Source organism: Balearica regulorum, chromosome 4 (assembly GCF_011004875.1).
Source record: "Balearica regulorum gibbericeps isolate bBalReg1 chromosome 4, bBalReg1.pri, whole genome shotgun sequence".
Taxonomy (NCBI): Eukaryota; Metazoa; Chordata; class Aves; order Gruiformes; family Gruidae; genus Balearica; species Balearica regulorum.
The window spans coordinates 16,910,928-17,055,106 of record NC_046187.1 but is presented as its reverse complement, the minus strand read 5'-3'; the positions used below and the strand labels follow the sequence as shown (position 1 = coordinate 17,055,106).

The 144,179-nt window shown below is 37.3% G+C and overlaps 2 protein-coding genes across 10 annotated transcripts in view; one reads left to right on the top strand and one right to left on the bottom strand.

Annotated features, from left to right (window-relative positions):
- Positions 1 to 34,975, top strand: part of LRBA (LPS responsive beige-like anchor protein) — a 419,285-nt gene extending 384,310 nt beyond the window's left edge. For 2 of the 3 annotated variants that reach the window (XM_075751281.1, XM_075751280.1), the window contains exons 52-57: positions 538 to 693; positions 5,206 to 5,373; positions 22,128 to 22,229; positions 23,482 to 23,696; positions 30,984 to 31,135; positions 33,454 to 34,975. In XM_075751281.1, the coding sequence (XP_075607396.1) occupies positions 538 to 693; positions 5,206 to 5,373; positions 22,128 to 22,229; positions 23,482 to 23,696; positions 30,984 to 31,135; positions 33,454 to 33,544 (884 nt within the window). In that variant the 3' untranslated portion in view covers positions 33,545 to 34,975. The remainder of the gene's footprint in view (positions 1 to 537; positions 694 to 5,205; positions 5,374 to 22,127; positions 22,230 to 23,481; positions 23,697 to 30,983; positions 31,136 to 33,453) is intronic. The other variant, XM_075751282.1, reaches the window with a different exon arrangement.
- Positions 34,976 to 42,844: 7,869 nt separating this feature from the next.
- Positions 42,845 to 130,372, bottom strand: DCLK2 (doublecortin like kinase 2). Of its 7 annotated transcripts, none has more exons than XR_012835244.1 (18): positions 129,312 to 130,367; positions 116,835 to 117,169; positions 81,799 to 81,901; positions 79,233 to 79,334; positions 77,853 to 77,903; positions 76,355 to 76,449; positions 68,939 to 69,011; positions 67,896 to 68,004; positions 63,415 to 63,472; positions 59,610 to 59,729; positions 57,718 to 57,864; positions 55,318 to 55,451; positions 53,944 to 54,021; positions 52,283 to 52,379; positions 50,290 to 50,370; positions 49,114 to 49,230; positions 47,954 to 48,036; positions 42,845 to 44,287 (listed from the first exon to the last, which is right to left on the bottom strand). XR_012835244.1 is itself a non-coding variant. In XM_075751273.1 (18 exons), the coding sequence occupies exons 1-18, from the start codon at positions 129,727 to 129,729 to the stop codon at positions 44,066 to 44,068; spliced, it is 2,397 nt and encodes a 798-aa protein (XP_075607388.1). In that variant the 5' UTR covers positions 129,730 to 130,372; the 3' UTR covers positions 42,845 to 44,065. The 7 variants fall into 7 exon arrangements, 5 of the variants coding, with proteins under 5 accessions (XP_075607388.1, XP_075607390.1, XP_075607391.1 ...); XM_075751273.1 differs by lacking the exon at positions 47,954 to 48,036 and adding an exon at positions 45,300 to 45,356 and having other exon boundaries at positions 129,312 to 130,372; XR_012835245.1 differs by lacking the exon at positions 77,853 to 77,903 and having other exon boundaries at positions 129,312 to 129,972.
- Positions 130,373 to 144,179: the final 13,807 nt, after the last annotated feature.

The window sequence follows — 144,179 nt, the reverse complement described above, 5'->3', positions numbered from 1 at the left end:
AATTTTTGTGCAATGCTCAAAAAAGTGTGAAATGGTAGTCATGTTTACTGCAGTTGTTCTTTTTTTTAAATTACAATGCTTGCAATGAAATACAACTTGTGTACAGTTTTTAAATCATAATTCCATTGTCTGCTGCATTTGAGCCACTGTATAGTATGTATGTACTGTCTTATAATTACATTCCCTTCATTTGTTCTTAATTTTTAATTTCCTATAGTAGAAGAAGGCTGGAAGGAAGCTTATTACATTTTTATGTATCATTCCTTTTTGCAATCTTTCATTTATATTTGTCAGCTGCATTTGACTTAAAGAAGGGATTTCTTCTATTTCACAATATATACTACAAGGAATTAGCATTGTTCCCAGAAGTGTAATGAGTATTTTATAGTAAAAGTAGAAAGAAAATGTTCCTGCCACAAAAAACCTAAGTAACAGCAGTGAGGAATAGCTTTGGTGTGAACGTAAGTTTCTAAAATGTGCTTTTCTTCTCTGAATGTGGATGCTAAAATTTCTTGATTTGTGTGTCTTTCTGTTCAGCCAGCAATACAGGTATGCACAGAAGGCAAATCACTGACCTTTTAGACCAAAGCATTCAGGTACATTCCCAGTGTTTTGTCATCACCTCTGATAATCGTTACATCTTGGTCTGTGGCTTCTGGGACAAGAGTTTCCGAGTTTACTCTACTGACTCAGGTAATGGGAATATCCTAAAAGATTTTTCTGTTCATTGTCAACCTACTGTTTCAAATAAAGAGAGAATGAGGCATGGGGGGAGAAAGTGGAATATGTATTTATTCCCCCATTAATAATATTTGTCAAATCTTTTCTTCCCTACTGCTACTGTGTATTGTCTGCCATCGTTTTTGTGGAATGATGGCAAATGTAAGACAAGGAGCTCTTGCTTAGCCATAGCATCCACGCTTCAAATCTATATGACAGGCATGCCTGTTCTCACACTGTAGTTTCCACAAGTAAATGAGTTTTTGTGAAGCTTTGCATACCAGGAGAATTAATTGTTCTTAGGGTGCTTACTTGAATTTAACTCTGGTTGGTTTTTACCACCAGAGAATTTTTTTAGAGGGAATAGAGGCAAGCACCACAGAGTAAGAACAGAAGTCCTGAAATCTGGTGAAAGAATACTTATTAAAGCCTTTGAAAGCTATGCTGTAATAGAAAAATTGATTTGGAGCTACTGAATTCTTTCATATAACATAAACTGATCGATATATAATGGGCAGCAGTTAAATTAGTCTGTCAGCTGGCGTGTATCCAAAGCATTGAAGTCATGCATGTGTCATGCTAAATAGAAAAGAATCTTTCAGTGTAAGAGCTACAGGAATTTAAAAGCCATGGAGCCCCAGAAAAAAATAGGTATGATTTTTTTCCCTTTCATTATCTTATAATGGGAATAGCGACCTCACTGCAAGGTACTTCTTTGGGATTAATGACCCAGTGTGCTTAATGTGTGTGTGCCATCAAGCTTTCCAGTAGGTTATTAATGCCTAGGGAATATGCTACATGTTTGTCATCAGTTCTTAAATATATTAGTTAACAGTGTTTTTCACACTTGGCAAACCAAAATATTTAACAAAACAGGATGGTCTTTAATGAAATTCTGTTAAGACTAGATCTCATGGCATATTTTTGCATATCTGTCATTTTTGCAATTTTAAAGAAGTTCCATTTACTTCATATTGACTGCCTACAATTCATTATACAGACATCTTGTTAGACCCTTCTTAGTTAAATTTTCTCACTGATGAAAATAAATTTACATAAAACTGTGAATTTAAAGGAGATATTCAGAAAAGATAGCTGGCAGTAATAAATATTCAGTGTATATTCTTGATTTATATGAATAGAGAACTAATTCTTTTATGTCAAAGGATGTATTTTACTTTAAAGCTGTGGAAGAAACTTGTATGATTTTGGTAGCTTTGTCCTGTATCAATCTGAGCTACAAATACCTCATTATGTCCTCTATGTGTAAGTCAGATACACCAGGCATCTCTTTACTACCGTAGCTAATTATGGTATAAACCAAAATACTGTTGTCAAAAAGTTGCAGAAGATTTGTGTCTTTTGTGTGTCTCCTGTTTGTCAGTGTAGCAACTCTAGCTCTAGTTTAAATCAAGCGAATTCAGATGTAGTTTATTTTGCTTCAAATTAAAATAAGAATATAGCAGTGAAATACTTACTCTGAAATAGGTGGAACAGCAAGGGAAAAAGGTGATGTGATCAGTAATGCATAATGGCAAGTGATCACGAGTGTTGAATTCAATTCTATTTTAGCACTTAAACAAAAAGGGAAGCTTTTTCCTATTAGATTTTGGGTTTGTTTGGGGTTTTTTAACAGGAAATACTTTTAACATAAATCATGGGTTCTCAGCACAGCTAGTATAGCAGACACACAATAAAACCTTCCTCCAGCAGTGGGAATGATTTCTAGACAGCATTTTAGATTCAGTAGTGCAGAGACTTGAGTCTTTTCTTTTAATTATTCGTAGCACAGCTGTAAGATAAAACATTAACTAGAAAATTTGTTCTGTCAAAAAGGGATAACTGAGTGCATATGCTAAAGTTTGATATTACTGTATAGAGAGGACAACTCAGAGGAAACAAACAAAAAAATTGAGGAACTCCGATGAGATTAATGATTTTATGGTTTTTTTTACTAATATGAAAGAGCAAAAGCTTATTTCTTGTTTTGATGGAATTGATTGAACCTTAGCTGCACAGTAACAAAGTAAAACTAACAAGGCTTTGCATCTGCATGAACAACTGTCAAACAAATAGCCTTGAAAAATGTTTGTTTTCTAGAACAGAACCTATAAACACAGAATATAATTGAAAGAGAGATCACTATAACTCAGCGATGTTTATAGCATAAGCATGTGTTCTAAAACTATAAATCACCTCAGGTAGTTGAATACCTATGGCTATACAACTGAAAAATATATCCCATAATTAAATTATTCTGAAATCTAAACTATGTAATTGACAGCTTGCATTTTCAGGGAGAAACACACGCTTGGTAAGATGCTTTTGTATATTGCCAAAATGAGGTTACGCCAGCTGTGAGTGTTTCACTGCTCCTAGCTGTGAAGTTCAGTAATTTTTTCTGACTAAATCCATTGACCGGTCAGCATTGAGACGGGTAGGTGACCCTGCGGCACAAATTAAAGCCCTGGCGTGCAGAGGTGACCGCTATAGAACACTATTACAGACTCAGAGAGATGAGCGAATGACTTGATCCCCGAGTTACTCTCCTTTACAATACAAGGTAGATCTACACTGTAAGTGTACCCTGTAGGGTTTTGCCCCTTCCAGTTGGAAAAGGCTCGTGTGATAGTACTTCATCTCACAATTTCTCTTGGAGGTTTATACTTGCCTAATAAGTTTTGTCAGTGTTTTATTTTAAATACGAAGTACAGGTTTCTTTTAAATTGCATCATGTTACTCTATTTTTTCTTCATGCACTAAAGTAAGTAATTCCCCCTTCTTTTTTTTTGTAGATATTCATACCTCTCTCTTGGTGTTTTTTGGGGGTTTTCTTTCTTTGATTTTCTCCACTTTAATACAATTACATTCTTGATCTTCTGTTATAAATCAGGCTGTTAACGTTATTTTTGTTCTTTCCTCAGAAGCACTCCCTTAAGTCTTTTGTTACCATTAGTGTTATTTAATGGCTGGATAGGAATACAATGCTTTTGTAGTGCGTAGAACGAGGGCTATGAAATGTGTCATACTAGCTGTATCATATGATTGACTGATTGTTTTTAATTCATGCACCAAAATATTTTATTAAGATGTGGTTAATTTGAGTTCCAACACTGATTTGTGTTACTACTTGTCATGTTACTAGTTATTATTTTTAAACACTTTTTAGAACATTTTATTTCCAGTACAGTAGTTTGCATTTCCTTTTTCTTTATAGGCCTGTGCTGTCAACCCTCCATCACTCTTTTCCCCTTCTGTTCTTCCTTATTCTTAAGTCAGCCCAAAGTGCGTATGGATGCATGGTCATTTGGGCTGCGGATTCTGAGGTCACACATTAACGGCATCACACATCACACTTCCTTGCTTCATTGGATGCGGAATTTGGCCCAGCCCATCTTACCTGAATGGGCTGAGTAGGCACATAAGAAATGTGTGTGTGTGTGTCTTGTCTTGTCTCTACCAGATCTGCAGTTGCTAGGCTTCAGCAAACTCCAACGAGGTGGATATTTAGTGCCTTACATTCTCATTTCGTAGGACCACGTACGCTGCTGGCAGGTCCAGAAACCAGCAGGAGACACGATGTGTTCGCTGTGTAGGAGCCAGCCTCTGGCAGCGTGGTCTGGCAGAGATCTGCTGTGGGTGACCTTATGTGTGTTTGCTCTCCCACATGCAAATCCACTATGCACACACTCCCAAATTTACATATTTCTGAAAATATTGTCCTGCTAGTTAAGGTTAAAGGTAATAGTCATATTCATATTTATACAGACTCTTGAATGGCACATTTTTAACTACCTAGGCTTTCCTTTATCAGTGGTACAAGTGTTTGTCCTACATGCAATAGGTAAGAGAGTTTTTTCCAGGTCTGTCTTCGAGGTTTTTTGAACATTACAGAAATTCTTAAAAGGGAAGGATGCTGGTTGAAATAATGGGCAAATGTTTAAATGGTGATGGAAAGACTTACATACAAGAGTCATTGTTCAATTAAATCTCCTTTTCTCTGTTAAAGGAGATGCTCAAAAGCTGCATATGCTATACGCACATATATGCTCTCACATTACCAATTTCTTCTGGGTCCTAAATGTTCTGTAGCTTCTTCTGATTCTGTTTGCCACATCATCATCAGATTTGCATTTTTACTGTTACTTTCACCAATAAAGGTACCTTAAACTTGCTTTAGAAAGAGAATCCCCTCATGTTTCCTGTCTGTAAAGTGAATGTAAACATATAGAATTAAAAAAAAACTTTCTGGCATGACTGGCCTTTGAATAAAGTCTAATATTTATAGACTGTAAATATTTTTTGTATGGACTACTGCACTTTTAAGTAAGTTTCCACCAAATCAAGGGAAAAAAATAGTACTCTCCACTGTAGTTCTTTTGGGGACCTTTTTTTCATAAAATATTTCTAAAATACTTTACAATGTATTTAATTTGCCTTAGAATAAAAGCATAGTTTTAAAGCATGAAATTTTATGTGTTTCAGGTAAACTGATGCAAGTAATATTCGGACACTGGGATGTTGTAACCTGTCTTGCTCGTTCTGAGTCCTATATTGGAGGAAATTGTTACATTCTCTCAGGATCGCGTGATGCAACATTGCTGCTCTGGTACTGGAATGGCAAAACCAATATCATTGGTGATAACCCAAGAGGTAAGCAAAACCAGGAAAACCTGTTTTATAAGGATGTGGTCTAAAAATGTTTTGAGTGAATACTTTGCATGACAAAATTTTATGTAACATTAACGGCAAAGTACGGTGTTTCTTTTTTTGTAGTTGTGATCAGTTCTAGTTTAAAGAATTGAGAAAAAATAGTGCTTGCTTTGCAGCAAGCAAAGGGAATTTGGTTTTTATATTTTCTGTTCAGTCTGAGTAAATCTTTTTCTGTCACCATGACAATTTCACTATACCTGCATTTGAGTTGTTTAAAACAAAAAAGACTGGACGTTGCTCCGGTGCAGACTGTATTCTATGCAACTCTAATCTTATGCATATAGATTGTCACAGCGGTACCTTAGCTATCAATAGTGTTATGCAGACAGTGAATTTTAACTTAGACTAACGTCATTATAATGAGATGTGTAATGGCCTGAGCAGGATGCTTAGGTGAAAGAAGGACAGACACGTGGAATGGATTAAAGAAGCAAACTTAAAAGTTTTTTTCGTTTAACACTTTGGTAGGGTGCTACGTGCCTAATCCTTGCTCTCACGTACTAGGCATTTTAATTGGTTCCAGTGCAAGCAACAGGGCTCATACCTTATAACCAACCTAATAAGTCAGAGTAGCCCTGCTTCAGCCTAGTTAAGTTTTAACCCCTCCCCACCCAAATTCACCTTCACTTCCCAAAGAATTTAATCTCTTCCATCTTGCACTTTTTCCCTGGAAATCCCAGATCTTTTTACTCATGAAGATTCTCTCTTTTAACTCATGATTGTCTGTGGAAAACAATGAAATGCTATGACTGTTCAATCCTGCTGTGCCTGTATTATAGAACAGGAAAGGTAGAAAGTGATCTTGTTGTTATGCCAGTTTTGTTCCGCACACAAAATTAATTCCTAGTGCCCAAAGCAAAGAACGCAGCGGACATGCAGCTTGACAAAAAGCCCGAGTGAGCCAATGCACAGGAATAAGAGCCTTTTGAGACAGCTGGTGAGAGCTTACATACCTGAATAGAGGGGCGCATCATAGCCAAACAGTGGTCCTGTTGTCCCTGTTCAGCCGAAAAGAAAATGTCCTGACGAGAAGGAGTGAGAAGCAGTATATTCTGTCTGTCTTCAGAAGTGTGTTTGTTTGGTTTTCTGCCATATACTTAAGGTCGTCTCTGATCCTGTTTCTGTATTAGTAAAAACATACCTGCAGAGGACAAAATGGGCATCTGGAAAACAAGAAGTGTTGTTACATCTGTCATATTGCAATTATAACTGGAATACAATTTCACATAATGTAAACAATATCTAACATCTTCCAAGTGAATCAATTTGGTAAAGTTGTGTGTTCCATACTCAATCTGTTACTCAACTGGAATTACTTGAATTTGAAAAAAAAGAGGTGGTTTGACAGTTTGCATCCCGTGAACTACTTTGAAGAAGCACAATTAATAAATATCAGAATGAATATCTGAATTTAACTTGCAATTTATTTGATGTTGACTGCGAAAACTATTCAAAAATTGCACAAGATACAGAAATTCAGTTCACACAGTTACAGAATCTTCAGGCAGAGGATGAGAGCAAACTACACCCATTATCCTTCCAACAGTCTGATTGAAGAGGTGGGAGTTTTTCTGGGATGTGGCTAGCAGAATTTTATGAGCATCTTTAAATGAATATGGCTTCTATCGAGGGACAAAATCTCTGTTGAATACTTTATATGTATTTTGCAACCTGTTGGTTTAAAGAAAATGCAAAGTCTGCGCTATTTTTGCAGAGCTTGGAAACTCCAAAAAGTCTGCGAAAGGAACTTAAGAGCTTGACAGTCAAGTGAGCTTGTAACTCCTAAAGAGCAAAACTGCACTTTTGAGGAGAAAACCCTAAATATTTTACTGGTGTGAAGCAATGAATGTAGGTGTCTCCTTATAGAGCTTTCAAGGCCTGGAAGTGCAGCCCATCTTTGCAGATTCCTAGGCCTGTCCTGAGAAGTTCTTGTTGAGTATTTGCCAGGCTTGCCAGCTTTGTGAACAAGACCTTGAGGCTATAGGCTCCTTTATGATCTTAACAGATCACGTGCTGAGATTTTGTACCTAGTATCTTAGAATAGGTAGATTTTGTTATGATCTGTTGACTGCTCTAACGCAAATTTCTAATGTATTAAAATTTTGCAGTTTTCAAAGTTAATGCTGCGCTGTTTTAACTACTGTTTAAAATCAAACAATAGCTACCTGGTAAGTCTCTTTGCAGTCCTATTAAACTTGTACTTTTAGGGACATGCAATGGCTCCTATGTTTACTAGTTGCCATTATGTAGCCTTTTTTGCGATATAGCATGCCTGGAAGTCTTTGGTAGGAATTGGAATCTCATGGCACTATACATTGGCTTAGACATGTATATAGTAAAAGACAGCTTCTGCTTCAAAGAGATGGTAATCTGGGGGGTTTAATTTTTCCCAGAAATAGCTTTCTATAGGCATCTCTTTTCAGTCAAATTTTTTTTGAAAAGGCAAATGAAAGAGCTGTTTCTGCTTAGTTCTGATTTTGTCAGAAATGGAAAGCACCAGCAGACTTCTTGGGTTTGAGCCCTGTTACTGCATCTGTAACTTCCATCCATTTGTGGGATGCTAGATATTTAACTTGTCAGATGCCTTTTTGTATGTGAAGCTTATGATTTTTTTTTACTTCAAAATATAGTTTATTCATGGTTTCCATGAGCACTATTCATTGGAATTTTAGATACTCTCAAAGTTGATACTTCTTTCCTATTTTTTTTCTCTATTTAATTATCTCTAATTTCTGTCTTAAAATGGATTCACATCAACATGCATCCAATGGCACTGTACCAAATCATAATGCCAGAGTAGTTTCAACAAAAATAATCTAAACCAGGAGCATTTATTTCCTCCTTTCATAGTACCTGTTGCCTCTGATATACATCAGTCAGCAGACTAGTATGATCAAGCTACCCTAAATGCTATCCCATTGGGCACCCATTACTCCACCAGTTACATTTTATTTAGGTTCCTTTATCTGGTTTTGTTACTTTAGGAAGCACTGAGCTCTTGGTCTCCGGCTGCGTATATTCATGTTTTAGAGTGGTACTTAACTCAAGCTGACAAGCCAGGTGGGCTATGGCATACGTGATAAATAAGTGTTTTGTTTGATATTCTTTATCAAGGACCAACTGTAGTTCTGGCCAACTGGACTGTATGGAAAAATTCTTTACGCTTTTGGTTTAACAGAAGAAATATGTTACTGAAATATTCATTATTTACATTCTTTAATTTTTAACTTTTAAGCTGACTTCTTAAAGAAATTATACCTATGCAGTCTCGCTGTCTGTTTAGTTTCTCCCTAATAACTCTCAAATGCGTAGATCAATGTAAACCAAATTTGATGAATTTAAATCTCAAAGATATGAACTTCCTACGTGGGACACATCTGCTGGAAAATAGTTTTATTCTTCACAAACAGCTTGATTACATTTAGGTTAAGTCCTTTTTTCCTTCTCAAAGTAAATCCTGAAATTCAAAAATATTTCACCATGCTCTTTGATCAAATGTAGGGGTTTTCTTTCTAAATTAATTGTTTTTGAAATGTAGAAGCATGGCAGTACTCACTTTGGTGCACAGGCCTTTCTGATGCAGAGGCGTTTCGCGGACAATTTCTGACCAAACCTAGGAATAATTCAGAACAGAGCAGGGGATCTGAAATAGTACTATCCTTTAGAATAGCTCTGAGCCATTTTGAGTTCACATTAATTAACATAATTTACTGTGGAGATGTAAAGTCATTTTGGATAGCGTAAGGGGCTTTTACTTTTCTCTCTTTGGCATGCGGCTTGCTTGGGGGAGGTAGGAGGGAGAGGGTGTAACCCTCCCTCTGGTACCTCTTGAAGCCCATGTGTGATCTGTATCACGAGGTTGGCTTTTGCATATTTAGAGGCTCCGATCTAATAGCAAGGTACCACTTGGGGACGTGACATATGCTTCAGGACTGTGTTCCTGAACAGGGTGGTGGAATGTGTAGAGGTTACTGGGAGAGGGCGGTGCACTAGCAGAAAGATGCCATGTTTTGCACTTGCCCAGCCTCACGTGATGGAGGTGGAGGGGAGGCGAGAAGTGAGGGGTGAGGGGAGGAACTATGTGTGACGGCTGACAAAAGAGATGAGAGAATTCATTTGCATACAAATGGTGTGCATCACTTTCAGATCCCGCTCTCGCTTTGAAGCTCCAGTGGCAACTGTTAGTGTTTGGACATTTCCTAGGTTGAGGGATTGCATTTACTTTGTAATCACAGAACCATAGGAAACAGGGCGGGCAGGAGCTTTGGTCACCCTGATCTATCCTCTTATCCCAAGAAGGCTTAACTACACCAAAAGCATTCTTGACTGATGTTTGTCCAACCTTCTGTTAAAAACTTTGGCAAATATATTTTTGGGCCCTTAGAAGCCCTTGTCATTAGCAGTCTTCTCCCAGTGTTCAGCCTAGTACTCAGTTCTTTTTTGCAGCAGTTGCATTCTGTCATTTCTTATATATTTATTCTTTGTGTAAAGAACAGATTATTTATTTCCTCCTTGCAACAGCTTCCAGTTATTTGGATTACCGTGACGTGCAGTTCTTTGCTTCCAGCTTTAATAACCCAATTCTTTCTGTCTTTTGCCATGTTTTTCTAGACCTCTGATTTTTTGTGTTCCTCTCTCCTCTTCAGTTGGCAGTCTTCCTCAAAGTAGAACCAGCAATGCAGCTGAAGCCTTTCCAGTAATAAGTAGAAAACAACCTGTTTCACCGACCAGTACTTTTCACATCCCCATGGGATATCTGTTTGTTTCAAACCAGCATGACAGTGTTAATTCTTTAAGTGTATGAGCTAATATAAATTCTATTCTTTCTGAAGAACCACCGTTCTACTCAGTTCATTCTTCTCTCTGTGTAGTTTGACTGTGGAACCTTGTTTTTAAACTTTCTGAATTGTATTCTTTTTAGACTGTTTCTCCAATTTGTCAAACTCATTTTGAATTCTCATCTTGTCCTCCAGCAGACTTGCAGCAACTCATGTCTGCAAATGTAATTTGCAGTCTTATCCTATCAAATTGGTCATTAAAGAAAATATTCGATAGTACACAGTTCAGGAACACCCATCAATACATTTACCATTTTGACAATGAATAGCTTTCTGACTACAGCTTTACAACTGGCTTTTCATCTGATGTATAATAGCATCTTCTAAACATGTGCTTCCCTGTTTTCCTTAAGAACAGTGTCCTGACTAAAGTAAAAATACATGATGTCTTCCTGAACACAAGTCCTGTTACTCTGCCATTGCAAGAAAAAAATTGCTTTGACATGATTTGTTCATAACAAATCCAGATCAGCTGTTACTCATCTCCTTGTTTTCTTCTAGGAAATTGTGTGTGTGTGTGTGTGTGTATAAATATAAATGTTCTGCCAGTATTTTTTCTGTTTGTTGGGATTAAGCAGACTAATTTCTCAGTTTTCTTTTTCCTACTTCTTAAACAACACAAGACTTCTTTTTTAGTCTTGCAGAACCTCACCCAATGTCCATAAAACAACAGTTACAGCTCTGGGATTATATATTTTCCTTTTCACAGTAGCCTCAAATCAGTATTATCAAGCCAATTGAGTTCCAAGCATTTACCTTGTTTAGGTATTCTCTAATTGAGACAACAGTTCTCGTTGCTGCTTTTACTTATGTTTGCTGCCTGACTGCAGTTGGCCTTTTTATTGAAGACTTTTACTGATATACTTCTAACCGCATGGCATCATCTATTGGTATTGCTTGCTCTTAATAACAGACCAACTGCTCATGAAAACTTCACATATTTTTGTGTTTATGGAATGACTGTTATTCCTCATGTCATTGTTAGTTGCATCATGTCTATGCTTGGGTATCCTGGTTTTGTCCCTGCTTGTTCATACCTTGTCTCTTACACTGGTTCAGAAAAATCTCACTTATTTTGATCTTTCTGCCTGACTTTCCTGTGTTTACAGTCACTGGTGAACTTTCAGTTGTGCCAGCTGGTATCTTCTTGTCTGTCGTCTTCTGCTGCACTGGAGCAGGAACTTCCGTTCCTTATTACCTTTTCCTTTGTTTTTCTGTAGACTTAACTTCCCATGAGATGTTACAGAACAATGTTTTGTATCTACTGAAACCTGTCTTCCCAAAATACTTCAAAAAATTATCTTCTTGTCCTTGTTCTTTCCCTTATAAAGCATACTGAACACTCTCATATCTTCACCACTTCCATGTAAGTTCCTTTCACTACCATGTTTTTGATCTGTTTTGCTATATTGGTTGTAAACATACCTAGAAGGTCATCTCTATCTGTTGCTTATATATTAAAAATTGTCACCAATTAGCTTGCTACACACATATTTGTTGTATTCCTTTACCAACAAACACCTTTGTAATTGGAATATCCCATTTTCTGCAATCCTCCTTCTTAACGATCCCTCACCTATACTAACCAGTAGAGGTCAATCACATTGGTGAATGTCAATTTGTGTCTTCAAAGTTTTTGGTTTTTCACTGTAATTATTTTGTTTGGATGTACTTTCTTGGAAGGAAGGTTTAAAGTGGTAAATTTAATTGTCTTAATACTGTTTATGCTTATAAAATGGTTTGTGATAATAAAATGGTAGGCATTTCCATACTGTAGGTGAAGATGAAGCACTTTGCTGCTGTTCTTGCACTATATTCATAAATGTGATGAGAATGTTCTATATGAATGGAACATAATAGATGTTCTATTGCTTTCAAAATATCTACAGATTTGTTAAAAATTATTTTTTAGTTTTCATATTTTGAAAAACAAAAATACCTTATTTAGAAATTTGGTTTGCTTAATGAAATTAAGACTTAACCGATAAAAGTATTCAGTACTAATGAAATGTAGAGTCTGTGTATAGCTGTATTACTACTACTAATACTAATGTGATCTCTTCTGAGTTATTGCATTGATCTTCCACACATATGTGAATAAAACAAATTATATTACCTCTTTTATGTTAGCCCATAAAATTAGAAAATGTTACTTTCTGTATCTCATTTGCATCATGAGGATTATGGGGGTGCTTTCATTGCATAGTTTTATATGTTTCAGAGAGTATTGTATTCAGGTTTTTGGAAGTGTGTTAGAGAAATGAAATGCTTTTAGTAGTGTAGCTGTGTAGCAGGGCACATGTGAATGTAAGCACTTACGTTAAAAAAACAATTACTGGACTTAAATGAGATTTAATTGAGAGGATTCATTGAACAGTTTTACTATTGCTAACATGTAGAATACCTTCCTCAAATACAAATGTTTAAAATACATAATCTTTTCAATTTATAAAATATGAAATCTCCCAAAGGATTCAAAATTTAATCACCAGTTTCCTGTCTTGCCGAAGAACAGTCTAGCTACTATCCAAGCTACTTTTAAAAGAACTGTATATTGTTTGGGTTTTTGTAGCTTAAATTTCAAAATCAGTATTTGAATACCTGAAAGACTTTTTATCAATTAATATTATCATCAAATTAAAGCCATGGTATTGAGACTAGAGAAATCATTAGTTTTAATTCTGTTAGTGATAATAGCAAAAGATGAACCACCTGTATTACAACAACATCTACATACATTTTTTAGTTTGAAAATTTAAATTTTTTATAACTGAGTGCTTGATAATTGGTTATCTAAGTGGATAATGCAGGTGATTTAAATTTTGAAAGTATGACCTGATGAGCATCTTTGCGTTGGTTGATTAAAGAGTAATGTCATAAGTAATAATTTCTTTGCACTCAGACACACTAATCCTGTAAATGTGAATTCTGTGAAGATTTGCATGTGTGCTTGCCCCTGTACACAGTGAGTAGTCACGCTGATTTCAAGCAGGTCCTACGTCTGCTGTTGACTTAGTAGCAAAAAACCCCCTTTGCCTTCTTCCCCCTTCTTCCCCCTTGAATTAACGTACATCTTGGTTCCCAAGTTTCTACATGATCTGGACTTTTCAGTTTCAAAACCAATGATAATAGAGAAGATAACGTTCCACATTTCTGAAGAATGTTTATAGCATAAATATTTATTTAGAATTTTAATTATTATTACTTAAAAAAATAGGAAGTTGTTTGCATAACACCTTCTTTTCTTAAAAAAAGTAATCTGGAAGTAGTTGTAAAAACCTTATCTGTCAATTTTCCTTTTTGCATTTATCATGCTAAGTAATAGGGGTATCAAAATGTCCATAAATCAGTAATCATGTTAGTAATGGAAATTCTGCTATTATTGTTAATTTCTCCCAAATGGTGGTCTACCATAATAGCTAAAAATTTGCAGAGCCTCCAAATACTAAAATAAGTTTGGAATTGCTGCAGCTATTAAGGCTATAGATGCCGTTCACTGTAGTCCATCTAAGAAAGAGCGTTGGTCTGTGAGAGTTTAAAATCAGTCTGCATGTGCTCCTTCTGGTGTTCGATAGCACATTTATTTTTTTACCCCTACACACATTATATTATTGTGAGAGTCCTTCTTCAAAAAAGGCCAGTAAATAATTCAGTATTATTTTAATACTGCCTAACTACAGACATAACACATATTCTTTGTTTGTCAAAAATGGCTGGACAGAGTAGCACAGTATTGTATATAAAGCAAGAATCCTTTAGCACCATCTGCTGGCATTGAGTTGAAAGCTGATCTTGGGACTGACTCTCCGAAGCACTGCCTAGTAAAATATTTAAAATATATATGTTCACATATTTGGTGGAAAAAAAAAAAAAAAAAAAAAAAGTAGTATAATTTTTATCCTTTTTATTAAAATTATAATGAGAAAGCACAATATGAATTCAAGGTTGATGTATGAACTGAAATAGAAATAGTTCAGGAGTGTTTTGTTAAGTGCGACTGTAAAAAGCAATGGAATACTTTTTTCTTTTTTGCTAGAGTTTTATCAAGTGCAATATTAAATTTTTCCATTCCTGTTTTAAGTCAAATGCAATAAATTTTTTTCATAAAGAAGACCCACAAGGCTTAGAAAAGTATCCATAACATGTTTTGAAAAAGGTAGCAACCACTAAATAATCTTCTACGTAACATTTATAGCATTATTTGATGTTAGTCTTGAAAGCCTCATGAAAGCTTAGTGGACAGAGGCCCTGATGCTGTAATTGCTCTTACAATTCCCTGTATCTTCACAGGGCACCGTTGTAGCCAGTGCAGCAAGTACTGGGACTATCTGCATGAATCTAGAACTGAGCTTTAAATTACACAGCTACAAAAGGTCACTGTCATTTCATTTTTAAACTGTAACACATTGATACCTCAAAGAGATCGAGGCCTCATTCCTCCAGGTACTCTATAAATTACATATAAATGATGGTTCTAGCCTCCAAATATTTAAACAGAAAAAAGATGAGGTATAACAGGTGGATGAATTCTGGTATATCTGGAAATCTGCAATCATGCTGCATAAGCAATATAATTTTGTATTTATATAATGCCAAGAAAGTCATGTCGTAGATATGAGGACAAGGTCTTCATTGAAAGAAGCTTGCAGTTGCACCCACTGATGGTTTGGAAAGTGCTTAAATAGTCCTAGTGATTTGGTACTGATGAGCATGTAAGTTTGTGCACTATAAATAGTTGTTTTGGCTAAAAGTATGTCCTACAGTGTTAAGCTCAGCATCTGTATCATCCCTGTTTTCACCTGGCTGAGAGAGATTGTGTTTCAGGATTTGTCAGTCAGAGTAAGTAATTGCAAGTAACACCGTAGAGTGAGTTTTGAGGCACAATCCAGACACAAGCGAAGGCAGGATGTATTTTGAGGCTGGAAACACAGAAAGAGTTTTGATGCTGCTTTTTTGGCAGTATCCAGCTTCAGGTGTCACTAAAACTATATACATGAAATTCTCCAGAAGGATAAGGATATTTAGTGCTTCATGATATAATGCAGACCTTTGAGTTCCAGGAAAAACAATGCTATATTTACAACTTGTAACTAATAGTTGATGTGGTAAAAGGAATTATATTCATATGGTAAATGAATACAACCTTAATGTGCACCATATGCATAGTGGTGGGATGATGTACTAATATATCACATTTATTTACCTTGTTTGGTTGCTGGGAAAAATAACCGTTCAGTTCAAAGTCTATACCGTGTACGACAGAACAGAGTAATGCAGAAGATATAATAATTTATAGTCTAGAATAAAGTTACCTACTTAAATGTTGTAAAAATTATTTAGTCAATACAATAATCCCGCCTCGGATTGGAAATTATTTTCTAAGTGTTTTCTGGATCTAAATTCTATTAACGCTAGCATCACAGAGATAAGCATTACTCTGCTAAGTGCAAGAATACTATATGTAACGAGAATTATGGCCTGCTTAATTGAAAAAAGTATCTGTTGTTTTAAAACAGTTACTTTTGAAAAGACAGCTAATTTAGGTATGCTCTGAACTTGGGGCATGCCATCGGTTTTCCCAGTCACATCGACATGTAAAGGCGGTAAGCGTGTATCTAGCGCAATACACCACTGGGCATTGGTTGGAAATTAACTTTTCAAAAGCAATAAAATCGCTAAAGCACAGACTTTTATACGTGCTGTTATGGAACAATATTATTTTTCAGTGATACATTTTTCTTATTTTAAACAAAATTAGATTATTTTAATACGGTATTTTAATAGAAAAAATATAATTTAAAAAATACTTAATTGAGCTGAATTCTCATCTGAAACCTCTCATCTCAGATTATTTTCTGCCCAAGGTATTAAATACTGTATAAGTTTCAATCAGTGGTCAGTTTCAGCAGGTTGTAAAATATTTTTTATCTTTCAACAATTCTGCAGTAGGTGCTATTTCTGACTGAAATAATTACTTGATGGGTTTTTTCCTTTTCTGTTGAGGTTTGTTGTTGGTTTTTTTTTTCTTGGACTCCCTACATAATGGAATAGTTAGAACTATAAACCGTAAGAGAGAAATATGAAGGAAATAATAGATTTTTTTTTTTTTAGCATAAAGTCCCTTCATAAAGCTGTTTTAGAACCTTCTCAAACAAAAATGATAGTGTTTTGAAACTTCAAAGCTGATATTTAAGTAGCAGTTTATGAAGTTGGGATGGTGCAAATATGAAAATATTAGTGAACACTGACCCTGAATATTCACCTGCAGATACTTTCCAGGTGCTTCAGAAAGTTCTGTAGTCAGTGGGAGGAGTCCTGCAGAACGACTGCCAGGACTTCCAGCAGATGAATCCCCAGTAAGGGCGAACTCATTCCAGAAAGCCTCGCCTTGTACGTAGTGTAGGAATTAAGAGGCTGGGGTTTATTGACTTTTGAAATCTGATTTGTAGTATTCAATTCACAAAGACCTGTTACATCTTTTTCTTTACTGTGTTTTTTCTGGAAACACAGTGAACCTGTTCTCTTGACATGATGTGTATGAAAAAATCTCATATTAGTACTGCATAAATTTTAGTCACTTGTTGCACAGTGTGACTGTGGGAAGGAGTACAGTAAGCCTTCCCTGTGTTATATTTGCTGAAATGAATTCTATGAAATGAATTTGCTGAAATGAAGATAAATCTAATATTTCTTTACTGAACAAACGTAATAGCACTATAGCATCATCTCTGTGTTAAGTTTTTAGATTTTACTTCAGGATAGAATGATATGTTGATCAAAGATATTGATCCTTTTTCAGAAGATGGTACAGTCGATGTGTCTTTTGCAAAAACAAAACTTGCATCGAGGCATAAGGTTGTACTTTTTGTTGTTTAAAAAAAAAAAAAAAGCCTGACCAGATGTGAAGTAGTTTGAAGGAATTAGAGGAAATGCTGATGGAGCGTCATGCGAAGAACCGGACAACAGTGAAGTTCCTATATAATATGAAAAGATTACATTGTTACATGAAAACGCATATTTACAAAGGAAAGATTATTCAAGCTGAAGGTTTAGGAATACTTTGGTAACATCGTACGGTGTCGCTTTAATAAGATCTCACATCCTTTCTGCACCAGTGAAATGAGTTTTTAACCATTTTAACTGTTACTTAAATGTTCACTGTATGTGATCTATAAATAATGTTAATATACAGAGTTTATATAATATTTGACAATTGTCACTTTGATGTAATTAAACTCTGAAACTTGCTATATAATCCACATAGAAACCTAGCAGTGAGTTTCTTGATTTACTTCCATTTTGCTGAAAGCATTTTTGTCCAAATGTCTTATGTTTTGTATGTACATTTGTACTTCTCAAATTGATTTCAAACATTTTATTGTTTTCCTCAATTTTTATCATACGAAACAACTTCAAAATTGTGAAATTTGTAAATTTATTTTAGAAGACTTTTCTTGCATATATAACTTATTTTGGTTGATGTATCCTTCTGAGAAAGTACTCAATCACTTATTTTTGCAAGAAGTAGGTAAAAAGATAGATTAACTGATGCTTCATTTAATTCAGATTTTATATTGACATAAAATCACATAATTAATTTGCCATTTAAAAGTGCCCTACAACCTCTGCAATCATAGAACAATAATTTAGAAATGGCTGTTTGGCTGTCTGTGACTTATCATATTTAACTGTCTTCTCAGCATAAAACATAAAAAGGACCATACTCAAATATTTTAAATTTTAATGTGTTGCATAATATTATCTCAGAAATAATAGGAAGAGTATCTCGTATTTTATTGTGAGATAAGTTTTCCAGTCAATCTCTAGTTTGATTTCTTTTTAGGGAGATATTTTTCTTTAAATTAATTCCTGTGTTTGGCTCAGCTCTTACAGTTTAGTGCTGAAAATGTAGAAGGCAGTCATTTTAGGAATTTACTGATGGATTTAAAATGTCATGATCCTGTTTTGGTTTGTAACATCACCGAAGCTGAAAAAACAGCAGAGAAAGACACAGCAACACAAACCGATTTCTTGTTATCCAGCAAGGCGTATCTTCTTCTGGATGTCATTAAGCTAGAAGAAAGTTTTGACTTTGCTATAATCCTGCTGTTCCTTTTTAAACGCAGTTTCCAAACGCCTTACATTTTTTCACTGAAGTATCGCCATAAGCTGACATGATATCATGTGCTCTTCTTTTATCTTCTGAAGCTTGAATTTTATGATTTAAAATGTACTTTAGTCACTTAAGGAAGAGTGATATTTTATGCTGTTTTCTATGGGAAAACAGCTTTGCAGAAAATATTTATTGGAATGTAGGAGATTTCTTTTGAAATAATTTGAATGGTTACTGTAAAGGTAAAGTATTCTGCCCATTACCGGAAAATAACTTTACGTATACCTCCTGTGACTTAAATCATTGATGACATTTGTTGCAATGTGAACGTAGCGTTAAGATTCTTACAGCGTTCAACTTCAAGTAGCAGTCCAGCAATGGTATGGACTAAGGATATTATTATATCCTATGCTATGCTGAGAAAAGCACATCTGTAAAACTGTTGTGTCTTGGTTATTAGTGGCAGGATTTGAACTATCTTTAATCTCATTTGACTTGTTCATCTTCCTTAAGGATCTCCATAAAGATGCACTGAGTATTCTTTTCAGTCCTTAGTTAGGGTTTGCATCAGTGGTCGTAAACCTGCTTAGCGGACAAAGACTCTTTTCCCTTTGAAGTCACTTCCCCAGCTTTTCAAAAGGTCTGCAAGCTGGTTCCCCTAAAACAATTTAGAAAAGTTTGAAGTGGTGCCCCTTAAACCAGCAACAAAATAAAATTTTCTCTTTGCATTATTGAAAACCATGACAATCTTCTGAAGCAATAACAGTCTAAAAGCTTTTAAAGAAATCTGTTCTGCTCTACGACCAGCTTTTAAGTGACCCCATTATTGGAAAATCAGAGGCTTGGAAACCCCTAAATACTTGACATTCTTATAAAAGGAGTCAGCCTGACTTTTCACAGGCCTCCTCTTTTACAGTATTTATTCAAGTCCCAATTTCTTTACAGATACTATTCAGATTTCTTCTATTTCTTTTTTGCATTAAAGTGTTTCTTTAGAACAAATGTAATTTAGTAAACAGTCAATGCAATTTATGAAACACCGATCCTGCCACTTGTAGATTTATACTCTGTTTGAAGTCAAGTCCAAATTCTAAAAAGGCTGTGAACATTACTTATGTAATTTTACTTTTCTATGGACTGTGATAAATACATATGCCCAGTTTCTACTTCTTGTTTTAAGAATCTTATCTCCTACATTTTATGTATATAGTTACTGACAGCCTAATGTAGATAAAGCCTACAATAATGTAGTTGCTGTAAGCAGTAAGTTTACTATGAGGATTTTATTTATCTGCACCTCCTAATCATTCGTTCAGACCTTGCTTCTTGTAAGTCCTTCTAACTCCAACATCTTATATTGATTACTGCACAACACTGTACATTTAAAACTTCTCTGATTTCAAAAGTTACATTGACATGTGTTGTATATAATTAGATTTCTTCCTTGCTGATCTATGCAAGTATGTGTTAAATGCAATTTCTGAAAGCAAAAGAAAGCAATAAAACCGGAATTCTAGAATTTTGGTAATGTAGGCAGCTCATTTAAAATAAAACGAACTAACAAAAGCTTTAAACGCACAAAGCTGTCTCCTCTTTTATAGCTTGGGGACAACAGGGAGAAAGAATTGGGTAAACAAAATTAAATTGCTACTGGATAATAAGACTGTTATGGTTGCTGTTACATTTTCCCCTAAAACTGCAAATCTGTGGCTTGTCTACACAATGTTCATTTATGAATCTTCTAAGGTGCCTGCCCCATGTGTAAGTGAGGAAAGTTCAATAGTGCAAATTTTCTCCAAAAGGGTCGTCAGCATTCGTAGGATCAGCCACCTGAGAAGTACCTAGAGGTCATTAAGTCTACCCTTATGCTTCTAATTTGTTGGGAGTTTCTCCTTTGCTTCTGAACTGTCTGCCATACTTCCTGGGCTTGAGAGTGTTTTGCCAAACATTATACAAAACCAAAGCAATAGCTTTTAATGATTATTTATTAAGAGATTAGGGACAATTCAGCAAGTTGCTCCAAAGCATTTTCAGATTTAAAATGCTGATAACATATATGCATATATGTGTGCGTGTATGTGCACACATATATATACAAATATGCTAAATATATATCTAAGAAGAAACAGATTTATTTACTTTTCAAGATTTTGTATTGTGGATATAAATTGTAGATTATAACAGTAACTGAAGAATAAATCCAATTTTGAAAGGTCAAAATCCTTGATTTGATACTTTTTGTCATAGATTATGACCTTTTTAGAAAAGCCATTTGAATGTGGCAGCTACACGGACACTCTGGGAGGTGTTGCAAAGGGCCTGAGCAAAAACGTAATATATGGAGAGTAAGCCAAGTTTTTATTTATGCAAGCCCAGATCTACACTTCTTTTCCACAGAAGTCTCTCACTGTGCACGTGCAGCGTGTGGGTAGCTACCTGTTTTAATATATTTCCATAATTTCTAGTAAGACCCAGTACCAGTAGTGCTAGTACTTTTAAGACTACAGGGACAAACTAATGACATTATGCTGGTTTTATCTTTTGAAAAGTTAGAACCCCAAGTGTGATTTGAATGATGCTACCTTAGTAACCAGTGGAGTCAGTTGGCCCTATTATTGCTCTGTCTCTTTGCAAAACCATCTCCTGCTTTTGAAGCAAAAAAGTTGGATTTTACCACTGCTTTACTGCCTTGTTGGTATCTCATATATCATCATTTATTGTGAAGTAAAATTATTCCCTGCCACGTAAAAACTTGGTTGTGAAACTGCATGATAACATTGCCCGAGATACATTCTTTACAGTTTAATAGCTTCGTAAAATGCTATGAATGAACTGATTACATAGTAATACAGAAATAACACTGAGATTTCCATGAAATGCTAGCCCTCTTGAAGAGGGTGATCAAGGGAATGACCTGTGAGTGAAGTTATAAAATTATTTAAAGAGCTTTACAACATTTGCTTACCCTTTCTGTGTCTTGACCTGGAGAATAATTTTTTTTTTCCTTTAAATGTCCCAGTTGTACAATTTCTTCTGCTTTATGGTATTCGTATATGTTTGATTACAAAGAGGATCTCAGAAAAATGCCATTTTATTTGTTCTTGTTGCAGGGAAATGTCTAATAGGAGCAGTGGTAATTAATGTTGGGTTTGGGTGTTTTGATTTTGCAAACTCTTCTGAAATTCACACTAATTATGGTCCAAGCTCCACATCTTACAAGGAACTAGAGATCAGGCTGAGGTCTCAACACTGTTACTAGGTTAAAATAAAATCAGTCAATGGATGTTTTACTTCATCTTTGGATACTGTAGGGGTCTCTTCTCAGTACCTGTCATAGTGACACTGGCATTTACTTATTACTCTTATAGGAAAAAGTAGTAATTGACTTAGATCTCTTCTTACACACACACCCCCCCACACCAAAAAAAAAAAAAATAGAGGAGGGATGCAGGGAGGGGGAAACGCAAATCTGTGTGCTCCAACTTCTGTTTGGTTTTAGCACACACATGACTTTTATGTTAATGTGCGTTAGTAAATACATAGGCTGAATTTCTATAATATACTGCTGCTGTACTATATAGATAGGAGTAGAGAACTACCATATGCAAACGGTAGCACAGAAGTGATTTGTAAGGAATGTGCACTCAAAGAGCAAGGAAACTAAAGACGCTTCAGTGATTGAAAGCAGTGATTTTAGAAACAGATTGTAACCAAGGTTTGCTTTTATTGTTTTTTCATTGAAGGTGATTTTGCAACTCCTCGAGCTATTTTGACAGGACATGACTATGAGATCACCTGTGCTACCATTTGTGCTGAACTTGGCCTGGTAATAAGTGGTTCAAAAGGTAAGGTAGCTGTTGTCATTTCTTTCCATTCATGAAGCTGTAATCTTAATGCAAAAAGAAATATAGTCTCATGTGACAGAATTTATTAACTTTATGGTGGTTTTATTTCTAACCCTTTTTTAGTTGCTATGGAATTTGAAACCTTTTTTTAAACATGTTAAAACTGAGGATTATTCAAACATTTACAGGAACAGACAACCACATCAGTTTCCCTATTATAACCCACTGATTACTTTTCTTTTTGTTTGTTTATCCAGTGTATAATTGCATATAGCATACAGTTGGATACAGCTCTTGCCTGCCAGGATGGTAAAGAATGTTTGTTATGGATAACTTCTCAGAAAGGGAAGCAAAAATTAGTTTCAGGAGAAAGAGAATGTGCTGTCTTGTTTGTTTGATGAAGGGTATATTTAAACTCCCAACTAAAATTTATAGTAATTCTGTTCAGGCTCTTTGAGCTTAGCTACAAAGCCTGTAATATGCCCCATTTGTGTTCTCAAAGACCTGCTTTTGGCAGGCAAATTGTAAAGGATGGTGTTGGTTCCGTGGATATTGTTTATCATTTTCCTATTTGCTGGTCCACAATTATTTTTAATCTGGAAATTTCTTAGAACTAGGATCTTTCTGCTTTACTGTTTCCAAAGTACCTACTTTGAGACACTTTTTCAAAGTTGGGTATACTCACCATGTGCACCTGTGTGTGTTTCTGTTTTATACATGTGAACACTTGTGGCTTACATGCAAATCAGGTATTTGTTCAAATATATTAAAAAGCAAATATTTAGTGGATCATGGATGGGTTAAAATCTTAATATGAGAATATAGACTTTTAGAGTACCTACCTGTGTAGACTTTTAGAGTACCTACCTATGTAAATTCATTACACTTAGGTCTGTGTGTTTTTGTATTTTGAAAATTTCATTTTAGGATTCAGTACATTTATTTTTGTGCTCTCAAAATGAACTACTACCAGTTTCAAAAGAAAATCCACAAAAGAAAACCCGTTAGGTCTCTAACTAGTTTTGGTAGGTGCTCTAAAATACCTTAATACAAAGATTTTAAAGGATAAACTGTTCATTTTACTCTCTGGCACCCTTAAAGTCATAGGCTATCCACTGAAACATGGTAAAAATCATTATATTGTATTATAATACTGATTACCTAAGTAGAAGTCATTACTTATTATTTGATATATGATGTCTTTAAATAAGCATGTAAATCAGTAACTGGAAATTTTGTTCTGTCTCATTAGAAGGACCATGTCTCATACATTCTATGAATGGAGATCTGCTGAGGACATTAGAAGGTCCTGAAACACTAGAAGGTCCCGAAAACTGTCTGAGACCAAAACTTATTCAGGCTTCAAGAGAAGGCCACTGTGTCATATATTATGAAAACGGCCTCTTCTGTGTGTTCAGTGTGAATGGGAGACTTCAAGCCACCATGGAAACAGATGACAAGATAAAGGTGAGTGTACTCAAACCTGTGCAAAGGAGCGTCAGTTCCAGTATCAGGAAAAGCCACCAATGTTGGAGTTGTGTGGAGACTCTTTCTATAGCCAAAACACATGATACTAGACTATAATAGCAGCATTCTGAAAAAAAAATGTTTTAAGGGGACCATGTACTCCTAATAGTACTGGTTTTAATTTTAAAATAACTGCTCGTTTAGTAAGGAATACCCTGTAGGCATTTCCTTGAATTGAAAAGTACAAATGTTACTAATTGCTGACCAGATGAAGCCGGGCTACTTCTTTACTTTTGAGTCTGAAGGTAGGAGGTCGTTGGACATGCTGTTTTGGATGTTGGCTTTCCCTTTTTTTGGCACCTCTGTCTACATTCCTTCATCTTAGCTTGAGAGAGCATGTGTTGTACTGAGCTTCAGGAAAGTTGTAGGCATATGTCTATATTTCAACTCTTTAGCCCTTTGGCATTTGCTGAGCAGGCAGCTATGTTCACATCTTTAGCTGCAAGAGACATGGAGCAAGTCCAAAACTATGCAGGAGGCATTTTAAGCTTAGGGGTTTATGGAAATTATTTTATAATACAAAATGCAGGTCTTTTGACAGTTCCTATGAAATAGTACCTATGAAGCAGAGCAGAACCTGCCAACTATATTGCAATGAAGCAGAAATGTCAAAAGAATACTTTCCTTGAATTAAAAATATTCCCACTTTTTCCTTGAAAGAGAAAGAAAGGAAAGGGAAGGGAAAAGAAAAATGAACAAGCATTACCAAATCTGCTAGAAAGTTACAGAATGCAGCAGAGACATGAAGCAAGCTCACAGTGCTCGGTCAGCATTCAGGCTACCTGAATTATCTGAAGTTATGGTCTCTGTGCCAGTAGTCATGGTCTGGGAGGCACAGAATCACAGAATGGTTGAGGTTGGATGGGACCTCTGAAGATCATCTGGTCCAGCCCCCCTGCTCAAGTGGGGCCATCTAGAGCCGGTTGCTCAGGACAACGTCCAGATGACTTTTGAATATCTCCAAGGATGGAGGTTCTACAGCCTCTCTGGACAACCTTTGCCAGTGCTCAGTCATCCTCACAGTAAAGAAGTGTTTCCTATGTAAAAACTATTTAACTATTTAACATCAGCAAGAGGAGACTTTTGTTGTTGTAAGCATATAGCAGTATTACACTTACAAGCTGACTTCCATAATCTGATGGAAGAGCCGAGCAACTCAGCTGCTGGGATTTCCAATCTACTCTTGAGTTGAAAACTCAGTTTTTCCTTTATTTGAATTAGGAAGGAAATGCCTCTTTGCCCTCATGGTTGTTTTACAGAATTATTGAAATTCTTTCAGATGTTTTGCAAAATTGTGAGTGTTTTTATATTTGCACCTGTTCTTCTCTTAACTCTATTCATATTAATTCTTAACATGGAAGAATGTGTCAATATATTTGAAAGAATTTTGATCTTACAGTTATAGAATTATAGAATCATTTTAGTTGGAAAAGACCCTTCAGATCATCAAGTCCAACTGTTAACCTAGCACTGCCATCTCCACCACTAAACCATTTTTAATTATTTTCATTATTTCCATTTTATAATTTACATGGAACAGTGAATGTTCCATTAGCACTGAAGTGTCCAGTGTAGTTCAGTGTATTCCACTTAAAACCTTCTAAAATCTGTGGTGTACTATACTCTGTTAATCCAGCATCCCTGTTTTCAAAATGTCAGATACGGTGGTGGTGAAATACGCAGAAATAACTCTGTGTAGGTCTCTCTACCATAGTGAGAGTGCTGTCTGCAGGACCGAGAGGGCATTCGAACTTTGGATGCTGTGGCAGCCACAAGTGCAGATTTGAGGCTGGGGAAACAATGTAGGAATGTGTATATTTCTGTCCCAAGCCATTTTTCCAAATTAATGTAGATTCTTTCTTCAATTTGAATCTTTCTTCAGTTCTCTGAAATTGCACCTTTGGCTGTCCTTGTACAAATGCTTTTGAGATTTTCAGCCTACCCTTCATCCCAGTTCTTTCCATAAAGCAAGTACATATCACAGTGTTTTCTCTTTTTACAATAATAATGTTGATAATCTGTCACTTTCAGTTGTGATTATGTTGTCAGCTAGGCCAGCAAATCTGTAAAATATCTAGAAATCCCTTGCCGGCTAAAACAATTTCTGTAGTGTTTCAGTCAGTACCCACAGCTTTAGGAATGTTGCTAGAGGCAATGGTAGTTCTGCTCTCTGTGGGCCAGAATTACATATGTACAGAGGTTTGGGTTTTATTTTGTTTTGTTTTGTTTTCTTTCTCTCCCAGTGGGCCCAGTTGGGCTTTACGCTTAAACAACCTACAGCGTCTTTCCCAGTGCTTCTGCACTATATCATGTTAGAAGGCAAGTGGCAACTGCATGATTAAAGTAGGGGCATTTAAAATGAATAGTACCTACCCATGGGCTGTGCTGACAAACACTTTTCGTTGGCTTTTGCTCGAGGAGGATAGAAAAGGGAAGGAAAGGGTCGTGTTGAATCTGTAATGAAACATTCTAGTTTCTATTTTTGTATGTCATTATGGACTAGTATTTCAGAATGTTATTGACAAAACTAGCGGTTTTCAACAGTGATGTTTGGAACAACATTTGGATTTTCTTCCCTGTATTCTTGCGCTAGAAAACTGCTAGAAGAATTTCAGATGCTCTGGGGAAATTCAAAGTCTAATCAATGCCTTCCACCTGTTTTTGTTTTAAATACTGTATTGCTCAGTGGAGCTTAGGCGTATCGCAGTACATCTACTCAGTAATGTTTAGATATCTTAATGAATAACTTAACTCTAAATAGTCTGCTTGTTCTGAGAAGTAAAGTTATTTTACCCTAAACAAAGACTGTACGCTGTTTCACCCAGAGGAACCAATTTATTTTTCTTTCCTGAGTCTGTTTTGAAATGTGGAAGTGCCCACAAGACTCCTGCTGCTGTAAGCCAGGGCTGTCACAGTGTCAGCTCTGCCTTTTTACAAAGCACTGCCTTTCAAAAATCTGAGATGTTAAAAGGGATTTGTGCAAAGTTTTGAGACTTTCCAAGAAAATACAAGTCAGAAATGCAGCTTTTAGAACATTGCTGAAATTGTGCGCTTTGGGGATTATTTGAGAGTCTGAAGCTCATGTAGTGAGAAAGATTAGTTGCAGAGTTGTTTCAGTTTCATACCTAGCAGAATTGTAGATAAACTACGCTGGGGAAAAGCAGAACAGTAAAATTGATTCATGTTGTCTTCCATACCAGTTGGAGTACTTGGGAGTAAAAGCATCCTTTCGTTTGTTAAATCTTGAAGGGCCTGTCATGAAACTGAAATGTTGACAGGGTGACCTTTTTCTTCCATTCATTCATTCCTTCATATATATATATATATATTCAAATGGCTGAAAAATTTATTAATAAACTATAAAAATAAATAAATCAACATCTTCATGACAAGCCAATGACTTAGTAAAATTGCGTAGGTATTAGTAAGGGTTCAAAGCCTATACTTTATTTAATCAAAAGATTACAAAACCCACTGCATTTTGCAGGTAGTGGAAGAGTTAAAGATTAATGGCTTTAATTTGCCTTTTAATATAGCATTTCTTCAGTAAAAGCCTCAAGTATAAAATTCAAGTGAACCATGACCATAAGGTTAATGGATTTTCATCAGCTGAATTTTATAAGTGTAGCAAATAATTATTTGTCACGGTCTTCATTGCAATTTGAAAATACCCTTAGGAGACTGCCATTGCTATAGAGAAGAAAACCACCCCATATTGATTTTTGCTCCTAATGAATAATCTTTTTAAATAATTGTGTGTGATGTGTTAGATCACATGATCATCTACTCGGTTCGTGCAAGTTCTAGATCATTTTCACAGTCTTATCTCAGTTTGTTTTCTACCCCTTTCTTACTGAGTTACTATACTCTTCTAAGAAGGTCTCTAAATGAGTTTTCAGGCTCCTTGGGGCTGTGCTTTGGCAGGTGCTTAGCATATTTTTGTGGGCTTATATTTCAATTACCTTAATTTTAAAGTTTATGTGCGAAATAAAATTTTAGCAATGATGTGATTCATTCCGATCAGTTGGGAGTTGTTGCCGTAAACACTCAAAATTTGTGATACAATATGGAAACTCTATCTTAATGTAAGTGTTGCACATCATATAATTCTTAAAGGATATATTTGGCATCATAGTATAGAATACAGCAATATAGAAAATACAGATGTGCAATATGTCTGACTTCAATTATTGGTGTTCATGAAGCAGTATCTTACGTACACTGTATATTTTGGTTTCTAGGCTTTTCAGCAGTCTGTATAAACACTGAAATGTTGCATGAATGTAACATTTTTGTGGTTTAGTTTCTCTCATTTTTGTGGTGCATGTGCCATAGATTCTGCATATTAAAAAACCAACTTCCTTTTCCTGAGGAATTTAAAATCACAGTATGTTACAAGTTTTGCATATTGAAAAAATGTAGAAGCAGAGATTGCAAGTGCCAAAAGACTTGCAGACTTCAGCAGAGAGAGATATGTTGGTAAGATCCTATCTTCAGTTTTTTCTGCTGTTTCCTAAATTTAAACCTTTGAGCTGGAATTTTGCTTGCAGACTATCATCTTGAGGCAATTTCCTTGCCTTCCAGTGACACTTAGTTAAAGGGGATCAATCTATTTGTAGAACGCCTGTGTTTGGAATTGAAAAGCTATTGCTTTGAATATCCTCCATTCTTTCATTGTTCTATTAAAAAGTTTTGTGGCTCCCTGCCTTGGGTCAGGGAGCTGAAATTAATCACTGATTAGTCCTAGTGTGAAGGATGTGTATTTTGTTGAAAAGCTGCCCAAATTTAGCTGATTCACAAATCTCAGTTTAAATGCATTCAGTAGCATCTACGTTCTGTACTGAGCCTCTGTAGCCCAGGGATGCAGAGTTTTCCCCTGCAATCAATCATCCCCTACAGTGAGGTGCACAAAAATGCCATGGCAAGAAATGCGATGAGGTGGTTCTGGGTGAGGAAGGGGAAGGACTGATGGGGAAGCAGAGGAGAAAGGAGAGCAGAATCGAGGACAGAACCAAGGGGAGAATGAAAGATATGTTTGCAAGACCGACACGAGCAGAGAAGCAGAGATGGGAGTGTAGAAACTGGGAGAAGACAAGAGGAGGCAGAAAGGAGTGAAGGAAAAATAAGAATTGAAAGTAGGAGCAATGGAGTGAGGGAGTAGGTAGGATCAGGAGTTTAATACTAGCTAATAGTGCTTCATATTAGCAAAATTCCTTATTTTCCTTTTGATAACAGCAAATCATCCAGCAAACAACTAGCAAAGTTGTTTCTCACCCTTCCGTGTGCTTAAATGAAGAGCATGATAGGCCGCTGCTGTGCTGAGTATTGCGTACAAAAATAAAAGTAGAGAGCAGAGAAGGGCAAAAACAGGAGTCAAGCTGGGGAGAAAACATCAGCAGAGAACTGAGATGAAGCATCTGGAAATGAAAGGAGAGCATAGGAAAAGGTTTGGGCTTACAGGAGTTACTAATAATGGTCCAAACTGTAGTTTTAAGGATCTTGATCTTGCTGGTAGCTCATGCTGATGTCGTTCTACATGACCGAATTCATTCAACTTTTGGGGTTTTGGGGGGATTTGGTGGGTTTGGTTGGTTTTTTTTTTTAAACCCTACAAACCCTTCAATTTTCCCAGATAGTTGGAGGATGAAGCTATAAAATCAGGGCCTGGTATCCTTTACTGCCTTAGTTTCTTTTCTGCACGGTAGCAGGACAGAGTCTTCCTTTCAGAAGAAGTTTTGTATTCTTCAGGGATACTGTAGTAGTAGTTGCTAAGACCCATATTGAAAGGAAGGGTAAGATCTTACTATTGCTGTGAGAAAAGTCAGTCTTCCATGGGTTGGTGCTGGGAACTAGTTTTATTCAATGTTTTTCTGAGGTGGAGAATGCTGAAGGTCTACAAGAGTAATGAAGACAATGGAAGAGATGACTGCAGAACTGTTATTCAGGAAACCCCACGATATGAAACTGAAACTGGGAGGATCACTTAAAAGAGATAAAACTATTTTGCTGTGTAATGAACAAAACAGATTAGGAATATTCAGGGGCAGCATGTCCATAAATAGATAGTAAAGGGAACAGACAGAGATAACACTTTCTGATATTCCTGATCCAGTGATTGTAGCTGCTGGGGAACACAAGGGGAGGGACTGTAGAGTGGCCCAGCATCTCCTGCTGCCACTGTTGGTGACACAGCACTGGGCTAGTGGATCGTGGTCTGTCTGACACCAAAGGGTATCACTTATTTTAATAAAATTTCAAGTTCAGTTCTCTTAAAGCACATTTTGGCTAATTTAAACTGGAAAAATCCCTCTTTAAGAAATATTTCTCATGCTTTCAGTCATCTTAATATCTGATAGTATCATCTGGTATAGTCATCAGGTAACTGAGGAAAGTTGCTGTTCTTCCAGGCACTCAGTACGTATCATGATTTTTCCAACAGCACACAAGAAATATAAAAATAGATTGAAGATTCTTGTTTCAAGAAGTTTTCACTGTGAAAACCAGTGATATCCCATCTTTCTCCACAATCTGGATCCCAAATATAGGTTTGAAATGTAGATTTGCCATCAGTCCCCATAATGGATGCAAAATCAAACTTATAAGCCATTGAATTTGTCACAAGCGGTTTCAGGATAGATAATGAAAGGAATCATAGAATTGTTTTGGTTGGAAAAGACCTTTTAAGATCATCATGTCCTAGTAAGAGGGATGGGTCATTATCTTATTAATCCAGAGCAAGAATCTAAAAATGCTGATCTAAATTAATTCCATTAATTTGTATAACACTTCAGGTCCCTCCATCATTCAGCCTTTTGCCAGAGAGAAAAGGAAGATAGCTTCTGCTAGGCTGGTTTTAAAGACTCTTGGGGGAATGTCAGGTACTATATTTTAATGGCAGTACTGCTGGATCTTGTAAAGGTAGCTAATTAGAAGAGTAAATTTCTTCAGCTGACCTCGTATTAGATCTTTGGAATATGGAATAAATCACAGGTGAGGTAAAACTTTACTAGTGACATCTAATGTTTTAAAGAGATTTGTGCGTAATAACATCAATTCCATTGCTGGGTAAAATAACATAACAATAATGTTGCTTCCCAAAAGCTTGTATCAATATCAAGTCTTCCTAGACATTCAGCTGCCGATATGAAACTTTTTTATGAAAGTAAAAGAGGGGGAGTAAGAGCAACACATATTTATCTGACGAATACCCCTGTGATTTTCCCTTAGGCAATTCAACTGAGTCGAGATGGACAGTATCTGCTTACAGGTGGAGACAATGGAGTTGTCATGGTGTGGCAGTTGTGGGACCTCAAGCAGCTTTTTGCTTACCCAGGGTGTGATGCTGGAATCCGATCCATGGCCCTGTCGTATGACCAAAGGTTAGAACAAAGTCTGGTCTAGAGACTGGAATTTCAGAGAATATATACTTGCAATGAAGTTGCATTTTTGTTTTTCTTCTCATTTTGATTTTCTGTGGATCACAGATCCTGGTGATTATATTGAGAAGTCTGTGCTTGCCTAAGTTTCTTTCTAACATGTCATATTTAGGGTAGATAATCTTTTTCAGGATTTCAGCTGTTGGGGGAATGAAGAGAAAGTCAAGAAATCTTACTTTGGCTTGCTTTCAAGATAGGTTGAGTTATTGGCCTGTGTCAATGTACAGTGTGGGTCACATGGCTGTGGAAGGTTACATATGTGCTTTTCATGTTTCTTCTTTCACTTGTGATACAAATCACATTCCTAATTCCAGACCTCTATGTTAAAAATAGACCAGTTAGAACAGTTGCACAATAAGATCCCCCCCCCCCCACATCCATATTTTGCTAAAGCAAATACTAATTTTCACTTCTGTAAAAGTTATTTTATCCACACAAAGCATGACCCTGCTTGAGGATTCCTTCTACTGAAGGCAGTGAGTTAATATTTTTGCTGCATTTTTACATTATATTTTCCAATGCAGCTGTACTTGAAAGTCCTTTTGTGTTCTTATCGCAAAAGTATTGTTTGTTTATAAGGCAGGTGTTTACAATTTCATTTGTACACTTTTAGCTTGTGGGCTAGAATTTTGTTTGCTTTGGTGTATTTGCTTAGTGGAGTTCTGTGTACTTTTCAAGCCGATTTGGCTCCTAAATCCCCTAGGAATGACTGCATTGTGCAGTAAAGCACATTGCTGAGACACAACCTTCCACTTACTGAAGTCCATACTGACTGTTTTAACATTTTTACCGGGACTACATTTCTAAAACTTACATAAAATGAACTGAAAAAAATCCAAACCAGCAGTATCTGTGGACTTCAATCAAGCATTCAACAACTTCTTGTTAAGTATAAGTAGATATTATAGGCATTTTGGAAGAAATAGTTTTCCATTAAAAAGCCCCCATCGTTAAAAATGTTTCAAAAGCTGGAGTTACAGCTGTTGAATTTTAGACCTCTGAAATGTATAAAATTTTGCATTTAGAGAATCTTTAAACTGTAATAATTGACATGTCAACATAATCCTTGCATGTCAATAAATTGAAATTTAATATGGACATCTATAAATTTATCCATGTGTTCAAGTTAGGAACCTACTCACTTTGAGTTTGAAGACACAGAAACTCAGAAGAGATTTACTCAGAATATTTTAATTACTGAGTAATTACAGGTAATTATTCAGAGTAATTTATTTAGTATGCATGAATGTATATGTTTGAGTGACAATGTGCAAAAAGACTTTTTAACCTAATGGAAAAACAATCAAAATGGTGCTCTTGAAATGAAATAGTGTGATACTATCAAAATGCAATGTTTTGATGATCTTATATTTAGTCTTTTTTTTTAAGGGAAAATTGCAACTTTTTACTCTGATTTTTTTTTCTGATTCTTAGGGTTTTTTCCTAAATGCTGGAATTTTAAGTGTCCTCATACTTTCGATTTTCATAAAACTTTAGTATGAGACAATAGAAAAGGCGATACAGAAACTCTTGTAATTGTGTGCTTTGTGAAGGTCATGCCTTTTCAGGCAGATCTAAATGATCTCTAGTAGTAGGCCAATGGTATGGCATCTAGACAGAAAGAGTGCCTCTGTGGGAAGGCACAGTGATTGCTTTCAGACACTTCCAAAACAATCAAAGCCTTCAGATTGCTTTCAAACGCAAACACTAACGTTTCCAACTGAATTCCAGTTCCTTCGTGTAGATCATGTGCTTAAAAAGGGGAGGCAAAACTGAAATGAACACTTCTCCTAGCCTTCCTTCACTTGGCTGATTCACCAGGGCTCATCCCACTCCAGTATCCCCCAAAAACCAACCAAGCAAGCCAAGAAATAATCCCAGGAAATCTGAAGTGGCCTTGCCAGACAGTGATGCTGGTAAACAATTCTGTTGTCTAACTCTCGATTGTAGCTTCAGGCCGACCATACAAACGTGTTGCATGGTGTTTTGTATGTTTTGCGATTCATAAATCTGTCAGAGGTGGTGCAGATGGCAGTTTTATTCAAATCCAGCTTGCTGGAGTCCTTGGAAGCCCAAGATGGAAGCCCCCAAAGCTTGACTTTTCTGGTATGTGGAGCACTTCCAGCTCCAGCTGTTTTCGGCGGAAGTTGGTCGTTGCCTCGGGTTCTCATGCCTATATTGATGTAACCCATCGGTGCGTTGACTTGGATACCTGAACATGAGGTAGTTCACTAACGAATGTGGTCTTGTGCTTTCCTTAGGTGTATAATGACTGGCATGGCGTCTGGGAGCATAGTGGTTTTCTACAATGATTTCAATCGTTGGCACCACGAGTATCAAACCAGATACTGATCTTCACAGAGACCGAGATTAGCACTGACGTAGGCAGCTGTTGGCAGAAGTAAACTGAACGCAGCCAGTGGTGACTTGCCACAACGTTGTCCTTATAAATAGCTATATTACATCTGAATGTAACTTAAATTTGCTGGAAGAAGCAACCTATTTTTTAAAGTTAATTGCTATTTTTGTAGACCTTGCTTGACTTTTTTTGGGGAAGGGCAAAGAAGCAGAAAAATGGCTGCTGGGTTCTGTAGTTAAAAAATCTATATTTTTAGTCATAATGAGAAGTCTATTTTGATCCCTATATGTAAAAGAAGCCTAAAGTAAAGATGGTTAAAACTCACATTCTAGCTATATTATGAAGAAACGGATTTTCCATCTGAAGCTTTATCTATAACCTTGAGGAATATATGATTTTAACATAATGGAAATTAATTACGATGTTTGGGGAATTTTAATCTGTGCTATCTGTACCACACTTTGTCTTGTACTTTTCCAAATGATTGTACTACATCAGCACTGAAGTTTCTGGGAATCAATGGTAATATTTAAATTATGGTTAATGTAATTTTAAACTTTGCAAATTGTTTCCATCAATGTTACTATTCAAGCATGTTTCTAGGCCTAGACAATTAGTTCTTTTTTAGTTGTATGTTTTGTGCAGTTAAGAGCGAGAAATTGGGAATGGGAGTTTCTGTTACATCGAGTGTGAACTCTTCCAGTTTCTACCTGGCATCTCCTTCAAAGCACACCAAAATGTGGATTGTTCCTCAAAATCAGAAAGGCTATTCTGAAGACTTTAAACTCAAATTAGAAACCCACAGAGGCAGGTATTTTTTAACAGGTGCAAGTACCAAAGCACACTTCTGCTGGTTGACTGTGAAAGCACTAAAAAGGCAGGTGTTTGCTGGTGCACTGCCCCTGTACAGCAGCAGAAGCACTAGACTTGCAGGCGACTTTCTTCCCTGAACTAGCCCCTGCAATACTGTGGCACATGCCATATTCCTTTTCTGTGTAACGCAACAATATCTTTTATATTTTGCTATCACCAAATCCAGTCAGATCCTGCCCAATCATTTAAAATTACCTCTTTCTTTTAGGAAATGAAAAATAATTTATACTAAGGAACAGTAAGTTATTTTGGTGTTGCACAAATCTACTTTTCTACAAGATTGCTGTGCAGAACTCTGTGAAAATATTTGTGAAAAGAACTGTTACTGTTTTGTAAGTCTGTATTGCATAAAAATCTTCTTTGTATGTTGTGATCTATATGAGTTGAAATTTGCATTCCATATCTGTATTGATACATACATTTCTCTAGCTGCCTACTAGAGCAGTTCCTGGTTTTTCTAAGCATTTAGCTACTCTTTCTTTCAGTAAAGATTTGGAATGAGAAAATTCAGTTTGAGTGAAGAAATTAAATAAAATTACATTTGTAATTGAGAGCTTCAGTGGAGTACTGGATTCTTGTGATTCAGTGTATATTCACAATAGAGGAAATAGGTGCTATGACTAATGCAGTTAAAGTACTCTCAGTGTTTATGCAATGGTGACTAAGTTTTCTGTGTTTTCTACATTTTTATACTGATGTGGTTATGGTGGTATCAGTAGAATTACATTTTTATGTGTTGTGTAGCAGAAGGATGATCTGATTACACGAAGACTATAGTTGTTGCTTCTGTGGTAAGTGGCCAGTGTATTGAGCAGCAACATTTGTTAGGCAAAACTTGTACTTCACGCTTCCTTAAGTTCAACAACATTCATAGCCTTATAGCAGAAGATTTTTGAGAGGAAATGGGTATGCTTTTGAAGTGCAATTTGCTTTTGTCTCAAGCCAGGGGTGGGTTTCCTAGGCTAGGTGGGGGGAAAAAAACCCCAAACAAACAAAGGTGTATTTTGCCAAATGGAAATCCTGAAAGTCTTCTCTGACTCTCTGAGTCTTCTCCTGCTGACTTAGGAAACACTTTATTATTGGTAGAAGCAATAGTATCTGATCTTAGAGCCAAAATATTTCATGGGGAGTTGATTTGGTAGATTGCTTGTTTTAGAAAGGGCCCTATTGATCATGAGATGCTTTCCCAAACTGAAAGCACGACTGTATCTGTGTGCGTGCCATGCGGAGTTGCATCCAGCCAGTGCATGCTGATGGACAGCGGTGCGATGGTATCAAGTGCTCCTCGGGGAAGCAGTAGCGCAGTGCGGCGCTTTGCACATCACGAGTGCTGCAGCCCTTCTGTGGAAAAGAACATCTTCACCTTCTGCTCCGTGAGCAAGCCTGTGAAGACACCCCCGTTCTGGACTGCTTTGGTGAGTAGGACGTACCCCTCTGTCTGCAGGTAAATAACTGTACCTCGGGCACTGCCATGGGAGGCCAGGCTTGCACTTGGGATCTCAGCTTTGGGTGAACTAGTCCACATCATGCTGTTTGTGATGAGGTGGCAAAAAAGGGTTAAATTTCCAACTATGCAGGTATTTGTTAGTCTATTCAGGGCAGCACCTGCGTCAAATGGATTGTCTGAAACCTGTTTAATCAACAGGTGCCAGGCATTAACATGCAGCTGGGCCTCAGCTACCTGTCATTTGTAGAATATTCCTGAAAAGAGAGAGCTGAGTTCTCTGTTGCCTCAAAATTCAGAGGGAGCATTTATGAACAGCAGGGTTTTTTTTTACTCGACAGTCCAGGCTTCTGTTCTGGTAAGTTCAAATGGACATGATGTTAGCTGTAGTTTATGGCAGGTGCTCTGGAAAGCAGTGTTTTCTGCTGCTGAGGGCAAGGCTGGTCAGCAGCAGTGCTGCAAGTTTGGTTTGTGGGGAAATAGCGTAAGTAGCTTGAAATCCCTTCTGTTTTGTGAAGATTGCTGATGTAAACCTTGTAGGATCTGGCAAGAGATGATGGTGTGATCAGAGTTGTGGTTTCTCTGAAGGAAGTTCATGTTGTGGTGTTACTGCAAGCAAAGGTAAATGAAGTGATGACTCAACCACTTCCCTGGGCAGCCCGTTCCAATGATTGATAACCCTTTCTGTGAAGAAATTTTTTCCAATCTAAACCTTCTGTGGTGTAACTTGAGGCCATTTCTTCTGTTGCTTGTTATTGGGGAGAAGAGACTGACACCCACCTTGTTACAACCTCCTTTCAGGTGGTTGTAGGGAGTGAGAAGGTCTGCCCTCGGCCTCCTTTTCTCCAGACTAAACAACCCCAGTTCCCTCAGCTGCTCCTCGTAAGACTTGTGCTGTAGACCCTTCACCGGCTTCGTTGCCCTTCTCTGGACACACTCCAGCACCTCAATGTCTGTCTTGTAGTAAGGCCCCCAAAACTGAACACAGTACTCGAGGGGCGGCCTCACCAGTGCCAAGTACAGGGGGACAATCACTTCCCTAGTCCTGCTGGCCACACTGTTTCTGATATAAGCCAGGATACTGGTGGCCTTCTGGGCCACCTGGGCACACTGCTGGCTCATGTTCAGCCAGCTATCGACCAACACCCCCAGGTCCTTTTCCGCTGAGCAGCTTTCCATCCACATGGTTTACACTACCGTGGTACAGTGGTAGCTGCCAACTACTGTCAGAAGTTGGCATAATTTTGGGGTTCTTACTGTAATTTTAAAATACGCAAATTGAATTTCTGTTTAGAAACATTATGGAGAACCTTTTTTGCTTTGGTGCTTTTAATGTGTGGGATCGGCTGGGGATTTTTAAGGAGCAGTGGAGTTTCTTCAGTTATTTCACCAACCTGAACAGCAGCAACAAAAACCTGACACGTTTTTCATACAGAGCTGGTGTCCTGGAACAAAAAATTGTTTTAATTTCTTTTGGTAGCAAAAAGAAATTTAAAACTGAGACTTCTGTGGGAAATTAATTTTATTGCGACTTTAGTCAGGGCATAATTGCTGGTAGAAACATTGAATAAGAATGGCCTAGATATGGTGACTATCTAGACTGTAACTTTTCCATTTTATGTACTAAGTTTCATATTCACGGAGGTTTAAGTGTGCTTGTGTTACGGCATCTCTGTTTTGCTTTCTCTTTCTTTTAGAAGTAATTCAAAGGGAATAAAAAGACTATATTATTCTTGAGAAACTGGCTGCATCCTACTTAAATAAAACCAGAGATGGGCCATTATGTGGGTGTTGCTCTAAACCAGCGAGACCTTTCCCATATAGGGTTAGGATATTTGTGTAACACTTGAGATGAGTCACTCACTTGGATTTCCCACGTGATACAACATTACATGAAATCCAAAATAGTTTACTTTTATGCAGAACCAACCTAGGATCTTCAGTAAACTAATACAGTTAATGATGCATGTCCATGCTTATACATCATAATTTAAAGCTGCTTTTTAAAAGCTCTGGATCAAAAACTGTAGGAAATGGTTTCTGATTTTGTTTAGATTTAATGAAATTCAACTACATTTAACCTAAAGCCCTGCAATTTAAATACAGTCAGTCTCATGAGGAAAAAATGGATTAAAACATACAAAACAAAGATTGAAAGAATAAATTCTAACTTGTATGTCTGAATATTTTTAGTTGAGACTTCTTATAAAGAAGCATATTATTATAAAGATTCTAAGATTGCTCTCACATTTTGCTTTTTGTCTTATCTTGTGTGCTAAGGATCCTTTTTCAAGCAAGCCCCCATAGATGCAAAACCAAAATCTGACCATTCTAAACAATAGAGCTAGTGTCTTTTCCAGCAAAGTGGTTTAAACGTTAAGCATTTAAACATTCTAAACTTCAGTATTTCATATTAATTGGCAAATATTTTGGAGAGAAGGGAATAGTTGCTGGTACTTCTTGGTGAAGCTGTGCTTCTCTGAAACCTGCAGCTTGCAAGATTCTCACTCTGGGCTTTTTGTTTCCAAAAATGATGAAGGCACTTAAAATTCAAATGCTATTTGAAACAAAATTAAGAACTGAAGCAACAGCTGAGGAAAAACTTCTTAATGGATGGTTGCATGGAAACTTGCTTCTTCAGTCCTTGCCCTCGTATTTGTTATACAATGCTAATTTAGTTTAAAAACAAAAAAAAATCCCCATAGAAAGGATTCCCCTGACAGAAAAACTCAGCTAGATACCTATTTGTATGCATTAGACATTGAAACTGATTGCAGTAGGAGCATTTGATTTCCTTGCTGTTTTAAAATCTTTTTACTTAACCAGTATTTTGGATAGCTTACTCGTTTTGTGCGTTTCTGTTGCTTTCCAATTGCTGTTTGAATGTAGCTTGAAAGAAATAATGAGTAAATGTGAAATATCATTTCCCATTTTAAAACTGTTAAAACAAAGATAATTGATAAATATGTACATTTATATAAAAGTTAATAAACACTTCGGTAAATTTACCTATCAATCTGTAATAATTAGACCAGTGACTACTGGGGGGAAAGACAGACATGAAAACCAGGCTTAAATGAGACTTCTAAAATAAAAATTTCCTGCTTGCTGCATAAATATATTGGTTTAGCTTGAGATGATGGATCAAAATAATTTCTGTGAATTGGAATATGAACCCCTTTTTGGTGAGCGTACAGGCAGTGGTATAACAAGTTACTGCTTCTTACCTAACGTTTTTTTATTTCAAGTAGATTAGGAAAATAAGTCTTCTCATAAAGGCCAAAGTTGTGTTCCGTGTTGGGAATCATATACAGGATCTTGCTTCTGATCTCCTCGGTGTACGCCAGGGTGCTGGAGTGTCTCCTGTATCACCAGGGCCTTCCAAGAGGTAATGCGCAGTGTCTGGCACTTGCTGAAGGATGCTTGATCAGTTCTACTGTGTATTTTGACAACCTCTTTCATACACACTCTGTGTGATGTCTAAGCATAGAGCAAGAAAAACGTCATTGCATGTTCCTTGCAGAACTTAGTGTTGTTGCCGTAGTCTTCTCACCGCATACCTAAATTGTAGAACCTCTATTTTTGAGAGAGGTTAATGAGGTCTTAGAAGACCTGCTTCCTTGAATTAAAAGACTAAACTTCCACAGCTCAAACAAAAAGCTTCATGCTTTCTATTCCTAAGTCCAGTGCACTGGGTATACTCTACTGCAGTAAAAGAGCCTGTGCTTTGGTTTATTAAAACAAAAAAACAAAACCAAAACCACAAACCAAAAAACGAATGCAGGAAGAAGGGGAAAATTCAGAGAGAGACGTAGGTTAAAAATACTTTCTGGTATCTTTTATATATATATTTTAAAAATAAAATATAATTATTTAATTTAGGAAAAATTACCCTGCAATCTTTTAGTTTTAGTCTTAGTTATTACTTCCTCCTAGCTTATCTTCCTCAAGTATTCAGTTTAGATGGGAGGGGAACTATTTCTGCACCTAAACCCAAGAGTTTAGTAATCTTGGATTACTAAAGTGGTCCGAAGTAAGATTTGCTGACCTACGTCAATATTGTCAATGACCAGCTGTAAGCGTGAGCCAGTACTTGAAAGTGACGTCATCATGAAACACCATCTACCTTAATGTATTCTGACAATTATTGTAATTAATTTTGTGAGTTCAAGAATGGGGGTAATTGTCTGTAAGGGTAAATTTTGATGGGAATCTCAGTGAACTTAGTGTTGTGCTGATTTACAGCAGGGGAGGACTCAGTTCTGGGATTTCAAATCTAGAACTGCAGGAATAGGCCCCATTTGGATATGTGAACAACTACTCATGTTCAAAAGAGCTAAAAAGAGTGGGAATTTTTAAAAAGACTTTTTAAAATAATAATTTAAATGTAGGCATGATAGCAGTTGTGCTGTCACTGGTGAGTGTTTTCAAAAAAATGGCATTTAATCAATATTTATCAAAATGGTACATAAGAAGGACATGGACCTGTTGGAGTAAGTTCAGAGGAGGGCTGTAAAGATGACCAGAGGGCTGGTGCACCTCTCCTATGAGGACAGGCTGAGAGAGTTGGGCTTGTTCAGCCTGGAGAAGAGAAGGCTCTGGGGAGACCTAGCAGCCTTCCAGTACCTGAAGGGGCCTACGGGAAAGCTGGAGGGGGACTGTTTACAAGGGCATGGAGTGACAGGACAAGAGGTAACGGCCTTAAACTGAAAGAGGGTAGATTTAGACTAGATATTAGGAAGCAATTGTTTACTGTGGAGGGTGGTGAGGCACTGGAACAGGTTGCCCAGCGAAGCTGTGGATGCCCCCTCCCTGGAAGTGTTCAAGGCCAGGTTGGATGGGGCTTTGGGCAACCTGGTCTAGTGGATGGTGTCCCTGCCCATGGCAGTGGAGTTGGAACTAGATGATCTTTGAGGTCCCTTCCAACCCAAACCATTCTATGATTCTATGAATGTCAGCTACTTAACAAAAAAGGTGTCAATCCTCTTTTGTCAAAAGTGTAACTTTGAGTTTACAGTTTCTATAGTCATTTCTTCCCCTTTATAGTAGATAGCATAGTTCTGTTTTACAATTTTTCTATTTTTGCCTTCCTCCAGCAACTGATGGTTCTACAAATGGAGAAGGATTAAATTTAAAGTGCAGTAGATAACAATCTATATAATAAGTAGATAACAATCTAATAATACTTACGAGTCTTCATTAAGTGTTTGTGTTAACCAACATGTCTTCATTTTTATGTTAAACTGTGATCCTTGAGCATCACAAACATACCACCTATGCAACCAGAGATTTAACATCTGTGGAACTAAATTAAGGCATGGAGTAGTGATACAACTTTCCTAAGGTCATACAGGGAGTTAAGAACTTGCCAAGCTGTCCCATGTTTTTATCTGATTATGTTGGCCATGATCATCTTTTCCAGCTGTCATCACTATTTTAAAATAGGTGTTTTGGCACAGTCTATCAACTGCTCGGTGAATCAAAATACTTACCATAGGGTAGTCTGACCCTGGAGAAAGGTGTGGATGTTCATCAGTCATGAAGTTAGGGACATAATTTCAGGGTATGTATGTCTTTACTCTCTTCTTCTATGAGGCAAAGCAACAGTTTAGAACTGGGAGCTGATGACCAGGCACAGCATCATCCTTTCTTTTATATATGCATGACGTTTTGTGGAGCACAACTTGTTAGATATGGCTGCTAATCCATGACAGGTTTTTTTCTTCGTAAAACAAATACCTAGGCCTTGCACAGCTGAATATCCTACCTCTTAAAAAAAAAAAAAAACAACAACAAACCAAAAACCAACCAGAAAACACAGTGTTCATCACTTTGCTGCTGCTCCCTCTTATCTCCCAATTCAGTAGTCTGTCGTGGTCTTACTGTCAGGGGCTCCCTTTCCTTGCTGTAGGTGGCTGGTTAGCCTGCTCTGTCTGAAATTATGCATCCTTTCTTTAGCTTAGTCTAAGACTTATTACAGAATTTACCAACTGCACACGTCTAGCTTATGGGCTCTCGCTTGTTTCTGTTCCAAGTAAAGTTAGAGTGTTATCTTCGTATTTTTGCACTGTACCAAAATATAAATGGACAGAATTTTGTACAAAGGCCATTCTCATAGTCTCCAAATATCTTGAATTTACTCCAGTGAACCCATAACAAAGTTAATTCACAATGACTGGTTGTAGCCCAACCTTTTTATCACACTTTAAGACATGTACTATGTTTTCATACTTTTACTACCTTTTTTTTTGGCCAAGATGCCGTACATCTTTCAGCTATACCATGGCCTTAAGTTATCAGTTGGCACTTTCTGATCTTTAATTGCCTCTTCAAAAGGTAAAACACCTATGTTCAGTCATGTATTATCTATGTCTTCCATAGGAGTCAATGAACTGCAAAAGGTTATGGGAATCACAGAATGGCAGGGGTTGGAAGGGACCTCTGGAGATCATCTAGTCCAACCCCACTGCTAAAGCAGGATCACCTAGAGCAGGTTGCACAGGATTGTGTCCAGGTGGGTTTTGAATATCTCCAGAGAAGGAGACTCCACAACCTCTCTGGGCAGCCTGTCCCAGTGCTTGGTCACCCTCACAGTAAAGTTTTTCCTCATGTTCAAATGGAACTTCCTGTGCTCCAGTTTGTGCCTGTTATCCTTTGTCTTATTGCTGAGCACCACTGAGAAGAGTCTGGCCCCATCGTCTTGACACCCACCCTTTAGATACTTATAAGCATTGATGAGATCCCCTCTCAGTCTTCTCTTCTCCAGGCTAAACAGATCCAGCACGCTCAGCCTTTCCTTATAAGGGAGATGTTCCAGTAGTTCCTTGTCTGTCTTGAACGGGGGAGCTCAGAACTGGACACTACTCCACAGAATCCCTCAGATAATTTTTATGAAATCTTTTTTGGTAGGTACCTAACTGTTCAGTCTCTCCAGAGAGAATAAGATGACAAAAAAAAAAAAAAATGAGTTCTCAAAGAAATGAGTGACTTTTCTTTTAATGAAGAAAGTTTATTGCAGGTTTTTCTTTTACAATTCTAGTAGAAAGTATAGCTAAGAAAGAAAATGACCTATGACCAATTCGTAAGAACGAGCAAAGGAAAAGAATAAGCTGAATACATACTATTGAACTAAGCATTATGGTAAAGATAAAACCTCATCTATCTTGTGACTGCAGATTAAGGATAGCTGCTCCTCAATCCTTGTTTCCAGTGCCTGCACCAGGTGAATAGGGGGATAGCACTGACAAACCTCTGATAGCTATTGATGGCAGCTATTTGTAGTAGCTTCTCTACCAGCTCACCCTAGAACTAGGAGCTGCTCCATTCATCCTAGCTCAGATAACATGCAGCAGGCTTTCCGTTCACAGGTCCAAAGTCATTTTATTTTATCTAATAGGTAGTCTGATCCTGGAGAAAGGCATGAATGGGACACTTGTGGTTAGGATAGAAAATGGCTAAAACAAAAAGGCTTCCTTGACTCCAGTCTTCATTACAAATAAATGTCCAGTGCTCATGTTTACATCCCAAGTCACTTTATTTAAATTCATATTATCTAAACACTACCCTGCAGCCTGCAAGTCATGTAACAAACTTGATGCAAAAACAACCATTCTTCCCTCTATCTCCAATGTTTGTCTCATGATATTTTACAGTTAGTCCACTAAAAAATTCTTTTTGTGAAAATTTGCCTCTTCAAGTTTAGTAGAAACTTGGCTAAAAATAGAGGCATCAGAATAGAAGGTGAATATAAGTTGGTTTTTTTTTTCCCTTGTCTTCCTTTCCCACTTTTCTGAGAATCCTCATCAGAACAGAACAGGGCCTGCTTATAGAGGTGAGGCCAGGTAACTGTTCATTGTCTCACTGCTCATATAAAAATATGGTTAGCTACACCAGAGTTAGTCTATTTAGAGCCCAAGGCTGTGTGAAATGCAGTTAATTAAACTAACACAGATAACTTAAAAATCATCTAACATATTGCCAGAATCTTTCCCCTACTGCTGTTCTCAAGACAAGGGCCAAGAGCACTCAAAGCGCACGTTCGCTCGCCCACTATTAGAAGATCAGTCTCCCGTGACAGAGCCTGCCTTGGGCTCGTCACGAGAGGGTGCACGCAAACTGCAAACAAACTGGTGTGTGAAATGAAGACAAATTGTGGCAAGAGTGCAGGGAGCTTCAGTTGGATTTGGTTTCATCAGTCCTATGCACCAGGCTGATCCCCAGCAAACTCAGGAGATACTGAGGCAGGGACCGTGGGGGATCTGAGTGGCTCAGAAGCAGCAGGGAAGAGGGTCTTGGACCCAGCCACACGAGGATCATCAGCTGCAGCAACAATTGCAGAAATTTTCTCCATTCCAGCTCTACCAGAGTCCTGACAGCGCTTGCTGCAGAAAATCTGACTCTCTTTATCTAGAGCTGTGTTCTAAAAACAAACAAAAAAACCCCAAGGCAAAATATGAAAAGAACAGTTAAGGGTTAAAACAATCTACAAGACATTAAGTGCATGCATTGAGCCAGGAAAAAAGGAGAAATAACATGAGAAATCTTATATATAATTGTAGTGTTTAGTGGTGCTGACTTTAGAAAACTTATCTTCCAGACCTATGTTTGCAATGATGGTGCAAGTTTAAAATCTTGTCTTGCAAGTCTGATGTGGGAAAAAAAAAAATTTTAAAAATAAATTACATGAGTGGTTATGCTATAGCAGGATCTCTTCATACTAGCTATTAGCAAAATTTATGTACCTGTGTTTTTGCAGACATAAGGAATCACATGATGCTTAGTGAAAAGTTAGTAATACATTTTTTTGTAACAAACCACATGGTACAGAAGTGTATTTGTGAAAATGTCAGATGAAAAAAAACCTAACGATTTTTTTTTTTTTCTATCTTAAAGGGTCTATTTTTCTGCTTATTGTTGAGAATAGGCAAACGACGTCTCATGAAGCTGACGCAGTAGCAAAAAATGCATCATTTCTGAATACTATACTTAAAAATAAGTTTACTGGAGAAGAGTGTAGCAGGTTAGAATGAGAACTGAGAACTCTATAGTGCAGTGAGTGGATTATCTGGAGTATGTGGTGTGTCTCCTGAAGCCAACAACTTTGATTTTTTTGATACTGTTATATTAAACTGTAATGTTTAATTGCTAGTGGAATGTCTGAAGTGACGTAGAGGCAAATCTAGTAGTTCCTGTGTCAAAAATATATATCAAAATTGCTTTATAAGACTTGGAGGGAAAGTGTCATTGGTTTTGTTTCACAGTTTGAAGGCTGATGCTGATCATCATAAATCCGTATACTACTTGGCTTGCTTAACTATTTACTTTGGGGAAGAGCTTCAAGTACCAGTGGTAATACAGATTTAAGTTAATACAGATTAATTAAGTTCTTTGTAGTTTATTCAGTTATGTAGAATAGTGCAAGATACACTTACTCTGGCCATGTACAGCTTGGGCTTTCTACAGTAATCCACAAATGTATGATACTTGAACTGAGGAACAGAATAAAAAAAAAATACGTTTCACCTTTGTGACACTCCCTGCATATGTATGTGTAAGCATTATGCTTACTTACATTATACTTATTCCACTATTATGTGGAATTTCATGTTTTGAGCTGGGATGTGTTAATTGTAAAGTAAGGTCAGGTGCTCTGCCTTTTATTTAGCAATTTCTTTTTTTGATTGATTGTTCAGGAGGACTTGCTTTACTAATGTGAAAATTTCTATGTATTCTTAATGGAGTTTGTCTAATACACTATCCACCAAAATATGTAGTTTTAGATACCGAAATATTTTTTTAATACAAGTTAAATTTAGCACGTTGGGTTTTTTTTTTTTTTGGTTTCCTCAGATGTGGTTTATTGCATCAAAGTCACTGAGGACAGCAGAAATAAGGTACTTATCCTTCTTATAGCTTGGTAGTGAAAACTAACTTCATTATGGGGTACCTGAATTCAAATTTCTCTTCTACCTGACTTGGCAAAGAGAGCTGGACTAGTATCTCCAATTTCTCAAACAGAGGACTTCTGGAATTTGCAGGTATGCAAATGGTGGGTTATTCTTGAATCAGTTATTCTTGAATCAGCCTCAGTCAGACTCTCCTTGCTGAAACTATTCTATTTTGTACAATGATGTGACTGTGTGGTGGGGCAGGGAAGGTAGCAAGCAGCCTCATGATTCCCCTCGTCCCTACCAGGCCTTCCTGCCAGGCTTTTTCAGACCAAAGTACTGAGTATAAAAGTTCCCACAAGAAAAGGTTAAGTATTTTGAATTTAGGGTGGGGTTTGGTTGGTTGAGTATTTTTAATCATGTTACAACATTAGTCTGCATATATACAGGTAACAAGGAGAAAATTCAATAGGACACAATTGAATTCTGTGCTACTAACAATTGACTTTGCAAATGGAGCATGCAAGGAAATGACCAGCTGAACTGTATCTAGGCTTTTGACATTAGCTATGATGTGCAGTAGTTTTATCATTATTGAAGTAGCTGCTATGCTGGCAGGATTGCATTTCCTCTTTTGCTTCCTGGAAAAAGAGTTGTAAATAAACAGGTTGCTACTATTTCAGTGGCAGGATAAGTTATTTAAAAGGAAAGGGAAATGCTTTCAGTTCATGCTGACGGTGATTTTCTCTGGTGCTGTCCTTACAGTAGCCTCTGATAGTTGTCACACCTTGCACATAGCAATACATACCTATGTAATGCAATTTAGGATTTTTTTTTTTTTTAAAGATTGAAGAGGAGGGATAACTTTACTGTTGCTAAGAATGTTTTTTTATTAATTTAGGACTGATTACCTTCTGACTAGTTCTGTGATGCCATAAAGGCTGAAGTGACAACTAAAATTTTTATTTTAAATGGAAACAATGCTTATTTCGCTGGTTTTAGGTTTTTTGGTTCTATCTTTGTAGGATTACCATCTTTTTCTAATTGCTTTTGGATATTGTAAGGTACACCCATGCACAAAATTACTCCCAGGGGAATAGACCAAGATATGTCTGAGGGAGTGAAAAATAGCTAGTTATATCAGTGTTTGCTTAGAGTATTTCAAATATGCATCACTTAGCACAGAAAACATTTTGTGTTTAAAAGATTTTCCTATTTTCCTTTACTGTTTTTGTGTGGTTGTAAAGCTCTTTCCACTTCAGACTGGCTGTGTTATTTCTCCTTTCTTATTGTTAAAAATGAAGAACATGTATTTTTTTGTGCAGCAGAACAAAGCATCACAGTTAGTACGTACCATTGCCTTGGACCTACTCAGAGGAAAGCAATGCAGGCATTGGGAAAGGAGGAAAAAGGAAGGAAGCAAGGGACAGAAACTAGACTTACTTTAAGCAGAACTAACACAATTGCAACAAAGTTAGATTTACAGAACATTTTGAAATTAACAAAAAAAAAATCAGTAATGAATTAACAGCAACATGCTTTTAGGGGCAGAGTCTCCTGTGCAAGAACACTGAAGTAGGTATGTGCAGTTTTACTTATCTGCCACATGATGGTATTATCTGCATTGGCCAGATGACAATATTTGAATGAAGTGATGCTAAAAGGGATTCCATTAAATATGCAGGTGTACTGATATAGCAATGCACTGCAATACATGAGAATTACAATACTGTGCTTGTCTGAATCTGAATGGTTTTAAGCAATGAGTGCTAGTACAAGTGAAGAACTTAACATGAAGATAACTAAATTTCAATGCTCTAGATAAACCAGGGTAAGAATAACAAATTGGGGGCTTAACCTTCATTAGATTACAGGGTTTTGAACAAGAAGTTACTTTTCCCTTCAGCAATAACTGGAAGCTGCATTCAGAAATAAATAATTATGCATTTACATCCTTCCATACCTGTTAGAAGGAAATAAGGCAGGAAAAGGGAAAATGAAAAATTTTAACGAGGTGTACTTTCCTGGCTGAAGGAATGTCAGTAGCTAACAGAATCAGAAAAAAACCCACACCAATAAAAGCAGCCAGAAGCTATGCTGTGTCAAAGATCTGAGACAGGCTTAAGTGCCATGCAAGTTGGAGAGGGGCTGAGAGTTAGAATTAAAATTGCTCTTATTACATATAGTGCATTTTATACCAGTTTTCAGCTTCAGGCTTATCCATAGTCTCAACAGTATAAAGAATGAAGCTCTGAAGTCCCTCTCAAACTGTCAAGTCAAGCTGTCAAATGAAATGTAGACAACAGCATGAACCTGAAATCCATTTTCTGACTTCTCTCATTTTTAATTTTATGTTACCACTTTTCCTATATTTAAATCTTTAGCCTATTTAATTCACATAAATGTGTTTGGAAAAGCATATATGTATGCAGAAACAATATTTACATTTACCTCCTTTCGGATGATTAAAACAATTCTTTGTTAACATAAGTGGGCTGGACTTTGAGAGTAAGTAATACTAACTGGGAGAGGTGTGGGGGGGGTAGAAATCACTGTTATGTTACTACCATAAATGGCTTGCTTTTTCTTTTAGTAACTGAAGATACTCTTTGTGAGCAGCATCCATCCTTGCATTAGACAAGAATGGACCACAGTAAGAACAGAAAGGCAGTTCAGTCTCTATAGCAGTTGTATATTCTCTGCAAAAGTGACTGGTCAATTACAAGTGCAGTTCTGAGTACTGATAACAGTAAACTCCATTTCTTCTACCACGATTCACACATCTGCCTTCTGGAATTACTGTTTATGTAAGTTCAGCTATAGACCATCAGGGTTCCTTTGTATGCTGTGAAGAAAGTTCCCTATTAGGGAACAGAAAAAACATAGCAGGTGTTAGACAAAATTAATGTGATAAACATTCAAGATGACAAAGAAAATGTCTGAAATGGAGTCTGGTTTCCCAGCAAGTGTAGTGTTGAACAACAGTATGCTCAATACTTGGTCGGGCAGGGGGGGAAGAGCCTACTTAACTAACTAGATGGTCAGTATGATAAAAAAATTACAGTTTTTATAATGAAAGATTTCAAACCGTTAATAAGCTTCTTTCAACATACAACTACTTAGTGTTTACATGTTTCTGTTTGAAAGCTTGTTTTTATAGCTTAGCTAGCACACTGTGATAGACTCAGTTGCTCTCAAGCGATGATGAGACAATCCACACTATACATAAATAAAGACTAGAATTAGAGACTATTCTAGCTTTGCTTTTGCTATTCTTGCACCATGCATGCTCATAGAGCACTGTTAAGAAAAATAGCAAAGTATAGTATCGATGTATAAAAATGTTCATTTCTCTTACCATGATGACAGAAACCCCAGCAGATGTGTTATTTTGCTTGGGTAGGGTGTTATTAAAGTGCTGCTTCAGTTTACCTGTTACTTCAGCTTGCATATTATTCTCCTGGGAAGCATCATCCTGTATAAGAATAAACACAGTATTCAAGTTAGGAAAAAAAACCAAAAGTATGTTTGAATGTAACTGAGTAAAAGAGAAATTTTCTACTATCCTTCGGTATTTCCTGCTTTTTAATGTGAAGTAAATGTTCAGACAGGCACCCCAAAAGTGAATGCACTCTGACATATAGTTCAAATGGGTTAAGACAAATTACAAAGGAAAATAATGTTTTATGTATGAACTTCTATTTCTTAAAATGCCATGTGACACTGCATACTTTCAATCCATTGATTTGTCCCACAATTATAAGCTGTATTAAATGGTCCATCATGTCCTAAGTGTGGAAACATTTTACAGTAACATAAATACATTTGAGAAGAGCTGTTATGCATAGATGCACTCATTATAGTTGTCTTCTCTTGTTTGAGGGAACTCCATAGATCATAGTCCCTCTTTTAAAATGTGTGTGGAAATAAACATTGACTATGTGCATATAAACCTAGTATTTATTAATAATGAACTGATTTTAAATCAATAAACAGGGCACTCTGGTGCTCTCCGTTGCCATCAGCTTAGTGCCTATGTTAAATCAGGTATTTTATTTGCTAATTTTATTTCTCCTATGAAGCTTGAAGTGCTTCAAGAAGCAGGAGATTGTACTTTAAGTAGCATTGCAGCAAGTAAGATGCCAACATGCAAAACAGTGCTTCCACGTACACATTCTTGAGATGACTGTTCTCTAGGTTGAATGTGAAATAGCAAAAAAGATGCCCAAGTCACACATCTGTCTGTTGTGTTATGTTTAAGCAGGGTTATAGCAATCCCCAGCACCTTCTAATCACAGTCAGCAAGCGACACCCTCACTCTATTCTTTCAGAGCACAGAAGCTAACAGTGCTGTCAGAGCTGAAGCTAACTTCAGACTCTTGCTGTTCTCTTTTATGTGGAAATGGGACTAGTGGTTCAATAAACAGAAATGCGTGTGGAAGAAGTGTAATGCTGCTTCTGAAAACTACACTTTAATGGTTAGATTTACAGATCTAATATCTAATTAGAGAAAAGTAAAATGTAATTTACTCACTGACACCCAGGGATGGCTTAAGATCTGTGTTGCTGTATATCGGGCTTCAGCATTCACATGTAACATCAGGCTAATTAGCTCCTTTATTAAAAAGAAAAAAGAAAAAAAAAGAAAAAAAAGAGTTTGAAGAGAGTTGGGAAGGATATTACATTGGAAAATATTATTGCACCAAGTTATTTTCAGTGAAATTTTCTTGCTACCTGGGTGAAAAAAAAATCAGCTTATACTGGTACCAGAACCAGTGATACCAGTGTGACTTTAGTGGAACAAAAAATTTGCCCTTTAGTTTTAAAAATATTTAAGACAGAATATTTCACATCAGCTTCCTTATTGTATTCATGTTTCACCAAGTCTTTTGAAACGAGATGAAAAGAAAATGTTTAAAAAAAAAAAAAATCAGCTGTAATGTGCCAATTTGTTATCTGTATATTCATACAGGAGACCAGAATGAAAACAAACCTGGGACAGATGAGATCCTCTACGGGCAGTGTACGTGCACATAGTAACAGTCCATAAAGAGCACAAATCAGAGGCAAGAAATTGCATCTGAAATTCAAGAAACTGCTGAAATTATTTGAAAACTATGTTCTCTTCTGTGTTGCTCCAGACTGTTAACATTTAAAAAGACATTTAACTCATTTCATCAGCTAAGGATCAGCTGGTATACGAAAAAGCAGATAGACAGAGAAAAAGGCTTAATTCTACTAATTATATGGTTAATCCCAAAATATTTGGTATTGTGGCTTTCATCATATTTTAGATGCACTAGAGCAGATGTCTTTAGCTTTATCAAATGCTTCCATGAGCCTTCTGTTAATGGTGCAGAGAGATACAATAAACCTTAAGAGGTCATTGATACAAAGCAATCAGTAAAATAAAATTTAAAAAAAAAAAAAACAAAACCCAAACCAACTTTCTTCAGTTCTTTATTTCTTCAAGTTTTTTCTTATGCAACTAACAACTAGTTTACTCGTGTAAGTCCTGGGTCTATGGGCCTATTAAGACAAATATGTCCCCCTCCCAAATTAACAAATTCATGTACTTGGAGCCAAATTCCCCCTCGAAAAACCTTTTATAGCCTCCAAATTGTCAGTCTTCATATTCTTATCAGGAGTATTTCAAAGAGATTGGTCACCACTTCAGTTTTGGGAAATGGCTTCTTCAAGCAGGTAACAACATACCTAACTGAGAGGTTTCCCAACCAGCGAAGTTATTTAGGCTGTGTAAGTCTGAAGTGAAAGGTCACCTTTAGTACCAAGATTGAGGACATTGGTTGTTCAGAATGCCTGTCTGGAAGAGTGTGAGATGACTGGAGCTTGGGAAACATTGGCAAATGGATAAACAGCCATTGGGAAATGCAGAAAAAAATGGAACTTCTCATTGACTGGATAACAAATAATGTCCACTTGGTAATCAGAGTCCTCAGATATCATACAGAGCATGTTACTGAATTAGCTTGCGAAGTGGGGCTAAAAAATTGGAACCTTTACTCTACAGACACAATCATTTTAAGCACAAATGGTAATGATAACACAAGAACTATAAGCAATGGCAAATCAACCTGGCTGAACCTCTTGAAAAGTTCTAATAACTGGCTCAAGTAAAATAGGAACAAATTATGTCAATTGCATTCAGTCCACATAGCAATAATTTTTCTTTTTAAAAAGAGGAAAAAAATTAGAGAGAGACACTTATTTTACAGCTGAAGCACTGAACCTGCTATAATAGTCCATCATTAAGTAAACTGAATAGCCTGTGATGTTCACTGAATGCAACTGGCATTCTGCTACACTTACTCAGACAATAACATGATGGCTTGCAAAAGCTGAGCTTTCATCAAGCATTGCTAAGCTAACTAACTAAAAAGGCACAGCAACTGGAAGAGGGGGAAGAATCTGTTCTGAATCTTCTATTCTGCCTTTCCAGGAGAGCAGAGTCTTTTTTTCAGTGGCTTGTCAGAAACAGTGTTTCAGGTTGGAAAACATATCAGTACCTTTGCTGAATCAGTGATGTTATCCCAGTAGGGAGAGGGAAATTCCAGCTTCCCAACAAGTATCTGATCAAAGAGGTCTTCCTGGAGGTTGTTTTCACTGTAGAACAGCAGTAATGAAAAAGATCATGAGAAAGAAGTCATTTGTCATGTGCATTTATAACTTGATTTGGGGATGGAACAGATATGATGTTATATTAACTGCTATAAATGCATAATTTGCAAGTTTATATAGCGGCAGCACTTCTGAGGTGTTTGCCACATTAACGCTGTCATGAGTGATCAGAACAGAAAAAACTTATATATTGAGGTGAAATGACTTCCACTGGAATAGAGACTGCATAGCTAACATACAGGAAGGGGAAAGGTGATTAAAAAGTAAGTCACTTGCCAGCCTAGTTCTAAAGGACCTGCTACAGAAAGCATGTGATAGGGGCATGAACTGTAGTGAAATGAGCCTCTTCTGGTAAACTATCACAACAGGAGAATTTTCAAAATCCGAACATGAGATAAAGAAAATGCATGATACATTCAGTTACTGAGTATTGGCAGGCTGCTGCTATTGAAAGGATAAGTACTTTCATATCAAAAACATGGTAACATGAATATTCAGTGATCAATGGCAGCAGGGGTTTTTTTGTTTGTTTGGTTTTTTAACCTCTGTTTGTTGGCCCTAGCCACTGTGAACATCCACCCAACCTATTTCTGTAATTTACCTCTTGGGTTGGTTTTGCATAAATATTTGTTAACCTTGGCTAAGACCTGATTCTAATAGCATGGATATGGACACTCTCCATGCCCACCCCTCCCCAAACTCTATTCAAAGCAATTGCCATTTGTTCGTATAACATATCTTTCAAAACATGTTTTCAGTTTAAACATGAACATGCCAAAAACAAGTACCTAAACTAAATTATAGTTTTTCCATTGACAATTGTTTATGTTGTGTTCTATGCAAAATATTCAGTCTGGTAATTTTTAGTTAAAAACTAAGTATTTTGCTGTAAAAATGGACAAACAGACTGCACAAACAACTTATAAGTTAAGAGGAGAATTCCTTATTAAAATGTGTCAATTGCTTCTCATTCCCTGGCAAAAAAATTGCTGAAGCACAAAGCACATCCATTTGCTTTTTTAGTAGACCTCATACATATTGTGACAGTGAGTAGCAAGACCCATGTTTGCAAACGCCATTGCTCATATGACACTAATCTAAAAGATTAACAAGGTTAAAAATGCAACATAAGCAAATTCTTCCCCTCACCTCAGTTTATCATTAAGCTTCACCCTCCACACTACAAACCAGTAAGTAAGCTGCTGTGTCCAAACAGAAACACTAGAGGGCAAAGTATACACGTTCATTGAACTGGGATATACACGGCAGACAAAAGGAAAATAAAAACTGCCCTCACACCACCATATCCCTGCACACAGAACTAAATCGGTTGCTCCCTTAGCAAATAAGAAAATAAAATTGATCCCAAAACCTGACAAGAGGAACAAGTGAAAACAAGTTTAAAGAAGAGCAAAATGGTAAAGAAAATGTGTGACTCTAATCCATTTTTTTTTTCCTCAAGATGCCTTCTTCAGGGAGGTAAGTAGGACTTGCTCAGAAAGAACTTTCTTCTTTACTGTTTTTCCCTTTGACATACAAGGACACTCACCTGCGAAAAGGTGGAAATCCACATAACAATATGTATGTGATCACACCTGCAGCCCAAATATCCACTTTTAAGCCATATCTGAGAAAACAAGACTGTGTTACTTGTGCTGGATTAAAAAAAAAAGTCATTCCAATCAAACAATTGATTACATTAACATGAATGCATACTGAGAATCTGTTCTACGTTACTTGCTGATGATGTGGAAATGTACTTTGTACCTAAGCATCATTTTGCTTAGTATTCTTCACAGTCTTTAGGAAACAGTGATGACACAATTTTTAATTGATGAGCCTCAAGGCTCTCCAGGGTCTTCCGAATATACTCAAATTCAATTCAGCATCAAGGTTTCCCAATCCAGAATCATTAATGATAAAAGACAAGGATGTGCTTTCTCAGTCCCCACATTGGAGTTACTATCTCTAAGGTTATCATGTGTTGCTAAGCAACAAGAAAGATACCAATTCTCCAGTCTCTTGAGTAACACAGGGAAAAAAGAACTGCACCTTTCTTTTAAAGCACAGAATTAAAACACTGAAAGTCAAAAAGAGGTCTTTTTTCCTATTCTTTTCTATCCAGTAGGCTCAGTTTGTCAAAATTTAAAATGTGCAGATGAAGTGCCCTTTGACGTTCGAGCTCACTGCAGCGGTGAAGTCTTTCTCAATATGACAAATGCACTGAACAATGCTTAAAAAACAATACAACAAACCTCCTTCCATTAGGAAGACCAAATTCAGAATGGTCACAGCTATGGCAAGAGTCAGCTAGGATGGAATGGAGGTCTAATAAGTCTAAAAGGAAAGACGACTTGTGAAATTCTGCCATTTAAAAAATTTTTTTTGTATTTATGCAACCACCAGTTAAATACAGAAAAATGGTATTGTTTAATTAAACCAATAGTTATCAAATAGCGTGCATCACCCAAACAAGGTCATTTGAATCAATATGATCTAATTAGACCTCCTCTAAGAACAGGTTTAGACTAGGTGACCTCTAGAGTCTCTTCCAATATAAATTATTCAGTTTCAAACATGAACCCTGGGTTTTGCTTGTCCATTTATCCCCAGGCAGCTGCCACAGCTGGTACAATGGGCTCTGAATGGTGAGGTGAAGCATGGAAAACAAACCAATAAACTCCACTGCACCAGCGCTGGTCCTAGGGAGATGGTAGGGAGACAAAGGTGAATTCTGGGAGCAGGGTGAGCGAGGAAACTGGCCTCTTTGAGGAAGTGAATGATGCCTGTTTTCTCATAGGTGGTTTGGTTACAAAAAGATGGAGGCCCATTCTATTAGAGAATTCTAGTTCTTACAAGAGTTAAGTGCTACCTGCCAAAAATAACTGCTTACAAGACCTATGTCTTAGTCAGTCATCCTCACCCTGTCTCTGCAATGATTTCTGGAGCCACATATGTGGGTGTACCACAGACGGTATATAAAGGTCCTTCAACCACAGTTGCCAGTCCAAAGTCTCCTAGCTTCAAAGACTTGGTTCCATCTGGATATTCACATACCTAGGATCAGCAAAATAAAAACAGAATGAGGAAGAAAACATCTGCATTTTTTTAAATCCTTTAATTTGTTTGGAAAATATAATCATCACATTGAGAAGGTAGGAAAAAAAGGTAACTTCCACGGCCCTGTAGGGAAAGAAGAGAAAAATGGTATCACTGTTGATTGCCACAGTACAGCTGGAGCTAGTGTTCAATGGAGTTGTCTGCCAGCTATGTAGGTCAGACCATGATAGAGCCTGAAGCAACTAGAGGTGGGAAAAGAAAACCCAATCCTAGAATGCTGAGAAGTTTTATGTATATTAAGAAAAATATAATACTATACTTCCCTCTGATTGGGACCTAGAGTTTAAATAGGATTGACAGCTACAATCAGATTTGTTTAATATCTCTCACTAACTTAACTTAGCGTAAATCTAGTCAGCATAGTGGATATTTCATAGGTCTTCCCTAAGCTTAGTCTAGGCAAGTTCAGCACAGGAGTGAGAAAGCTCACTGAGAAGTGGTCAGGTTTCTGTGCAGACCCACATGCATCTTACCAAAAGCCCCATAAAGAATCTAGCACATCTTGTTCTGAGTCATTTTGTCAATGAAAGATGCTCAATTTTAATAGAAAAGTGTTATACAACAGTGATAGCAAGAGCAATCAAACCAGACCAACAGCAAAGGAAACATCCCTAATAAATAAATCCCAGTTTTGTTCTTAAAGTGAAATGATTATGTTAACATGATTTCAATAGCATCTAGTTTCTAGAATGTAGGACTCCAGAATGGGTGAATTTATTTGGTTTCCTCAAACAACTGAATACTGCTAAAGAAGCAACATCTTCTTTCATTTCCCTGTGTAATTCATATCATTAATGGAAACACACAAGTGTTTCCTCCTTGATACAACATCTGCTATTAGAGTTTGTATTTTTAAATGCATGACTAGTAAAGAGAATGTAATTCAGACAGCTGGATGACCCTGTGCAAAAGAACTACTTGCAATTACAGGTAGCAATTGATGGGAATTACTTGCATTTACATTCAATACCAGTATGTTATCTTAACATTCTGCCACTGTCAATCACAGTGAATAAGATTTCCATCTGTTGACTAATCTCTTTAGGCTTTCTAGGCAGAAAGGACATTTGTGCCTATTTATAACTGATGCAATCACTAATAAGAGCTTAAAGTTTCTTTGGACTGGCTATGTTTGAAGATGCACTGATAATAAGTGAGAACTCCACCTTCATTTTCTTCCTCTGAAGTGCCATGTTGCTGTAACTACATTTTCCTAGAGAGGCCTCCCCTCCCTTCCTTTTGCTAAACAATCATCTAATTTATTTGAGGGCTTATTTAAATTGCTAAACACTGACACTGGAATTAGTTGGAAAATAATTGACTAATAATTGGAAAATATTTTCAACTTATAGCCCTATCCTTGTAATAGTTCAAAATCCAGTCTGGGATAAACCATGACTCCTACTTTAGATGCAACCTCATTAAACAGGATTGACAAACAGCACAGAAGGCTTTAAGAAATGCCTACCAAGTGTTGATGAAAGCCACTAGCATTCCTGATGACAGTGGCTCAAGCAGGGGGACTATGGCCCTGTTCAGTGCACGACACGTAATGTCTAATACCCAATATGCAATACGCAAGTATAACCTCTTTGTATAAGCAAGCTAGCATGCTGTTCCCATTCTGTGAGCTGCAGTCTAAGCAGTTCCCAAAGCAGATTTCATGGTAATTCTTGTCAACACAGTTTTTTTATATCTCTGCTGAAAACAAAAGTAGTCAGTCCCCTAGGACAAAATAAATGTATCTATCTACAGAGTTAATTCATTGCTAGAATACTGGTAAATCATCAGAAAGATGTTCCTACTATGACAGTGAAAGAAAACAAAAAAAAAAATTGCTTGATATAACCATATGATCGTTCAAAGAAATGGCACTCAGCCCACCTTTTCTCCCACTTGCAAACTAAAATTAATAATTCATCAACATAGCTTTAAAATTCATTGTTTTGTGAGATAATACTCCTGCTTATCCAAGTGGCAGCCAATCAAAATGTAAATAAAGACAGGTTTAAGGACAGGTTTGAGTACAGCTCATTTTGGTTATGGTGATTGCTATCTCATAGCAGAAGATTTACTTCATACATACTTATTCTAAATTAATATTCCTGCTGTTCTCTGCTCAGCTCCTTGACATTTATATACAAGCATTTGAATTAATGAGAACAAAGTAAGAGAAGATACTAGAAAAAGAAATGGGACATACCAGGAGATTTTCTGGCTTGATGTCTCTGTGCACAATGTTGAGACCATGAAGGTATTTCAGTGCACTGGCTAGATTGTAGACCATTGCACTCCCATCTCGCTCTGTATATTTTGTAGAAGAAGTGATAGCATCAAATAGATCTCCTCCCTAAGTAATGGAAAGGTAGTAGATTACTACATGAAAAATAATTATGATCATGGTATTTTATTTAAAAAACTGCGTAAAATCTTCCTTTACAAAAGGCATGCTCAAATGTCTGTTCAACAGTAAAAAAATAATTTTGTGGAAGGATGATCTTGTCACCAAGATACTAGACTGGGACTTGGGTCATCTAAGTTAAATTCTCAACTGTACTCCAGGCTTTGAGTTTGGGCAAACCACAGCTCTTCTGTCTTGATTTCATTCTATTGATCTTCTTACCTTTGATCACTCATTCATATTACACGCAGGTATGGGCATACAGCTTCCCTTTTCTTCATCTTATCAATATAATACCTTTACATGGCAAAAAACAGCCCTGATTCTGAATAAAGCCTAAAGTAATATAATTACTCTAATAATAAAATGCGTAACATAACAAATATTCACCAATTGTAATGAACTGCAAATTGGAATTTCTGTAGATATTGCAGAAATATCAAATAAATATAGCTGAAAAGGACAAACAACATAAGCATGATATTTTCCAACCTAAATGATTCTATGATACACCAAAGTGCAGAACCTACAGGTGATTTCTGAACGTGCAGTCTCTGATTATGGATGCCTTATTCCTCTTGGAATATACAACAACATGTAAACGAGTTACTGATGCAGCATTTCCAGTCATTGCAACAAATTTTACGTGGGTGTCTCTATGATGGTTACCCTGGATACATCTGTAGGAGTGATCTGTCTGAGCTGTGGGTGGCATTCCAAGCATTTCAATACACATGGAAGAGAAGCAGCAGGAGATACAGGCCAAGATGGTGGTGTATTAAAATATATTTAAAAATACTGTCTTAAACCCAAAAAAGCTTCTACTATATAAAAATAACTTCTAGAAAGGAAGAGAAATGGGTAGACTACAGAAATTATGAATTCAACAACTACACACTTTCTTTAGAGGTTTCCCAGGCTGGCAAAGATTCCAGAGGGGTGTCTCAAATCTAACAATGTTTCAGACAGAAATAAAAAGTGATTATGATGATGATATACATTATTTGTATCTGACATGCCAATCAAACTGATGTGCGGTGTTGCTGTTATGTACACAACACGAACGAGAGAGTGCATGACTAAAAGCTGATGAAACTTATGTATTTGGTTCACAGGGGGACAGCAAAATGAAGATTTTTTGTTTTCTGTCTACACGTATGAAAGCAGAATCTATTTTCTAGTGGAATTGGAAATAAGGTGAGTGAATGTTTGGTATAAGCAAAACAGGTAAGATTTTTTTGTTTTAATTTTGGTGGACCATAATCACTTGAGTTTAAACTATTAAGTGTATCTATTGTCTACTAAGATAAATTCATGAAAGAGAGTTTGTTTCTTTAAAGAAAATTATTAAATAAATATATTAGTAAAATAAATGCAGGTGTTCTGTCTGTAAACATATATCACTATTATCCCTGCATATTGTAAACATGATATAAAAACCACTATCCACTTCTCTCTAGACTGCGCACATTGCAAAATTACCTCAGATCTGTGTAATTATCTACTTACAACTGAAGGGACATAAATTCCATTAATACAACTGATTGACAAGAGTATTTGCATGATTAAAAATGCAGGTTGCCATTGAAATCTTATCTGATTGTGTCTCCCAAGACCTTAATGTTCCTAGATTCTCAGATTTCACAACAACACAGAGAATTTAAGAGGAAAAAAAGAGTCTCCTTAGTCTTAACCTTGACTAGCTCCATCACCAGATAGAGTTCTGCTGGGGTGTCCATTTCCTCTATAAGCATAATGATATTTGGATGCTTCACTCGACGCAGAATAGACACTTCATTTTCAATCAGGTGTTCCTGTTCAGAGAAGAGGACAGAAGTTTATCTGAATATACATGAAATTCCCAATTCACTTTTCCTTTGATCAGCTAACCACTGATCACTCAATCAGTAGAGCACCCTTTTTGCTGTTTAATTTATATAGTAGGGGATTATTGACAGATGCTGGATTTTAACTTGGATTTTAACCCAACTGTGCTTCATCACTTACCAAATTTAATTTAAAAAACCCCCATATTTCACACACATAACCAATGGGATATCTCTGAAAAAAAGAACCCAGAACATGACAGGAACTCAGGAAATGCAGCTTATATTCTTATGTGGGTATTATGAGGTGAAATTAAGTTCAGAACCCCCTCGCCAGATCATTGTAACCTGCCACCCCCATCAATAGTTAAAATGTTATTGATCCTCTTCAGCCGTCAGCTCTCATTTAACATAGGTTACTCAAGGACAGATTACCTAGGATTTATTTTCAAGGACTTTATTTTTTAAAAAAGTTGTGGATTACATGGAAAAATATTATAACTTCTTTGGTTATGGATTTCAGTTCATTTTATATGTATGTTCAGATTTACAATCTGCAAAGTATGTAATAGCTCAGTTAAGTCGTGGCTCCAACAGCTTGCCAGCACACAGATACGAGTTTAATTTCCCCTTCCCTATACTTCTGAAGAAGTAATGGGTTTCAAGAACAATTTAGTTTCAAAATGCTTTGTTTTCTAGAACATCTTCGCACTTGGTTAACACTGGAGAGCGAAGAAAATTAACATGCCCCTTTCATGTGAAGAATGATTTGCATTTTCCTTTATAAATATTGGAATACAGATATTGTGTTTAGATTCACTGCAAAATAAGTAACAATGCTTGCATAAAACACTAGTTTCCTTTCACTTTGGCAGATAACAAATCTTATCACTGGACGTGGAACTTATTCATGTTTAACACACTGATTAGTAGCATGCACTTCATGCATTTGTGAGCAAAGCAGTAGAAGTAGATGTGATCTGCTGTGCATAGGCAGTGACTGAAGATCTTACGCTACTTCACCTCCTATTTCCAGGATTATTTATGGATGCATTGTGTTTTTGCCAAAGCTTTATGTGGCTATGTAACTCAGAAACCACATGCCATGTGTGCATCTCATTTCGTGAGAGTATGGTGCGGCAGATATGGGTTAAACAGTCACACCTTTGAAATTCAGTTTGAAAGAGCATCAATTGTCATTCTGAACAAACATATGTCTGCTCCAAGCAAAGTGCTCTGGAGGAAAAAAAACAAACAAACATGAAGCAATTTTGTTAAACACAATGCTGAATCTCATCAACAGACAAAAGTGAACAGCCACAGCATACTAAGCCTTATGGATGGAAGCCTGTAAATTCAAAACTAGCATTAAGAGTCCAAGCAAAAACTACAATCTTATTATAGCTTTTTCTACCTAAAGAACAGATAACATTAAATTTATTACATCCATTAATTAAGACTAAGGTACTATAGCTTTACCTGTGCTTTCTTTGTTTCACTTGACCAGGCATATGTAATGTTTATTTAAAATAAACATTTTTTTTTTTTAAAAAAAAAGTCTCCAAAATGTCGTTGTGCTATTGGTCTAATAAGAGTCCTCAAAATGATGACTAATAGTTAGTTATTTTCAACCACCCCACTGTTTCTACTACATTTTGTCTTGTAAAAAAATAATAATTCTCAAACTTGTTACAACATTCTCTTGGATAGTGCAATACAGATTTTAATCTACATTAATATTATTTATTTACAGAGAAATTATTGTATAATTAATATTTAAGCCACCTGTGGGAAACATCACTCAAATTAAAGTTTTAGAACATCCAAAATAAACTGCTAGAGAGCAACATACAAGTCATGCATATTTGGGCCAGATGGGTGTTTTTAAGGCAGGGCTTATGTTGGCATGTGAAACTGAGTGAGGAAGGAGTAAGTTGTAGCAAAAATTGAATTATTTTCTTTGTTGGAATTCTTCCTGGACAGTTCTGTCACTGGCCTAACAGGTATAAACATCATCTTAACAAGAGTCCTCTGCTTGTACATACACATACATCTGTATGTAGCTATACAGACACAGGTCCTTTCAAAACAGATAAGCGTGCATCCATGCAGTTGAGTTTTTTTAGTTTGTTTTAAAGCAGTGTGAACGATACATAGAAAATATGTCTACACTCTGCTGTATGAAGTGGATTGTCTATCTCTAGACCATTCCAATTTATGATACCTAAGCAGCTGATTCAGGCAAGTAATAAAAAACATCTAAAGTTGTAAGCTGTACACATCACCCAAAAGTTTTCTTTTGCAGTGAAACACACTGGGTCGCCCTTCCCACAGCCAAAGAAATAGCAACATTTTAATCTCAAAAAGGCAATTCTAGTACTTTTTCTTGTGGTTATACATTTTGAAGATTCCTTCCTTAATTTTTCCTTAAGTAAACGTAGAAAATATATAAAGTGATGAGGAGGCGGGAACACTCATCGCCTAGCACCTAATACACAACTGAAAATCTGCATAGATAAAACATTTCTGTTTGAGGACCTCTACTTAAGGCAAATCATCACAGCAGGTAATGTACAGCTCCTTACCCTACAAAGAATGTCATACAGACTTGCTACATCTTCCCACAAAGTCACATTCAGCATCTGGATCTCTGAATTACACTTCAGAGCAGTTACTCTATGTAACCAACAAAAAGGGTACCTTTAAATTAAAATCCTGACTTAGTTGTAAAGTTACCTCCAGAATCATTTCAGTGCAATCATTTACATAAAAAAATAAGGTGTTTCCATCAAAAAGTTTATCTTTTCAGTCATCCTTGAGAGAATGGTATATTTCCTACTCTTTGAGAGACTTGAATCCAGAATTTGATTACTAATTAATACTGTACCCTTCGTGTTCTTTTAGCCAATGCTAAACTGTGATCCATTTGATTCATAAGTTCGTCAAGAACACTTTGCAAAGCAGTGAAAATAGAAGTATTTTATGTGTTATCTATTCCAACACTTAGTCTACTTTCTTGGCCATAGGTTGGGGGTTTTTTTCTTCCTTTTTAAAAATCTCCATATTTGGGAGAAAGGTGAAGATGATGTCTGACACTCTGATATTTGCTTCGATTATGTAACATGCTGTTCTGCTAAAGCGACAATTTTGCATTTCTTTTTTTTTTGAGCTTGAATTAAAAAGAAAGTTCAAGGAACTCTTTTGTTAAGAGATCTTTGTTATACAGGATGATGAAACTATATAAACAGAAAGAAATGGTTGCAAAAATTTCTTTCCAAATCCATGTTCTGCATATAAAAGGAGCATGCACAGCCATAAAAAGATAAAAATAAGAGGGAGAGAGGGATGGGGATTATATAAATACACATATAGCTGCAAATTTCCTCTCTCATTTTACAGATCAAAATCTTTCTAATACATTTTGGACACATATTAGCATTTTCTTTGTTAGTCCAATAAAACAGATGACAATTTGCTTGTTTGTTACTCTATTATCTAGCAGACTAACACTCACTAGTTTTATTATTTGCTTCTTGGATACATTATCATCCTGTTAAACAGATATTCTGAAAATAGTGAGAAAACCCAAACACACCCACCATTTATGACTAACGAGCAGCTGCTAGTGCTGTTTCTGCTATTTTTCTTACACATGCAAATTGTTGTACGCTACCTTTCCACAGCATTTAGCCTTGTCTATGATCTTCAGTGCAAACTCCTTTCCCGTGGATCTAACAAGAAAAATATGAGAACCATTAATTAGAAACTGGTCAACAAATTGTGGCATTATCTGTAAGAATATACATCGTAACAGAATACCTTGACCCATGGAGGTTGCTGACAGAAAATTCACAGAATAGACTTGATTTTGTTGCTTTCTCAGCAGCATTTGTGCCTGCTGTTTCCCTGACTACCACAACCTAGGTCACTGTGTATTAATCCCAGGCTCCAGCTGCAATTCATTCTTCTGACACCTGGCACAACTCTCTGTCACTTTAATGCAACATGCAAAATTTGTCTTGAACCTTCCACTTAGCTTTGTTCAACTGGTAGGCTTTAAAGATAAAATCATACACATTTAGGTGTAGGTGAGCAGAAGAAAGATTGATACTCTAATAGAAAAATTCAATAGGATTCAGCAGAGCTGAAATCCCATAGTTCATTACAGATTAGTCTAAAATTCTGCAGAATTTATTAGGCACTAATATTAAAGTTTTGTATTTCATTCCTTCTTTATTTTTTAAGTATTCTATGGAATTCTACAGCAATCATCTAAAGTCCCATGACATTTAAGAGGGTGGTTATGTACAAAGTAAAAGGTATTAGTGTTTTCAGTAATTACTCTCACAGAAAAGAGCTCTTGTTTGCCTTTCATCCCTTTAAGCAATAAAAATCTTCTCCATTTCTCTGGAAGGGGAGAAAATGAGAGCAAAAAAGCAACACAAATGATGAGAGCAAAAAAGCAACATGAAAAAATTATCTTCTTTTTTTAAAAAAAAGATGACATTACTACTTATATAAATGATGAATTAAAAAATCACAAGAAAATGCCATAAGATGCTGTTGCTACTATCTTGTGTTGCATCAATACCTGCAGGCTCCAGTGTGCATCAGAACACCACTAGCTATATGGTAAAAAACACTGGAGGCAGTTACAAAAGCAAGTCAGGCATGTTTTTAAACTTCCAGGTTAATTTTCACTATACTTTTGGCATTAGATACAACTGGTCAAAATTAGTACCTTATAAAAAAAGGAACTGAATTAATGTCTCACATTAATTTTATCCATTATTGAAAAAATGCAGCAGAGAATCTCTGCTCTGAAAGTGCAGCTGTAGCTGCAAGGTTGTCATAGTTACAACCTGATCTGGTCTTTAGATAGAAGTGTTATCCAAATGGTATCTGTGAAATGCCATCTTCCTACATTATAGACCTGATGTAAAATATACTATGAATACAGTGTGTAATTCAGAATCACAATTTATGTGTTATACTAAATTAAGTGCATTATCTGAAAGCCTGCAAACAACTGATCAGCAAAACCCACTTAGTAAACCTTCGGCACTTACACTGTGTAGAATGAAGAGTTAATACTCACAAAGCCAATTCATCAACCAACTTCAAATCCCTCTTGCAAATGCCCTTTACTATAGCACCTAAGAAAAACCCTGGATATCATCCACGTAATTTGTGTGCTAATACCATTGCCTATCATACAGCAGTATTGTCTGACAGGTTTCTAGTATTCTTCTGTTTAGCTGTCAGTGTCCATCTGTTGATGCATGTCTGTATATACAGACAAATAAGCACCCTTTACAAAAGAGACCATCTTATTATTTCTGTAGAACAGCTGGTATAATAGAATCCTGGCTCCACAAGTAAGGCTTCTAAGCACACCACTGTTAGAAATGAAGTATGATAATTAATAGGAATTAAAAGACAAGCATTTATAGTTGGCATTTCTTCTCTCATTGTTATTATTAGCAACTATTGTTGTATATTTATTTTATATAAAATTAATTTAATAATGCTTCACTGAATACAAAGATTGGATCACATACAAAACTAGATTTTTAAGTTTAATTTTGCTTTTTTTAAAAAAATTAGAAGGTCATTTTTCTAGTCCAGTCTCCTCATTCCAAAAAGCACAGATGACGTTTTGTCCCATTTTCAGTGGAACTTAAGTGATTTCCAAAATGCACAGTCAATATTCCTGAAAATAATAAGTTATGTTATCTTATGCTTTTAACCTGTTACCTTTCACGAATGTTACTCACTCTATAGATAACAAAAGATGTGTTGCCAGTTTCAGGGTGCATGGGAAAACACTGTGAAGCATCATTCATTTGGTGCCTGTGCCAAAACTTCAAGGCCTAATGGGATCCATCTCTCCCAACGGGGAAAACCCATCTTTGGGCATAAGCTGGCAGGGCTGATGGAGACAACTTTAAACCAGAATCAGTGGGGGAAGGGGATACCAACAGGATTGCAGGAGGTAAGCCAAGGGTTGGCATGGCATCGCCTGAGGGTGGCAACGCTAGTGGGAACATTTACACTGCTCCTGGGAGCACAGAAGGCTCAGGAGTGTATCTTAAATGCTTGTACACCAAGGCATGCAGCATGAGAAAAAAAACCATGATGAACTGGAAGCATTGGGTCGCTCCCAGAGCTACGATACCATTTGTTTTACTGAGACTTGGTGGAATGAGTCCCATGATTGGAGTGTTGGGATAGAGGGCTACAGGCTGTTCAAGAAGGATAGGCATGGCAGGCAAGGTGGAGGTGTCGCACTATAAGTAAGGGAGAGGTTGGAGTGTACAGCCCTTTACGGTTAGTGATGATGTGGTTGAGAGCCTCTGGGTGAGGATTAGGGAGATGGAAAAGAAAGGAGATGTTATAGTGGGTGTCTACTACTGATGACCCAGTTTGTAGGACATAACTTCTTGTCACAGGTACTCAGTGAGCCAACTAGGAAAGATGCCCTGCTAAACTTTCTGTTTGTGAGTAGAGAAGGACTTTTCACAGGGCAGACCACCAGCTTGGCTGAACAGAGAACTCCTTGTGGAGCTAAACAAGAAAAAGAAATTGCATGATCTCTGGAAGCAAGGTCAGGCTTCGCAGGAAGATTACAGAGCCATGGTTTGTATATGTAGGGAGAAGACACAAAAGGACAAAGCTCAATTGGAGTTGAAACTGGCCAGTGTCATTTCAGATAACAAAGGCATTTTTAAGTATGCTAATAGCAAGAGGAGATGTAAAGAAAACATTGGACCAATAATTGTTGAAGATGGTCATCTGACTAATAGGGGTAAAGAAAAAGCAAAGTCATTCAATCTGTTCTTTTTGCACCAGTCGATAGACCTTGGGCTGTCCAGTCCCCTGAGTCATAGGACTACAAGTGTGGGAACAATGACTTTCCATTTGTAGACATTGAAATTGTAAGGGACCAGCTGTATCAGCCAAATGTTCACAAGTCCATGGGGTCTGCCAATATTATTCTCAGTAATGGAGAGAAATAATCCAGATACAGTATGAAGAAACAATTCTCTTGAGAAAAAGCAATAATGGCTGCAGAAAGTTATGGACTGTAAGATCCATTCACCTATGTTTCAGTAAAGGAAGCCCCAGGTTCAGCCTCAGTACCCAACCCTTTCAGCCCATTTGGGTGACTCAGCAAAAATATCTATGATCTGCTAAGACTGGAATAAGATGTTTCCATTCATAAATATTTTTCTTTTCATTTAAATAAAATCAGAAGATGAGGATCAAGTAATAGAAACTGTTTCTGTAACTTTTAAGGTTTTTACAGACATTTGCTGAATTTACCCAATATTTACATACAAGTTGGAGACTCATAATATTTAAGAAGCTGACATAACTCTCAGATTGATGAAGATAACAGAAGGTGGTTCTAAAAAATACACTGAGAAAGCGACAGTCAAATCATCTGTCACGTTTGCACTAGCAGCAAAGTGTGACACAAAGCTTGCAGAGGAAGAACAGTTACGCAGCACAGGTTTGTAAAGGTATCCTGTCTTCCCCATGGGAAATCAGGTGCAAGAGTATTTCAGAGTCTGGAATATTAAAGGGTTGATTTGAAAAGTCTCTGGCTACTCACCGCACTACCTCACAGAAGAAGCAAGCACAAGGGAGTCAGTAGCACAGGCTAATAGCCACCAATTGCATGCCTTTAAGAATACTTTGCCCACAGTATACTGAAAACTGTGACAAATCATTTAAGCAGCAGGCAGTAGGGATACTATAGCAGCAGAATTGCTGAGGCAGAAGGGGGGGTCTCTCAAAGACTGTTTAGATGCCACATGCAATTTCCTGCCATCCACAACAGTCTGTTGTGTGAGGGGATTTCTTGAAGATCTGTGGGGTTTCCTTAAGAGCCTCCATTAGAAGGTGATACCTTGTTTAGTTTTTGGGATAAAAAGGCATGCTCCTCTGCTGCTTACATGTCCCTTTGCTGCAATAATACATAGGAAGCTCTGTGTGTTTTGCCATGCTGAGTTCTCCTGAAGTGTGGGCATATCTTTGCAACTAACTGCTCTTTGCTTTCATCTCATCACATTTTCTATGAAATTATGCTAATACACAGGGCTTTATCCAGTAAAATAAACAGCAATACTGAAAAGTTTCCTTGCTCACCGTTCTACGCACTCCTTTACAACAGCAAAATTGCCATCACCAATCACCTTCCCCACTTTATACTTCTCAAGAATGGTAGATGACCCTAGGCACTTGTTTCCATTCACACCTGCAAAAAAGGTCAATAACGCAAGCTGAAGAGAAGTGTCAGCAGGATGTAATATATCCCCAATGGGTTCCATAGACACAGAACAGTCACAAACGCAAAACAAAACTTACAAGTAAGCTGTTTTCTTCACAGCTTATTCCCTTGTTTTTATCTCAAACATAAGAACAAGATAAGGACTAATCAGAGTTGTTTAACCTTTTAACACACAAATCAAATATTACTAAAGCAATGAATGCAGTTAGAAGTCCTTAGTCTAAATATTTTCTGCTCAGAATACTTTTTTTGAAGTATCTTTTTGCATACTCAAAGCAAAAATGCAAATAAGATTCATCTACAATGCATGTAAAAGAACCAGAAGTTTTATCTGCTGAATTCCTTCATGTTCCCTTAGCTGCTGCTAAAACATTGAAAATGCAAATAAGGTTGACAACTGCTTATTTCAGTATTTTTAAATTAAAAAAATTACTCTAAAATGATATTTTAAAATAATTACAAAAATAACATTGCTTTAAAGAGATAAGGAATGAAAAGTTAAGGTTAGCTAAGGTCAGTTGATGGCCTAGTAGTTCTACCTGAAGCACAACATGCTGTTTTGAGGAGGGCTCCGCTTTCAATCCAGCCACAAACACATTTCTGGTGATACGCTGCAGGTCACGTTCAAAATCACTGAAATTCCTAATAGTGACTATTGAAGAGCAGGGTCCACTAATGTACTACCACTTGATAGAAAAAAGAACAAAATTGATTTCCTAGCTTTACTGCCTTGATGTAGAAAATGCAATAACAATTTTTCCAAGATAAGGTTGTCAACAAGGTATCAAACATCTCAGAATAAAAAAAATGATTTGGAGTCATCAGAAACCCTCTAAAACTGCTAAAACAATTGTCACAACAAAATTTTTGCAAAGATTGTTAGCAATTATTGGTGTCCTACCTTCGGGACTCTGGCAATTGAGTGATTCAGGTACACCATTCACATTGGAAGAAGATCCACCATGTGGAGGTATCTATGGAAATATGTAAGAACTTAATATTTCTGATGGTAACCACGAGGAGGAGCCAGACAAAAAGCAGCAAAATAAAAAAAAACCCCCACAACCCACCCTAAAGAGTCAGTTTACTTTTCTACTCCCATCTTATTTTTATCCTTGCTTTCTCACAGTTCATCATCATTATAATACACCATTGTCCCTTGCACCAATTTAAGATTCCGCCTTGATATTCCTATTTAGATAAATGATTGAACAGATTTCAGTAAACAGCAAAGAAAATTCCCTCCAGCCGCACCAAGTTCCATTTAAGCACTATAGAGCCAGTGTGTGTGGAGGCAACACTCCCTCCTCATTCTTCAGAACAAGACCATTACGATATGCTCTGTGTACATTTTCATGTGAGCCAGAGACAGTCATCTCCAGACAACTATTCAGCAGCCAGTGCAGGAAGCACGTGGTCTCATGCTGCAGTCTAACACATCTCTTCATAGCTAGCACTGTCTGAGGTTTCCTTAACTGAACTCTGTCCATATATGCTCTCTTTAGATTAGCACTGAAGCATGCTAGGAAGGTAATGTAGAAATGCTTGCATGGCCCTACTAGTTTTCAATTAAAGAAAAGAATTTTGGCATAGGTGGCTGAGTACATCTACAATGGTCAGATTTGCTTGGTAATCTAGTGGTCTATGGTTTAGGTTGTTACGGATTTATGACATCTACAAGCATTTCAAGTTAGATGTCTGATATGCATCCAGACACAGATCCAATTTTAGTAACTGTAACACAAACATCTAAATGATTTTGAAGGATGAAGCCAGAAGAAAACTACTTTTGCTGCACTAACAACTTAATTGGTACTCTATCTGAATCTTCACAATTCTACTTAAAGTCATCCTGTCATACTGCCCAGGGACATGCACAAGAATCAATTTTTATTTTAAAAAGGGGCAGGGGCATAGGAATGAATGCCATAACTAGTAAAATGTACTGGATGTGTTCTATGCACCACTGTTTTATAAGTGCTCCCATTACAATTAAATATAAGGAAGCTCTGTGAAATTAAAATATATTGTAAATCATTCCACCTTCTCTACAAAACATTTCTTGCTGTTTCGTTAAGTTCCATATCTTGTTTTCTTCATGGGCTATTATAGTTCTCACCACTCACCACATAAAGGATTAAAATGCTTCTCTGCCTTAAGCTCAGTGTCTGTTGAAATGGCTTTGCATGACACCAGGAATGCAAATGCAGCATTTTCCATTTTAGCTGACATTGTCTGGTTACACTGCTGAATATTTTAAATCATTAACACTATTGTCAATGAAAGAACTGAACTGACAGATAGGGATATTGTCTAAAGGCTCATGAAATGCTAATGAATGCTTAAGTTTCTTGTGGCAGCTGAGCTGCCAAATCAGCTAAAGGTACAGTAACTAGAAGCTGTACAACTTTATTTTGCAGAGCCCCTAAAACAATGATGTTTACTAGAATTTGGCATAGAAGTAACATCAAACAGAAACCAGTCAGCTACTACTCTGCTCCTTGCTAATAACTTAAAACCAGACTATGTTAATGCTGCTATCTTTCTGAGTTATCTGTTTACTTAACAAGGATGAGAAACAAGGACATTTGGGTTAAATGGCATTTGTGCAAAATTACGAGTCAGTCTCTTAACCAGTAAGTCACATTTTCTTCAAGCATGAAGTGGAGATACCAGAACAGATCACTCCAAAGTATTAGTCATCAGCCAAAAATATTAATAATCTATTTTGGCTTTTTAGTAAGTGACAATACATGGGAATACCTAGCTCACATTTCCAACTTCCTTCATCCTTGTCATCAGCTCAGAGCATGACAGGGCACATTCCTTCTTACCACAGTATTTACAAGAAGGAAGCAAACAGCAACAGGAAAAAAGCTAAAAGGAATACGTAAAGGAAAAAAAATCTAATGCTGCTGTTGTGGCTGAGGTGCTAGATCAGAATCTGAAACGGCAGGTCTAATCTTAGCTCTGCCACTAATTTTCCTTGTGGCTCTAGACATGAGGCTAAACGCACTCTACAACAGAGCTTGCCTGTAATTTGGATACTGTAGGTCTGTGTCTCAGTTCCCCAGCAGCAAAATCAGTCTAGTCTTTCCCTACTGTGTCAGAGCACAGTAGAAATAAACTCTTAAGAGGTTTGCAAGGTGCTTGACTTGCCAGAAAAGGCAGGGAGGAGGTAGGAATTGAGAATAAGCAACACTGAATAAAGTGATATTTATTATTAAAGTAATTTTCTACTCATTTAACTACCCAGTGACATGTAATATTTAGAATACCTTGTACTGTTGGTATCCCAACAGTGGCAGGTACTTTGAAGGTGAAGTAAAGATTTTAGAAGTGCAAGTAGACTTGACTGGGTTCATTTAGGCATTCCTGAAGTAGCAAGGAGAAGAGAAAAGGAACCATGTTGCTTTGATACTACACTAGTGAATATGGATGGCATCTACAATCACAGCACAGATTAGGTTTTGCAACAATTCCTCCTCCTGTATTCTAGTCCACACAGCGCTACTGCTCTCTTCTAATACTGTTCCCCTTGCACATGATAAATTCAGAATGCACAGGTCTTAAATCCACCCTCACATACAAATGCAAGTCCTAGAAAACTCAGACCTGAGGCAGAATTTGATTCTTTGTTTTTAAAAGCTCACAGAGTAATTTAGAGTGGCAATGGCTATCCAGCCCTTCGAAAACAATCGCCTCAGAATGTAGATGCTACTGGCCAAGAACATCTTACGCTGACAGGCACTCCTGTTGCATTTAAACACAATACATAATATAATAATCATTGCTTTCACTTCCCTTAAGTTGTCTCCCCACAGGTAATTTGTGTTTCAACAGCACATTCAGAGCCAAATGCACAACACAAGAGATACTGAGAATATGTCAGTGAATACACAGTTCTCAAAACTAGTTGCATATAATTTTACAGACTAATTAAAGATGCTATAAAAAGTTACAAAAGTTACTGGGCTGAAAAAAACCTGCCCAACTGTTTTGTCTTCTTCACATGCTGAACTATTTTCTGTGGAATAACCATTTTTCCAGGTTCACAAAAATATCTAAACATATTTCTCTATATTTTATATTATTTTATACAGACTGTGACTTAAGCCACCAGGTTTATCAACATGACACGTAGTTTTATGAGAAACATTCACATTCGATCTGTCATATCCATAAGCTTAACACACCTACTTTAGTACCCAGTGTGCTTATTACACCTCAACAAGGTATTACAACTAAGGAATGGGTATTTAGCATTCTTCCTTTCACCCCTACTAATATCCAAACCCATTAAAAACTCTGTTTTATACTTTGCATTGTAGGATTTTATTTTATTTTTTTTTACTATCTGAAGTATCCAATGTACAATGGTATAATGTGCCAGACAGGTACATCCTGCTAGATACTGTGTGTGTCAGGATTTCTACTTTCAAGTTAACGATAAGAAATTGAAAGCATATGCACAAAAACCCCAACACCCCCCCCCCCATAAAAGCCTTTAAACCATCACAGAGTCCAAGAGCATAGTAAGAAAGAATAAGACAGAAACATTGTATTTTTTAAGTGATACTTGAACACTGCTAGTAACCCAACTATACTGAGGACCTACCTGTAATAATACAATAGCCAATTAAAATGTAGTGATTTTGCTGGCATTAATTTGAGCATACATGGTATGGCATATAAAGTCATGCATTTTGTTGCACTGCTCTGGAAACACTGAAGAACCACATAAAGGTTTACCCTTTTTCTAAAGAGATTTTGAGCTGCATCACATTATGTAAAGCCTTTAGCAAACTGATAACAATGGTGAACGGACTTAACACCAGTCCAGCACAAATTAGTCAGCTCTTTTTATCTACTGTGTGAGCAAGAAAGATGCTGAATTGTAAATTCAACAAAGGCAGCAGTTAAAGAATTCCTCTAGGAACTGCTATTCACCTGTGTCAGTAGGTTGGATAACTGCATGTAAATATTCTTAACATATAACTGCTAACAGAAGCACATGTGTACAAAACTGAAGAGATTAAACCCTTGATGAAGATAGGCACTAATCCTTCAAATCACTTAAGCACATGTTTAACTTTAAGTACATTAACATCCTCATTGAAGTAAAAGGGACTAGTCAATAGCTTAAAGTTAAACAAGTACTTAAGTTATTTGTTGGATCAGGTTTTAATGCCCTTTCACTTTGGTCATTTAGTCAATCAATCGAAAAAGTAATACTGAGACAAATTCAAACACAATGCTATTTAGCACAAGTGGGATTCTAAGAAAGGCTTGGACTGGCACTAGCTTTAATCTCTATGGAAAAGGGAATAGAAAAACAAGAAACTCAGCACATTTGCTCAAAAAGAGCATCATACAGAGTTACAGTACTTGTTAACTTTTATATATAAATCTTTACCTTGAAACAAACCGTCTGCAAAGTGAAATGCTTAGTAACAGCGTAAAATTGTGACCTTAAAAATAAGCAACTTTACTAAGAATGCATAGTAGCATGCAATGGTATACATGTTTGTCCCTTCCTGGAATAAAGGCATTTATCAGGAATTGTGGGAAAATTCTGTAGTGTTTACTATTCTTGAGCCATAGCATAAATTCCTTAATGCAATATAATCTCATACTCAGCACAATTTTTTTAAAACACTTCTGCAAGAAGAACAGAAGCAAAGCCCTCCTCTTAAAAGATAAGCTGTTCATGAGGAGGCTTTCTTGCAAGCAATTTTCTGTGCCTGACCATCATACCACTTCTGCTTATAAAATGTTGTGAAGCAGAAGGAATCCTTGAGGACCAAAGAGACTTCACTTTAAAGGAAAAGTGGCATTTGGAGAATATGATGTAAGACTCAATGTCTGAGGCTGAGGAAAAATTTGGTGTTGCAATCAGTACCTTTTGCAAGTTTACTGCCTTGATGACTAGTACTATCACTTAAGCTCTATGATGTTGATCGTCTAACTTCAAAAAGCTTAGCCAGGTTCTAATTTATAGTCAAATACTTAATTTTGCTCTGGCTTTCTGAACAACACAGTTCTTAAAAAGCAGTTCATGTGCAGCTGCTCCAATAGTCTGCTCTTTGCAGGAAGTAGAAAAATCATCGCTGATTTGTTGCCTTTTCCTGCTCCTCCAAGCTCCTATAAAACCATTCTTAAAGTGTTGCCGTTTCATGTTCTACAAAAATAAACATACATGACTTCTACACAACAAATCAGCCAAAATATTGCATTTCCAAAGCCAGAAAACTCAGAAATATACTTTATTCTTTCACTGCCTGCCATGGTATTTATATCTACATTTTCATTCAGCTGTAGTCATGGAACCTTCTTTATGAGTGCAGGAAGCCAGAGTACTTGTCTGCACAGCAACATGGAATTATTTAACAATAGGGAAAAGCAGTAATCTCAAAATAATAAATTGGTCCCTGCTTTCCTTATTGGACTGGCCAAGATCAATTCTACAAAAATAATAATAGGTTTCTTAAAAGAATCTAGTTTTGCGTAAAGCCATGCCTCCCTGTTAGTGTTTTTACGTTGAAATTTCATCATAAGAGTCACTACTACGAGAACATAATCAAAAAACAAGGGTCACAGCACAGTGCACTTGATCCTTTTGGTATTTATCCTGAGATTCACTGGATAACTTTCCCTATCTTTAGTCTCAGGAACCCAGCTGGGATCCTCCCGCTGAACAGATGCATCCTAATGGGATAAAAGAAGAGCTACTCGCTACTTCAGCAACACGTCAGGTCTGAGATGATTAATTTGTTTTTGCTGTTTCCTTTGGTCATATAGGGATGAATTATTTGACACAAAAACCCATTAGTATCCAGCATCAATTAAATTCCAAAACGAAAAAGTACAACAGCCTACTTCAGTGAAATTGACAGTAGAAAGAGGACATGTCCACTTTACTGAAAATTCCTTGTTACTATCAGAATTATCTCTGTCTTAATGGAGCTTTAATCGGCTAAAAGCAGACAGGACAGCGTGGAAAAAAATGAACCAAATTATCTAGTTTCTAAACTTGTAATTTCATTAAAGACAAAAGAGCATTTGTTAAATATAGTGCAGACCAGTTGATAGCCTCAAGTCCAACAATTTTGGTGTCATCTACTATAAGTTCTATAGCAGAGCTGTCCAGACAAATTTTAAGACACACAGTTCTAATTTTCAATGTCAGAAGTATTACTGCTCTTGAAAATGCTTTATAGGGGAAAGGCCAAGCTATGTTGCTTCGGACAAAGAGAAGCTATGGGATGGTACAGCTCAACAACATAAAGGCAGAGATCAACACTCAATTGCCTCAATGAATCAAACAACTAAAAATATATTAGAATTAAACAAATAAATAAAAATCTTTTCTCAGAATTATCACAGAAGCCTGGCAGCAACGAGTCATACTCCTCCCAAAACAGACAAAGCCTTTGTAACAATTAGCATGTCAAAACCCAAATCTAAATACTATTCAAATCACGTCCTTTAGCCAGTCTCTTAATTGAGAAAACAGTTTTCCACAGAATTATGCAGCCTCTTCACAACTGTTGTGTTCACCAATGGGAGCTATTACTTGATCAGAATAATCAGTGCGAACCATCCAGTGTGCTTCCAGAAAGGCTGCAATTGATGATTTCATAAGAAAATTCTCCTTGAAAGGGCAGCTGCATAAATGCAGCAGTAAGAAGCTCAACTGTGCTCCAGACTGTTCCTTTTATTTTACCAACTAAACGGCACAGAGCAGCCTCTAAGAACTGCAAATGCTACCAATTTTTAAGTGGGAGATGAAGAGAATTCTCTCGGTACAACACAGAGAAAAATCTGCCAGACGTCAGGCTGCTCCCAAAGGAACCCCTCACATGTTTTCAGACAGGAGATTGCATTAAGGGGTGAAATTGTGTGCCACGGATGAAGAAGAGTGCTTCAGATGAAATTTTGGGCAATGCTACGAGACTATAAGGTATCCAAAAGAGGATACTACATTTATATAGGTTGAGGGAATATAAATTACTTGGGGGGCTTCTGCAGCCCACAAAATAATTGAAAATTTGGAGGCCAAATTGGTGTATTCAAGCCACCATCACCCTCCATCTTTCCTAAGCTGAGAGTTCCATCCTGCCAACGAAAGACAAAATACAAAAATCTTACTTCAGATCTCTTCTCCACTTCAACTCAAAAATCATACTAGCAAGGCTGCCCTATAGAATTGTCTTTTTTTTTCCCCTTCTTTTTCCTTTTTTCTTCTTTAGCATCACTGCAACATATCATTCAACAAATAATGGAATTTAGGGGTTTTAATGGTTCTTGCACTTACCTTGAGTCCACGAAAGCTGCCTGGGCTTGTTGGTGAAGAACTGGAGGACTTTGTAGATTTTGGGGTGGATAATTGACTGCTTGGGGTTCCATTAACTGGCCAAAGCAATAAAAGCAAACAAATGAAAGAAAAGACAAATAAATCAAAAAAATATTAACTTGCTTTTAAACATCACATACCTCTCTGACAAGTTATCACTCAAGTCTGCATACAGAGACCAAAACAGACTCCCTCAGCATTTTGGAATAAATTATACGCTTGCATGCTACACAACTGTGCCCCCAAAACTCATGTGGCTGGATATGGGATCAAGACGACACACAAATATTGCATTGTCATTCTTGAGATTAAAAAGGCCTATTCTGTCCTTTGCCAGTGCAAGAGCTTTGGGCAAATTAATAGCCATAGCCTTTTAAAATTGTATTATTTATCGTGATATCCTCCCTCTGCTGAGGATCTTATTTAAAAGAGTTGCCTGTACATAGCTTTGCCAGTGTCTTCTGAGATCCACTGCACGTGAGTTGGTACACAACGGCAACAACAGTAAAAGCTGGAATTGGCCCTGTGTAGATGTAAAAATTTTGCATCTACAGGGAGTCATCCAAATGCTATTTCACACAGCAGTACTTTTTTTTTTTGACCTCAAAAAACACACAAGCAATCTGTACTCATTTTTGGCACAAACTTGTCCACTGCTATTGATTTGCTGATTATTTCATGTATATGCAAAACTTACCTTATCTATTTTCTAAGTATAAGGTCTTTTGAGGTTTCTTTCGACATGTATAGCAGCTTGAATATACAGAAAACAATTTTCTTCTCTGTTGTTCTTTAAGTAGTAGACATTAGGCTACAACTCTTTAGCATATTGGAATGCTGAAAACTGAAAAACCTATGAATTTAAATTGTTAATGTCTAGTATGGTCCAAAGTTTCAACTTACTTGCTAGTCAAAATGCATGTTACTTGTTTTAGAGATACTTTCACTTTGAACCAAAGTGGTTCAAATAATTAAGTGAACCAAAGGTTCAAAGAGGTTTCTCAGTGTTTTAGAACTTAGGCTGAAATAACACAACAAAACAAAGGAAGGTAAGAAACTGCAAATAAAATTAAAAACTATGACACATGATTTTGCACTGCTTTTTTCAGCAACACTTACCCCATCTTTTTGCGCTGGCTGAAATTTTATATGCTTTAGAATACACATAAAAATGCATTGCTCCTCAGAATTCTCCTCTACTTGTCGTCGAATTATACCTTTACAAATTTAACTTTGACACCATTAGCAGATGTCGAACAACTATAAAGCATCATTTATATTATTTCACTCAAACAACCTACTTTAACAAAAAGCCTACACCTACTATGTCTCTGGTTCAACGAATGCAAACCGTCTGTTTCAAGCTTGAAAATATTCACAAATGCAGCGAAAAGAAGACAGGTAAATGGAGAGGGAGGAGACACACTAGTGATATACAGCCATAACAGTAATGGCTCACCTGGGGATTTTGCTGAAGAGTAAGCACTGGAGTAGTGGCCACCCCTCTTTACTGTACTCATATATTTGACACAAAGGAAAAAGACATTAAGGAAAGAAGTTATTAAACAGCTCTGAACATGCATGAAAGGAGGAAGGGTAAATAAAGATAAGTAAAGACTACATAAGAGAAAATGGCAAGTAAATAGAAGGATAAATACCAGACACTTTGGATAATTTTTTCAAATTAATCTAATCAAAGGGGGTGTCCAAGTAGAAATAAGTAAGGAAATGACAGCACTGATTTCTAAATACTTTGCATAAAATTCACTGTTGATAGATATCCCATGCGCTCTCATTGGAGTTAACAGGATTGCACAAAATGTAGATCAGTTGCTCTTCATGTGACTTTTTTTTTTTGTTGTTACTGTGATCCTTCTTTGAAGCTTTTCAGTTAAGTATTCAACCTTTATAAACAGATGATAAATATTCCACTTTGAAAGAACCCAAAGACATAAAATTACTTTAACCAGCATCAATTAAACACAACAAATTTTGATATGGAAATGAGAATATGGAACACGTTGCAGTTTTGAATACACATACAGGAGCATACATGTATAATTACATTCAAAATAGAGCATCATATATTTACATATTCAATGGTTTGATTTCAGGGCTACTTCTCCAGGTCTGAGGGGAAAAAAATAATTAAGTTTTATTGTATTTAGAAATTAAAGACAGAGGTAAAAAAAGGAAAAAAGTAAGCTTCGCCCTTCTATTTATTTGCATTAAAGACTCAATGGTTGGAACATATGGTGTTCAGCCAAACTCCTGGCAAAACACAATGTGAATCTTTCTTTGAAATTACAGGAAGCACAAGAAGAAAAAAAAATTCTCTGTTAATGGGCAATAACATTCCAGAACATTTCCTAAAATTACTTGAAACAGCAAAATCCTGTATTTCAGACGGTATCTGGCTTATATAGGAGAAACCTTTCAAATTCGAAACACTTACGGGTATACTCCCATTCAATGAACATGAATTTAACCACATAACCATCCTGTAAGTTAATAGTCTTCAAGAAAATCAAGTGCCATGCTGAAAACATATCCCAAGTGTACAATTAGCACAAATTATTCCAATGTTCATAAACTGAAACTTTTTGTGCCTGTTAATTCAAAAATAGAAACCACATTTCTTTTCAGGATTCAAAAATAAATGCAAACTTTATTATAAATTAGTATTAAATCTATGAGACAAACTGAAAAAACATTTTTTCCCTCAGGAAACAAAGAATGGCACTTGTATTCCAGACAGAGCCAACAGTTTTTTCACGCCATTAAGCAAATTCTAACTTTCATGTATTTTACGTGTTCAGCTCTTTCCTAGAAGTAGTACCTGAGGCAGGTGATTTGCTTCGACGTGAAGGTCCTGGACTTTTGGACCCAGTTTGCCTCATGCCAGATGATCGGGAATAAGAGGACTTCATAACACGGCATTCTACAAAGCAAGCAGATAGAACATTGACAACAGTTCACTGTACAGGCTTCCTCCAAACACTACTGTTGCTGTTTATTATCCAGAAAATGAACATCAGTATTTTCTAAACATGCTTGCCCAACTGAATAAAACAAATTTATAAAAGCATCTCAGAACTTTAACCTACGTACCATATAAACATATTTGAGGTACTCAAATGCTGTATTACATTCTGCATGTAATATTTCTTCATGTCTTGAAGCTGGATCATTGCTATAATTCAAGTTTGTACCTACACGCAGCTGAAAGAGTAAAGTGAGCTGATGCCAAGGTTCCTCTGATAATTCAGTAAATCCTGCACACTATAATGGCAGCTTCACATAGGGCAACTGCACGGCAAGCAACATTCACCTTCTTTTGCGAGAAACTGATGGTGCGACCAGCTTTTAAAGAGGTGAAAAATGTCTCTTGTTTCCAAAAGGTTGAGACAATAGATTACTGCCATTTACCATCAGCTATATATCATTAAATAAAGGACAACCTAAATGGGAAAGGAATCAATAGGCATGCATGCATCGACATTTTGGAAACATTTTAATTCCTACAGTCAGCATCTACTGCAAATCACTCCCAATGGAATCACATAAATTTCCCTCCTAATTTTGTCCCTGTTATTCATCGCTATGATGTCAATGCCATCATTATGTTGCCACATCACCATCAAAAATAGCAAGTAGAGCTGCATGCCCTGCCAATCAAGTCATGTTCCACTCTGTACCTAACCTGCTTTTCTCCACTAAGATCTCCAGAGTTATTAGAGGAAGCAGAGACCACCAAAGCTGAAGAGACAAAGGGAGGAAAAAACCCCTCCATCACTGGGTTCTCAGAAAAGAAATGAGCCCAGTTAGTCTGTGCATGGTGTAATGGGAAAAGCTAACTTACGGCCTTAAAATCTGCAAGGGAAACTATGATTTTGCCTCGACTGGGATTTGCAGTGTGACTTAATACAAGCATGCTCTTCCATTCCAGCATAAGAATAAAATCATATCTTAACTAGTCTAAAACTATTAAAAAAAAATACCCTTCTTGTCACCTCCACATTAGCTGAATCAACTTAATCAGGCAGTTCTGGAAAAGTAGCATGCTGGCAATAACAATAGAACGAGAGCCAGCTGAATCCTCCATCCATCCAAATATATAGACCAGTGGTTAGATATTTACCTATAGTTGTTGGTGTAACTGAAAATTTTGTAATGAAATTATGGCATTTGTACAAATAAGAAAAGCAGCAGGTGCTTTTGTTGTCAGTTACCTGAGATCAAGGCAAAACACCCCCCCCCTCTTATTCACAACCTGAATCTCTCCTCAAATAATCTGATGATTCTTGCCAGGGCAAGTTTTCTTTACCACGGATTATTTTTCTCATAAAAGAAAATCAAGGTGATTCTACAGCTGAACCGATATAGACAGACAAAAACATGTCTAGTAGGGCCTGTAGCAATAGGACAAGGGGTAATGGTTTTAAATTAAAAAAGGGTAGATTCAGAGTAGATGTAAGGAAGAAATTTTTTATGAGGGTGGTGAAACACTGGAACAGGTTGCCCAGGGAGGTTGGAGATGCCCCCTGCTGGGAAACATTCAAGGTCAGGCTGGACAGGGCTCTGAGCAACCTGATCTAGTTGAAGATGTCCCTGCTCATTGCAAGGGGGTTCGACCAGGTGACCTTTAATGGTCCCTTCCAACCCAAACTATTCTATGATTCTAAGAACATGGAGAAAAAAACCAACATATATATGATTTGATATTCCAAGCCAATTCTAAAAATCCCTGGTAAATGAGAAAGCTTTTTCCTTGAATTTACATGACAAATTTTCTTTTTACAGAAAAATAATTTTTGTAAACAAGTTAAATTCATGATCTGTCAGTGGCAGACAGCCTGGGCGCAAAGTCCCAGTTCGTCTCACCTCCTTCCCCACCCAACACCACTTATAAGCTCACAATATAAACAGGCTCAACACTTGCTCTATAGCAGACAAGACTGAAATGTGTGATTTGTCTAGCAGGACATTTCAAGACCGAAAATGAGTGTTGTTATATATATGATTTTTCAAAAATATCATGAAGGCAGTAATATGGAAATTATCTTATAGTCAGATATGTCAAAAGTGAATGTTTTTAACATATTTTAGATGCATTAGATCCATAACTAAACCTTTCAAAATTCAATGCTGTTTTTCATGTAACTTTAGGCACAAGGTCTGTTTTCCAAGAAAACAGATCAGGTTTGTTAGTGCATTTTAACAGACTTACGGAATATAGGTGATGGTTTGGAAAAACTTTTTAATCCATAGCAAAATATATTCCCATGTATATTTTCCTAAATCACACAACTCTTGAGGATTGAACAGGGAGAAGGGGAGGGGGAAGGGGAAAGAGTTCTCAATGAAGTTGACTATTTCAGTGAATTTAGGATGTACAGCCTTACCGCTGTGATCCAACACGAAGTCATCCTGAGCATATCGGTATTTCTCAGGCCCACATGCAATGAAGACATCATCATCTCCAAAGAAGTCTTGCAAGCATGTCACCTTTACAGCAAAATATACAAAACAAAATAAACAAAGGCAGTACTTTCAAATACTAAATCTTCAGTTAGTTGGCAACGATTAATAAGTTTGTGTTTTCCTCTTCACAGTGATACCATGATGCTCTTTTATAATGGCAGAAACACTTCAGTTCTCAAGTACTTCAGCTTTCCCAGTAGCACAAGAAACCTCAGGGTGAAGAATGTAAAATACGACTGCCCCTCACCTCCAAAAATACCTTGTCTTACATTTAATGCCTGTATTTTTGCCTATAATGACACATATATGCTGATGACTTTGACAAGATCAGCTATGAATACTACTCAAATATCAAAGCTTCTTGTATTCTTACATTAGTTGCTTATGGGAAATTCTGTCAAGTTAAAATGATTGCATCTACAAATTTATTTTTTTATGTTCCAAAGCATTTAATTTCCATGTTTTAATATACTGTTAAAAAATAAATTAATTCCCCCTTCTATTAAAAGGCATTCCATATTCAAGGAAAAAAAAAAGAAATATAGAGTCCCTTCCATGCCCTTTGCAGCTCTCTTTGTTCTTAATTGTCCCAGTAATGATGTTACAATGTATTTCAAAAAGGATGAGGATATCAGAAAGAAAAATGTTTTAGACATTCTTTAAAAACACAAAATCAAAGACCTTGATCACTCCTCCAAAGTCTTTAAAAATCAGCTTGTGAAAGCGTGTCTGCTTTAAAAAAATTAAAACAAAAAATGCCACAACAAGAAATCCCACCCAACTCATTCTAACTTCCTTATGAGGAAAAAAAAAAAAAGTGTTTGTAGATAGTAAGCTATTTTTTAAATGTAAATAGATTAAAATTTTACTGTATAATTGCTTCCCTATTCTTTTTAACATTGCATACCCAAAAGAGATTTGGGAATAAAAGCTATGTAGAACCTAAGAAAGTTAGAACCATTTGGTAAAACCATGTAATTAAAGAGGTAAAACAAAACAACTGCTTTTAGGGAAAACACCTTTTTTCCTTCCCAGATACCTGTCAATACCATTTGCATATTTTACTCACTGTGATAATAGTAAACATTGGCAGAACTATAGGAAGGGGTCTCTACTGCCTGCAGTATTCTGAGAAACACTCAGAATAGCAATGACCCTCAGCTCTCTGCAAGAACACCCACACAGGGCATTCACCAGCAACGCAGTTGTCATGGCAGCTAACCCAGGAATAACGGTGCCCTTACAGCGAGATCCTCATGACAGTGCCACACGCAGTATCCAGCATTTGGGTCACTGTGTTATGCAGCCAAAGCACTCCAGCCGTCACCAAAATCCTTTTATAGTTATCTTACCATTGCAATGACAATCTGCTCTCACTGACGACAGACGTTTTCAGCTGTACTTGAAACAGCTGCTTCTAGTTAACCAAGAGGCAGTAATAACTGGATTCAAAAGGCCGTACAAATTTAAGAGAAGTTTTGCTAACATGGGATTTATTCTTCTCCACTTAATAACTCTCTCTACTAATAAGAGGACTCATTATCACTTCCACAGACTTCAGGAATCCAGCAACCAACCCAAACCCACCACTACAGGAAAAGCCATGAGAAAGCTTTCAGAAAACTCATCCCAGCAGCACTGCTGGACGTGGGCAGAGATGTTCTGCGAGGCACAAATTCACACCCAAAACCGGGTGCCGTTTCCACAAGCTCTGCCTACCCATCACTGCTCTACTCATGCCCCCAGTGCCCTTGCAGTGCTGTTTTGCGCAGGTTAGAGTTAAATGCTGTGGTGTAGCAGAGCCTAAAATTAATCTTTCTGTTCTGATTCAAAGCCCCCCCTCACCCCTTAACCCATCCAGTCTAACATCCGAGCTGAGAGTAACAAAGGACAGAATGACAGGTCTTGTCAGACCCTGGGAAATACACAGGAACATAACCGCATGCAGCAATATCCTGTTGCTGTCTGCAGAGCAATTCTACAAAGGGTGGGTCAGGTCTGTGCACCAAAGGTGACAGGAGTACCCTTAGAAATGCACCTTAAAAATCTTTTCTAAATGGCTCTTGGGGAGGGGAATAAAGAACTTTAAGAAAGGTATTAATTTCCATTGGTGCTTTCCCACATGTTCATGTATATACAGTTTCCCCAGACAAGATTACACAGGAGTGATCGTGAGTACCAGTGATCAGATAAACTGCTAGAGGTGGAGTAATGGCACCTAATGCCAGCCTCTCAGTCTGCTTGCACACTGCGCACCTGACCTGGGTGACTTACACCTGCCACTCACAGACCAAGACAGACTTTAGCTTACTGTAAAATATACTAAAATTCAATTATAACTGGAAGACAGGTAAATACAAGTATGAGAAAGATTTACACAGATGCTCATTATATTCCAGCAGTGAATACTGGAAGTCCTCATTCTCCCTACAAATAGTCTGGACTGGCTACACATAAAATATACAAAAGAAAAAAAAAATACTGAAAAAGCATATTCTGCAAGGAATAAAGATCTGCTAGAACTTACCAATCCCAAATAACCATACATTATGAGGTAAGGGAAGTATTTTTAAAACCAAGTTCATGAAAATCTTCTGTTTTCCTAAAAGTACAATCTAATGGTTATTTTTCTAGGCCTTTATTAAAATAAAGTCAAAGGAGCAGCTCCCAAGGTGCAAACAGATGCTAAAATAAAGAGTCTTCCTTTCCTACAGAATTAAAATTAATGTAATTTTTGGCTCACTTCGTGTGCAAAAAAACTATTAAGGGAAAGATAAAATGAATAAATTGTTTGCATGGGATTTTGAATGCTGCAGGTCCACTGTGGTCTAACTTGCAAATCACATAGTTCTGCTCCGACAAATATCTATACTTCAATCATATAGAAAGGACTCAATCAGTTTAGAAATTTAAAAACAAAAAAAAATTTGAACACATTATTTTTTTTTTAGTTTTATTAGCAGTAGAACTTGTGCATATGAATAGCACGTCAGTCATTCCAGTAACTTAGGGATCAAAATTTCATTTGTCAAACTAGCATATGACAAATGCTGCTTCTCTTTTCACTAAGCATCTGTATTCTCTTACCTATTCTTTATTTTGGTGCTAAAAGAACTGTTCAGTCCTTCAAAATATTTCCTAAAATGCCTTTCAGCGGAAGACGATATTAGCAAAGCTGCATGCAAGTGCACTACAGCAAATAGTCAAATACGTAGTCATTCATTCAAGTAACAACTCTCTTGCTAGTCTTGATGCTGTGAGCTTCCATGCATGAAGTTGACAATATGAATAGCTTTAGACACCTTGAAGAGGTTAAGCAACAAAATGAGATCTGATTTTCAATAGTGTTGAGATGTTTTTTTAGATTGCAGTCCTTAGTTCATTTTTGAGATTCAGATCTGGCCACTTCCCAGATTACATCCACAAAAGCTCTATACAAGTGCTTGGAATGCCTGCTTTCCAATGATGGTCTTGCAGTAAAGCTCAATCAGAATGTCTGTCTCCTGTCTGTGGCTTTAATTACCAAAGGTAATGCACTTTTTTAAAAGAACAAGATGAATGTGATTTGCTTCTCCACAGGAAAAAAAAAAAAATTGTTCTATTTTAAATCTGATGTTTTTAATGGAGGGCATATGCAGAGCTGCACAAGGAAGATCTTTAGGGTTTATCATTATAGCCGACACTACAAAGGGTTAAACCAAAGGAGCTTCATACTGCCTTGAATTCTTTTTTTTTTTTTTTCTTTTTTCCCTCCATATAGAAAGGTGAAATATATTTTGAAAAACTGCTTTAGGAACACTTTAGAAAAATGTTATCTTGTTAACTCTGGATGTTTCAATTAACATGTTTAAAATGTGTTAAATCCTATTTATTTCTAAATAAAACATCCTTTTCCTAGCCAAACATTGCTTATGTTCTGCTGGTAACTCCACTGCCTTCCCTTTATTTAGAACAAAAAATGACTTATTGATGTTCCTCTGACAACTCAGACTACTACCAGATTGTCTTGTTGCATTGCTTTTGTTCAAAATATGTCACTATACACAACAGAATAGTGCATATTTGGATAGGACTGGACTTGTACTCAGTCCTTTAAAAATACTTCTAATGGCTTAGAATTACAAGCAGGAATACAAGGGAATAGGGAAAAGCAAAAATGTCGTTCAAGAAGTCTCAGAACAAATATAACTGGAAGTCAACATCACATTTTCTTTTTTGTAGGGTCACCCACAGCATTATTGTGTGTCTGTTTCAACAGAATCACCTCACTTGCATTCTCACCATAGCTTTCTAAGACTATGAGTAAATGACTCTGGGCATCACTCCTTCCTGATAGGCTCAAAATGGCTGTGTTCACCATTAGACTAAAGATAGAGGACAACATAATTCAAGCGGCAGCACCACGAGAATTAATTGTAATTGGCTTCAATTGCAAGAAACCCAAACAAGTATGCAAGAGGCTCAATGATCAAATGATTCAAAACTTGAATTGCTTGTTACAAAAAAACCCAGTCTTTTCTCACAAAAAATCCCCCCTTGCCAATTGAGGAAATCTTGGGACATTGAATGGATGAAGTTTTTTGAAAAACACAAAGACCTTTCTAAGAGGGGTACACATTACTATATAGGCATTATGTTACCGAAGTGGTATGACCAACAGTAGTTTGCAAGACCATTAATAGTAAAAGCACTTCAAAATCACACAGCTGGAAGCACAAAAATGTTGTTTACAAGGAGAAAAAAAAGTAAACACAAACTCACAGGAATGGGCAAAAATGCAAGTCAGTATGTGAAAACAGGGTGTTGAAAGGGAAGGGAAAGAAACACATTTATCTGAAAAATCAATTTCCTGATCCTCTGCTGTCTACTAGTGCAATGTTTTAATATCATTTACACCCATCATATTTACCTTTTAAAATAGATTTACATTTCTGTGCTGGTTTTGACTGGGATAGAGTTAATTTTCTTTGTAGTAGCTAGTACAGGGCTACATTTTGGATTTGTGTTGGAAACTGTGTTGATAACACAGGGATGTTTTCATTACTGCTGAGCAGTGCTTACACAGAGCCAAGGCCTTTTCTGCTCCTCACACCACCCCACCAGCGAGTAGGCTGGGGGTGCACAGGGAGTTGGGAGGGGACACAGCCGGGACAGCTGACCCCAACTGACCAAAGGGATATTCCATACCATATGGCATCATGCTCAGCATGTAAAGCTAGGGGAAGAAGAAGGAAGGGGGAGGACATTTGAAGTGATGGTGTTTGTCTTCCCAAGTAACCATCACATGTAACGGAGCCCCGCTTTCCTGGGGATGGCTGAACTCCTGCCTGCCCACGGGAAGTGGTGAATGAATTCCTTGTTTTGCTTTGCTTGCATGTGTGGCTTTTGCTTTACCCTTTAAACTGTCTTTATCTCAACCTACAAGTCTTCTCACTTTTCAATTCTTTCCCTTATCCTGCTCTGGGGGCAGTGAGCAAGCAGCTGTGTGGTGCTTAGTTGCCGGCTGGGGTTAAATCACAACAATATTTCTGACAAATATTTATAACCAAAGAAGGTTGCTCTTTCCAAAGAAATACTTCTTCAGTCAAATCAAGCTACTGGACGAGAATATACAAATTGTGATCCATACAGAAATTCCTTTCCCTTACCATCGCGCAGGCTTAGAAATGTCATTTATACCAAGGCCTACTCCCATCTCTGAATCTAACAAGCAGAAGAAACATTCCCACCAGAAGAAACATGAATAATGTTGGATCTTTTACAGACAGAGTTTAACAGGTATTTAATCATTGTCCTTTATGATGATGTTACATTTAAAAAAATTGAATGATATAAACGAACCTTTATCCACAAGATATTTCTCCTCCAACCTCCAGAGGAAAAAAAAACCCCTAAAATAAATCTGAGACACTAACACCATGGAGGTTTTATAAACACCTGAAAAATTACTAATGAATTCAATTCCTCTCAAATCTTTCACACTAAAGAGAGTTTTGTAACCATATATCAACACCCTCCAGCCAGGAGGAGCCACTGTATTCCAGCTCTATAAATATGCTTATACTAAATGTAGAAGGAAGAGCTGTAAAGACAAATAGTTTGGCTCCATTTAGTATGGCTGATTAAGTAAGCAGCAACAGGACTGTACAGTTTAAGAACCACACCCTGCGTCTGGGGAAAGCTTCTCTGGATGACAAATTCTCTACATCAGCTGAAAATGGAACTAAAACATCAAAACTGGAAAAGATATGCAAGATTATTTTTATTTGTTTTAATAATGGAAGAAATATTTATATCTACTGACTTCAAGAAAACAGGATATGGTGTAAATATTTAAAAAAGGAAGCACATAACAGGAGGCAAAAGGAAAAGTAGGAAAAATGGCATGCACAGTAACAGCTGGATTTGTGTACGTGTTTTCAGCTCAGCAGTAGTTCAGCTCAGCAGGCATTCGAGACTGAAGTTATTAAAGAAATGCAGTGGGTTTTTTTCATGAATTGCTGAAAAAAAAAAGTAAATGATTTGTTAAATATCAGCATGACAAATCTAGATACAACCTCCCCGCTACCACGTTCTGTGTGAGGAGTCTCCTCATTTCTGCTGGGAAATGCTATTCCTCTTTGACCGGGACAGATCACAGCTATGCTGTCCTGATGGTTTTGCCCCTTGCATCAACCTTTATTTCTGAGTAAGCAAAAGTCAAATATTTGTCTATTTTGCCAGTCAGGTCAGATTTGTAATCATAATTTCTGTTTCCCCTTTTCAAATAAAGTTAGCACTGCCACTTCAACTTCACTGCCATACAGCCTCATAAAAATCCTTGCAGTGTTTTTGAGGCTATCAAGCTTACAGTTTAAGGGTTTACACATGTACTAAAGTGCAAAAAACAAGGAAAGCACTCCTGCAGAAATAGGTCAGTTGTCTGTTTTCTATTTCAGTTCCATCACCCACAGGGGCAGACTTATCTTTCAAAAGGAAGAGTTTCCTCTGGGCAGCCTCAGGAACTCAAAAAGGAAGGTGAAAAGGGCATTCCCACCCTTTCCTACTGAGTACTGTGACTTTAACACGGATTTTCTTACCTTGGAACTTCCCCTTGGTCTCTGCACTTTCACAGAAAAGCTTGACCAAGGGAAAAGGAATGTATGTGTTTAACCAATATCCTTAAATACTAAGCCATCAATATCCTTCATGACTGAAACCAAGACCAGCAGAAAAGAGGTTCACTAGTAGCTTCAGGGCAGCTGTTTGCCTGGTTATACTGAGTCACAATTCCTGACATGTCTTCAGCAAACAGCGAGAGACTAGCCAGATGGGTAGCTAGAATATGCCCAGGAAGTAGAAAAACAGACAAAAGTCAAACCAATGAGAGTCTGACATGCCCTTTAAAAAAAAACCAACACCCAACAACCATAATTGCCAGTATTCTTTTTTTAAATCAACAATCTTTTTCATGTAGTAGAAATGACAAAGTGTCAAAGGCAACTATGCTAAGTGATTTGGAAGCAGGCAAAATAGAAACTGTTCAAGAGCCAGGCAAGTACGGAAGCCCACACTGTACGCAAGAACAGCAACACAAACTGCTGCTATATCAGATACATAGTAAACCTGGAAAATCAGGTCAAGTGATAAGATTCCTCCTGGTATAGAGAAGCAGCACTTGACACTTGCAAAAACTTCGGTTCCTCACCAGCTTATGTTTTCTGTGACAGCTCTACTACAGAATCTCTCTGGGAATTCCCAAATTAAAGTTACACAACACCCAAAGAAGGGTAAGCAAGCTACTAACCTCTGATGCAATGCCTGAACAAGCTCAAACGCTACTAAGACTGGGCACATCTGCCTGAAAGAGCTATAGGGTAGGCTGCGGAGTCCTAAAGCTTGAGGACATACAACCATGAACTTGACAGACTCTACACACCTTTGTTACTGGCTGTAGCTATGAGGACTATGCAATGCATCATACTAACGTCCCCAACAGCCAACTTCCATAAGGTCATTAGCAGACCAGGACAAAAAAAAAAACCAAAAACAAACTCCTTTGTTCTCTAAAAATAATTGGAATTAGGTCAAATACCTCTTAATTTCTGAGACTCAAATGCACAATTATTTTGTCCACAACTAAAATGTGAAATACAGTAACAGAGATCAGATCATGCAGAAAGAATGCAAAAGTATCAACTGTGTTACAAAATTAAAAAATTAATTACCTGATCTTCTGTTATATGACTGTGCATCTTGACCAACAAATTTACTTCAGATCTTAAAGGCTGTGATTTTCCTTTACATTAATCTCCTGTATTACTAGACAAACTAAAGAAACTTTTTAAAAGTGGGGGGCTTTTTGTTTGTTTGTTTGTGATTTACTCAGAGGATCTTAGACCTTTCTAACAGTTGCAGTTAATCTGTGAACATGTGTTGATGGTCTTTCTTCTCTATAGCTAATTCAAGTAGTTCACCTCTTTTTTGATGTCATCTAAAGTACCTTTCTAACCCACACAGTTGATTAGCTTTGGGCTTGAGAGCAGTTCTGCTGCAGTCAATGGAATTATCTACATTCATGAAGCTATGCACAACCACAGCTTGTGAAGGGTTTGAGGGCCTCCCCAGCTCTGCAAGACACTGCAATAAAACTATACAATAAATCTGATTTCTAGGTCAGAACTTCAGACATTGTCTCATTTACCATTTGAGGTTTGGCAACTGGCACCCTTTTGTCTTTCCTTCAAGTTTATCGAATTCAGTAAACAGTGAGAGAAAAACTAAGTTTTCTGGGTTTAAAAATTTGTAAATGTTGAATTTGCCTGCCTTGGATAAAGGCAGCTTGTTAACCTACTTAGGAAAAAAGAAAAGGAAAAAAAAAGAATATTAAAACAAAGACCTGAATGAGAATAATTCTTCTAGGCCAGCTTCCTAAATGACTAATCAATGGCTGTGTCACATTATTACAGTCATCATTAGAAAATGAACCTCCTTTCACTGATACTCTGTGATGAGGAACAGCGGTGAAAAAGGAGGAGACAAACCCTTCTGACTCACAGGGAATCTAAAGAGTAAGAGAGAAAACAGAAATGTTAAATCTTTGCCTGCTGCCTTGTAAACAGAAAAAGTCTGGCAGTAAGCCCAGGAAACGCCTAATACAGTATGACAATGCAGAAAGACTGCATAAACAGACCGGTCAGGTCACCACAACTCATGCAGCCATACAGCTTTTGGGAACAGAGGACAGAACAGAGCACATTTCACATTTTAGTTTTATTTCAATTTTAAACAGATTTTTGCATGTATTTTCTAACATCTCAAAGTTTAATTCAGAAAATGAACACATGTGGACATGGAAGATTGCATGTGGGTGTGATTCAAATTGATCATCCTCACTGCAATGGAAAGGATGGTAAGAAAAATAAGCTGTAGAAATATGCACAAGTTACAGTGAGTTCCTACACTTATCTATTTCTTAAAGCCTTCCAATACTCTAGGACTTTCTGGCAAGGTCCATTCATCGGTTTTTCCAAAGGGCAAAACTGATTTCTTTCTGCAAAATCATATTTCAAGCATTGCATTGATTATGTGAAGCTATTTAGGTATCAGATAATTACAGTTGAAAAGGACTATAATTCTGGAAATTTTGAATCACACTGTACAACTCCTCTGTCTATCTCTGTAACACTAAACACTCCAGAACAATCCTTCCCACAGTATTATCCACAACTTCAACAAGAGTCAGTATTTTCAGTGTATTAAACAGTGAAATTCAACATAATGCTTCTCAATCTCAAGAGTTACAAAAAGAAACAACAGCCTTACTAAACATGGAATAAGTGGAAATTGGAAACATATAATTAAATGCAGCTCATGATATGACCATAATCCAGTTTGGCTGAAGAGAAAAAAAAACAACAATATTTTCAGTTAGAAGACAAGGATTATATCTTTGCCCATAGATGCATTAATCACAGCAGCTGAAAAGTCAGCATAACAGATTCTCTCCTTAAGTGGCATAACTGGGAAGCCTAATACAGAACCAAAAATAGCACCTGACTTCACACAGCTAACCTTCCATCTTACCACTGAGTAGCTAGTCTAAAAATAAAAGCTACTTGTATTATGAAAGAACATTAAAAGAAAAAGTGTACATATAAGGACAGATAGCTGGCTCATCCAATTCAGTAAAATCTTACGGATTTAATGACACCCTGTTTCACAACACAAATGCAGTTAAAATATAAGCCATACAATTATTTTTTTTCCATAAAATTACCCCTTTTGAACTGTTATAGAAATCAGTGCCCTTAGCTAATCACCCTACATGAAAAACATGGCATTCACATACTACGCAGAACTTACAAGTGAAATCATATGGCCCAATATTCAATGTACTTTCATTTCTCTAATTCGTTAGATCAGAAGAGTTGCTGTAGCATGCTGCAATAATCTACTGCAATCCAAGGTTTCCACTGTTCGTGGGCAGACACTATTTCCTGGAAAGGCTACAGAAGCAGCAGTTCTTTAAATGAGAACTATTTTTCCATAGACAAATAAGAAATTCAAACTCAGTGTTTGTGGCCAGTGCAGAAAGAATAAAATGTAGAAATCTGGAAACATCCTTTGATGGAGGGTACAAATAAATTTTCATGAATCTTTAAACTTTAAATGGAAGTTTTAGTTTTACACTGGAACAGATTGCCCAGAGAGGTTGTAGATGCCCCATTCCTGCAAACTATTCAAGGTCAGGTTGGACAGGGGTCTGAGCAACCTGATCTAGTTGAAGATGTCCCTGCTCATTGCAGCAGGGTTGGACTAGATGACCTTTAAAGGTCCCTTCCAACCCAAAACATTCTGTGATTCTATGTTTTCCTATGGCTTGAAATGTTCATGCAGTATCTGCTAAAGTCAGGTTTCTGCTCAAATTCTATTAAAAAAAAAAAACAAATTAAGTAACTTTAAGATTCAAAATATTAGTTGAAATGCATGACACTGCAAATTAATGTTGTTATGTAGAGAGATAAAAATCTACTGTTTTCTGAGTTCCTGTGTCAGGGTTTCAATTTTGTACTCAAAGCCATTTCTCACAACACTGCAATAGGAGGGGAAAAAGTTTAGGTACCCTATAAATTCAGGTGTCTCCTCTCAGTTCTGTCCCCTTCATATATACCACTTGATATAACAAGAAGTCTTGGTAAAATCCATTCAGCTCCTTAAAATATACGTGAACTAGTCTGTAAGTTATCTAACATTTTTAACCCTTAAGTTACTTATTTAATCAGCATTCTATCTGTTTCAGTACAACAACAACTGCACTTCCAACTAACCTTGCAATTCTAGTTTAATAATATTAGCTTATAGGTTTTGCAATGCTAATTTGCCATACATTCAAACAGCACACAGACCTTTCAAAGGCATTTGACTCTTGAAGTATCCTCCTCACTTAATTGCCAGCTGGAAATATGGAAAAAAATTAAGCTTCTGGATGCTCTCTATTCACCATTTCAAACAATGACATTTCACAGATGAAATATCAGAAATTCAGTGTAAAAATAGTACCTATATATACTATGAAGGTATTTGGACCTCAGCAGATTAGCTTCCATGCTTACTCTGTTTTGCCTGTCACGAGCTACTGAGGTCTGTTCAACTTGTATGCAACATCTGGAACAGTTATGCTGGGCTAGGGGCATCAAGTAAAATCAATGAGGATATAACTTATCAATTGAAAGATTAGATGCTCAGAAATGTGAGAAAAATTACAGTAATACAGGAAACAGAACCTGTACTTTGTCACTGGCTTTCAGAGATCCAATTCAATTCCATTAGCTCCCAACTTCGAGCAACGTTATTTCTAAGTCTGTTTCTGCTGCTTCTGAACTGCTTTACTAAGCAGATAAACAGATGTAAAACACATTTGAAGCTGTAGACACATCTTTGATTTCATGTTCAGACAACAAATGGATCATGAAGACAGTGGAAAAGTAACATTTTTAGGCACTGACAAAAGAACAGATGTATCAATACTGTTATACCTGAAGTCCTGCCAGAAAAAAAAGGTGTCTCCATCAGTTTCTCCTTGGAAATAAAACCCAACAAAATCTAACTCACGTATCTTCCTTCATGACTGAAAATGTCAGTTCTTCCTTTGAACAAACATCTACAGGTTTCAGAAAAAATGCAAAATGGATAGTCCCCTAGAAGCACAGAATACAACCAACCCTGCCCCCCCAAACTTTCCAGACCACATAACAGTACAGAAAAGAAGTGCTAAGCCCCATTTCTCAGTCACTTTTGTGGCATCTGCTGTAAGGCTTGGGTGAAGTGTTTTAGATATCCTGTTTTAAAATCACACTGTATCACACTTTTATTGCTATACTGCTATTAGCAGCCTGGAACTTGACTTTGGTGAGTTAGGCAGGGGATTTAGGTGACTCAGTACTTTTTTTGAATTAATGGTTGTTGGGGGTTTTTTGGAGTTTGTTGTTTGGTTTTTTTTAGTTAACTTTTGAGTAAATTAGAAGGTGAAAAAGATGCATAGAGGGTCATAATTCAGCAATAAACTACTAAATACTAAAAAACCCTAAAGCAGTCTGGATGACTGTTTCTGCTGAGCCAGAACATCAGAGATGCTGCTGAACATTGGAAGTATCTGGTAAAATTATCTTGTTTTGTGGACCTCTGTATCAATTATATGATAGGTGCTTTTCAAATGTATGAGAAATATTATCCTGTTTTGAATTAATTCAGAATTCATTACTGGTATCTGGAAATAAATTTTCAGAAAGCAGGAACAATACATCATAGATTGTTACTGAAGATCCATTTCCAAAACAATGATTTTTTTTAATTTTTTTTTTTTTTTAAGAAACTTTAAAAATACATTCCAGGCCTCTTCCTATAAGATACTGAACTATGAACTGTAAAATGGACCAAACACAATGTTCAAACCATAACATCAACCACAGTGAAACTCAACACTGAAGGCCAGTCACTGAAGGCTCTGCTAACCTCAGAAAACAATGCTGGCACTTTAAAAGAATTTTTTGCTTTCATCCACTTATATTTGGCAATAATTGAATCAGTACTTTCTTCCAAACTCCTACCACTCATTGAAGAGCAAATAAAAAACATATTTATTCCTGTAACACAAACCTCTTCTGACTTCAGAATTATGTAAATGTGACTTTAGAATTACATAAACCTAATTCACATAATGGAAGGCTCAATGCAAAATTTAGATTTGTATAATCTTGAGATTTTGGCTGACCAAATATTTTCAGTGGTTTGGCTTAATCTATTTTTCCAAAATTTTACTTGAGATAATTGCTGCTAAACTGTCTCCCAAGTTTGTGTTTTTCCCAGTCAGAGTTCACTAAATACATTATCTTATCTGTTTTTTCAAATAATCCTTTTTCCTCTATATAAAAACTACTTAGAAGCATTAATACATTACTGAAAGCCATTTAAATACAATGAGAAATGTGAACTGGGATACATCTGTTAATATCAAGTTGTTGGTGGTTTTTTTTTTTTTTTTAAATCAGCAGTTCATCAAACATTTCATCATACTTTGTCTTCATGATGCTTAAGACCTCATGTATCAGACCTCATTCTTGTCACTGCATTGATCACGCTTTTTTTTTTCACATACAGAAAACCAGTGAATGAAGCAGTAGAATCCCTTCACATTCCTAATCATATTGTGTACAAAGCCAGGCAGTCTGGAAATCGCTAATCACCTACTTCTCGTTAAATAAACAAACACACAAACAACAAGCAAACCCCAGTCTGCTTCAAACTAAAACTAAGACCAGGCTATGGAACTGGAAGCAAGAGTTATATATGGAGATTATATCATTTATTTCTCAATAATCACATAACAGCAACAGCAGTTACGAGATAGCTTCATGCCTGCCAGTGCCACTGTGTAATATAAATAATACTGCTTCAAAACATTACTTAAACTGCAAATATAGATAAAAATGTAAACTATGTTACAGTTTACAACAAAACTGGGAACAGATGAGGGTTCCCAGCTGTAATACATAGGCAGGTAGTGACATGGAGATCACTTCCAATGATACAGAGGATGCTTCCTGTGTGCCTGATCCTAAGCTAGTCTGGGGCAGCTAAGAATAGCAAATGCAGCCCCCACAGGTGAATCGCCATGTTATTCTGCACAGAACTGGAAGCTACTGTAGCTGCAACACCTCTCTGGAGTCTCTCATGATGTTGCCATCACAGCTCTCAACAAGTGGAATTAATCAAGGTCCAGCTCAGTCTGGCTGAAGCTAACCTGCAGAGTTGATGCCTTTGTTCTATGCTCCATATTCCAGTTTAAAGAAATGGTATCAAGATGTTCAATCTGACTCAAAATGTACCTGTCGTTGCAGCTGATGGAAATACCTGTGCAAATAATTTGGGAATCCTTGGATTACAGGGGTTTTTAATTACCATTGTCAGGATTAATTTGCAAAACAGAAAACACTTCCAAACTTCCTCCTCCTCCTTTTCCTAAAAACCAAAGCAATATTCTCACCAAGAGTAAGCAGACATACAATCATGGTGCAGAGAGATGAAAAGTATATTTACAACAAGTTTTTCATTTATTCTGTGATAACATAAAAACAATGTTGAGGTTGGAGATGATTGTATCTGCATCTGCATACAAGTTCAAAACTTGACTGCTAATATGGACTCCATTTCATGCAGAAAAATCCAGGGTAGCTTTAATCTAGCCATATTCAACATTAACAGTAGCAATGCTCCAGCCTGAGTACCAATACCAGCAGCTGAGGCCTGGGCTGCTGCCAGTTCACTGCTGTTTGTATCAGAGCCAACTTAAAGCCATGCTGCAATCGCACCTATTCACTGTCAAGACATCCTTCTGGAACTGAAATGTATTACAAACTCACCCAGTTAGCTGTCTGACTCTGAACAAGCACATTAAAAAACCTCTCATATTTCTCACTTGACTAATATTTTGTAGGTAGCTTGAGTCAGAAACACCTGATTTTTTTTTTTGTCATTCTCTTACTCCTTATACCACAAGAATCTTACACTCTCCAAGAGCAGAAAATGTTTCCTCAGGCATGATTTCTGACATTCTCTTCAAATGCTGAAATATCACCACAGTCTTGAGATAATATAGACCATAAAAGGGTAAAGCAGGCACTTAAACAAAAATGTGTCAGGATATCATCACTGAATCTCACGTACCAGTTATACTAACAGATTCACTTTACACTTCCCGCTCTTGCAATTCCTCCCATTGAGAGAATTTCTGCCCATACTGGAGTCCTGGTTAGAATTTCAACCATTCCTACACTTGTTTACAGCAGTATTAGCCTTAATCCATTTAGTCACTACTGCTAAAGCAGGAGTATAGTTCTGGTGACTACTCCTTCATTATGAGGTTATTGGTGTCCTTATTTCTACTCTCAAGTTCTAAGGCTTTTGCAGATATTCCCCAGTGCTTAAAGAACTTCCTAAGCAGCTTCTGGGAACATATGTTGTTTTTACTAGCTCTGGGTAGAGTTTCACTATGTGTGCCAAGATGACCTCTGTGGGACTCTGTCAGTGATCAACTGATTTAGTGTTCAAAATTAGAACCCAAGCCCATCTACTTTTGGCAGATTCACTGCAAGAGTCTTAATTCTTATCTGGATTCAGCATATGCAATCATAGTTACTTGATTTTACTTACCCTGACGTTTTCTCTACTGGCACATTAAAATGGACTGGCAGTACAGTGCACTCTGTACAGTGCATTAAAATGGGCTGGCAGATACCTGTCTGACTTGCAAAGCCTTCCCCAAACAAGTAGCTCTCTTAGAAATTGCCTTAAAGAAAATGCCTAGAGATATGATTTGTATTGATACAAACTGTCTATTTAACATTAACATTAGTCTTTTTTAACTCAGTGGAACGTCTGAGGGATAATAGGCAACACAGCTCCCAAAATAAGAGCATAATGCTAAAAGATTTTGTAGAAAGCATATACTGGATCAGTGGATTTTTTTTTTTCCCCTGAACCTCCCCAGAAATATTTCTAGTAGAGATGCAGATCCCCAAGAAGGGAATTTAAAATTACTAGCTATTTTATTATTACTTTACTATTCCTAATTAGCTTTTAAAACCCATCTGTTTTCTATGAACACCATGTTGAAACTGCCGCTCAGAATACCGTACGGAAAAGTTAACTGCAGCTCCAGGAATTCATGGTTCACACTGCATCTACTAAGTATTCCATAGATGTTTCCCTGACAGGCTTTTCTTTTGTGGAAAGGGGACTATAGCAATATGTTTTGTTATAAAACTCTTTGCTTACTAGTCTAAAAAAAATATCATTTGAAATCTGTACAAATATTTACATTTGATACATGGCAGTTACATACTGGGGCCTTTAAAGGAGTGAGAACTATTAATAAACGTGGAGGAACTCAGCCATCCTGAAATCTGTTTACACGCAAGGACTGAACACAGCTCTCTGCAGAGCTGTATTGAAGTCTAAAACTTATTTTTATTATTCCTTTATTGCATTTAAGACCCAGATCAAACAAAACACAACAGCTCAGAGCCTGCAAGCGAGCAATGGTAAGATTCTCTGGACTTGTGCTGATTTTTCTCAACTTGGCATCTATCAGTACAGATATTCCTGAAAGTCTATCTGGAGAACACTCTAAAAGATACAGCATGAAGTGCCTGCAGTACAAAAGCCAAGTTCAGTGAAAGTTCTTAGCCCTCCTGGGAAGATTCTTCTCTCGGATTTGGTTGACTTATTTGTAACACTTAGGATAACTCTAAAAACAGTAGGCTTAAAAAAAACCCCAAACACTTAAAAAATTCACAGCAGAAGTGCAATCTCCCCCTACACACAGTTTCTCTTACTATGCTTCATGTTTAATTAAGTACTGTCAACCCAAATTGAAGTTTACACACAGACCCTAGAAATGTTCAAGTATTGCCCTGTGCATCAGCCAGTTACTACTGCAAGAAGTATACTCAGGGAAGTAAAAAGTAGTGAGACTCAGCAAGAATAGAAAGTAGCAAAATTTAGTAATATAAGTTATGAAAATAACACTTTTTAAAAAACGTACATGTTTCATCTTCCTCCAAGCTTATATTAGAGATGGGAAGAGCAAAATTTTTAAACATTTTTATAAAGAGATGAGGTATTTTATGGCTTTTCAGCAAGTATAGAAGTTAGAAAAGTAAATCATATTAATTTTAATGCCTCATAGGCTATACGCAAATGTATCTACCCTCAGTCTCTAACTGTGCCACCTTCTTGGTCATGCACTTTTGAAGTTATTCAAGTCAATTGCCAACTCAGAGATTCACAGTAAACATTGACTTTCTCTGTCTAAATTTGCAAATTTCACAGACGCTTCTGCTTTTAAAATAAAGTCTTTTAAAATAAAGGCTTTTAATTTGGTCTACTTCAGTCAAGTAGACTGAAGTAAAAGCCATGCTTATTGCTTGTCATTGTAAACTCCTTATATCCAAGGCAAATGAATGCAGAAATCCTCTATGTGGATTTATTGTCTGCCAATATGAAGTGGCAGATGCTGCATCAGCTTTAAAAGAACGTCACCTGACAGGTTTAGAAAAAGAAACACCACAAAAGTGCATTTCATTTACTTCATAACGACCCCTCCAATCTCCACTTCACAATTCTGGGAAACACAATTACTCATTCTTTATTAACATTAAGCTTGTGACAAATCTAGCCAAAGGAAAGTAAAACTTTAGCCCACTGAATTGAGTTCGATTAAAAAAAAATAGTCTTAATTTGACAGAATTCCTAAAAAAAAAAAAAAAAAAAAAAAAAAGTTCTTCATTTGACCAAGTTCCCCTCCTGCACAGTGAGATATTTACCTGAGCGTTCTGAAGGTTCAGTATTTCATCAATTAAAAAACAAGAAGTATTTTTCATCAAGTTGCAAGATTACCCATTCTTTCAGCACAGTGTTTTAAATAACTTTTATTACGTTCATAGCCAAAAATTCATAGCGGTCTTCTGACAAATTTGCCATTAAAAGATTTTATAATTACTTAATACTGTGTTATAACAACAATAAAAAAAACAAACACACACCAAAAATACCCCTATTGATATCACTACGTTACAATGTCCATTTTTTTACTAAAATCCATTCCACACTGGAGGAAAGATTGTAAGAGAGGTAGGAGAAAAATCAAGTGACATCAAGTCATTTTCCTATTATTTACAAAAAGCCCATACTATCATTCTGAATAAGGTCATGACGTTCTATTATAATACAGAGAGTCAGCATTTATGGTTACATTGATGCAAATTTAGAATTACTAAAATGTTACCTGTCTTTTAGTAGAAACTGTACATTATCACCGGGAACAAACAAAGAACATTCCTTAAGTAAACCATTTAAACCAAATATACAAAAAATATTAAAAGCTGTGGACACTCCCAGTCCTTTCAAATTAGAAACATGGCAAACAGAGTGAGCGTGTAAGCAGGTAAGTTTATCCCTCAACTTGTACGTTCAACTTTGTACAACTAACACCTTGCCCAAAGATGCATTCATTTATCTGCCTTCCCTGGCACACACTAACATTACTAATGGTATAAAAAAAAATTTTTAAAGGCAATAAAAGCTTGCCATATTTAGACTGAAATCACTTGAGGGATTTCCAAGGCTACATCAATAAGAACAGAAGCAAAACAAATGTAAATCAAATGCTATCAGAGAGGTGATGGAGAAGGGTCACAGTGAATTAAAGGCAGACATCAAGTTTCTGCTAAAGAAGTGATGCAGAACAAATAATTTCCAAACAGCAATTTTATAATCACAGTTTTACAAATGAATAGCTTGTCAGGTGCTACATACTTCAAGCGTATCTATGCACTAGTGAAAACATGCAGGTATTTTTGAAAATTAATTTCTCAGAACTCAGATTTTTACCCTGAGAATTTAATTTTTAAAATAGTTGGAAATGTGTTAATGAGTTTGGAGATTTTAACTATAACCTAATATATCAAAGAACTGTCAGCCAGATTTAAGCATCGAAAAATCTAGTCTAGTAGAATATTAAAAGTGAACAATCTGTTTAAACTATACTTTCTATTAAAGGAAAAAAAAAAAAAGATTAGATTTGCTGTTGTTTTGAGGATACAAATGCAGAAAACAATTTTATTTACATATTTTACAAAATAGACAAACTCAAGCATATATGTGGTAAAGAATGCTACTGCTAAAGTCACTTTTCTCACTGAAACCTGGCAATACACTATTAGAATAAGAGTTTCCTTCTAAATACTCCATTTCACAGAAAACCTGCACTTTCTACTACAGCAAATGACAATTAAAAGAGAACTTTTATAGAATAAGACAAAATTATAATTTGTTCCCTGCCAGCTGAGGACAGTTTACAGATAAGTCACTCTCACAAACACTCAGGTGTCATACACACAGTATCTAGCCCTTAGCTAAAAATAAAATTTTTCAAGTATGCCAGTCAGACTGAAAATGACTCACTGTAAGAGGGAGGATGAATCATCTAAAACATTTTGAGATTAATTATATATGGATATATAAAATTCTGAGGAAAAATTAAGGTCACAAAGAACCTCTAACTTCACTCTCATCCCTAACAAAGTCAATTTACACAAGAGGTATTAATATTTATTTCTCATGTCACACATGACAAGACTTTTCTAGTTCAGTCCCAAGTCAGATTTGAACTTCACATAACCCTTTTTTTCCACCATACAAAAGAGGAAGTGTTGTAATTCTTACTTAGCATACCAGTGTACTAACAAGGATTTATAGTTGGGTCTGCATGTGAAAATATTGGATCCTACCTTTCCTCCTCTGTCCTCTCCCAATATTTACAGCAACAAAGCATTTTCATTCACAGCAATGAGAATTTCATCAATATGTCCTGTTGCCAGGATCTGTATCAATTCCCACTGGCTTTGAAAAGGAGGAGGAAAGAGAGTTTACAATTTTGGAAAAGAAATTTGGGGAAAGGAAAAGATTCCATTTAAAAGATAGATCCACTTCTAACTATCAGGCAAACAAGCCAGAAGACAGGCATATTTTTCCTCTAATGCACATGTGATTTCAATAGAATTTCACCAATAAACTCTGCTACAGATGAAGGGAAAAAAAACCCAAAACACAAACCACACTAAATGATTTGGAAGTCATTTCAGATATATGCTGCAAACTCGAGAGCAGTGAAACACTGGGGAGTTATATTTAGCAGAAATATCCAAAGCCCTATTCTCACAGTTTTTCTGTTGTCCAGAAAACATACCTCAATGTGCATTGAGCATTTGTGTCCAGACACTCGAGAACAGCCAGAGCACGTATGCATCTCGTTTTCCTGCGTGTTGCTTATCAGTGGACACTTTTTTATTATAATTTATCTTTTGTAACTAGAAGAGTAAGTAGAAAATGGTTTATAAGTGACAGCAACATTCTCCATAGGATACTGCCATGGACTATCCTGTTTCCTCTCTTAATGGACGCTTTTTATAAACAAACGCTGCCCTCCATTCCCTACCATCAAGTGAAGATCCTGGTGACAGGGTTAACACAATGGAAGCTGCTTTTATTATTTAAGAACCCTTATTTAAGCAAGATGCATAAACTGAAGTTTTCAATTTCAGATAAGCATTTAGGCACTACCAGACTTGCATCTACCTCCCAACAGATGACAAAAGAAGGTCTAGGATGTGACACAAGGATCTTCCCCACTATGTGAGCAAGAAGTAGAAATCTTGGAGGCCTGACTATTAATCAGAGTCCCTGTTCATTCTGGAAGCCTGCTGGGTTCTGAGCTGATGAAAATCCCTGCACAGTTTTTTGCCACTAATATGTGAGCAGTGGAGTAGTTTTGCATACCTTGACTTAGCAATACTTATACAAGGAATGCATTAGACTAAGGAAGATTAAGGAGAACTAGAGCAAAGAAAGAAGTGTAGCTGGATGTCACTGTTCTCTCTCCAATCAGAGGTAGCTCTGTAAAAGTCCAAACAGCTGTGAGGCTGTCCTTTATTTCTGTACTAGAGCATAGGAGTAAAGAATGAAAAACTCCTCACCCTAACAGTTCACATGTCCAACACAATTTCAAAACATTTTTTTCCCCCTCACACAGAGATACAACTGAACATGGAGTTTATAAAGTTGATCACTGTTCTACTTGTTCTCACTAGAAAACTACATTCATTAAATTAGGTCATCAGAGACTGAAGTGTTGTGATCTGGCCTTATAGACTCTATTTGGCTAATCATATTTTAATAGCTTCAAAACTAGAGGTGCTTTTCTTTTTCTTAAACAGCAATCAGGCTGAATTTTCAGACAGACCCTCCCCCCATACTTGATAACTTATACTGGTATTTACCTCCAAAAACTCCATACAAATATTATTTCTTACTAAGGATTGGGACAGAGACTTCTTGAAAGCCTCAGATAAGACTAAGGTACTAAACTCCTAATCATTTTTAGAGGTACATAATGTCTCAGTGCTTCTGATAATTTTCTGTTCATGTCTTTTGACTTGTATTGGAACAAAACAAATGATATTTGGTAAGTCTTATTTATTTCTCTAAATATATATGTAATGTCAATCATACTTTGTTACACAGGTCTTAAATGAACATGAAAAACTTGCTTAAAAAAATATAAAAACGTTCATCTGTCTAATCTGCACTTCCCTACATGCAGTTTTTGGCAAGAAAACTGTTACATATTATTATGACCAGTGAAGACTCCTAATATTAGCATTTATTCTATATGTCCCATACATTAAGATACATATATGTATCAAATACGGAATTACTATAATGATAAATAAAGTTTCAAAAATAGAATTTCAAGGAATAAAAACTTTCAACTCCACTGATTCTTGCCAAAATATGCAAGCAAGCCATGATTGTACTTTGGAAATTCCAGTCAAGTGTCTGCAATTCCTAAGTAGTAGTATCAAATACCTTCATTCACCCACTTACTATAACACTGCTCTAAATTTTGTATATTTAGTGACATATATCTGGGAGGAAAAATAAGTTGTTTAAATATAAGTATCATAAATACATTTTTAAAGTCAAATATTTGAAAAGTAGAAGATAGGAAAAAATGATGTGCAAGAGATGAAGTGTGCTGAAAGAAACCAAAATTTATTCAAAACCAAGCAAGTCTGTATAATAATTACTAGTTTAAAGAGTATTTGAGTCCCTCTCAGATCCTAAAAACTCCTCAGCAAACACCTCTGCATCTTGGACTGCACCTTCTCTTGCAGGCTTCTTGATAATGTGTGACAGAAGACAATGATGAGGTCCAATTAGGTATCTCAGTCAAAAAGCAAGAACAAATTCCTTTCAGTAAAGGAGTATTAGCACTTGAACCAGAAGTGTATTCTTAAGTGAGCATCAAAGATTGCAGATAATAACAAAGCCATTGTCTATACCAACAGCCACTCTGATACTAAAACTGCAGGAAATTTTGTTGTTTGTGTATGAAAACAAGGGACAAAATACAGACCTTTGTGAATCAGATTTCATCATTTGTCCATCTTCTTCCTCTTAGACTTCACAAGCTTACAATACTGATTTTACCGTATTTATGCTTCAAGTAAAAATGTATAAATTATTACATATTATAAAACTTACAAGTATATATTAACATAAATATTACAAATATGATCTAATACATAAGTTTTTACACACTAATCTTCTATATCAGAGCTCGCATGGGTACCTGCAGAAGACAGATTTCCCTGCTTAACCCCTCAGCTCCAGGGAAGTGGAGAGAATATTCTTCCCTCTGAGGCAAAAAAATCAGCCACAGTGAGAAGTCGCCAGAATACTTATGTCTACCAGGAACCTTCACTGTGCCATGTTTCCTCTTACAGTTATATAAAGCCAATTGTGGTATATGGATTTTGTTCGCAGAGATGGTTTTCTGAGTCAGATGTCAGTACACCAGTGTGTTCTCTTTGCTCGGATATCCCGAACACTGTCCTGGAATCGTTTTGGAATAGCCCATCTAAAATTACTTGGCAGTGTAGGAGCTGAGGATATAAAGAACATTTTAAATCTCTCCCACTCTTTCCCTGTAATACACAAACACCAAAGTCCCAAAGTTTCACAGACTAGCAACTCCAGTTTGTTACAGGTCCTGGGGATGGGTTTGTGACTAGCAGTGTATAGGAGAAGGACACAGCGGACGTTCCCATGAACTATTCTGGACATAAAGCATTTGAGATTGCCAATGCCAACATAGGTGATTGGATATTCTGAGCCATGCTGTCCCTTCGAGTCCTATGTCTCAACAAGGCTGTTTACTTCTGCTATTCCTAAAGTGATTATATGAAGGATTCTAGTTAATAGTTACCTTTAAATGTACCTTGGCCGGATTACTATTCCCAGTTGTAACATGATTGCAGGAAAGAACTTGAATCTAAGTGCATCTGAAAACTCTCCCAGGTTCTAGGAAAGCCTAGTAACCAAATATTCAGAACACTTTTGTTTATAGCACAGTATATGCTAGAAATATAATATATATGTTAGAAATAGACAGAAATAGAATATTAGAAATATATTAGTACAGCTAATCCAGAGAAGTCATGTAGCTATGATGTCTCAGTGTCAGTATGAGTAGTATCCCAACTGCTCAAATGCCCTTCATCAAAGTCACTCTTCATTTTTGCAGGAAAAGGAGAAACAAAAATCTGAAACTTGGTAATAAAGCAAATACATCGGAGGGAAAAATACTACTTTTACAAGCTTTTTCTTACTGTCTGACACACGGGAAGGAGGGTCTATAAGAGGAGAAAGAATGGGAAAATCAATTGCCTCTTTACTACCCCTGTAGAAGTCTGGTAAGAAAACTATCACCAAGTGCACACATTATATTACAATTCTCTTCACAGTAGAAACACTACTTCCTACCTCAAAAAGCATTATATACTTGACTGGTTGAGAATACATCTACCCACCTGATAGCAACTAGGTAAGATGTCAATCAGTCTGCAGTCTGACCAGACACAGACCACCTCTGGGTCCATAGGTTATACAGATCAAAGCTAGCTGGTGTCAGATGTCTGCCTGTACAACCATGGAGGCATATTCCAAGTGTCTGTATTACTGGGTCCCTTGAAAATACAGGGAGAATAAGGCAAATACTCTTTAAGTAGGATCCAACTCCACATTTATCTATGCTTGAATATCTCTTGTTCAATTTTACTCAGATTTAAATGAACCAGAACCTTGATTTCTTTAAGAGAGAAACTGCATATTTTCCACTTGCAAGAAAACAGCGCCTTCAGACAGCGCTTAAAGAGAACTCTGGCTGTCCGGTACTCAACCATTTCTTAACTAGCTGGCCTATTTTCCAATAATTTTATCCAGACTGGAACTCCCTAACTAAATACAAGTTGAGCTGGAGGTTAGAGGTAAGAAAGGTAAAGCCAAGAAATGCCAAACCTACTAGCCCAAAATTCTAACTTGCCATTTAGTTTACAAGTTATGCTCTATTCTTTGTGCTTTCTTCTGAAATATTTTAGTTTCTTCAAAAAGTCTTCCACATTTGTAGAGACACCCTGTGCCATGTATCAATAAATAAAACACCAAATAAATATGAACAAAATAAATATTTAATAACATGCCATAGACTGTATATTTGCACAACAGAAGAAAATGATTGTTGACTTTGTAAAAAAGAAAAGTGCTGCAAGAACACTGAATTTTACTGCCTGCAGCATATGCAAAGCTTACTAACTTCAAGCCACAATCAGGGTCATTGTTCCATTTAAGTGCTGGGAAGCTCTTTGCTTTTAAAAGTTGGCTTGTGTTGCTATTACTTCAACATTATTTTCCCTTCAGAGTCTTCAGACTACTGTGTTTAAAGGTTCATTGCAAATTAATCAGCTAGCAATATTTTAAACATTAAAGATGAATATTCCCTTTCCTTTCTCTGACAAACTGTTTCATATTTCCCACCATTGTCATGGTTTAACCCAGCTGGCAGCTAAAACAACCACACAGCCATTTGCTCACTTCCCCCTCCAGCAGGATGGGGGAGAGAATAATAAATAAATAAATAAATAATAATAATTTTAAAAAGAATCATGGTTTGAGATAAAGACAGTTTATTAGGACAGAAAAGGAAGATTATGATGATGATGATAATAATAATAATAATAATAAAGAATATACAAAACAAGTAATGAACGGCACAATTTCTCACCACCTGAAGCCAATGCTCAGCTAGTTCCCAAGCTGCCCCACCTCCTGGCTAACCCCCAGTTATATATGGAGCATGACATCATATGGTATGGAATATCCTTTTGATCAGTTTGGCTATGTCCCCTCTTAGCTTGTTGGGTGCCCCCCGTCTTCTTGTTGGCAGGCCAGTAGGAGAAGCTGAAAAGTCCTTGACTGCTTGGTAACAACTAAAAACATCAGTGTGCTATCAACATTATTCTCAACCTAAACCCAAAACACAGCACTATGCCAGCTGCTAGGAAGAAAATTAACTCTGTCCCTGCCAAAACAAGGACAGCCATTAATTGATTATCTAAGAGAATGCCATTTTTCTTAATAACAGGTACAAATCTAGAAGAAAAGTTCATATTTTAAGATTTCAGTATTTTTGCTTCAATAGACTTAAGAGACACTAACAATCTGATTACAGTCAACCAAGAAGCAGCTACTGTAACAGATCGATCAACCTGACAACCTCAAAGACAAATCTTAAAACTAGAAAGTCTGCTTATAGACTGTGTTATGAACAAGAATGGAGAAAATTCAGCCTTAAAAGCCTTTCATATGCAGTTGGTAAATAGCTTTATGCTGTAAGGTGTAACAGGCTTCTTAGAGAAAAGTTTGCATGTTTAAATGCGATAATGCAAGAACTGTTTACTGAAGTAATATAGGGTAATTTAATTCTAGGAAAAAAAAAAATCCAAGATCTCAAAGTAATGAGGAACCTGTGACACAAATCCTAATCTGGCATATGACAGCTGCAGAATGAACTCAAAAGATTTTTACCAGACTAATTATCTGTTAATGGCCAGGCTCAGCAGGATACAACAAATTCCCAAGGTTTAGTTTCCAAGTCATGTGATTTGATCTTTAGCATGGCAGATGGCAGACAATGACTGCATACCGCTCTTTTATTCCAAGAGCTCTACACACACCATTTCTGTAACCCAGAACTAAAATTATTGTAATCATACATCAACAAAGATACGTTACCACTGGTGACACCATTATTTTTGTAGTGATTGTTTCTCACACTGTGCAGCATGTCATTTTTATTAAGCGTTGTCAGCTCTTGGTGTGCACAGACAAAAATTGAAAACCCAGTAGAATTTATCCTCTCTATAGATCCACAAAGATTCCAGTAAGTTGGATTGTCACTTTTAGCAGGACCCACGTGTGCTTTTAGCTAAAATATCAGCAATTTTTTTCAGCTGCCATGCTCTAATTTAAAAGTGCTGACTTCAAATCAGCATTTGATTTTGCATTCATTTTGACAAATATTCTATTATTTTAACATCCCACTTCACCAACCTGTTAGTTTGATGGCAGTGGGCATTACTAATTACATATCTAAACCTTATCTCACTGAAAAAGACTAGATTCACAACCAGTGGACCCTGGCCATTACATTCTCAACAACATTAGCCACATCCCCAAAGCTAGAATTATGCATCCTTGTGGGGAGGAGATGTACATTCTCTACTTTACCTGTACTGTATTTTGGGTTATTGATCTCCAGAAACTAAGAATAATATACAGGGGGTCCCCTGTCCACCCCATGCCCTCAACAAATTCTAAAGACCTTTGTTCCAGAAAGCCAAGTTTTCCAGTGCTAGACTGTGGCCATTTCACATGGCATGACCTTTATTTTTTGCATATGCAACAAAGCTGAAGAGCTCCGTCAGTATTATTATTCAGCGCTAGTTTAAGATATTCTTCTGAGATGACTCACTAGATGTTAAAAGTTCTGTTTCTTTTTTAATACTTTTTCTGTAGCACCTGTTACTTTTAAATAAAATCTTTACCATTTCGCATTTTCTTTTTTTCTTAAAACGGTAATTTGTCTGGTAATATGATCCTCTGACAACTGTGATAAAAATTATAAATACTTTCTAGGGTAAATCCTAAACCACACATTATGTGCCTGTGGCCTTTTTACCACTGCATGTAATGAAAACGCTTTAGAAATTGTTGCATGACAAGATTTGTAGCTGGAAGAAGATATTTTCATATTTAGGGTATTTTTCAGATATCTGCACCTATGACAGGGTGCAGTTAATTTCAGGTTAGTTTCAGATAACCCTTCCTTCCATAAATAACTACAGATGGGAATATTCCTATGTCCATGACAGAGTCCAAAATTATCTCCTCTGCTTGAGTACACTATTTTCTCCTTTCTTCTAGCAATAAATAACCTCAGCTTCCAGTTCTGAGCATACCAATTGAAAGTCTGAACAAAAATATCACATAGCGATGTCCATGGATGAATTAATTTCCTGTCACACAGACCTCCTCAACATTAGGGCCACTTTAATTCTTTTATTTTCCTTAGACTTCAAAGATTTGTACCCTACACTGACTAGACAGACACCTCTCTACAGTAGTTCTCGGAAACAATTCTAGCCTCCAGTACAAGTCCAACTTCGCCTAAATCCTATGCACAACCATTGACACTATTAATTCATCTTCAGCTGTGATCCTTTACCACTTCAACCAGAACTACTTGCCATTTTCTATCTGCATTGTTAATAACCAGTGAGTCTGATTACTCAACCTGCCTTATCCTAAGCTATTTCTGCAGTTTGTCAAGATTATTGTGATTTTATGTTGTCCAGGTTTCCTGTAGCTCATCCGTTTGGTGTGTTCTTTGTATTTATTAAGCATATCGTCCCTTCCATCATCTAGGTCATTTACAGTGACTAGTACAGACACCCATTCATTGACCCCTACTCAATATAAAATTCCAGTTGGCAGTGAATCATCAATAATCATTCAGAACAGCAGTATTCCAACTGTGCATTCAGTAAGTAGTGCATTTTTCTCTAGACAATCCTTCCCTAGCTAACTGATGTGAAAAGACGATGTCAAAAAGCTTACTTCATATACAAGTAGCCACTACTGTTCTCTTTGCCTTGTCTAAGTCACTGTTCCATAATTCTTTATTGTTGAAAAACCACCACCAATAACAAACACCACCCTCCCCCACCAAAACCCCACATCATACACTCTGCTGAAGCATTCTGTGTCCTGAGCTCAAACCAAACCAGCAGGCTCCCTGAACAGACAGGTGCTGTGTCAAAGCCCTTCTAGCCTATAACACACATAAAGGTGGCTGTACCAAATAACATGGAACTTTTGAACTTCCAAGTAACAGAGGTGTTCCACTGCTACATATTTACTTTTAAAAGGGAAAAGGATCCAGCCAACCATCAGCAAGTGATTCACAGCATTGCTTCCTGATTTTTTTTCCACATAAGTCTCAGAGCGAAGTTTATTTAGCTCAGTCTTAGGGACACTCATCTCATCCAATGAACATCAGCTGTAGGATGATTAGAGTCTTCAGGACTCCTCTATACTCTTTTTCAGGGTTTCCCTATGCCTTGGAAAGTAATCTTTAGCTCTTCCACATCGGTTTTGTCTCATGTCCATCCAGTGAATGAGAAACATCACTCTTGACAGCATCTAGTATGAGCTTTTCTTTTCCTCCTCTGTACTGTAAGTACGTATCTTTTCTGATTTAATTTCCCAGGCCACTTAGTTCCTATTCTCTTGGATGGTCTCTCTCAGAAGTTATATTCTCTCTCTTTTAAAGAAAATCTAATTACTGCTTCTGGTTGCATCTCCATCAATATATTTTACTGTTTCTCACACAATATTAGTTTGTGGACTCATGTCAGCTAAAAAAAACTCAAAATAAACAAAAAATCCAAACCACCAAACTAAGAATATATATGCCCATTTCAAGTTGGTATTCCACTCTTACATTGCAGTGCTATCCACTGCTGCATCAACAGGTCTCAGAGGTAATGGTCCTGTTCCCATTGTCTCATATGATGTTGCACACACGTTGTTGATATTTAAGTCTTGTAAACCAATATAAAGACTGCAGTGATTTCCGCCCCTCACTCAGAGTAGACGTAAGTCTCATTTGTGTAATTTGCCACATAATAAGCAGATTAACATGCTTTTTCTTGTGGATATCCACAACAAATTCTGAAAAGCCTTTCTATCCAACATATCTGCTCTTTCAGTAGTTATATTGTCAATCAAATCCACAGTGTCAAATCACCAAGTAGTCTGCTGCAGTTTGTTTCACAAATTTAAAATGGTTTTCTAAAAGTTAACTCTACCTCTTCTGACCCTCAGCCTTTAAGAGGCTATCACTACTGTTCAAAGTCTTGAAGCTAGGCGAGGAAAGACTCCTTGTCCACAAATGCAATATTTCTGTGGGATCTGCAATGCAGAGAATCACTCCCTTTGCAGCTGCCACCAACATTCCTCTATAACAATATATAAGCCTTTTTAAAAGAGTTGTGAGGAATGCAAGGGCTTAGGGTTTTTTTTCCCCTCGTACTTGCAGGTTAATGCAACATTTCAGTTTAAAGTGCTGTTTTAAATTTCAGCAGAACTAGAACTGCACAAAAGTTGGAGCTTTTTATGTTCTTGCAAGATTGCCTGTAGCAGAAATTCAAATCTGTGCTATTTCAAATACATTTGTGAAAGTGCCTACACTAGCCTGAGACCTAAGATAAAGACTTCTTTTGGTTTCAGTAGCTTACTACATACAATGGCTGCTAACATGGAAGCAAGTTTCTATTACAGTTGCTTCTCAGCTTGCAATGAGATATCAGACAGTGATGTAACAATACAATTAAATGACACACACAAAAAAAGTGTACAACTAACTCCTAGCGCCTGATTCCTTAAAAAAAAACACCAAAAAGTCTACCGTTGATGAATAAAATACAGTTGAAAACCGAGTAGCTTTTCCACTGTAATTAGGTGGGAGAGAATTGAAATAAAAGGTAAATATTTGCTAAAATTACTCAGTTAACTGCAGTAAAAATACTAAAAAAAATCTCATCCAAGTATGACTTTGCATAAAAAAAAGTGGAAACTGAGAAAAACAAAATGCACATGTTCAAAAAGTTGTCTCAGTACTAAATAGTCAGGTCTCACTGAGGTTAAGATTCTAGTAAGCCTGCTATATTAATGGAGATTTTCAGATCTGAATGACAGAAGTCTATGTGCCAAAAGAACCGAAACAAGATTATGGGGAATATCGATTGCACTAATAAACAAGATCTCTCCTGCTCATCTCTTGTTTTGGTTTCTGCCCTCTATGATGGGTACGTTAATAGGTCCAGTTGGTCTCCTTAGTATTTCCACTACAAAGCAAATACTAAATTCAGTTTATAGAAGCTATCATCTCTACTAAGAATTTTCAAATCTGTCATTGGAAAATAAAAAATTACTGAGAGGACAGCAAGATGAGTCCGATGAATACTTCCAAACGTAGTACCTGTTTTCTTCAGTTACCCCTTACTTTTAATGAGCATCTTACGAAAAACACCATTAACAGAAAATTAGGAAGCTTTTGGTTTCAGAGATAGCCACCAACATACTTGTGGCCCATCAAAAAAAGACCTTTAAAGCAAGGCTTATCTGTGGTATGTTTTCACTGTTTTGGGAATGGGCTACAGAAAAGGTGGCTCATTCACCTTTTCAATCCTGTTATGGATATTAATCCATGAAGCTGCAACACAATACAAGCTTAAAAAGTTTCTATCTTCCTGGAATGAAGATTTAATTTTCTTTTGTGTGTCATATAATTCATGCTTCAGAGTTCTGTATGGCTTTTTCTGAGTTTCTCACAGGAAATTACATACACACACACACCTCCCCATATAGTATATTCTTTTAAACAGTTAGTGCAGGTAATTTACCATTAAGTTCCTACTCTACACTTCACAATGGTTGAAGCTTGTTTAGCAAGATAGAGACCTTCCATTCTCTTCCAAGATAATGAAAGGTTAACTTCCCTACTACAGAAATTTCAGTCTGACTGTCCTTGCTTCACAGTAGGATAGTGACAGATTCCAGCAAAGAATAGAAAGGAAAAAATGCAGCCAAGTAAGGAAAACATTTGGTCAAGCAAATATATTAGGCAAGCTTCAATGTCAGAAGCACAAAGACTGAAATAGCAGAAGCTTGCACTGCAGAGTTAAAGCCTAGTTACTTTTACAGGAATATTTTCCCTCACATAGAAACCATCTCAAAAATCCTGGGAGGTAAAAAAAAGTTGGTTGCTCAACAGCTTAAAACTGAAAAGTCAGCCTTGCATCAGTGTAGTTAAAAAAAAATAATCTGTACTTGAGGTTACAAAGCACTACTATTCTAAGTTACAGCATCCATATTGAAACTGAAAATAAAAGGAAACCTTGTAAACGTTATAAAATCTTACAATTAAAAGCTAGATCATTGTCTGTCTTCATACATAATAATCAAGGAAAATATCCAACATGGACGTTATTCTCTGTGTTACCATTATCATCAAGATGTTGCTACAGTGAATATTAATGAAGTCAGAAGAGTAAATAAAAACTATTTTGAGGACATCCTTTCTGTTGTACTGCTCAAAATTAAAAAGGTTTCCTCATAGATCTCTGGTTTCATGATCATCTCTTACTACACATGTTAAATAGTTCTATTGGAAAACAAAGTGCCCCATAAGTTAACAGAACAACACATTCCTAATAAAAAGATACAAATTTTATACATGCATGTTTTAAATACCTGAATTTCAGCATCAATTCTGTATTAAACAGAAAATACAACCTAAAGCTATCTGCTCACAAAAAATGCAAAAGATATGTATTTCCTCAGAGATAAAAATACGAAGGAGCAGGAAAAAGAGAACCAAAACGCTGAGAAACACAAGAGCTACATTTATAGGAACATAGCCATTTACAAAATGTCTCTTCTTTTTTTTTAATGGTTGCCTTTCAAGCTGTGCCAACGCTACAATGAACATAAAAGATCTGCCTCCCTAGCAGATTTAGAAGAATAAGCAATTACTGCATTAGAGAAAACAGGCTTAGAAATTTCCATGAATTGGCAGCAAAGCAACTCTTCATTTTTTCAAACCCCTGTTGTGGTTTAACCAGGCAGGCAGCTAAAACAACCATGCAGTCGTTTGCTCAACTCCCTATCCACAGTGGGATGGGTGACAGAATCAGAAAAAAAAAAAAAGTAAAATTCGTGGGTTGAGATAAAGACAGTTTAATAGGACAGAAAAAGAAGAGAATAATAATAATAGAATATAGAAGACAAGTGATGCACAGCACAATTGCTCTTCCCCTGATGACCAATGCCCAACTAGTTCTTGAGCCGTGGTCACATCCCCAGCCAGCTTCCTCCCAGTTATATACTGAGCATGATGTCATATGGTATGGAGTATCCTTTTGGTCAGTTGGGGTCAGCTGTCCTGGCCGTGTCCCCTCCCAGCTTCTTGTGCACCCCCAGCCTCCTCGCTGGCAGGGCAGCATGAGAAGCTGAAAAGTCACTGACCTAGTGTAAACATTGCTCAGCAACAACCAAAACATCAGCATGTTATCAACATTATTCTCATCCTAAATCCAAACCACACCACGATACCAGCTACTAGGAAAAAATTAACTCTATCCCAGCTGAAACCAGGACACCCCACAAAGCCCTTGGACACCAACCTCTACATACACAAGCAATGAACAAAGGAAAAAAAAAAAATCCCTATTGCCTAAAACTGGTGTCAGCCCTTCACTTTGGAGAAAAAGAAACAAACAAACAAAAAAACCCCCCAGAAGTCTCTATCCTCCTAGATAAGCAGGAGACTTATTATCAGGGTGCTTAAAGCCATAGGTCTTCTATCTGGGGCACTACATCCCATGACCACTAAAGTCACAATTACACTACAGTTGTGCAAGCAAAGACTCCTTCACAAAGTCTATAGAAAAGCAAAAGGGTTTTCTTGCAGATGGAAGGGAGGTCACAACATTTATGCACTACTACTGCTGAAACAGTTTACACAGAGGCAATTGTAAGGAGCACCTATTAGCAGTGAAAACCAGGGATTTCCCAGTCCTGCTTTAGTACACTTACATCTGCAGTCCAAGTGATTATTGCCTTTATCATAGAAGAGCAGAAGGAGGTACTGCAGCAATTAGAAATCTTATACTTATTTTTGAGCATTACCAATGATTGGTCATCCTCACTTTGGACTGAAGACAGCCACCATCCACCACGGGTGACAGTAATGTGCAAGCAACATATGTGAGATTTAGTGTTAATTAATTTTATTGATCCCTGATACACTACTGCATCTTCCACATCAGTGCAGACCAGAGAGTTTCTAATGTATTAACAATGCAATAGAAGAGGTTAATCTGAACTGAGAATCCTAGTTTTTGCAGTTTCCTTTCCTGACTCTTTCTATCTACTTGCTTCAGAAGACTAAACTCATCTTATCTGAGACAGTAACAGATGACTTTGCAGGCAAAAGAGACTAATTACTGTATAATAAATATCTTCAAAGCTATTTTATTATGAACTAAATTAAACATGACTAAATCACATTTTGGATGTTCCTAGAAAGGATTCTCCTTTAACAAATCTTGTTAACAAATCTCATTAAAAATCAAACCTATTAGAAATAATAAAGAACACATCATAGTGCCACCAAATACTGAAAATTAAGAGTCTCAGTTATGCATTTGCCTTGCTATATTTAATACCAAAGAATAGAAGTTCAAGTACTTAATTATAAAAAGCGTATCCACAGCACACAGAACATAACCAGACTGACGTGATATTGAGACAATCTGAGTAAACGCACTTGTTCTGCAACACAAAAAGCTGCTTTTTAAGTAGTCTATAGGATTATAACCATTATAAAAAGCTTGACAATAAAAATTCCCACATCTGTTTGAACACAATTGAAACTTTTACAAGTAGTTCATGCAAATGTATAAGTATGAAGGTGTGCAAAAATACCTATTGAATGAGCAAGGATCCTAATATTTAGTCACCAGTGCAATAGTCCAGGTACCTGATACTGAATGTGATCTACTTTGCAGCCTGTGTTATTCTATATTACTAAAGTCACAATGCTGTCAAAGTTCCATATAAGTGTCAAACAAAAGTATCAAGTATCAAAGTCCTGTTCCATGAAGAGCTGAGTCATTAACCTGACTGATCAACAGCAAATGTACTCCTGTCCTGACACTTTTACCTGGTGCAGCAGAACATTCTGTGGACCATTCCTTTGTATTTCTGAGTGCGAATAAAAGATCTAACGCATCATTAATCCTGGCAGCATGTTTTTGCAGTAATAAAACTAAAAGCAAAAGCAAGTTGCAAAGACATGATGGACACCCCCCCCACCCTCCCTGTATTATTAATTTCAGATAACATTCTTGACCTTAGATCATGTCAGTTACTACCTCCAGAAAGACAGTCCTTTTGCTACTTAAATAGCAATCTGTGGCTGTGAAATGGAAAGAGGCAGCAATATTTTTCCTATACCAGTCAGCACTTTATAGTAGTCTGAAAACACATATGTATTTTAACAAGTTCGCTTTCAAATGTTTCAAATAAACTACATTACTTAATCAACAGGCACTTTCTTTAGCAATGCAGAGTTAGCATATAAAAAGATGGGGATTTAATTTTTACTTTTGTTACTTAGAATTTAGTGGTCAACTTCTTTTGCATTATATAAAATTTTAATTTTTTGTAGATATTGATTTTTAATACAAATTTTAAAAGTTACCACTTATTAAACTGTCCTTATTCAGAAGCAGGTTAAAGCATATACAGTAACAAGAATTCAAGTTACAAAACCAAAGCAGCTTAGATTAACTCATAATTATTAGATGGTCACAGCCATTTATTCTCCTACCTGCTTTCCATCCAGTGTACAAAGTCTCTTCACTACACCCGAATCTAACTTAATAGCTTCTGTGATGTCTGTCAGGACCTGTTCGAAGGAGTGAGCAGTCTTCTTATTCAGCAGAATTCTCACAGCTTTCCGTGGTTTTACTCCACTTCTAATAACAGTCACTAATTTGGGTTTAATGAAATCTTTACTCTCCTTCACTTCACTTTTTGTGGACGTCAAAGATGTCAAGGATCGAGTGGACCCAGTCCTTATGTTCACACACCAGTTTGGATTGACATTCTTGGTGTAATCAACTTTGCGATATGGTTCATTGGATGCACATACATAACTTTCACCTGAAAAGAAGACGACATTTTCATAATTTAAGAGGTTTTGCAGATTGTTTTTTTCAATTTAAAAAAAAAAAAACAAACGAGATTTTTCAGTAGGAGTCATTTTCCTGTATTTCAGCTGCAGGCCATTTTAAATGGAGGACTGTAAATTATCAGAGCTTTCTACCCAAACAATACTCTCATGGAGTGGTTTCCACAGACCTCTGGTTAAGAAATAAAAAAAACCCCAAACCACCAAACCACACCAGTAAAAGGTAACGAGGGGGTTGAAGATACTTCCCATTTCTTTTGGATCGTAAGTTCTGACTGCAGAGTCATTTTCCAAGTGCTTAAATTATTTGAGCTCACAATACATGACATTAAGAGCATCCTTCTACAGCAGATATTCAGGTCCTTCCCTATATATTCCTCAAGTATATAATTCAAGATGTCGACACACATACCTATATTTAATCATAATTTATTTTAAAAGGAGCAAGTTTTAACAGAATAAAATTCAAGTATCTCAAGATCCTTCCCCTGAAGGACACATTAATTTACCAAGTTATTCCCTTTCTACCAAGGATACACTGTTGAAATGTATTCACTTCAGCATTTCTTAGACCAACACATACCTGTTGAGGCCACAAATGAGACTAAGACTATAGGAATATGAAAAGACATCTAAACTTCCCCATTTTAATTTCTTTCCTAATTCAAAGCTTGCACTGCTGATATCTCCTGAAGTCATGAAAAGGAGGTCAGAGGACACACACACACAAAAAAAGTTATCACAGGCTAGTAATACACATCTTTACATCAAATTATTAAAGTGGCACCAGCCACGGTGCAGACCTAAGGCATTTGTTACTTTTCTCCATTCCTTGACATAATGCAAGTCTGGAGACTGACTGGGTTTCTTTTAGAAGACGGCAATTTTCAATCTGCTGTTTGTTGTTTACCACAACTCTTTTAATGTCTAACAACAATATTCAAGATGCAGACCATGACAAGAGACATCTTTAACTCTGGGTTATTTCTGTAACCCACATCCCTGGGGTCTCACAAAATGATATCCAAAGACCTTCTCGAAGAGGCGGTTCCAAACTGACGGAACACACCGCTCCTCCAGGCAGAAGAGCTACCTATATCTTAAAAAGCTTAGCCTGTTCTAAGATTAAAGCTGCATGCTCAAGGTCACTATGTAACTAACCAAACTCACCTCCTATATACACAGGAATAAAGAACACACATACATCTATTGGACAATATTGTAAAAGTTACAAAATGTATACCTACATTTAGATACACACTAGAAAGCTTTTAAACAATACTTTTGCTTTCTGAACTCTAGTTTGGAGAGCTGACTTAGCTTAGAAGTTATATAGCTTATTCTAAAAGCAAGATAGCAAACTACTTTCAAACCTCTGAAGAATTACTGTGATCTGAAAGACTTTTTCCATGTTTCTTTTCCCATATCAATTATACTGCTTTCTAATTTATCTTGCATTTAGACCTTCTTGAAAGTTTACTTGCTGTATTTGAAAGAAAATAGATTATAAGTTAACAAGTTAACAATGATTTTGTTTGGGGGAGTCTGGCAGCCAGTTCTGCCTCCATAAACATCACTAGGACAGTACTCCACAGGTACAAAGAAACAATGTGGTGTGAGGTTTTATGGCTGCCACTGCCTCGCCTGTAACTCTTCCTGTTCACTCGTCCCCACCATTCCTCCTCATATTCTGAGAACAAGCGGTGCACAAAACAGAAAACAATACAGACAAAACCAGACTCATCTTTCCCCAAAAAATGAGCAAAGAAAAATAAGCTGTTTTCAGCCCATAAACCCCATGAATGGGATTTCCACACAGCTACATGCATACTAGCACTAATCTACAGGTAGGGGGAAGAAAAACCCAAAACCACACAGCTTAGGAAGAACTGTGGTGGCCTAGAAGCTTACGCTGCCCCAGAACTACAGGCTAAGTTGCAACAAGTCTCCAAGCAATCCAATTGAATCGGACCTGCTTTGAGCAATTTGAACATTGGATGAGATGACCCCAAAAGGCCCCTTCCAAACTAAATTATCCTATGATTCTAAATAGGTGACCAGTGCTCTTTCAATAGCTGTTTTCAGAGACCTTTCACTCATCTATCCTGTTATTGTGAAATAGCATGAGATATTCAAGTTTTGTTACAGCAGCTCAGCTGCAACAGATAGCAAAGGCTTCCCCCTCTATATCCTCTAATACTAGATTCAAAGGACTATGCTTATTTTCTGAACAGTTTCTAATAAGCCATGAAGTTGTCTGTCTCTAAATACAGTGCTGCCAAATAAGAAGCATTTCAAAGAAGTTGGTAGTTCTAATTCATACCAGTAGACTTACTAACATTGTAACTGCTGATCATTTTGTTATTCCCTCCTCTACAACTAGTTAACTGTGTGATGTAGAAGCCTGGCATGGCTTAATACCAGCCAGCAACTAAGCACCACACAGCCACTTGCTCACTTCCCTGCAGTGGGATGGGGGAGAGAAAATCACAAGGGTAAAAGTGAGAAAACTTGTGGGTTGAGATAAAGAGAGTTTAACAGGTAAAGCAAAAGCCGAGCATGCAAGCAAAGCAAAACAAAGAATTTATTCCCCACTTCCCATGGGCAGGCAGGTGTTCAGCCATCCCCAGGAAAGCAGGGCTCCATTACACATAACAGTTACTTGGGAGACAAACACCATCACTCCAAATATTTCCCCGTTCTTCCTTCTTCTTCCCTCAGCTTTATATGCTGAACATGACATCATATGGTATGGAATATCCCTTTGGTCAGTTGGGGTCAGCTGTCCCGGCTGTGTCCCCTCCCAACTCCTTGTGCACCCCCCAGCCTACTCACTGGTGGGGTGGTGTGAGAAGCAGAAAAGGCCTTGGCTCTGTGTAAGCACTGCTCAGCAGTAATGAAAACATCCCTGTGTTATCAACACAGTTTCCAACACAAATCCAAAATGTAGCCCTGTACTAGCTACTACAAAGAAAATTAACTCTATCCCAGCCAGAACTGGCACAAACCCTTAGGACAACATTTTCTATGATTACATGCTAAACTATTTATGGATACACCTAGCAAGTGACTTTGTTTTTTGTGTGTGCGTGTTGGTTAAGAATGTTAATTATTATTTCCTCCTACAAAAAATGAACAGAAGGTAATTTAGTCATTATTCTGGGTGCATAATATTAGGCATTCAACTTTGGAAAGTCCCTGACTGCTTGCTTTGACGCTTATTGATCTGTATAAGACTTTGGAAATGTTTAATCATCCTCTGATAATAAATTATATATAAATACACCTGACAGCATCCTATGCAAGAGAATACCTTTCTAAATACACTGAGTGCCCCTAGCATCTGAAAGATTGTACATAAGCTTCAGTACACGAAGTCACCTATCATTTCAGAGCAACCTCTTCAGTACAGCCTGTCCAGTTGTGCGCAAAAGTTAAATAAATTCTAGCAATCAGCACTACAAGGTACCTCAAAACTCACCATCATTGAGTATGTTCAGAATTACCCTTTTAAAAATCAAAAGAATGCACTTCCTAGACCATTAAAAAAAACAAACAACGAAACCAACAAAGGCATCCAAGACAATTCGAAGTTAAACCTCAGGGCTGAAGCTTAAATTAACAAAGTTTAAAAAACCCACCACAAAACTCCCTGAAAATTAAGGCTATTCAGAAACAAGCTCTCCAACTTGAAATAAATTAATTGCTTTACATAAAGAAGTACAGGTAGAGAACAAAAGGTCCCTTTGCTAGATTTACCATAGAAGAGTCTCAATATGGTATGCTAGCTTTGTCTTTTACAGACACATATCATAACAGAATATCTTCTTTGTACTATCATGGAACGTCATCTAATATCTGTCAGAGCTGTACTACAACACCTGTTATAAAATTTTCAGTCAGTATTAATCCAAAAAGATCTTTATTTCTTTAAAACAGCAATGTAACTCTGCCTTCTACTAGTTACCTTGCTTGGATAAAATAATTTCTTGATTATCTGAATAGGCTGCAATACCCATTTACTACAGATTTCTTATTATTATTTCTTTTCCTTTAAGCAGAGGCCTTTGTTTTAAGTTGAAAGCACTGCTTTTTTTTTTTAATTAGAAAAAGAAAACTATGTAATACCTTAAAAGAATGAATTTCAAATAACTTGTTTCAACTGCATTTAGCCAAACCTTAAGTTGAAGCATGAACTATTTTAGCTTTAAAAAATCAAAAAGTATTTAGCAAAACTGATTGGAAAATTTCCTATAATTGGCAGATAGGGGAATGACTAATTACTTGATAACTGTCGTGTATTACAGATTGTTTAGTAAGTGTTTTAAATTCCATGCCTGCTTTCTTATACCAGTCATATAAACTAAACTTAGTAACACAGGTTTTACATGGAAAACAGATTTTACTACTGCACCTGCAAGGCAGGCACATATGGCAGGATTAGAGCAAGGACTGTAAGTGAGAAAACACATGCACTGAGTGACTTGCTTGGTTCACAACTTAAAAGATAAAAGGATGAAGTTTTTACTCTACTAAAACTACTACATAAACTTATAATGATTTCACCACAGCCAAGGCTTCACCCACAGTTTCTAAGTTCTATCGAGAACCTTGCAAAACAACAAAAAAACCTACTACAAACTGAATATAATTAGGAAACCAATTGCTGCTTTCCGCATAAAGAATGATTTTCTAGGAATGAGTTAAACATTTCTTTGGTTTAATGAGTTATACAATTATTCAACAGAAGAAAATATTTAAGGAAGAAAATAAAAATGGCAAGGGTAAGTTAAATCACACCCATAAAGTTCACTACAGGAAACTTTTCTATAGAATGGTGTATTCAAAAGCATACCTAAGAAAACACCACCCCTAGATGAGCAGGCATTAACTTTTGAACACTGTGCTATGTTTTAAATTGTTATTTTAGCCATTTTCCAAAGTAGAAAATGCATTTATATATCATAGAATGGTTTGGGTTGGAAGAGCCCTTAAAGATCACCTAGGTCCAACCCCCCTGCCATGGGCAGGGACACCCTCCACTAGACCAGGTTGCCCAAAGCCCCATCCAACCTGGCCTTGAACACTCCCACGGAGGGGGCATCCACAACCTCTCTGGGCAACCTGTTCCAGTGTCTCACTGCTCACACAGTAAAGAATTTCTTCCTAATATCTAACCTAAATCCATCCTCCTTCAACTTATAGCCATGCCCTTGTAAACAGTCTCTCTCCAGCTTTCTTGTAGGCCCCCTTTAGCTACTGGAAGTCTACAATAAGGTCTCCCTGGAGCCTTCTGTTTGGCTGTTTCACTGCCTTGAATGAGATTTTTCATATGTCTAACCTAAATACATATCATCTCAATTACTAAGAAAATATTTTCTGAGACTTTAGTGGCATTTTGATGAAGCTATAGCTTTTTTTTTTCTCGTATCTACCAGCCCTAGAAAATTGACAACTCTGCAAACAGGCATAAACAATACTTCAAATATTTACATTGCTGACTTTGATATGGTCAGTTTTATGGTTTGAAGGCCCGCTTTCCATTTATAGTCTTGAATGATTTTAAAGTGAATGCATATTAGCCTTAACTGGCACATAGTCACAGCAGTTACATTACTGGGAATAAATATCATGTCATTAGCCAACAACATTTGCATTAACATCAATCAACTCCCTAGTTTTTAGACCAGACGTTAGTCACTAATATTACATTAAGATTTGCAGGTAAAGTAGTAAACTATAGACTAATGAAGTAGAAAGATCTATTAAGCAATAGTTCTTTTTTTGTTTTTAATGCAGAAAAAAAATGCAAGAATTACAAACGTAGGATACAGCTGGGACTCTGAACCCAGCCAAACTATTCTACAGTAGAAAGCTTAACCAGGCTGCAGAGCAGTTTTGGCAGAAAACCTCCTTATAAGTTGGCATTATAATTTCAACAAAGCATATGTGCCATCCATCCCACACTCCATGACAGTACCCAGAGCAATCTAAGTTTCAATTCTTCCACAAAGAAATCCTGCTACCACCAACAATTCCTTGAATGGTGCATATGCTCATGTAAAAGGAGCAACATCTGCTGGTATTTTGGGTCACAACATAATCAACAAAGGGAGTAAGTTTACTTCTGATTCTTTGTATCTTATTAACATCAGAAAAACAACTAGAAGACATGAAACACTGCCTATTAACAAGGAAACATTACCTGCCTCTAAATAACTTACCTGTACTGCATTAATAACCAAATGCACTATTCACTGTGTGTGTGCAGCGTGTATACAATTTACGCACACTGTAAAAGGATCCCAGTTTCAGAGAGCTAACAGGCTAAACATAATACTTGCCATTCCCTCACAACAGTAAAATACAGATGATGAACACAGAGAATGGATAAAAAAGAAAACTAGATTTCATTGCTCAGTCTTACTGATAAATAGCCATAGACCACCAGTTGCCTAAATACTGTTTTGCAAATTTAAAAACTCATCTACAAAGGTTTTCTTTTGACCCTGTTATTCACAGAAAATGTGCCTAGCTCACCTTTCAAGATATAAATGCAAAAGTAGAGTCTAGAGTGGTCCAATATTCAGCCATGCAATTTTAGTTACTGATAGGAAAAGAAGGATGTATCTTGTCCTTTTGTATCACAACTGTACATCACTTCCAACTATGTGCAGTTTTGAGTAAACACAGCTGCCTAACAACTTGGGGTTCTTCACAGCACAAGTTTTGTGAGTTGAAGCCCACTGCTAAGCACTTAACAAATAGCCTAGAAAGATTCAGACTTTTTGTCCTAAAATCAGAGACTACTAAACAGACTTGTAGATATTTCATTTTCCTTAGCATTAGGTTAAAAAACAAACTGTGGATATGCCATGTCGTGGGTAACGTAAGAAATTAAGTGTACAACACTCAAAAATCCCAAGTTGGGATATTTGCAACAGAAGTCTCTGAACAAGGTTTTCTGACTTGCTTTGTGCAAGGTGTTAACAAGCACTAACTACTGTCTCCTGAGAGTCACATAAAGCACATTTTTAAATGACACACTGCATAACAGAGAATATAGCTGACACAGGTAAAAAAATCCCTGCAGAAAGAAAACTGTTAGTCTCTGTATTTTTTAAATGTGTCTTCCCCTATGAAGCACACAGGGTAGGGTTCTAGGTACATTTCATCTATCTATTTCACGTTCCTCAGCTTCTTTTGGTGGAACTCATTAGTTTCAAGGGTGCCAAAAGCTGCTTATTCAGTATAGCACAGTAGTTATTAGGGCTACTAACCTTTTTACTTTAAGACTCACAGGAGAGTACCCTTTTTGTGTTCTGTAACACAAAGCTGAGCAGATTTCCAGAACACTGTATTTACAGCATGTATAAAAGGACTGATCTAAAAATAAAACAACCCCTTTTATGAAGGATTAGGTTATTTAGATCTCTATTTCCTTCCTTTCTTTCACAGAACTTCCTTCCTTATCAGTTTCTTACAATTCCTTTACTTTCACGTCACCTCCAATAACCCTGTATAAGTCACAATCTTTCCTCATCGACAGCATTTAAGTTTTCCATGCACTTTTAAAAACCTGGGATGACAACTAGGATTTTAGCAGATGACTAATTGCTCCGAGTTCTCTTTTGACTTTATGTAGTCCGGATGTTCAGATGACAACTTCCTACAAGCTTTCACAGAACAGTCAAGGTTGGAAAGGACCTCTGGAGGTCATCTGGTCTAACCCCCTGCTCAGGCAGGATTAAAGCTTTCAGAAGACAGTAAGGCCACCTGGTATCAACCCCACCTAATACCACACGCCTCCTCCACAGCAAGTAAATGATTCTTCTGAGGTAAATTACATTTCTCTCATCCCTGAAACTAGGAGATGGCACAGTGGTGGAACTATTTTCTTTTGCTTGGATGGGAAGTTAACTAACAATTACATCTGTATTTCACACCCACACCTCATGGCTCCAAGACTGTGTAACTACAGTGATTTGAACATATATTTGGAAGCATACGCTTTAAATTTTTTTAAAATTTTTTTTATCCTTCCTTTTTATCCTTCTTTGTTAAATCTGCTACATTTGCTTCTTTTTAAAGCATTACAGCTTTTGGCTTTAGCACAGGAAGGTAATCATACCTTTTGGAAGAAGTAAAAATACAAACTGCCTACTTGCTGTTACCATCTGCTTGCCCTGACAAGAGAAAAGACATTCTTGACCTAATATAACAGTGTGCATTGACTAGAATCACAAGTACTTAAGCAGGATTAAAATGTAATATGCAGTAACAATAACAATGATCTAAGGCAGAAAATACTTGGATTGTTCAATACCTCGTTTCAAAAACATTCTTTTACTCCGTATTAGTGTGGCAGAGCCCATTTCTTTAAAGCAGATATTGTCCTGTGCTACGTCCTAGCTGTGCGTAAGGACTTCCCTGCTCAGAACCTTCCCATCTCCTGCCCAAAGACCTCCCTACAAATGCCTGTTGATTGTCTGCACAACTGCAGACAAAACTACTGACATTTTTTAACTGACTGTATTAATTAAGCATTATAGTTGAAAGAACAAAGACTCTTAGCAATGTTACTATCTAGGGTACTAGAAAAATTCCCTATCATGTGCCAAATCAACGTAACTTTTCTTGCCAGGAATAGAGTCTACACTTGGTTTCCTCTCCCAAAATTCAATATCTCCCAACTTTGCAGCAGACCTTAACAATTAGAGTTTTACATGTCTTTCACCACCAAGAAAACGAAAACATAGGACAGCAAGACAAAGCATGACAGTCATCAATGTCAAACACAAACCTCAGCACTAAAAAACTGTACAATTCTTACTATTACCATTGTGTCACACTTTAGGAAGGTTACATTTTTAAAGAAAACGGAAAGATTTAGGCAAACAATGACTTAACTTTGGTAGAGAATAAAAATGAAACTATTCCATTATTGCTACTGAAGGGGAAATATAAAATTACACATGGAATCTGCTATTCAAAAGTAAAAAGCAGTGTAATGTCTGATAGTAAAGTTGAAATAAAGAAAACTATAAGAAAGTCATAATATTCCCAACCCTCATCTGTTCACTGGATCAGCCTGCTCAAACAAGACTAGGAGGAGACAATTAAATTCTTCACTCCTCCCATTCTAAGAAAGCTATGAAAACTGTCAAACTCATGAGCCATGATATTCCTTAATCTACAGGGGCTGGGAATATAAATAGTATTTGCCTAAGGCTGGTCCAGCAGAGCATGCTTTTTTGACTGTCATATCCAGTTAAGAAAAGCAATATGCTTAAAATGGAGCTTGTCAATTTTTGACTAATAAACATGATCTGATCAAATTTTTAACTGACTCAACCTGTAACAGTAATATTTGAAATATACAGTACATCTGTGCATCAGCTATTTTCCTCTTAAAACGATAAATGGTAAAACAGATTGCCAAATACAGGCAAACGCCAAAAAGCATTAATCAGTGACTCAATTCAGCTAGTTTGGATTATTATGATACAGAATTTGATACTATCAGCTTTTATAGCCCAGACAGGTATTAATCTGATAAATGGCAAATAGGCCTTAAAGAGCTTGCCTGTACTGGGGCACATCAGTGTCCAAGAGCTACACACACACAGGCTCAAGTTGAGGGAGGTTTAATGCAGGTCTTGCTGGCTTGGCAAGGGTAGCTGAGCATTCACCTTCTGCTCATTTCATAGAGCTGCCACTACTGAACCTGAACTGCTGTGATTCCATGTACCAGTTCAACAACACTAATGATATGCAAACAGACTAGTCAATCATGTATTGCATCAAGAAGCCTTGTTCAGTCTGGTGATCAGCCTGTAGCTGGCATGCACAACAGCACTTTTATCTTCCTTTCAGAAAATTAAAAAGCAATACAACAAAACACCATTCAAAACTACTTCTGGTGCTACTGCAGTCCAAGTTCTAGGATATCATGAATGTTCAAGTATCTATTCTAGAGTAGAAATTCAAGCTTGCTGTGCCGGAACTACAAGAAATAAAGAAAATAAAAACAAATCAGACCATCTTCCAGCATCTCAAGAACAAAACAGCTGGCAAAAGGCTTAGATAATTTCAAGGAATGATGGATACTTGTTTGCTTTCTTCCCATCGCTGTATATGCTTTCCTTGCTCTGCATGGCGATTAGACACTAGTAAAGTTTTTGCATGCTAACTGGAGAACATACTAATCCAATTATGATCCTACAGGATTTTCTTAAGATTCCTGAGAGTTGTATTGGTCATGGATAGATGACTAAGTAATGTTGACTCTTTTCTTCTTCCTTTCATTTTACTGAGAAAGCATGGAGGTGGCATTTCAGTTGTGACATTTGTTTTCCTTTATTCTTCCAGTGAAGAGTGACGACAAAGGTCACTCTTTCAATGAGTATTTGGAGACAGGAAGTTAGGTTTTTGCTTTCAGTTGTTAATTAAAATAGAGTTGTGAGAGTATACTCTGCATTTATACTGTTGTCCAGCAAGTCATTTTGTCTTTGCTTTAAGCCGTAAAAGCTTAAGATCATTCCTTCTGCAAAATTTCAAAAGTCACACCAAGTTATAATTAGTTTATTCCATTTTTTAAATTTTTTTTTAAGCTACCTCTAAATTAATCACAGAAAAGTTTTTGGTTGATTCCACATTTATTTTATTACCACTGAGTCAACATCTCACTCTGCAATCATTTCGCATTTCCTCTGTTTTGACTGTGGAACAGCCTTATGGTAGATCATGTGAGGGGGAAGTTCTCAGGCACTACATTACTATTATAAAGCACACTTTCATGCATATCTTCTTTGAGTGAGACCCCCTTGATGCAGCAAATGCTGTGGCCTCTCCCTTCCTTTTGCACATTCTGGAGTGGCTGGTCCCTAACTCCCAGTGCCTCTACTGGTGGACTATATAAAGGGAACCTGAAGACCTTTCTCATCAAATTCTCCAGATATGATTCAGCATTGCTTTGAAAAGAGAAGTTTCCAAATAAAAGCTTAAAGGATACAGAGCTGAAAGCCTAAAAAGGAGGCAGCATTAGAAGACCTACAAATGGTACTTCTTCATTAATTCGAATCAGCTACACCTGGCATATAGAGTCATTGGGTGGAACACTGCAGTGGTCAATGTATTGGATACCTGAGAAGCAGCATCAAGTGCAAATTGATTATGAACCTCACAGTGTGCAAAACATAACCAATGCATTTGGAAGTCTGATTCATTTAATGCTGAGTTTAAACAGTATTTTAAGACACCATGAGAGAACATGGGGGAAGTCTGCTCCTTGTTCTGGTAATTATCATTCCCTGCAAATAAGAGGCATATGTTTCATTCAGAAAAAAAAGTACTTCTGGCCCCATTTTGAGTAGTCATCAAGCATTGCTCTGCTCAGATTTGCAAGGTTTACACAACCTTAGCAGCTAAGTCCCATTACCAAATGCTACTTAGGGACAATTCTGAAAAGCATTTGATTCTATAAAATGCTTTTGGAAGTCAGATAAGGTAGATAATTCCCTTTATGAATATGGACTCTGATCACATTTGAAAATGAGGTTTTACATGAGTTTGTTTTAATAAGTGGTAGGGTATAAATATCTCTTTTCATAGCATAGGGGTTTTCTCTCAGAAAGCTTAAACTGTTGTGAGGCATCAATGACAGCGTAGTAACTGTTAGAAAACTAAATGATGGCATTTCCCTCTCTTACAAATGGCGATGACTGAAAGGTAGCAAAGAACTTTACTATGGTTCTTGCAGATGAAAAGAGTACCTGCTGCTTAACTACCATGACAGTCAGCCCCTACACATGCCAACAGCACCCGTCTGGGCAATGGGAGAAGTGGACGGTCCACATTGGGAAAACGAGGCCTACTGCACCTCACAGCGGTGGCCTACCCTGGCCCACTTCCCTCAGGGGCTCCGTGGCTGCCAATTCCCAGCAAAGTGGCCTCTCGGTTTTGATCAGGGTAGCAAGAGGAAAGCCCACCCCAAGGAGACCCTGCGGCCCAGCACCAGACCCTATACCACCTCTCACCCGACCTCCACATGCCAGGGCTGAACCACCCACGGCCTGCACCCCGCTTGTGCCTAGCCCGCTGGAGCCCCCTCACCTTCCACCAGCTCATCCAGGCTGGTGAGCTTCTTGCTGCCATCAATGGTGTAGATGGTGCGAACACCCTGGGGCAGGTTCACGTTGTCCGACAGGGACCGGGTGAGCTCGACGAGGAGGGCGTCGAAAGAGCGGAAGCGATCGGTGGAGATAGCATACACCAAGCCCTTGAAGTACCTGTCCCCGTTGCGGTAGAAGCGGGCTTTCCGGGCTTTCTTCTCCGAGCTGAGCGCCTGCAGGGTCCGCGTCCGGTAGAGGCTGCAGTGGGCGCTGTGCGCCGGGCTGGGGATCAGCCCGTTGCCCCGCGGCCCCGCGCCGCCGCTGCCGGAGCCAGTGCCACCGCGGCGCGGCCCGGCGCGCTGCTGCCTCTTGTCCCGCTCCTCGAAGTGCTCCAGCTCGATGCTGCGGTTGCTCGCCATGGGAAGCTGCCTGCGCGCCCTCCCAGCTCTGCTGGGACCCAGGCCGGCTACGGACTGCTAAGCCTGACCCCCGCGCTCGCAAGGGCTCCAGTCGCCTAATTCAGCATCGCGCTCGGCCTCCGTCGCCGGGAAGGCTACGGGTGACTGTGGCGCCCGACCTGCCCCGCAATCGCAGCTCCAGCTGCTGCTAGCTCCGCCGTTACCCGCTGCTCCGCCTGCAGTCGCGCACAAAAGCATCCCTCATGCTTAACTCGGCACCTCCCGGCTACAGGCAATGCCGGGGAGGGAGGGTCGGGGGAGCCCCACGACCGCGCCCCCGCGCCGTGCCCATGCAGGCTCGCACAATGCGGAGGACGCCGTACGCGCAGGTCCCCTCCTCAGCCTCTTCTCTGCTGGCTCCGCCGGAGAGAGGGGGTGGGGATGGAGCGCCTATTCCGCCAGCTCCGGCTCTGATCCTGGCGTGGGGGCACCAGAATCCCTGCGGCGCCAACGGCCACCAGTCAGCGTGGGGAGCGGCGCAACCTCCCGGCTCCTCAGTGGGCGAGGGCGCTGCTAGCGCCCACCTCAGAAAGAAAACAACCGCAGCGGATCCGGCGGGAAGAACGAGCTGCGGCCCGGCCGCCCGCGGTGCCGGCGGTGAAGCGGGAGGGGCCGCGCTGCGGGCGGGCGCGAGGAGGGGCGGGGGCGGCGCCATCTCGGCTCGAGGCGGGCGCAGTGGTACCGCTGTCCCCAACGGCGCCGGGGACGGGCCTCGAGCGGGACGAGGGCGGCGTTGGTGACACGGCCGGCTCGTCGGTGGGGCTCAGGTGATAAAGCGAGAAGGGAAAGGGGTTCTTCTAGGAAAGGAGAATGATTTTGGGGAAGCGGCTTTCCCTCAGGGGCAGCTCTGTCCCTCTCGCAGCGGCTCTGACAGGACCGGTCAATCCAACCATCGCCCCCTCAGGCGTACCAGTGGAGCTGTCTGCTAGCTCTCTCCTGGTCTTACTTTGACTCAGTTACTCGGTTAAAACGCTAAAAATGTTTCTCGGGCTCCTTTCTATATGGCCTTCTCCCTAAAATATATCCTCCAGGACAGAAAACTACACATCCCTGCCGTTTCCCTTTTTCCTTTGTGAGCACCGCTGCCACTGAGCTTCTCACTCTCTCTGAGGAACCAAATAAGCCCAACTCCTGTTCCCAGAGTCTTAACCTCCTAAGTGTGCTTCTCCAGGTAGCTTCTCAGTGCTCCCTAGGTTGCTCAAGTCAAATTCACTTTTGGTAGAAATGGCCAACAGATGCATTGAAATGGATGCAATATCAACTTTTTTCCAACTTCTTTTCAACCACTACAGAATATATTTTCTTTTCTTGACATAATGAATACATTAAAAAAGTAAAAGGCATTTACAAGAGGTAAAGGTTTTCACTTTTTTTTTTTAAATTCTTTTGCTTTGAGAGATTCCAGTTGTGTTACAGGTGGTCACAGTTTCTGCTTGTTTGTCCTGAGCCCATAAGAACCTTCACCCATCCTTCCCCACACATCACTCAGTATCAGGAGGTGGTACTCAGGTTGATCCTCTGCATTGCAAGTGTAAGTGCTGCAGGTGGAGCTTCTCTGTATGAAAATTAAATTACTAACTGAAAGACCCATACAGGAGAGGATAGGTTTATGAATGTCCTTTTCATGCTTAGGACAGAATTCTTCAGTAAAGGCATTCTACAAAGCCTAGGAGATATGTTTTCTGTCTATTTGTACTTACTGGGAAAGGGAAGAGATTTGGCTAAGAAGATTTATAGACCTGTTGGAGCGAGTCCAGAGGAGGATCACAAAGATGATCAGAGGGCTGGAGCACCTCTCCCATGAGGACAGGCTGAGAAAGTTGGGGTTGTTCATCCTGGAGAAGAGAAGGCTTCAGGGAGACCTTATAGCAGCCTTCGAGTACCTAAAGGGGACCTACAGGAAAGCTGGAGAGGGACTATTTACAAGGGCATGTAGTGATAGGACAAGGGGTAATGGCCTTAAACTGAAAGAGGGTAGATTTAGATCAGATGTTAGAAACACATTCTTTCTGTGAGGGTGGTGAGGCACTGGAACGAGTTGCCCAGAGAAGTTGTGGATGCCCCCTCCCTGGAAGTGTTTAAGGCCAGGTCGGGCTTTGGGCAGCCTGGTCTAGTGGAAGGTATCCCTGTCCATGGCAGGGGTTTGGAACTAGATGATCTTTAAGATCCCTTTCAACCCAAACCATTCTATGATTTATCTATGTTTGGGTTTGTGTTTCAGCAGTTTTTGAAAATTTTGTTTGCCACACTTTCTGTGGATTTATTATTTTTCACTTTTTATATTTTGAAATACCAATAAAGTCAAGCACTATCTCACCATAATTACTGGGTTTATTGCAAACTAGATTAAACATCTAGCTACAGTATTCCTAAAGGCAGTACATGGAAAACATCAGTGAATTTCACTCTTTCTTGAAGTCTCAACTTTGGTGATACCTGAAAATCTCCACAAGCAAAAGGAAGTGATAAACCATGGAGCTGGATTATCTCCTCTGGTTGTAAAATCAACAGAAGGAACTGAACAAGGCAGGAGTTTTGTTACAGCTGGGACATGAATACACCTACTAAGATTAGACATGCAGGTCCTGCGTAGGATCCAGGACCTAGAAGCCACAAAACAGTAGGGAACAACTTTCTAGACTGGTTTTGATGTGTAGTTTCTAGTCCTGTTTTCAGGCAAAGTCACACAGGTGAAGTTCAAACTCACCTGTGTAACTTTGCTCCAAATTGGATTGGTCTCAGCTGTGAGGCTATATTTTTTCCCAAATAGTGCCACATTGCATGGGCATGTCTAGTCTTTGCAGAACAAGTCAAATTAATTAGTTTAAACCTCAGCTGAAGGTTATTTGGACTAACCTTTTCCAATTAGCTCAGAAGCAGACCACAAAAGCTCAAGAAAGTCTAATCTCCCCATTGTACGTACCTTCTACCTCCCCCCAGCTGTTAACTATTGCCTACTATCCACAGTACAGTGCTCAACTATGTGTAGATGACTCATACAGACTAACATGAGAATTCAGCATCAGGGCGGACATTTTATTGGCTTCAAGTTGTTTTGCTGAGTGGTAGGGTATGTCATGTGCAGGACTTGCTCTGACTTCTGAACTCTCTAGCTAGAGATTGGATGAGGTAAAAGGAATTTTGTACAACCCCTACTGTAAAATAAAACTAAAAGGGAATTCTCACACCTTAGACCAGGATAATCCTTTCTCTTCCTCAAAGAGAATCCCCGCTGTAGAGAGTTTTTGAAGTCTATACAGCCACAGTGTTTTACAGAGCATATAAACATGAAATTGACTTCTGGACTGTAAAACTAAACTACTTCTATATTAAGAGGTTATTTATAGAGAGGTTGTGATTAGACCTGCGTGTGTAACTGCCAAGGAAATTCCTGGTGACACCTCAAACATATTTCTACAACTTGTACTCTTCCTTTCTGGTTCTCTTCAGATATTGTTTGTATTTTTAATAAGCTCTGTAAGCCCCCATTGGGAATGGGTCTCAGTGCTTCTATATGTATGTATGCTTTGTCTTTTCCTTGCCACCTAATTTCCCCTAAAGAGTTATCTATAGTCAAACAGAGGCGTTTTAAAAGACTTTCAAAGATGGAGAATAGAACCCCAAAACAACCCCGTATGCAGCTGAACTACATTTGCTGTTACACATGAGAAAGTGAATATGGTTAATGTGCAGTTCTGTATGGAAGTGAGCTATGCAGTCACATTATCTTCTTCCTACTTTATCTTTTCAGATAGGGTTGATAAATTAGCAGTTCACCTAACAGCAAGCAATGTTACATGTATAAATTATACTTTGCTTATTAACTTGAATCTCCTGACACGGTAAAATTGTGATTATCATTCATTCTTGGGATATTGTTATTCTATAAATATACATTTCCTGTTTGAAAAGAGCTTCCAGTTTTCATGTCCATCTACTTAATCAGTTCTCCCTCCTGTCTTTGCTTTGTTTTTTTCTTCTGCTTTATTGTGGTAGGCATAATGAATTCTTGGTTTAAATCTCTTCCTACAACTAGATGACCTCCTATGTGGTTTGGTTTTGGGGGGTTTTTTTGCTCCATTGGTTTTGTTGGGTTTTTTGGTTGGTTGGTTGGTTTTTTTGGTTTTTTTGTAACAAGCAACCCCTCTTAGAAAAATCTAAAAGGAATCCGAGAAAACTTTATCATCAGATACAATATCTCTTCTTCTTCTGTTACCTGAACTCCTTACCTTCCTGTTTGGAATCAGTGGAATTCAAGTTATTTAGCACATTTAATGGGTTGACAGGCAAAATTCAGTTCAGGATCAGAGTTTACAGTGGTTAGTTTTAGAAGAACATTTATGTATCAGACCTTTGCATTTAGCTCATTGATTTCACCTTGAAAATAATATGCAATGTTTCTAAAAAAGAAAAAAAAAAACACCATAAACTTGGGGTCTGTTAGCTCAAAATGTATTATGTGAAAACATTCTTTGAATAATTCAATAACAAAATGTTTGCTTGTAGCACCAAAGATATAAAATTTGAATATTTAAACAATGAAACAGTTATTGTAATGATTTGGTTTCAACCAAGGATGTTAAAATGCTTTTAAAATATTCCTGCAATAAAACCTCTCAGGATCCCTGTGAGATGCTGTGCCCTACTCCATAGATACCTAAAATGGGAAACCAAAAATTTAAGCAACTTGCCCAAGTAGCAGAGAAGTCAGACTGGAACAAACAACCTTCTCTTCAACCATATTCTTTTCATCCACTCAACAGTTTCTCCATGAATCCCATGTAAAATATAGTATTGCTTTTAAATGGCAGATGTGAATATGGACAACTCTACAGAAACAAAACATACAAATACATCAGCATAGGTGGCATAAGAAAGATGCTTTAGCCCTCAGTCAGGAATAATCTCCTTATGCTGGATGTTCTTGTCACATGAACACTTGTTGATTAGTGGGAATGTGAGTCTGAGGCTCACCGAGTATTGAATTACCTTAGTACACCTTAATGTATCATAGATAAAGAAATGTCTGAATCCAGTATCTGTGATAAGGCATTGTAAATGTGTATTCAAAAGGCCTCAGAATTACTCACCTGTTTCAAGAGACTAGATGGAAGTGCCATACAGAGGTTCAGATACATTTTAAACAACTTTGTACACTTCCAAAAAGATTCTTTTTTCCTTAAAGTATTGTATCTGAACATCCATTTAAGAGTTCTGAAAGTAGTAAAAATCATATGAATAAAAGCCTTATAAAACCAATGTTGAACCTGAAATACAAAAATGTAGAGATAGAAAGATCCTCACAGTATGTTCTATTTCAATTTGCTGTACCAAGGAAGACTCAAATATACCAAAACCATTCTCAGCAAGGTCCTGGTTTTAAAGCCTCTTCATAGGTGAGATTTCATATCAGCCAGAAGTTTGCTCAAAGGAATGTTTTTGTTAATATCCAGTTATTTTTCTTCCAGATTAGCATCTTCCTGCAGAACTTCTCTAGCACTTTGCTGTTATTCAACAGATGATTCACTTTTTTCCCATTTTGCTGTCCCTGATGTGGTAATGGATGAGAGGAGTGGGATGCTACCTCCATCCAGAGCAGCATGAATGAAATTGTAAAATATTCTCAAAAGAAGTGAATACTTCACATAAACGTAGCGTTTGTGATACAGTGAACATGTTGGAAAAGCTAGGATACCCTCCTGATAGGCTCCTTCTGAAGCCAACTGAGATCTCAGTCCTTTTGCACTCCAGTAAAAATCAGTTCCTAGTTATCATTGATTGCTCAATGACATGAGGTCATGATCCTCACCCATTCAAATCTGAACAGAGATTGCCACGTTAAATAAATTGAGTATGTATGTCTACGATATGAATAAATGCCTAACTCCCAGTACCTTTACTGGTGGACTATATAAAGGTCTTCAGGTTCCCTTTCTCATCAAATTCTCCAGATGTGATTCAGCATTGCTTTGAAAAGGGAAGTTTCCAAATCTTAAAAGATACACAACTGAAAGCCTAAAAAGGAGGAGGCATTGGAACACCTACAAATGATACTTCTTTATTAGTGAACCCACTTTGCAAGATATTTGTGAATTTTATTTTTGCCAACTGTTTAAGATGGCTACGTTAATTTGTATGACTCATTTAGGCTTTGCCTATGGAAAACCAAGAAGGTGTATGAGAGTAATTCTGACTATCCAATACAACCATAACTGGATAAAAATAGAAGTAAATTATTATTCTTATAGAAGAGTACAGTGTTTGTCTGTTATCTGACTATATATTCTATAACACCTGAGAAGTTTAATTTCTACTGGTAAATTATTGTATTGCACTTACCAATCTAACAATTCAGCTTCTGTAATTAAAAAAATATTAAAGACCTTTTGCATATGGGAGTCAACAAGACTGTTTGATATGTTTTATATGAATTAACCATGTTATCTATTCTAAGATTAGGACCTCAACATAATTTTGTCTGTAAACCCCAACAAAACGGATAATTTAAAGAGGGAAGAGGCAGGATTTACAGACAAAGAAATGCCTCTTTTACTCTTTTTTTTTTCCTAGCCCATTTAGAAAGAAGTCATTGGGGTTTGAAAAACATATCTATTACCTTTTTGCTGTTAACCTTATCATCATTTTTGTATAATAATTAATAATTTTAATTCCATCTGTTGCTGTTTCAATACAAAACATAAAAAATCTGTATTTTCAGTTGCTGGATAGTTGCTAAAAGTCTGGTTGAACAATCCATGATCCAGGATTAAATGGATTATTTCATCTATTGTCTTACTTAAAAATACAATTAGTCACACAGTCTTAAAAATAGGAAAAATGTAGGATCTTAAAAAACCCCCGAAGAATTATGTTACTTCAGAGGTTAAATAATTAGTAAGGAGAAGATTCAAAAAAGTCTTTCAAAGATCACCGCCAATAGTTATTTGTTACGGTGAGTTACCAATTTACTTAAAAATGAAAAATTAATTGTGCTGAGGCAGCTAGTTCAGCAAAGGGGTCTACAGTTCACTGAAGACCCATGCCTGATGAAATATGGAGATTAGAGATGAAAACAACAATGAAATAATACGTATTTTGAAACAAATGAACTACTCAAGGAATTTTAAAAAAATGTAATTTTATAATATGGTGATTACTGAAACAAAGCCAACTGTGTATAATTCTCTCATCTATACTCTTGTTCATAGATGGTTTTTCCCACCCAGCTGGGGTTACTGCCCTTGTTTGTGGTGGTACAAATATCTGTGCAAATTTGATCTGGGGAATGATCTTGCTTGAATATTAATCCTCACCTCCCAAAATGGGATAGGGCAGGAAGGTAGGATAGCACATTTAGCTAGCTTTGAGAACAAAGACATTGCATAGAGTAGCTATATGCCATCAACTTTTTAGGCCAATGAAGAAGCAGGCAACAGAACAACTGCAGAGAATGATACAAGTAATAATTTTCCTAGTTGCTTTCTGCCAGTGTCACAGTTGACTGCATTGGCTTCAGGGGTATTTTCATCCAAGGAATGATCTTTTGTGAAAAGAAGGAGAGCGTACAAATGACATCTTTTGATAATGTCACCAAGCTGGAAGAAAAGGTAACACCTTCCATCAGAGCAGTTAATACAGTTGGTAGAAAAAGGACAAGCTTTTAAGCACACAAACCTCTTTCACATCCAAAAAAGAACCAATATATTATCATTTGGAAACAGTTTTGCTCTAGGCAAAATGAATTAATTAAGTAATTATGTTAATCAAATTTGAGATCAGAGTGGCATATTAGCAAGAGAAAAGGTTTACTAGCCTTGTGATACAGAGTAAAACAGGTGATTATTGCCTTTGGGAGATAGATACATAACAAGGAACTGCCTATAAGAAAAAGTTTATGTGTAAAAGAAACTCCCAACCTTTATTGAATCTATTAATTTTAATACCTGTAGAAATACGAATTTTACTTAAGTTTACTTTCTGGAGGAATCTTGTAACTGTCTTGAGAATTTTAAAAGCATAATGCAGCAAAGAATGATGATGCTTTACAGAAATACCTTGAACACTGGAGAAGTGGGATGAAATGTAGAAGTAAAAGTGTGAAGTCATGTATTTACGGATTAATTTCTGGTCCGAGGTGGAGATTCACCACTTGGAAACAACAGAAGGAAAGAAAGAGGGGAATGAACTATTGATCAGAAGTTTTCTCTAAGCTGCAAGAAAGGCAAATGTAGCCTTTCACGTTCTTCACTTGAAGACTACTAGGTATTTAATGAAAAAATGAGAGCCTCTTTCTGAATGAGCAATGGCTGAATGTAACCTATTTTCTTATAAAGAAGAATTAAATTTTAATTCTTTGCAGTGAGGAAGCAAGCTATTATTGCTGCTATGTGTTGCTATGTCTAGGATGAGTGTGGTCACGTCTGTGGGTGCACATCTTGCTTTGGAAGCCTCTGTATGGGCCTTACCATTGTTGACAGTTATGGAAGTCCTGGGTCATGGTGCTATTCCCAGTAACAGACTCTGTAAAGTGTCAGAGCCTTTTCTTGTTTTGTACTTTAACAATACAGTGATGGACATGATCAAGAAAGGCTGCAGAAATTGCTGATGATAATTTTATACTAATAGTTAAAGGTCATTGGAAGGGACCTTAAGGATCATTTAGTTCCAACCTCCCTGCCATGGGGAGGGACACCCTCCACTAGACCAGGTTGCCCAAAGTCCCATCCAACCTGGCCTTGAACACTTCCAGGGAGGGCGCAACCACAACTTCTCTGGGCAACCTGTTCCAGTGCCTCACCACCCTCACAGTAAAGAATTTCTAAGATCTAATCTAAATCTACCCTGTTTCAGTTTAAAGCCATTACCCCTTGTTCTATCACTACGTGCCCTTGTGAAAAGTCCCTCTCCAGCTTTCTTGTAGGTCCCCTTTAGGTACTGGAAGGCTGCTATGACACGCTGCTGTTTTGCTCCTAATTATAAGCAAAGGTTTTAGTTAACTTTAGCAAAATTTTTTTACCTGTTTGTAGGTACAATACAAAATGAAGTTAAATCAATGGGGTCAACTCCTGTGCAGAAAAGAGAAAGCAGTCATTTGGCTTTCATTTCATAAGAATCTTGCTTTAACTTTTAAAAGGAAATCAGATACGGTTTTGTGAAATATTCCTTTAATCTTCACATGCTCTTTCTGTATCAGTCATACTTTAGCTTGCATGTTTCAGTACTCTGTATCTTTGACAAGAAATCTATACATTTGAATGCTTGCTGCCAGCAAAACCATTTACATTAGCAGCAGAATGATGTCTTTCAACTAGTGCAGCCAGCATGGTCAAAGCTTGTCCTGGAACTTTGCCAAATTGGGCTTTTGGCCTTAATAAAACAATAAAGTGCTGCTTTGGAGCTTAATTATTGGCAGTGATGTTGTGAATATCACATTTCTTCTCTACAGATGACTTAGATTGAGACTATTGCTACTTCATGACTTCTTATTTTACTGTTTTCTTTAGGATCACTCATCCTGACAGGCCTGGGAGGAGGAAAAGAATCTGATTTATCAATAAATAAAGAAATCATGAGAGGTAAGTTGAGGAAATCTGCTGAGTTTCTCAGGTCCTGGTAGCGTGTATGGGCTAGAAAGTGAACAATTTACTGCAAACCCAATCATGTTTCTTCCAGAAAGAGTAGTGGTCTGTGCTGCTGTGCAAGGAGCGGAAATAATATAGAATTAATTATTTGAATAGAGATCTTCAAGTTGTGGTGGGTTGACCCTGGCTGGGGGCCAGGTGCCCACCAGAGCCGCTCCATCACTCCCCTCATTCACTAGACAGGGGAGAAAATGTATAATTAAAAGCTTGTGGGTCGAGATAAGGACAGGGAGAGATCACTCACTAATTATCATCACGAGCAAAACAGACTGAACTTAGGAAATTCATCTAATTTATTACCAAGTAAAACAGAGTAGAGGAATGAGAAATAAAATCAAATCTTAAAACACCTCCCCCCCACCCCTCCCATCTTCCTGGGCTCAACTTCACTCCCGGCTTCAACCTCCTCCCCCCTCAGCGGCACAGGGGGACGGGGAGTGGGGGTTACGGTCAGTTCATCACGCGGTGTTTCTGCCGCTTCTTCATCCTCAGGGGGAGGACTCCTCTCATCGTTCCCCTGCTCCAGCATGGAGTCCCTCTCACGGGAGACAGTCCTTCAAGACCTTCTCCAACGTGAGTCTCTCCCATGGGCTACAGTCCTTCACAAACTGCTCCAGCATGGGTCTCTCCCATGGGGTGCAGATCTTCAGGAGCAAACTGCTCCAGCATGGGTCCCCCATGGGATCACAAGTCCTGTCAGCAAACCTGCTCTGGCGTGGGCTCCTCTCTCCACGGGTCCACAGGTCCTGCCAGGAGATTGCTCCAGCGCGGGCTTCCCACGGGGTCACAGCCTCCTTCACGTGCCTCCACCTGCTCTGGCGTGGGGTCCTCCACGGGCTGCAGGGGGACAGCCTGCTTCACCATGGTCTTCACCACGGGCTGCAGGGGAATCCTGCTCTGGCGCCTGGAGCACCTCCTCCCCCTCCTTCTGCACTGACCTTGGTGTCTGCAGAGTTTCTTACATCTTCTCTCTCCGGCTGCAAAAGCTCTCTCAACTGTTTTTTTTTTTTCCCTTCTTAAATATGTTATCACAGAGGTGCTGATTGGCTTGGCCTTGGCCAGCGGCAGGTCCGTCTTGGAGCCGGCTGGCATTGGCTCTATCAGAAACAGGGGAAGCTTCTAGCAGCTTCTCACAGAAGCCACCCCTGTAGCCCCCCCCGCTACCAAAACCTTGCCACACAAACCCAACACAAAGTGCAGTCATCTTTTTCTGGAGAAGGCAAAACCTTAAGCTAAATAATTTGAAGGTCAGCTGTGAATCAATTAGGAATAACTCTCAGTCATACTTCTAGCTGAAGGGCACAGAGATCATGAGAAGCTAGCTGCTGACAAAAAGCCAAGTATGGCTATAGGCACAAAGTAACCTTGGGCTGTTGCAGAGCTTTCAGTGTATTTGCTGAGGCTGAATTTGGAATGGAAGTAATGATTCTGATTTTTTTTCTAAATCAAACCTTCTCAGAGAACTCAGGGAGTCTGAATCCTTTTTTCATAATGAACTTCCTCAAATCTTAGAGGTGGGAGATTTTAAATGCAGTGTAACACTTTGGTTCTGTAGAAGTAAGGAGAAAGAAACTTTGCCTGAAGTACTTAGCTTTATCCCTTCTTTATTTGTTCTTTCCATAATGACAATGGGCTAAATGCCATATGTATACTGAAAGGACTTAGTCCTAAACTCATAGAGGTTACGGTCTGAAGTTCTTATCTTGAAAGGGTGTACGTGCAAATGGTAATTCATTGACTTCAAAAACTGTCCCATGTTTGCAGAACAGGAACCAAATACAACCGACAAACACAAGACACAAAAGTGTCCTGGAGAGGGTTTACTCCTTACCGTTATGTGTTTGATTTTTTTTCCCCCCAAAATTAGAGATTTCTTTAGTCACTCCCATGTTCTTCTCCTGCCATATACAGAAAATATCAAATGACTGGAGTACAGGGAAAACAAAAAACATTCACTGCTACTCAATTTTTTCTGTTACATACACACAGGTGTTTTATGTCTCTTTCCCTCAATGGTCAAATAGTCACATGGCTAGGCTATTTTGTATACGTTAGTGGTGAATTTTAGAGGTGAGCAAAATCTATGGAAAAACCCTTTCTAGGAACTTCTACTCTCTTCTTGTAGAGAATTCTTAGGAAATATGATAGCTCTTACTGTTTTTTATAAAAAAACCCAAAAGTTTTATTTTTATTTTTTTATATATATATTTACTATCAGCATGTGTACTACTTTATAGAACAGAAGACTGTAACACCTCGAAACTAGTAGTTAGCCAAAGCAGATAACGGGGAATTAGGCTATTAATCTGCTTAACAAGGACATATGCCAAAGTAGTTTAAATTGTGCTAGTTTATAATTCTGTTCTTACATAAGAAGAATTCAAATTTAGTAACACATGCAGGGGAAAAAAGAGTATAAGCGTACTAGTTCATTCAAAGTCCAAATCCTAGTGCAGTAACTGTCCTATTTCAGTGCTTCAGCCATTAATATACAGGCTTATGGTCCAATGTGAGCTGGGTTTATACCAGCTGGGATGATATATACTTGACTGGTGTGCAAACTTGCATATTTCAACAGATACTCCATCTGGTTTTCTGTTCTGTTGTCTTATTCTTTACTGGCAAATTAGTCGTGAGAGTCTGCTGTTATCATACTATGAAAATACTTCTAGTTTGAATTTTGTTTTAATTATTTTTTTTTTTAAATTGGACACTTGTGTTGCCCACTGACATTTTTATTTTGTTTGAATAGCAGGAAAACAACTTTCCTGTGGACATGCTAGAACTTTTGCCACTCTGCTGCTCATTTACTGTAGAGCAGGAAATTCTCAGAGACTTAATAACCTCTGAAATTGTAGGTCAATATTGTTTGGCCTTGGAACACCTATTGGAAGAATATGCTGTGGATTAAACTGGGACATTAATATTTAGTTTGTAAAGTATTTCATATGTGAAAAATTTTGCAGATAAAAGGTCATAATCTTGTTCTTACTTGATTGATACATGATTTTATTTTTTTTTTTCTCCTAGGGAAGATTTTTAAATTGGTAAAAAATGGTGGCCCCAACTTTGCATTAGACTGAAGTTATGCAGATACATAATGAAAGTGAAGGAGAGTGGTGATAGTTTCACAATGGCAGCAATATTCTCCGTGTTTTGTTCCTTTGTCTAAAGCAATGATAGTTCCTTTCTTTTCAGATAAAACTTGATTTAATCTCGACAGTGAAAATCTGTGCAGCTAAATGAAAATATGACTGTAGGCCACGTGGGTTTTCAGTATAAGTTTGATATTGTTAGCATGAGCAACAACAGCAAGGTGAATGAAAACTGAGTGTGTGAGGAGCCTATACTATAGTTGACAGCATAAGTTGTTTTGCGTTCATTGCAATAGCTATTATCAAACTAGTACACACATTGTAACGCATGCACAATCATGCCTTTATTTTACTGCATAGGAATATACAGGATGGTATTTGATTATTATGATTCGTCACCAGTCTGAACTAAGCTGTTGAGTGGGCCTTGGATAGCTAGCCAGCTGACTGGAGGGGATAAACCAACCAATTTAGCAGCCCTTATATTACTTTTTGCATCAGAGATGAAGCCTCTAATTATTATTATTTTTTAGACGATTCGGAGGCCATTCACAGAAAAGTCAACCCCAAATGACCTTCTTCAATCTGGCTGTCAGTTGTTAGCCTGTAAAAGTCATTATAACAGCATTTTAAATACTGTTCAGCTAGTTACTGAATGGTAAGGGTTTTGTCTGGATACGAGTGAAATACCATCTTCTGACAGCTGTATATGTAGTCAGGGAAAACCAGGTTGTACTGATAATCCGTTTGGTCAGATTATTCTGTATGATGGAAGCACTGCCATCTTGTGGATAATTTGAGGATATGGAGAATTTTTGCTTATTTATTTTAGAAATACAAGTTTTATATTTGTGTAGGTTAATATTTGCAGGAAGAAAATTTTGGTATTGTTATAAGCAAGGAACAAATGTGAAAAGAAGGTAATTTCCAAGTGCATGTTTGTTCTTTAGCTAATCACATGTTTGTATCCTATTACACAGCTTTGTTTTTTCTTCTTTTTTCATTGCTTTTCTTAAGCTAAAGAATGTATTTGCTACATATGGCATTTAACAGTAACAAAAAGGGAAACTTAAATCTCATTTTCTGGAGTACAATTCTTTGTCTATTAGAAAAAAACACAAACAAAACCCCAGGCAAAACAGAACAAACAAACAAAACCTCCCTATTGTCTTAAAGATTCCTTTTAGAACAGATTGCTTGACTGTTGTATCTTTGTATCTCTGTCACTGAGGAGTACTGTGTCACCGATTGCTGTCATGCTCATCTTCAGGCCTGGGAAAGGTTGCAAGAAGAGATTATACACAACTGTAGAAATCTCTAGCTCACAAATTGGATCTATCTAGCCTTATTTCAGGCTGTGTGCTGTTACGTACTGAAAATAAATAGGTGTTTTGTGTATGTCTCTGATGGTCCAAAAAACCCCAAAACCCCAAAAAGCATGGGGAAAGGCTATTTCATCAACATAACTCACTAAACTTGATTAATCTAGACCTATTTCTTTGTGCAACTCAGAAAAATAACATTTGGAAGATGTCAGGCGACTTCTTGTTGCCTTATTGCTGTTGCACAAGTATGCTGGTTTTAGCGGAAAGTAATGAGCAATAAGAGGTGCTCTCCAAACATATCATAGAATAGTTTGGGTTGGAAGGGACCTTGAAAGGTCACCTAGTCCAAC

Bases quoted from the DNA above. Each gene is read 5' to 3' on its own strand.
- DCLK2 (XM_075751273.1), bottom strand. From the start codon at position 129,729: ATGGCGAGCAACCGCAGCATCGAGCTGGAGCACTTCGAGGAGCGGGAC. The intron at 54,022-55,317 runs GTGAGGATGACT...TTGTTTTCTCAG, and splicing joins GAAATCATTGCAGAGACAGG to ATATGGCTTAAAAGTGGATA. The intron at 49,231-50,289 runs GTGAGTAAATTA...ATTCTTATACAG, and splicing joins TAAGCCATCCCTGGGTGTCA to GATGATGCTTCCCAGGAGAA.